Here is a 109,638-nt window from a genome sequence, read left to right on the forward strand (position 1 = left end):
CTTTCTAGTATTGTTTTATATAGCATTCTCATTAATTACATATAAGACCAAGGAAAGCATTCAATTTGTATATAAGTTACATTATATATTTTTTAATGTATCATGTGGTATTTGAAATTTATAACATGGATATCATGTGTTTACACGATCTTTTTACACTTTAAAAAATATCAACAGATGTTTAATTTAGATTTAGTTGTCTTACTAAAATTTGTGTTGATAATATAAATTGATGTTTTTCGAATGCATGGCTTGCAAGCAAATTTTTACTATTTCATTGAATAATATATATTCTAAAGCTTTATTTGTTTTTTTTAAGAGCATCTTTTATATGATTTGAATTTAAATAGTCATTATCTTTTAAAAAAAAAAATTTGTGGAATGAAACCGCGTGCATCTAAATTTTTATCATTTCCATTACAATTAAATTTTATCATGCATCCATCCAATTATCATTAATACTATATAATAAATAATCACATCCATATGTAATGGTTTGAATATTAATTTCTTGCAAAGTTCATATATATTAATATTAATTAAGGTCTCTAACATTATAAAATTTTCTATATGTTGATAATATTTTGAGCTATGAACAATTTTCTTTTATTGTTACAGTTTATTATTTAGAAAGAAAATGCTAATACAGCCTTGAAGATCGATATCAGTCACAAAATGTCCAACAGAGCAGAGCATTGTTCATCAATCATTTTGGTCATCATTAACTAGAAATAATGAAAGTGAAAGAAATTAAGAAGTTAATTTTTTAAGTCAAAGTACATTAACTACTCAGTACTGAGTTCCAAATTAAGGTTCCCTTGGTATACATACGAATGATCAATTTGAGAGTCCTTTATAAGCTTTTAAAAGCCACTCCAGCGATGAAGGATAGACATATATAACTTGCGTGACAATTAAGGTATGTGCTTTTTTAGTTATTAGATTTTTATATGTAACATATATAATTAACTTTTTGAAAACTATCTCCCAATTCATATAGGAAATATGATACCGACAATAAAAATGAAAATGAAATCCACGTTGATAAATCTATTTGGTTTTATATATTAATCGATCTTTTAAATAAATTATTTTAATGTATTAGAAATATAATATAGAAAAGTAAATCTTAAATAAACATTTAAATTTCTATAGGATCATATGTGTTTCATTTTTAATATATACAATAACGTATCTCTCAGGATATGTTTGGGAGATAATTAGGATAACATTTATATATATATATATATATTAATGTCATTACAATTATGTATTTTTATTCGGTAGGTTCAGCAAAATCAGAAATACAGGCTGTCAAGAAATATGATAAAAATTCTAATAAAATAATCTATTAAAAACGTATCGAGTAGTTTGCATTGCCAAAGAGACTGAACAGTTTCAAAAGGACTGTACGTTAAGAATTAACTGACAAGAGAACCATATTGCAAAGAATAATAATATGATAGTCTTTTTCTAGTTTGGGGGTCAAGGATTAAATATGTTATGGTTCATGGGTTAAAATATAATTCCCAATATAATATAATTTTTTCTTGAACAATGACATGAATTTTGAATCCCCAATATAAATAAATAGTAATATCGACAACTCCTTAACGATTAAGAACCATCTAAAGCCAAAAGACAAGTTATATTCACAAGACAAAAACCTTCTACAGCTAATTAGCTAAATGACCTAATTAAGTAATTGGAATTTTCCTGCAAGTTTTTATACTTTTTGGTAATACTGCGAGTTTTTATATGTATGTAAATGTACTTGCACATTAGTTACAACTTACAACTCAGATCACAATTTTTTTTTTCTTTCTTTTATGGATTATTTTAGATTATACTGTAAGTTGTTAAGTTGAAAACTATATTACAGTAAGGAAAATAGGATATAGATGATTTATGTGGGGGCTAAATCTAAAAAGCCAAATAAAAATTGATTTACTCTTGGAACTTTCACATAAGTATAGTGCATAGAAACTACTGTTGAGACAAATTATAACAATTTATTTTTGGAATTTTTTTATTAGTTTAAGTACTAAGAATTGTAGTCTTTTTTTTTTTTTTTTTTTTGGGTTGGTAATTAAGAATTATAGTCAAACAATCGTTAGGGATGATATAAGTATATTTGCTCATTCATCTCGTGAATTTGTCCAAAGCGATTTGTATAACATTTACTTTTGTTTGTCCTTCTTATTTTGCCCCAATAATTTTCTTATTTACACTTTTATCATTTTCACCTCTTAAAAAACAAAATAATAATAATTTGAGTTATCTTGGCAAACCTTTGGTTGATTCTTAGTTGCAGTAGTTGATTATAACTAAGATTGGGATTTTTTTTTCTTTTGTCATCTCATTTATTTATTTTTTTTCAAAAAAGCATATTATTTATGTTAGTAATGAATTTAACAATTCCAATAATAAATCAATTAAACATGTCAAGTGAAATTGATGTAGTTAGTAAACTATTTACACCAATATCTAGAAGATCATGTATTCAAAACATTTGAATGAAATAAGAAAAATTATTATAAATGATTAAAAATATTAATTAAACAATTATCAAGTTTGTGAAAATAAGTATTTTTTTTTTCCTAATTAATGATGTTTATCATACGTTCTTATAGTAAATATGAATGCACAGACTATCCTTTAATTTTATGTATGATATATTTCACTCCCATATTATAAACATTTGGATCGAGGAATGTCACATGTCGATGCTGATATTAATTACTGGAGATGGAAAACATGTTTTCCTTTTTTTTATTTTAATTCTTTAAGCAATTGTTTTGATTTTTTCCCCTTTAATTTTGAAAATTATATATGCATTTGGTAAATGACTATTTAATATATATGAATATGATTGTCAAATTGTACTCTTCTTCGTCTTATTAGTTTAATATAATTATTTATCAAATATATATAATTAATCCAAAAAATATATAAATCAATAATAATAATTTAATAATAATAATAATAATAAATGATTCATCTATTAATATTTAACTATTACCAATATGCACGGTGGCATAGAATCACATATTTGTAAATATACTTCAAATTAGCTACTTAAACATGATAATATATACTTTTATAGTCTTGTATATACAAAAATATATATGGATTGGGATGGATGACTTTAAAGCCATGATTGATACCAACCAAACAGTTCTATCAAAAATAAGAATATTCAAACAGTTGATATCGTTATTTATTGCTAATACAACTACCTCATTTTGGTGAGGATTCTCATATAATGTGAAAGCTGATTACACATTTACACAAGTATGATGTTTTACACTTAGCATAATTAATCACCCAACAAATATTTTTAAAGCATTTAATTCTCTCGACATTCTCGTGGCTATTCTACCTTCTTTATTTTGGTATTCTAATCAATTTTCCTAGGTCATTAGAAAAAAATACATATAATATAATTTCTTTTTAAAATTCTTCTATTTGATCCCATAAAAAAAAAAAAATTCCTTCAACTTGGTTAACTATCATAGGCAAGAAAAACAAAAGGAAAAAAAAAAAAAAGTCATGTATTTGTATAACTACATTCGTATGCTACTTGTACCTCTTCATCAATGTGGATTTCTAGTTACCTCAAGCATGTATTAGTACATGCACTTTTCTGCGTTGATTTTAAAATCATTAAAATTTTGTAACTAATTGCGATACCTATTAACATCACTCATACCAAGTGTATTGTACTATCTACTTAAATTAAAAAGGAAATAAGTACTAATAAATTACTTTTAAGTTTTTTTTTAATTAAAAATTTAATAATGGATTTTACTAACATTAATTGTATATTGGTAAAAACCTGCAATGGAATTTATGACAGTGGATATCTAACTTCTCATAGATAAAATACAAAAATTTAAATAATTCAATAAAATTTATTCTCAGCGCGAGCTTAAGAAAAATATACAAAATAAACAAAATACAGGAGTCAAATATATATATATATATATATATATATATATATATATATAATATGCCCACAGATTGAAAACATATAGCCAAAAGATTAGTATTATAAATTCTTTCCCAGAGACAAATGGAATACAAAATAATAATAATAATAATGTATTGGTGTATAACATTCACAAATTGAAATACACTAATAAATTAATAATTAATAGTAATAGATTGAGATGGGTGATTTCAAATAAGCCTCACAAAGTTAATTATAAACGTTTAAAATTGATTATCAAAACAAACACATGGGACCTATCACGACAAATATTTAACACCTCCATGGTGATGACGACAATAACTTTCTAATCACAAACTTTGACATTTATATACTATTAATTAAAAAAATTTATAAAAAAGAAAAAAAAAATCTCATACTCAAAGATCAGCTCATGACAAACATGGCTAAGATAGGCTGTCAAAGAGAGGTGGTTGGAAGTTGGAAGGTTTTGGATGGTTACCAAACAACAATGCAACACCTTTAGACATTATTTGGTCATTATTTTAAGCCATTGTAATTTTTTCCCACAAAACCTTCACCATTCCATCATCATACAATTAATTGGGTGTTTAACCATTATTTTTAAATTTCATTATCCCAATGTGCAAAAATCCCATCAAACCTCCTCCTTTAAGCTTCCCTTTGACCTCTCTCTCTCTCTCTCTCTTCCTCAAATTCTTTTTGGTGTGATGGTGGCTATGTCCAAATTATTCACATTAGGTAGCTTTGTGGTTTCTGTGGGCTCTGGTTGTCTACATTGAGGTCAGCAATAGGAATCTCTTATAAATCTCGGAATCAACTCAGGCTCTCCCCTCTATCTTCTTAGAATAATGCCATTCTAACCACAAAGCAATAGTGACCCCATAACTCCCATTATTTTATCTTCAAAAGGAATAAAGAAATTTTCACCTTCCCCCAACTTTAATCCAAAACATGTTATTTTTTATTTTTAATTTTTGGCTAAAAAATCTAATCCCAAACATTGATTAAATCAAATTTTGTTTATTTAATTTAATAATTTATTTATATAGCCCGTCTTTTGCACTATTACTACCCCCCCCCCCCCCCCCCCCCCCCCCCGGCGGTCTCCTCTCTCTCTCTCTCTCTCTCTCCTGTTGAAAAATTCTCTCCCACCCTGCAAGCAAAGCAGCTTTCACTTTCATTCTTTCTTTTTATTTTTTTATTTTTTTATTTTTTTATATATACTCTCTCTCTCTCTCTCTTTGTCCCTCTCTACTTTTCTTATATCTTCTTTCACTCTCCTTTAGGTGATTCTGGTTTTCTGTGCAAAGCTCATTGAGATCTGCTTCAAAAATGGGTTTCACCCAAGGTGCTCTCTTTCACTCAAGAGAGCCTCCTCCTAATCCCACCACAAATGCTGCACACCCTTCTTCTTCCTCTTCCTTTTCCTCTTCTGTAGTTACAGATCATTACTGTGACTATAATGAGCTTAAAATCAAAACCATTTTGAGGAAGATGATTTGGGAACTTGGTTTTGCCTGTGTTCGTCCCCCTCGCCGCCGGCGAAGCTCCAACAAGAATCACGGCGAATGTGACAACAACAACAACAACAGCAAGGGTAAGAATTTGGAGCATAACAAGGCTTGGTTGCTAGCGGAGTCTGGTGGGTGTGGTGCAGAGCTCACAAATGCTGACCCACAGTCGGTTCACTCGTCTTTCAGGTTCAGTTTCTGCTCTCAGGTTGAGCTTGAATCCATGAACATGAGCTCCTCAACTGCAGCGACGGTTCTGATGGTCAATTTGGACAATGGGTTGTGCGAGTCTCGTGCTAAGGAACAGAAATGGAGAAGGTTTGAGTCGCTTGAGAGGAGCATATCCCCAGTGGCCAATACTCTGGTGAGATTCAGCTATGGAGAAATTCTATCCGCTACTCGTAATTTCTCCAAAGGTATGTTAATGGTTTTGTTTCTGTTTTGTGCAAATTTTCAATCTTTTTTTTGCATGGAAAAAATCTTCATATGAGTTTTGTTGTTTTGGCTAGGCAGAGTTTTGGGAAGAGGAGCTTTGAGCTGTGTTTTCCGTGGGAGAGTTGGTGTTCTGAGGACAACTGTGGCGATTAAGCGGTTGGACAAGGAAGATAAGGAATCTGCAAAAGCATTCTGTAGAGAATTGATGATTGCTAGCTCTCTACACAACCCAAATGTTGTTCCTCTTGTGGGTTTTTGTATAGATCCAGAGGAGGGCTTGTTTTTGGTGTATAAGTATGTCTCTGGTGGAAGCTTGGAGCACCATTTGCATGGTATATTTTCCTTTTTGGGTTTTTGGTCAAGGATTTTTATGTGGAATTGGTTGAATTTTGAATGATTTCTTGCAATGCCCTTATGCAGAGAAAAAGAGGGGAGTGAAAGGCACTGGAATACTTCCTTGGTCTGTAAGGTACAAGGTTGCCATTGGGATTGCTGAAGCAGTAGCATATTTACATAATGGAACTGAAAGATGTGTTGTTCATAGAGACATTAAACCATCAAATATTCTTCTTTCTTCCAAGAAAACACCCAAGGTAAAATATTGGAGTATTTGCTTATGAATTTCAATCTGGTTTTCAATTTTTTCCTTCTGAAATAGATTTTCATGTCCAACCAACTCAGTTCCCTGCTCAACACATAACTGATGGTCTTGTAATAATTTCTGGTTGCAGTTATGTGATTTTGGATTAGCCACATGGACTTCTGCACCATCAATCCCTTTCCTCTGCAAAACTGTGAAAGGAACATTTGGGTATGACTTTCGGGGAAACTTGTTAGAAATAAAATGAAATATATAATTGAAAAAAAAATAAAAAATAAAAAAAGAAGCAATTTTCTTTCTGGTGGTTGCCCTGCAAAGACTTTTTTTTTTTTTTTTTGGGGTTCCTAACGTGATTAAAGATATATTACCTTCACAGTTACTTAGCTCCTGAGTATTTCCAGCATGGGAAAGTATCAGACAAAACTGATGTCTATGCTTTTGGGGTAGTGTTATTGGAATTAGTAACTGGCCGAAAGCCAATTGAAGCAAGAAGACCACAAGGAGAGGAGAATTTGGTCTTATGGGTATGCCAATGTTCTCTGTTATTATGGTTGTTGTATTCAGCTTGTTTTTTACTCTAAATAGTGAAATAGTAGTATTCTTTCTAGATCTACATATTCCTTCTGATAGTTTTTGTTTCTTAGTTGTAAAGGAAAATACTCCAAAATTTACTAGCTCTATTAGGTTAGCCACTCTAATTGGCAGATACTGTTCTCAGTAATGGATATTAAACACTAAGGAATCTTTTATATGACGTGCTTTTCCAATATTCATTTGGATTTTTGTATGTGATGTTATACTTCATGTGAACCAAACTTCATTTCCTGTCTATATGGAATATATGAAAATGGCTAAATAACATATATATATATATATATATAGTAGCATTGAATATAGTTAATGAAGGAAAATAATTAACCTCAGGACAGGATTTTGGGAAGGTATCTGTCTAGTCAAAACTATTGGTGTTCCATCCATAGTATTAAAGCAGAAAGTCATGAGGGTCGTTTTCTAGGCGTAAATTCAAATTAGACGCCTTATTTTAGTACTAACAGTTTCAAACAGATGCTCTTAAACTTTTGGAAATTATAATTAGATGCCTAAGAAACCTCTATGACATGACATTTTTTTTTTTTTTCTCTCTTTTATACGCATGTAAATTTGGTCAAATGTCAGTTCTTATGTTGTATAATTGAATATGTTCCCATTGCAAACAAACAATTGGATAGCTACTATTGATTATAGAAAATTGGGGCTGTTTTCCAAACAAAATTAGATTCAAAATGAGGCATCTATTTCTGGCACCTGAGTCATAACCATAAGAAGAGGTACATAATAATGAACTACCTACGGGAGTAGTTCTTTGTAATTTTTCTTCATTCATCGTTACCATATGATTCTATAGATTTAGGAAAATAGCTTTATTTCATTGTGGCAAATTTAGGCTTGTCTTGCTTCCTTTTATTATCGAGTTCTACCTTGTTGATTATTACCATTAAAACACAATAAAAAATATCTCATGTTGACATTCTTGTAGGCAAAACCCCTTTTGAGTAAAGGGAAAGGAGCCATTGAAGAGTTGCTTGATCCACGACTCAAATGCAAATTGAGATATTCAAACCAGATAGCTCGGATGATTGAAGCTGCAGCTGCCTGCATAACCAGTGAAGAATCTCGTAGGCCGGGCATTTGTGAGATTATTGCAATACTGAAAGGTGAAGAAGAACCTGTTTTCTCTAAAAGGAAGAAATCTAGCTTTATAGGGAATGGATGTGTTATTGATTGTTACCCTCAATTACAACAAACAAATAGTGAGATGAAGAGTCACTTAGCTTTGGCTATGCTAGGAGTTTCAGAGTTTGAGGATGATGATCACCTTTACTGTCGCTGACGTGTGGAATATTTTCGACTTTGAAGATTTAACTTTCTTGGTTTTTAACTTGGGTTTCATTGTGTTGCTTGCTTGAACAGGGTGATAGATTTTAGAACTGAAAACATGTTGAAATTGTAAATAGGAATAGGAGTCATGATTTTGGTGTATATATTGTGGGTTTACCTGCCCCTATTTCTCAGAGGGAAAAGTGTAATAGATTTGTCTTCAAGTTTAGAGTTCCTATTCCCAATGAGGTGGATGAACTTTTTGTTTTCTGGCAATCCTTGAATTTGCACATTAATATAATTATAGCAGCATCCATGTATTTGTGAGAATAATATGAACAAAGTACTGGCTTTCAATATTTTTAGCTGAATATATGCATTTTATATAGCATAATTAAAGAATTTATAATTTTATGGGGAACAATTTTTTTTTTTTTTTTAAGTTTTTTGATGAATGGAACATTTTATTTTTTGGTAGTTATAATCTGAGCATATATGTAGAAGATTGACAAAGTAAGTATATGCATCAGCTGCAGCTTAGGGGAAAAAAATAATACCAATGGGACAAATGCATGAAGCGTAAGACATGAAACATAGGACTTTTCTACTCGAGTCATGAATCGTGACACAGAGATGAAGTTTGTATGATTCCTAGGACTACTGAGAAACCAACTACCCATGTATGCATATGTGTTGCATAATATGTAATCTTTAACGTAAGCGTATAAAATAGTATAATATATATATATATATATATGTGGATTCGCAAAAATATGTGTTTGTGTGTGATACCTATCGACCATAATATGTGTCTAATGGAAATGATGAAGCAAATTCATAAGTCAATTCTAGGCATGCAAGAGATAAAGATTAAACAAATCACCAAAAAGAAAATGATAATAAAAAAAGATAAAGATTAAACCAATTATTTTAAAAAAGTAGGGTGAAAAGCTAAGAAGCAACATTTCAACTACCAAAAAGATTTCTATTAGGAGAAAAATCCAAAACAACTGCTATGGATATTGCACCTTTCATAGGCATGCAAATCAATCAATATTACAAAAAGGCTTGCACAACAACAAAACAAAACCAAAACACAAAAAATATGGTTGTTTGAAGATATTAGAAGATCTTGGCAACATCTTTTATTAATCCACGGTTAGCACAGGCAAAATCTGTAAACTCCTGGTATGAAATGAAGCCATCTCCGTCTGTGTCAATCTCGGCCATCATACGACTCACCTCGTCGGCAGTGACTGAACCCAGTGCTTTCAACGACTCACCTAACTCCTGTGAGGAGATTTTCCCATCACCATTGCTGTCGAAGCCCTTGAAAATGCGGTCACGCTCTTCTTTATCTTTTGGATCATCAGCCATCTTTTATGGGTGGATTTTTAATATTTTTGTGATACAGTGAGGTTGATAGTTTGGTTGTTTTATAGACAGTTTTCTTGAATGTAAAAGGCTGTGCTTTAAACTCGGTGTCTTTGTTGGCTTCTGTCTTGCAGCATAGCCTAGTGAAACATTCAACATTCAACATTCAACTATGAATTTCCGATTTCCATGTGTTTAGATTTTATCCATCTATTTTCCAACATAGAGAGGTCACGTTTGAAAATGCTAAAATTGCAACCCAAGCTTATTTTATTTTTTACTTTTATGCGGTACTCTAATTGTTATATGACTTTTTCAAATGGTAAAATTATAGATCTACTTTTATAAGCTTGTTTTTTATGGATATTTCTTGGAGAGGAGTATACCAGCCAGGGCCGTTCAACAATTTTTGAGGCCCCAGGCAAAAACTAATATTTGGGATCTTAATTAAATATTATTTTGAATAAAATATATTTTTTGTTATAAAATCTATATTTGTTTTTGAATTTTTTTAGATGCAAAATTACTAATTAAATTTTATATTCAAAATTTGATAATAAATATTTCTCAAATGATAAAATTGTTAAACTACTTAATTTTTTTGAGCTATAGTTGAACAAAAATAAGATTTTATCAATTTCAATTTTGAAAAAAATTTTTCCATTGAAGCCGCACTAATAAAAAATAATAAATTTATACATTGGGAAATAAATTTATTTATTTATTTTTTAAGTTTTATTACTCAAATAAATCTAATCAATTTATTTGAATTAAAATATAAAAAAAAATGAAACCAAAAACTAGAATAATACAAAATCTAGTTTTTTAACAGCAAGAATAACTATAAATAACTAAAAACATAAGTTCATAGAAAACCCAAAAAAAAAAAATTGAAAATATTATAAAAATGAAAAATATAAACTTTTTAAAATAGATAATAATTTACAAGTTCATTTTTTATTTTAGAGCCATTTGGATCAAAATTGCAAATTATATAGGGATGCCAAAATTAAATAAATATGAAAGCCGAATGAATGAGAAGGGATGAAAATAAATGAACAAGACTAGAAAAACGCATAAAAAAGAGACAAAGTACATAAATAAGAGGAATATTTAACATATTTTTCTATTTTTTTATTAATAAAATATAATTAATTATAGAATATAAAATATTTAATTGAATTTGATTGGTGTTATTTTTCAAAGATAAAAATAATTAAAAATAATTATCACAATAAATAATCAATTAGAATTCACCTAAAAACAAATAATCAATTATAGATAATTATAATTCTTTTTAAGTCAAAATTCTTATATTTCCAAAATAAATTAATAATTATATTCTATTTAATAAATACATATACATATATTTTATATATACATGTAGAATTCTTTTTTCTTTTTAAGGGCTCCAACATAATGGGCCTAGACATGGGCCTTAGTGGCCTATGTCTTAAGCCGGCCTTGATACCAGCCATTACTATAAAAGTATTTAATGTCAATTAATATTTAGTTTAGGACTACAATTATCAGCTTCAACTAAATCAAAAAACATAAAATGGACAGTAATGATTGAGCCTTGGCATCATGAATGTTATTGAACCGTTGAAAGCTTCATTGGCTAATAAATTTAGTATACCATAACCTAACACTCTCTCATTGAAGGACTTGAAGAACCCGATTTCCAGCATTTGGATTTGATAATCTTAGAAAATGGGTTAGCACTTTTGGATGAGACACGGAGGAATAGGTAGATGTAATCCCCTTAAACTTGATTCATGGACATCAGAAATTATTCATCAAGACAAGAGTGACTTAATCTTTCCAATCTAAGTAATGACAGCAGCGAGTTTACGGTAATTATCTAACAACAACATGAACTGAACAGAAGAACTAAAAATATTCAAATTAAATTTTTATTTTCACCTGCCTCTTCATGGCTGTTTTAACTGTCTGTCCGGAACATGTACAGTAGTATATCAATTGTTGCCTAAATTTAGGCTACAGATTTGAGCATGGCATTCAGCACAGCTTCTTTAGTTGGTAAAGCTGGAATTGCTCCTCTCTCCGTCACGGTCAATGCACCACAAGCATTAGCAAATTTCAGAGCATCTCTCAGTTTGTCCTCTTTCTACAAATTAAAATCCAAATAAAAAGACCAGTTCATTTAGTTGGCTGGAGTAAATAAATTGTTTGCTAAAGCAAGCTGAATATCTGTTTGAAAAGACCAACATATCATAATAAATCCGGAATCAGAAACTATAGTTTTGGATATATGTTTTGAAATTAAACATGCTATGGACAAGACAGAATATTGGAATCTCATGGGAAACTATCACAAATAATTGGGAAAATCAAGAGTGAATTTTCCATGGGTTAATGAATGCTATTTTTTATTTTTCTTCACAAAACCGGCAGCATTGTTGTTTAGCTCAGGAGAGTCCATGTAAATTGGAAGTTCCAGTGTGCAGAAGCTTTTCATGATATTGTGCATTTTTTAAAACAAATCTGGGTATTACACATCTAGAGAAAGACATTGTCAAAAACCTCCCAACCAAAGCTCGGACATCATGTTCGAATTAAGTTGAAAAATGAAAAAAGTGTGATAACGAAACTTTAGCTCAAATGCAGTACCTGAAGCAAGGAGAGGTCGACTGCTAGTTGTGATAATATTCCAGCTACAAACGCATCCCCAGCACCAGTGGTGTCTATGGCATCTACCTTTAAGCCTTTCACTCTACCACTGAAATCCTGGAAATACATATATTTTTCAGTTTTGCAATCACTAGAAAAACAGGATCATTATTTCCATAATGCATGTCCGCTGCTGAAGCAATTATCTAGAAAACAAATATTGGCAAAGACAGGACAAATATGTATGATGGTTTTTACTTACTCTTGGAAAAGACTAAGATAAATATGGGCAATAGGTGTCAACTTTTGCAAAGTGGAGATAATATATCTAAATCTCTCCATTAAGGGAAGCTTACGAAACCAAAAAGAAAACAAGAAAGAAAAAGCGTGACGTCTCTTTGATTCACAGTTCAATAAGCATACAAGAGAGATCTTCATTAATACAACATAATAATAAAAGAAACATCTTAAATGAATGCAATGCCACATAAAAACAGACATATGAGGGCGCCTACCTTGGTGTAATATCTGCAACCATCTGGGCCCTCGGTGACAAGCAGCAATTTAAGATTTGGATGGTACAATTTGCGAACGACATTTTCATCAAATGGATCTTCTCCTTTTGTCAGAAAAGAAATCTCCTCTTCGCTTATCTGAAAGTTTATTTAATTGAAATCATCAGAAGAACTCCATGCACTTTTAGCACTGCCTTGTACATCTGCTTTCTAGGAAAGGGACACAAAAATCAAATATGGACCTATTCTACGTTATCTAGGCTTTGAAGTTTTACCACCTTTATAATATCAGCAATGTCCCATATACTTAAAATTCCTTCTCTGGCACTGTCTGCAGAAGGCCATAATGGAAGCCTCAGGTTGGGATCATAGGACACAACCACACCAGCATCCTTTGCAGCTTTTGCTGCAGCAATGTGGGCTGACTTGCATGGTTCTGTAATAAGACTTATGGAACCATAGTGAAAGATTTTTGCCTGTCATTGGATGGAAACAGATTTTATGAAATAGTCAAAAATTAAACTCAACAAGTCAAAGAAAAAATATGAAATAATAAAAACTTGAAGAAAATATAGTAATCCACTTAAGGGGACAGACAGAAAATGTATCTAAGGTCAGCATGGAAAAGAAGTGACAGAAATGGAGAAGTCAGTCTTGCATGAAAGCCAACATACACATACATATACATAATAGAGAGACAGAGAGAGAGAAAATCTGGAGATGCAAATGCTGGTTGCCAACTTGATTTCTACATAATATACAAATCCAATGTTTAAAATTTTGATTGTCCTTTTTGCATGACATTGATTATGAATAACTGCAATGAATGGTAATTTGTAGCTAACAGCTGCTTGAACCAAATAGTTTAAATTTACCATGTTGTAAAATACATGGTTTCTAAACGTTGCCTCAATAGATATATGTTGTGTTCATCTTATGGTACACCTGTCAAGTTTCATTCATGGTTAAATATGCCCATCACACTAGTAGACACCATGAAAAAAATGAGCATGACCATCAAAAAGTAGAAATAGACCACTTACTAGTAAAAGGTATAGTTACTACTAACTGAATACAAGTCCCAGTATATCAAAACTTTCTTATATTCTGTTTCTTTTCCTCTTTCTTTAATCTCTTCACTATCAAATTGATTTGGTTTCTAACATACCATGAATAGCAGTTATAGCATACCTTCCTAATCAAATCAAAATCAAGTTCCTCTTCCCGAAGCAACATATCAGCACTTGGATTACGATAAAACATGAACTCACGTTCCCCATCACTCCTTAGTGTAACAAATGCCAAAGCAGTTCGTGCACCAGGATCAAAACGCAAGCCTTCGTTATTTACATTGTTCTCCTTCAATATATCAGCAAGCATGTATCCAAATTCATCTTCACCAACCTGTAAACATTGCGTAAACATCAACGATCAGATAAAATACAACATAGAACCACTTTTCTTTCTGTTTGAAAAGTAGAAAATACAAATCTCAAATTCTCAATTCATCAAAGCTGTGAAATTTTTTTATAAATTATGAATGATTGAATATGGATAAGAGACACAATGGCTAAATAGAGTGAACAAAATCTAGGAGGAAAATCCTCGCTTGAAGTTACAGTCAATACAGAAAGCCAATCAAAGCTTATGTTAATATTCATTTCCCTGACTACAACGTTATGAGTGTTTCCATTCACCAACTACTGTGATGGACATAAACGATTCCAATCATTGGTTACCATGATAGATATGAATGGTTCCATTATAAGTACCATGATGGGACAAATAAGATATTCTCAGATAGGTCAATTATTGAGATACACTTGGATTTTCGTTTTCTTTTTATTGCTTTGAAAATAAGTTGTATGAACCCAAAAATTAACTGACCAGCTATGTATGATGCAATATGATTACAGGTATTAGCAACAACAAATTAGGATTTTGATGAAAAGATATAATACCAATACCTCAATGATCATTATAGCAGATTCCAACCAAAGAATCTGAGGAATGACATTATGTTTTGTTGTGACCAGAAAGGGCTCAACTAGTTCAAAGATATTTTCTCATAGATAAAGTAAGTCAGTGAGATATAACTATTCATACCATAGCAGTGGATCTGATATTGTGTTCTCCCATTAATCACAAACTTGCTTGCCTATCAAATAAGATGAAAGTTGATATCAACACATTAACCGTTGACCAATTGTAATTAACAACTGAGCAGGTTCTATGCTTTGAGACTGAAAGCTTCTAAGGACTGTACTCAAATTTAAACAGTAGTTTTGGGTACACTTAAAGCTTAGCATTGAGGTTTCAATTCCTAACTTTTAATTTGCTTTCAACCATTACAAAGCATTTGAACAATCAGTATATGATTCTACAAAACAAAAGCCTAATTTACAGGGCAAGTTTAGCTAAGAGAACAAGATGTCATAAGCAGTTCTGTCCTTCTTATCGGAATATTTCCATGCCAAGATAATTAGGTCTCATTCCCATCTACGAATAATGATAACATAATTACATGATGAAGTTACCTAATTAATTTTGTGATTTAAAAAATTTACAATATAATATGCAGTTTGTTTCTTCTGCAGCATAAAGAAAGATGAAAAGACAAGAACCAAATAATGCTCAAATCAGATTAAACATAAAGGCATATAGTTATACACCAAAGAGACTTGTGACTATAGCAAGGAATATTCGGTCCATGTCGAATGTTTAACATCATAAGAATGAAAAAGATTAGCATAGACAATTTGGCCTCTTCATTTATGACACTTATTATGCTGTTTGACTGAACAAATAGGATCAACACTCAATCCGGTTCACAGTCAGAACTTGATTAAAGAATTTTTCTCTGATATACTTAACATAGCCATCAATTGAAATTGGTAGTGTTTATGAGCATTTCTCAAGCACAGTAGAGGTGCTGCTCTGCCGTACATAATGAAACCATGAACAAAATGAAAATGAACATAGATATCTAGAACAATACCTTCCCAATAAAAGCGGATGAACCACCAAGACGAGCGATGCCAACAGCAACATTAGCAGGTGCTCCTCCTGGAGCTTTCTTAAATGCAGTTGATTCGGCCAATGAAAGTCCGCTGACAGTTGGGACAAAATCAATCAGCAATTCTCCGAAACAAACCACATGTGGTGATTCCTTTGATTCAGGCACCCCATCTCCTGGAAATGATTTACCTAAAATAGAATATAAGCAAGGAGGAAAAATTGTTCATTTTTACTGATAAAAGAAATATGAATACTAGATTAAGAAGATGACAACAAGTACCATGGTAATAATGATCACTATTATGCTCATTGCAAAGATCATTTATAGTGAACAAGTACATTGAGTTAGTGGCATCTCACATGACTACCACCCTTGGACTCAACCGCACATAAGAAAAATATGCCAAAAAGTGGAGTATAACAACTATTTGAAAGACATATTCAAACGATAAAATGGTGAAATCTGTACAATTTTTACCATATAGACCTTCACATGTACTTCACCTTATATCACAGAAGAAAACTGAAAATTCAATTTCTAATAACAATTCTATTTTTGCTGATAAGACTAGTATGATTATCTGGGCCAGTTATTTATACAGCTAGATAGGCTGCAATGATGCGGGCCTTTGCAATTTTACATGATTCTCATAAACAGAACAATCCTATACAAAAATACGTCATTTAAAGGGTAATTTTACAATGTGGAGGAAATTATGCACATCAAAAAGTACCAAATTAAACACATTATATAGCTCGTTAAATTCCACTAAATCTCAATGGAAAACAGAAGCTTCTCAACTTAAACAAATACAAATACAACAAATAAAATACAAGCAAATCCAAAATCAATTTCTTTATTCTATAATCTATCAATAAAGAAGCAAAAATCATATAACAAACAAACAAACGAAGAAACCCATTTCCTATTCTCAGTTGAGCTTTCAAGAATTGCAAAAAATTAGAATATACCTCGCACATTCAATCTGGGAAATGAAGCAAGTGGTGAAGTAGAAAACCCCGAGGCTCTCACAGTCCGGTGACCAAAACTCAATGAATTTCTAGGGAACGAAGTCACACCAGTGCCGATGCAGAAAACCGTTGAATGAAGAGCCATAAACACAAATACAGAAACAAATAATTAAGAAAAATTTTCAAAAACAATCTGAAAGATCGTTTCTTGATCTTGGAAAAGCAATTTGGTGGCAAGAGAGAAAATGGGTTCAAAGCTGTTAATCGGAGCAAAGGGTTTTTAGATAGAGAGAGAGAGAGAGAGAGTGAAGAAGAGAAGTAGTAACAGTCAAGCGGAGAAAGCTAAGGCATTTCACTGTGTTTTACATCTGGTTTTTTAGGACAACCAACGAACTTTGCTCTTGCAGTCTTTGTTTGCCACGTGTCCTGGACTTCTTTGGACTTCCCACCTTAAAAATCATCCCCTTTTGGAAATACATTTTTTAAATTTTTTATCCCCCTCTTCCGTTGACACGTCAGCAGAATAATTTCTTGTGAAAAAGGGAAGGAGAAAAGGAGAATATAATAATGATGAATATTAAAGCATTTTCTGAAGAGGAATTTGAATGCGCTTTAGTTTAGTGAAAATAAAAACAGAGAGAAAAATAATATTGAATAAAAAAAAATATATTTTATAAGCATCAAACCGTAATTCTATGCTATGCGGCACATGAAACGACGACTTGTTCCATGAAACCATCCAAGAGAATGTTTACGACTTGTTCGGACTTTTAAATGGGGTATTCCTTTTAATAATGAGATTTCTAATACGTACCTATATCCTCTGTATGGGTTTCGTGTTTGTAAAAATGTGGAAATATGTCCTCTATAAATATCTGAATATTATGGAATGCAATAATTTTAAAAAATCACACTTTAATATTTTGAAATTTACGTTTATGCCATTTGTATTTCTAATATCAAGCACAATTTCTATGTATGAATTCTGTATGTGTATTTTTGTATATGATGATTAAATATTTTTTTCAAGATTCAAGATTTTTATTTTTTTTGGGGTCTAATTTGACTTTAGCATCCCACTTTAACTAAAGATTAGTGTTAGTTTTTTTCCCCAAAAAAAAAAAAAAATGATCAGTATTAGTTTTGTGATGGTTTTGGTTTGTTTGTGGTGATATTTGTTATCATTTGAATCACTCTGAAAACTTAAATTTTAAAATATATATTAATAGTTTCTAAGGTTCCTGAATCTAAAATGAATTCATTTATAATAAACATTAATAATTATAAATAAATTATTATTAATAAAAATATATCAAAAATACATATATGATAAAATTATTTATTAACTAAAATATATAAAACGATTATTACAATTACATTATAGTTCATAAATATCATCTTAATACCACATAGAACTTCTGGATGGTTGAAAATTATCAGTTTCTTCTTCATTTTGATTTTGAGATGTAAAATATAAGAAGTAGTTATGAAAAGATATATCTCCCTAATAATTTTGCACATAATTATTAATATGCTAACCATATAGATCTTGTATTATTAGTTAACTATGTGCATAACTACTACTTTTTAATTGTTGAGTTTGAGATAGTACCCATAACTTGCTAATTGATGACATTCCATAACTATCCATTGAATAAGATTTATGAAAATGACTTTCAACTGTTATTGATCCAAAATTTATAAAAATCAAATCCTCTTTTCGTTGTGATATCTTCATGTATATGTTTTATAATCTATTTACCCATATTTATAAAACAGATATTTCCGACAATAAAATTTTTCAGGTTCAAAAATATAATTTACAATTTTTATATTTTTGTTTTATTGATATTCAATAAGTAGAACTTATTAATATTATTCACTTCAATTCATTCTATTTTGTTTATATCATTAAATATTTAAAAGGCAATTAAAAAATAAAAAAATTATTAATGAAGTTAATTTGATAAATTTTTTTACCTAATATCAATAATAGTTAATTTTATAAATTTTGTTTTTACCTAATATCAATAATATTTATGAATTTTAAAAAATATATATAAAAATTTCATAGATATTTTCAAAATTTTAGTGGAGATTTCATGGAAATTTCTGAAATTTATATATTTTTTAACTAAATTGTTAAGAATTTAATGTGTATATTTTTAGGAAAATTTTCATTAAAATTTTAGTGAAATTTCATAAATTTCAATAGATATCATGAAAATTATATCTTTTTCTATTTGAAATCTAAATTTTATTTCAACCATTTAAAAAAATATAAATTTTGAAAAAATTTCGGATATTTTAATCATAGATCCATATAAACTTCCCAACTAATTATAAATGGAGGACTTAACTTTAATTCCAGATACCATACACATGTGACACGGATTTCAAATATTAGGATTTAGGAGCCTTTAAACGTACCTTAAGTTATCAAGAGAAAGCTAATCAAGCTTCTAATTGGATTGCTAAAAAGTTAGGCTTTTTTGACTTGACATTTTAATCTCCTGTTACGATATGACATTCTTGCTTTTGATTTCTGTATAGATTTTAGATTTCTTTTTTCTTTTTCTTTTTTTTGTTGGGGTTATTCTTTTAATGGTTTTGATATTGTTAAAAATTTATGATGAATGATTGCAAAAGCTAACTATTTATAAATGTTAAATTATACAAATTATACAAAAATAATTATTTATAAATGTTATTTTCCATATTATTTTCCATAAATTATTTACCATATTATTATTCTGTACTTCTGTATAAGTTAGAACTCCATTCATTCTATTTTAGTGTTTAATAGCAGTCATCATTACACATTTCATACTTTCTCTGGTGTATAATACTTTACATGATGTTTTGGCTAGTAAGACAAAATTATAATTGAATTGCTTTTACTAACTCTACCAAAGAAAAGAAAAATAGTTTGACTAATTGGGCTCCTCCAACCAGCAAAACAGGCCTTTGTCAACTGTTTATATACATTATTACATCTTTAAAAACCTACACCAACTGTGACACTCCAACGATGCCATTGTCCTACCAGGAACAAAGAGTTCTGCACCTTTTGTGGTGTTCATCTACTGCTGATATAATATTAATTAAGTGCAATTAATTTTCTATTGACTTTTACATTTAAAAACCAATATGGAGAATGAACCCTTTCATATCCAATTAAATTTATAGTTAACGTGTGGATTACATTCGTAACCAGCAACCAAGCTAATAATTATCATTTATTATTATGCATATAAAAAAGGAAAAACAAAAAAAAAAACATTGCCCTAAAATTACCAAAGCTTAAATACAAATTCAAAATAGCTTTTTTGGAAACAATTCTAATAGCAATGATCATCTTTAATAACCTTTAAATTCGATGCTACATTGCCTCTTCCCAATTTATAATAAAAAATACAAGATGAAAAATGGTGTGATATTATATTTGATAAATTAATAAGATGAATCAAAGATAAATGATTATATATATATATATATATATATATATATAAAGAATATAAAAAATGAATTATTGTCCTTTTGTAAGATCCATATACAAAGTATAACAATTATTACATATAATGATGATTGATAGAGTTTTACTTTTCTGATCAATTAATTACAATAAAATAAAAAATTGTCTCCTGCTGTCTTTTTTTTTTTTTGTTTTTTTTGTTTTGTTTTGGTGAAACTGTCTCCTATTATCTTGGATTAAAAGTTACATATCTTTCAACTTTTGGATACCATGTGAAGAAGCTTCGAATCTTTTAACAATCCGTGATTGCTTCCCATTGTATCCATATATTTTATCCAATCGATTTCCTCCAAACTTTTCCAGGCCCAATCCTCAAATTTTTTCTCTCTTTTTTTTTAAGGCCTTGTGTACTTGTTCCACACACTTTGAGTACCATAATAATATTAAAATAACAAAAATAAAATAAACATAAAAGCCAAAAAAAAAAAAAAACAAAAACAAAAAAAACAAAAACAAAAACAAACAAAACAAAACAAACAGGTCATAAGTTAACGCGTTATCGCTTTTTCATTAATTAAAATAAAATAAAAAGTCTAAAATTCCACGCGCTTACACAAAAAATCAATTCACGCGTGAACAGGTTATTCAGTCTCAGTCACTAATCGCAACTGGTGTATCATCAATTAACTGATTTTCTATGTGGACCCCATCTTTGCTCTTGAACCACTCAACATAAAAAAAATAATACCCTGTAACACATTCCAACTATCTCTGCACGTGTCAACATTCTAATGGAGAAGACAAAAAGTGGAAACTTGATTCCCTGGCAATTGACGTGTTCCAGATGGTCATGTACTCGATACTCCACACAAATCCTTCCCGTACCGAATCATCACCGCCTTAACTTGTGGAAACCGCGTGATTTTCCCCTCTATATAAAGAAACACCCTATTAGACACTCTCTGGTATCTGAGCCAGAAACAATAAATACAGAAAACGTCTTTTTCGTGCTTTTCGCGAACATGGCGAAGAAGAACGGCAAGTCTGTAGACGATGTTCAGAAAATCTTCGAAAAGTTCGACAAGAACGGAGACGGAAAAATCTCCTGCGCCGAGCTCAAGAACGTAATGAGTGCACTTGGTTCTGAGACTTCGAACGAGGAGATCAAGCGCATTATGGAAGAGATCGACAAGAATGGCGACGGACACATTGATCCGCGTGAGTTCGCTCTTTTCTTTTGTGGCGGTGAATCGGATGGAGGAGGAGATCAGTGTGGTACCAAAGAGCTAAAGGATGCGTTTGATCTGTATGATGCTGATAAGAACGGTCTTATATCCGCGAGTGAGCTTCATTCTGTGTTGAAAGGGTTGGGGGAGAAGTGCACGTTGAGCGATTGCAGGAGGATGATCAAGTCGGTGGATGTTGATGGCGATGGAAGCGTTAACTTCGAGGAGTTCAAGAAGATGATGTCTCGTGATTAGAGATCTTCTTTTTAGGTAAGTAGTTAGGGTTTTCCAATAGATTTTAGCTGTACATAAGAAACTGTTGGATTTAATCGGTAACTCTTGGATTTGATCTGTTTTTAGTTTTTGCTACTTTTTTTTTTTTTTTTCCTCTCTCTCTGATGTTAGATCATCAAAACATGGTAAAAGAGTAGTGGAAGCAACCAAAAAAGAAAAAAATGGTGCAATATTAGTAAGTGTGATAATAATTTGTTCTTGTTATTTGTTTTTTTCTTTCCCATCCTTTATTTTCCCAGAAAGTTTTTTTTGTTTCTTTTTTTAATAATTTGTGTGTGGATGTACGAATTATACGAAAATATTCGCACAGTAGATTTTGCATTTCACGCTGTGTTGCGTGAATGGGAAGATTTTTGGTTTAGGGTTTTCTGTTGAAATTCGATGGAGGATTGCGTGGTTTTCGCGACATATTATATGAATATTCTGGATTGCTTGCTTTGCTTACCTCAATACGTGAAGTCCTTTACTTTTGGATCAAGTCTACCTTCGACTTTTCCTTTCTTTAAAGCAAAAAAATAAAAATAAATAAATAAATAAAAAAAAGAACACAAAACACAAAACAAAAAAGGAAAAAAAATGTCTTGCTTTAATTTATTTTTTTATTAGTTAATTATTTTGAGAGTTTTTGGTCTTATTTGGCAGTTTAAGTGCGTAAGTGTAGGGTGATTTTCTCAAGTGTTGCTGAGGGTCAATAAATGATCATTTTGACCACTTCTTTTTTTAATTAATTACTGTTTTGGAAGTTTGGGTAAGCAGCAATTAGCACTAAATTCAAACCCTTTTTTTTAAATTTGTCTTTGTTTTTGCGTCAATTCAAGCATTTTTTTGATAATGGGATTTCTAATTCTAAATGGTAATTATAGATAATGTTGAAATTTTTACAAAAATTTAAAATCATGATGAAATACTACTAATTATTATATATGTTTACTAATATTAGTAAAGTAATAAAAATTCAACTAAAAAAATCATCAATTTCTTGTAAAAATCCATTAGCTTGATAGTTTCACCATTCAACAGCAGCTCCCAAGGGAGTGGTCGAGTGGGACCACATATTGCAAGTAGGATTTATATGAATATGTTAATTGGTAAGTGACTCTGACTTATTTGATTTTGACTTTGCAAAATTAAATATCAAATTTGGAAAAATTAACCAACTAGATGATTTGTATATTGACATTAATTAATTTTTATATAAGATATGATTAATTAATGTTATGATAATATTCTTGCTAAAGTGAACCTATATATTATGGCTCTTTCGTTTTGTTGTCAGCCTATATATTACGGTTCATCAGTTGTTCCTTGGAGGTGGAGGCGGAGCTAGTATTTGTAATTTTCAACATGTCCTTTTTCTTTTTTCTTTTTTGTTTTTAAGTGAAAAGTAGAAAGAAAACCGTGCCATCTACTTCAAGGTATCTTATCAGTATAATTTTATATAATAAATCTTTTCCAAAAAAAACTTTCATTAAAATATTAATAAATGTTCGATTATAAATAAAAAAGTTGCTTTAACAGTAATTGAGTTCCAAATAAACTAAAGAAAGAGTTTTAATTGAGTTCACATCAACTATAAACTAAAAAAAGAGTTTTTCCTCAAAATTTGAATTTTTCTAAAATAATTTAAAAAATCTATTTTTTCAGTCAATGAGTGACTCTAGCCAAAAACACTCAAAAGTCTAGTGTAATTCTTGCAAAGACAGGTAACAGATACATGCTTTAAAATCTTAGCAAAAGAGAAAAATTGAACATAATAGTTTTCGTTTTTATATCGGCAAAAGTTGGATGATCCTTACACATTTTTATAGGTTTATCCAACTAGTATACATATATAAATAATACTATACTCAGCGTGAAATATTTGGTTATTCCAAGTATTATATACAACAGCCACAGATCTAACTAACAAAACTATAACAATCTAATCACAAATATAAAGGATCTGTAAGTTTCCATCAAAGCAGAATATCAGTATATTGAAGATCCAGCAGTTTCAATCTACAGCAGATATTATGTTAGAACTAAGTTTCTGGCATTCCTTCAGCACTGAAGAACCATACAATCTTGAGATAAATGTGAGGGAGCTTTAGGAGAAACTGGGTTATAATGAGCTTCTTCTTCCTTTTCCTCAGCCGCCTCCATTATATATGACTTCACCACTTCGAATCTCTCTTCTGATAAGGAAACTTCGGCGAGAAGTCTCCACGCATATGTCTCTGATGCATCATTGAAATCCTTCCTTCGCTTCAGAACTATGTGGCCGCTGATTTCCCACACAGCCGGGTTCACTTGAGTTTCCAGGATATCATTGCTTACTTCTCCTAGTGCTTGTTTCTCTGCAAATGACTGATCATACAGAAAAGTAGGCCAAATTATTAGTTCAATTTTCAAACCAAATGCATCATCAGCTAGCTTTGTCAATGATAATTGTAAGCACATGTCTTATTCACACTAGGCGTTCGATTTGAATATCAATATGTTCAGCTTGTTTATTTTACAGAAAGCATAGAGTAAATGGAAACATCAAATAATATACAAGCGAATGGCAAGAACAGATCATGTTAGCATCAGGTTAGCCTATGTAAGAACAACATTTTCAAATAAAAGTAAGCTTTAAGTGTACAGAAATCCAATCATAGAGAACAATAAATTGTGTCATATCACTACACATTGAAAATAGCATCTCCATAGTTCCTAGAATGCAAGATACTTAATATAGACTAGACACAGAAAGTTCTTCAGCATCTAAGAGTACTAAATGAAATCTAAAACCTAATAGGAAATTTACCCACAGAAAGTTTTTCAGCATCTAAGTGTACTAACTGAAAATCTAAACCTCTAATCTACATCATTTACTTGGGTGGAAATTGACTCTGAAATATCATGTAAAAGAACAATATCTGCAAATGTGATAGCAAAAAGACCAGCAAGAAAGAAATAAGATATAAAGAAAGACAAAAAAGTACCTGAGGGAACAAAAAGATTCTTTTCCCACAATCAGAGATGAGAACATTGAAAGGGATGTTGCTGTTCTGCAAGCAAATGCAAGAGCTAGCAACAGCATCAGATAAATCCCTCATTGTGTTCCCACCCTCGAAAAGAAGGCCCCTAACTGGATAATTCAAGAGCTGTGAAACAATAACTCCTTTCTTTTCCAGACCTTTCGCAGCAATTATTCTCTGAGTTGGAGCTTTCTCGACAGGATAGGGAACTGCTAAGTAATATGCCTGTATTAGGTAAATCAATCAATTAGCTCAAACTTGGTACACATAATGATGAATAATACATAGAAAGTAATAAATAAGAAGCCTTGCAAATAGACCAAGTGGAAAAAATGAAAGTTGCCTGAAAATGTAGGTGATTGATAGTGGCAAAAGCACCCAAGCTGTTATATCCCAACCTGAAGAATGGATCACCTGCTTCTTTAGCCATATGCATAGCAAGCAAGAAACTCTCACGGTCAATTTTCTGGGACAAGCAGTCCAAAACGCGGGGAATCAAGAGTACGTGTCCATACTCAATAGGACTCACCTAATATTTATCAAAATTATGGTTAGTGACAATAACAAAAACTTCCACACATCGATTATCTACAGGAAACAAATTATGCTAACATGCAAGTTGCACGAATAGAATAGTGTGATGAAGAAATTTTATAATGTGCATGCAATTTGCTAATTTTCAAAGGCTGTTATAAGTAAAGAATTGAATATAGCTTACATTAATGGCAACAACACTAGGCGAGTTTGAAACCATATCAACAGGTGCACTCGGCCAGAAATGGCTATTGTTGTCACTAGATTCAAACCTGAAAAGCACTTCTTCTTGGCCAACTTTGGTGAAATTGAATTTTTCCTCATTAAATGGTTGAAGAACCTGGTCAATCCTGAATTCGGTGGGCCTTTTCTTCAAGTGGCGTCCTTCATTTAGCTGAGCAATAAATCCATAATGTCCAGGAATAATCTTTGTCTCGCAAGTGGTTACGTCATAACGAAAAAGGCCTCGGTTCATTCGATCCTCCCACTGTCCAAGCAACAAATTGTGCAGGAAAGAGATGTGAGAATGTTCCTGTGTCACAACTTTATGTTCGCTAGTCACCTCTCCATCTTTGTTGAATGTATACAGAGGAAGCTTGGATGCTGATACACAACCCAAGTCAGTAAGATACAAAATAGAAAGCGAAAGAAATAAGAATTATAACAAAAGTCTAGAACATTATTAAACTCCTATACAAGAAATAATAATTCCCAAAAACAAAAATAATCTCATAATTTTAAAAATGCAAAGAAAGAAATTATAACTGTTAAATCTTCACCAATTGCCAATACAAAATTTCCTACCAAATTAAGGCAAACCTCAGAAGAATCAAAAGCATAAGAACAATGAATGTGATTTATTTTATCTTTTTTTATTTTATTTTTTCTTCCAGAATAATGAAAATATCATAAAGCATTTATCCACTTCTCCAAAGTTTTTTCTTTCAAAGCAAAGCTCAACCAGATAGACAGCCTAAAACCCATTTGAGTATACCTAAAGATAAAATAACTTTACTTGAAAAGAAGAAAAATAGAATAGGGAATTTTGTAGAATACCAGGTAAGCAGCATTTTGCAAGACAATTGCGGCCACATCCCAATGCCCTTTGATCTAAACCCGTTCCTGAACCTTCCTCCTGATAGTTTGAAACAACTGTAGCTACCCTCTTGATTGTCAACATGTTGACAACTACAATTTCCTTCTCTTTCTCAGCTATCAAACAGACCCAGAAAAGAAAAAAAGAAAAAAAAAAAATGTGCCTGAAAATACAATCAAAGTGGAGTGGAGGAATAAAAAAAGATATAACTTTGAGGCCACCTCCACCGCCGCCGCCGTCGCCGGAAAAGAAGAGGGTGGGGTTCGGAAAGGTAGCCACCAATGGAAGGGAAGAGCAAGTTTCTTCCGGTTTTCCAAATTTCTATTAAAAAAAAAAAAAGGGTCTTTTTTTTTTTTTTCTTCCCAGCCTATTCAAGTTTTTTGGGTTATGGTTTTGAAGCTGTAAAAGAGATATGGTAGGTGTCTGGGATATTTTGGAGCTGAGCACCGCACCACTATTTCAATGGCGTTTCCGCTTCTTCCTCTGCTTCGCTCGTATTGTTTTTTGCTATTATGCTCGGTGAGGCGGTGGACGAATGGTCTCCTAGTTTATATTTATATGTATATATATGTAACGCGGAATTCTATATGTGTGAATTTAGTTATGGCAGTTTTTCTTTTTTGTGTTATAATGCAAAGTGAAAACAAAACATTATTATATATGATTATTATTATTATTATTATTATTAAATTTGACAGAACCGTTTAGAAAAAAAAAAAAAAAAAAATTTGACAAAACCGACTGTGAATGGGAAAAGAATTTTTGAGCAAACTAGGAGATGAACAGGGACCAATTGGCTTTGAGAATATATGTACACTTTGACCAACTTGCCTTTTTATTTCTCGATTTATTTATTAATTTACCTAAATAAAGGGTTCGAGTCTTTTTTTTTTATGCAAATCTATTTTACAAATTATTTTAATTTTTTTTTTATTTAATGTGATTTGAATTATATTTTTATAGACATAAATTTTGATACTTAACCATCGAATCGAAACTATTTAATTGACAGTTCGAGTTTTGTAAACATGTTTAGAGAATTATTATTGTTATTATTTTTTTTCCGAATGTTCTAAATAGTTTGGTGAATTTGCATTTTGCCATCCTAATATTAAAGTGAATTTGAATCTTATACGGCAGATAGATTTATTTATTTATTTATTATTATTATTATTATTTTTGCAAGATACGGCAGACGAAATAAAGAAATTTGAAGAAATTGATCGATTCATATTCAAAGTGCATGTATTTTGATACTTGAGGTTGTTTAATATATAGAAATGAATAATAGCAAAGTTTTCCATCAAATTATGTACAATAATGTGGTACTATTTAACTTATTTATTTAATTTTTATTCATTAATCCATTTAAAATTTTATTTATTAACACAAAGAATTGCATCATTATAATTTTAAATTATAATAATATTTTTAATAAATAATATATTAACACATATAATTGCACCTTATAATTCTAAAATATATTCCTATTGCAATTTGATCGTCAAATTTTTTCAATCTTATTTTGATCATAAAATTTAATAGATAATGTTTTGGTGTTTTGCAAATCACATGGTGCGAAGCCAATGTGCATTCCATATAGTTTAAAAATCAAAATGCAACAATTTCTTTTCAAAAAAATTATAAAAAAATGTAAAATTTTGCAAAAGTTTAGTAGATAACTATTAAAAAAAACTGAAAAAAACATATATTATACTCTATATATCTATAATTAGCTAGTCAATATATTTTAATTTTATAAAATTAAGATGAAATATAAAAAATTTAAATTGAAATGAAAATTATAAATTTACTTAACTAATTTGAAGTGTATTATGAGTTTATAAAATCAGAATATTATAAATAGAACTTTTATATATATATATATATATATATATATAATATTTTATAAAATAATCGTTTAGTTTAGTCCATTCCGATTTCTATTTTTCCTTGTGGGCCCGGCCCGAACACATCGAAGGCCGAAATTTTGGACTAGGCGGGGCTGCGGCCTGATTTTACATCCCAGGAAAATGAAGCGCGAGCATTGACTCAGTGAGCGACGCAGAAAAGCGCGGGAAAAGAGTTAAAAGAGAAAGAAGCTGGAAAAGGACCGTCTTTTTAAGTCCAAATTGAAAGAACAAAAATGAGGGATTTTAGGGTTTCAGTGTGTGTGCCTTAAAAAAATGGAGAAAAAGGGAACAACCCAGGGGAGCATAAATTTCAAAGGACAAGTGGCGGATCTAAGTGGTGAGGTCCACCTGCTCCCCTGTGCCGTCAAGTACGATGGGCCTTCCTCTGTTTCCGACTACTTCAAACCCAAATCAACCCGTTTGGAAGTTGAGGGTTTAAGCGTGAAGGAAGCACATTTCAGAGGAAGGAAGCTTCAAGGAGCTACAATTTCTATCCCAGATGGGTATTCTGGTATCTCATTCTTCAATGCTTTGAATCTTTTATTTCTATTTTTTTTTTTTCATTTTGAGTAGCTATGCAGGCCTATGTTGTTTATAAATTATAATTCAAACAATGAAAGGGGATTCACTTTTCAATTACTTATTATTTTCTGTTGTGTGCAATTTCGTTTTTTTATTTTGTTTGTACCAAGCTTGTCTATATTTAAGTTTTATGGTGGTTTATGATTGCTGGATCTACCTACATTGCTCATGTAGGGGTGCCAGCTAAATTTTATGGCAATCAAGTTTAATTATTAGTACTTAAGCTATGATAATTGGATGGGTTTTATTAGTCCATGTAATTGCTGATTCAATTGGCGAAAAAAGATTACATATTTATTGAAATCTTGTGGCTGTGGCAACTTTATGATACATGTTAAACTAATCTCCTGTGTTAGCTTGATTTTGTAATTGGGCACATTTCATAACGACCAAACTTCTTGAAATACATTAGATTTTAAGCCACATTTTAGCACACAAACATACTCACACTTATTATGGTGGAAATCGAGTTTTTTTAGAGGCTTAAGGCATACTTGAGGCATTTTGCCAAGTTGAAGCAGAGGCGTTAGTCTCAATGCAGAATGGGGTGTAAGCATCAAATTTAACGATTTGGCTGGAAACAAATGAAAGGCTTTTCTCCCTATTTGTCCCTCTGTCTCTCTTCTCTGTAGTCCTTCATGTTTGGTGTGGCAGAGATGAAATTAAGCGAAGGAATCTAGCTCTTAAGGAAGCTAAGATTGCTGTTTCATTTGTTGTCTATCCGGCATCTGGTTCTTCTTCCTTTTCTTGTTAGTTTCTTTATATGCTTCTTGATCTATGCATTGGAAAATTTTACGCGCTGAACTATTAATTGGGTTCTTTATGGCTGTTGAGTCTCACATGAACATGATCGCATGCTACAGCCTAGTATATTATATGAGTAAGATTAAGATATCAAAAGGCAAAAGGTTATCTTTGGCTAACACTTTTGCTCGAAGTTCCGGGGACTGACTGGACTGGACTGGACTGATTTGAATTTTGGATAGTTTTAGAAATAACTGGAGAGGAGAGAAAAGCATTACTTGTTATTTTTTGTTGGATGATATAAAAAAAACCATGTACATAAACGTAGGCATGAGCCTAGGCTAGTCCTTGATATCTATTAGTTCATTTGACATCGAATTTCTTGATATTATCTGCAGGATTTGTTGTGGGAAAGAAAAACCTTGGAAAACAAAAAGATGCCAACAGTTCTGAAGAGAACTTGAACTGTTGGGAAATGAATGCAAAATTTAAGAATATAACATATTGGAACCATGACAACCTCCCTTCTCAGGATGATGCTTTCTTGTGTTCTTTTCATTGGCTTTCGGTGGCAAAATCTGTAAGTTTCTGATTGATATGAAAAATAAAAATACACTAGATAGTTTATTATATTTTTAGAAACTAAGAAGAAAGAAGATGATAATGAGTTTTTGCATAACCAAATGGTTCTTACAAATTTTGGTTACTTGGGTTTCACAGTTTGATTATATGAGATGAAGTCTGTTGTTCATTGAGAAAGAAGATGATAATGAGTTTTTGCATAACCTAATGGTTTTTACAAATTTTGGTTACTTGGGATTCAATGTTTGATTATATGAGATGAAGTCTGTTGTTAATTGAGTTGACAAATCCTACCAACTTATTAGGTGGTTTTCAGTTTTTGAAGATTTTGTGTTATATGCTTTGCAGTTGCATAAGCCTGTGGCAGCTGAAGATTTGGGTTCTGCTTCTATTGCTTTGGGGAAGATGGAGTAAGGATTAGGCCATTGTTCTTTATTTATTTATTTTGGTAATATAGGCCACTGTTCTTTATTCTTCAGATAATTGATTGACTGTAAAACAGTTCAGCTAATTGAAGGAAATTCCCAATATGCTTGCTAGAATTTAAATCTTTATATTCTCATCCCAATGCTTCACCAAATTAAGCCAAAATGCTGAACCGGTTCATACTTATTATCGATTAAGATTTTTAGATTCTAGAATGCCAATTTTTTAACGACATCGTAATATTCCCCACCCCATTATATTGATAAATATATTATCTATAGGGAAGGAACCAAAAAAGAGAAGAAATGAGAAAGCGAAAGTTTCGCCTGTGGGAAGTGACTCAACAGCAAGCAATTGGCTGCTTTTACTTTCAAAAAGTTATCACTGTTGTCAAATTTTGAATATAAAAGTTTTGTTAGTAATTAAATTTGTATCAATAAAAGTAAGACAAATAAACTTCAAACACTATTTTTCAAAGAATTTATTAAATTATTCTGTAAAATTTGTTGAATATATATTTTAAATGTATGAAATTCATATCATGAGGACTCAGTTGTACAGATAGACTGGCGCTGATAGTGTTGAGGTGAGAGTATAGATATTGGTTCCAATTTCTCTTCTGGTTTCTCTATTGGTTGATTGACTGTTTTGGTTTAGTAGCAATTTCTCGTTTATATTCTCATTTAGTTTATGAGAGTTTACATTCTCCTTAAAATTTTCAATATTTGCCTAACAAAATAAAAAAAAAAAAATTAATTTGCAAATTTTCTATCTCATTATCAATAATACTATTTACTAATATTTTGGATACTGTCCATATGACATTGTTTTATTGGTATGTTATATTCATTCATTTATATACTGCTACATCAATGGGTATCCAAAATATTGGTAAAGAAAAGTTGATACTCATACTAGCTAGTACTGTAGAGGTAGAACACATGATTCATGAGTTAGCACAATGTAACCCACAAAATAGTTTGATTATTGACATTAAATTGTGTGTGGCACGTGTCATGTCCCTATTCCTTTAAACTATAGATGTGAGGTTTTCATAGTACATATGATCTTTTATTGCTATCCACCTATACGTTATATTATAATTTGTCTTTGTGTTAACATTCCCACTCTTCCTTCAATGCATATCCAATCCTAGCACAAACCACCCTTACCTATAAACAGGTATATCTTAGAATTAACTCTAATTATTATGCTTCTGAAGTGTAGGTTAAAACAATCTTCATAATTTATTTGTTTGTTAAGTTCGCTGGAACTATATTATATAAAATTTTATAGAGATGTTTGGGTCTCTATGTTATGATGGTCTAAAGGAAGGAACTAAATTAAGGGATCGCAGTATGGACAATAATTCATCGTCCACTTGGGCTTAGTCACAAAATGCTGTATTGATTCTTCAAGCCAAAAAACAAAAAAAAAAAAAAAAAAAAAGAAAAAAAAAGTGCTGTATTGATTCCTTTTCAGTTGGGCAAATGTTGAATCAAAACATGGATTCCACTACTCCCATTTAGATCCAAGATACAGACAAGTGAATAGAATTATAGAAAACAAGACTACCCCGAAACCACTACTCAAAAGCTGAGGCAGTAACTACTTTCATATGTATGTATGTGTGTGTGTGTGTATATATATATATATATATATAATTTTTGTTATAATGGAACGGTTTTCCACTTTACAACATGAACTGCATAGTGATATAATTTTACAACATAAAATTTTCAGTTTTTCATTATTTATTAAGGCGAGACTGTCAAAAGGTGTGCAGTCCCATATTTACATCCACTTTCTAAACGAAAAAGAATTATATATATTGGGAGTCTCAAATCATGACAGTAAGTATTGCTTTAGTAGCTAAAATTGAAGAGGTATTTAAGATTTCCGTATAAGTCTCTATATTTTACTGAATTTATATAGCCTATTAATACAATTTTATACCATAATACTGGAAATAATTGAAGAATTAATAATAAATATTCTAATAGCTAATTATATATATATATACACGTTTAAGCTCAGATCAAGACGATTTAATAATTTTAATTTTAAATATTTTTTTATTAATTTTTAAATCGTATTAAAAATTAAAATTAAAAATGATCAAATATGAGTTTAATGACATAATAAAATTTTATTTAGAAAAATTAAATCTGGTCAAGATCCGTTGATTAATTAATATAATTTTAGATTTTAAATCATAATCCGATCTAAAAATTTTAAAAAGAAACTATAATGTTAATCTTGATATTAAAGATTTGATTTGAGAACGATTATACATATATATTCCTTCTACTATAAAAACCAATTCATCTTATAATTTAATAAAATTTTAATGTCATCATAGATGATGAGATGAGTTTAATATCTACAAACCTGTATATTGAAGTCGCTGTTTATAATGCTTAATTGGTTATTTAACATGGAAAAGTTGAAAATTGAATTTTTAGAAACTATCTCCCAAATTATAATGGATAACATATTGTGACAAAATTTATAATACTTTTTATTTATTTATTTTAAGTAGTTATATAATGCGGTAATAAATGATTTAAACATAAAAACCCTAGCTGGAAAAGTGTAACCCCTTAGCTTCATCATGTATTCCAGAAAATCAAATATATAATTAACATATATAACCCACTTGCATTGCATGTATTGCTATTAAAGCTGGTGTTCTATATAAAGCAACAAAGGGGCTAATGTTATCACCCACATTCCACTCTCAAAGTTCTTTAAATATCTTGTTTAAGTCTGTGTGAACTGATCAAGCCGAGAATATATAATCAATGGCTGCAGGTATAACTAAGCTTGATGCTCAAGTAGGAATAACATCCTCACCAGATAAATTTTTCGGTTTTTTTAAGAACAATATGCACAATTTGGTTCAGATGTTCGCTCAAAATGTCAAGAGCTTTCAAGTTCTTGGAGGAGGTCCTATCAAAACTGGTTCTGTCACCTATTGGAAATATAACGTTACCGGTAAGATCCATATATATGTTGTGAATTAATTATACGTACGTAAAAGTTGTCTTTTCGTTCGAGAAATTTGGGTATAGCATTTGATTAGAATTGAGTTTTAATTTAATTTAAGCTTAATATGTTGTACAGGGACTCCAGAGACAGCAGAAGTTATAGTTCAGTCTTTAGATGAAGAGAATAAGAGCATTGACTTTGTTGTGCTTGGAGGAGATATTCTTGATCTGTACAACGGTTTCAAGGCTAAGCTTCATGTTATTCCATCTGGTCAAGGTGGTTCTCTTGTAAAATGGAATGTGGAATTTGAGAAACGAAATGCAAGTGATCCAAACCCAGAACATCATGTCAATTTTGCAGTCAGGATGTCTAAAGGCCTTGATACTTATCTTACCAGGGCATGAAATTATCAACTTCTCTCTCTCTCTCTCTCTCTCTCTCTCTCTACATATATATATATATATATATATATATATATATATGTAGTCTCACTACGTACTTATAATAAAATATGCATGTGACTATATGTACATATGTATAGTCTTTCTCTCATCAGAGAAATTTTGGACAGAATTTGTCTTGGATTTTCCCTATTACTGGTCACAGGGAGAATCATGGATAAATTTTGTTCAGGATTTCAGGAGAAAATTTTTACATGTGTATGTAATTATGTGTGCATGCATGCATGGGTGTTCCATTACAAGTACCTGTATTATTACTTTATGTGTGATTCCTCCATCTCCGTCGTAGCTACTTTCAGGATTGAGTTAATTTCATGTTTGTATATCTCATATGTATGTGTGGCTATAGCTGCTCTATATGTATAGGGATGTCAACGGGGTGGGGCGGGGTCGGTTTTTAAAATCCCGTCCCCATCCCCGTATGGGATTTTTCATCCCATCCCCGCAATTTTCTCCGTTTTTTTAGAAGCGGGGCGGGGACGGGGATTCCCCAATCGGTGGCGGTGCGGGGACGGTTTCCCCATTTGTTTTTTTTCATATAATTAATATAATTTTTTTGATAAATTTATATTAAAAAAATTTCTTCTATAAGCAAAATATAAATAAAATGACCAAAAATATAATAAAAATACAATAAAAGATATCAAAGTTCAAATTTATAATTTTAATAACATACATTCTCAAAAAATACAATATAATATAATCCAAATACATAAACATAAAATTTATAAAAATACACATGCACACATAATAAAGTTTTACTTCTCATTTCCTTAAGTCTCCATGAAAGAATGTTCCGTAAGAGTTGATTGCTACAAAAATAGACAAAAATATTAAATAATATCAAAAAATTTTAAACAATTTAATATAAACATTTTTTTAATAAATAAATTCAATTTACCTCCTCATCAATTTCTATGTCACTCATAGTAGAAGAACAAGCTCCAACATACGGTGAAGAAGATGAAGCTAACAAAAATGAGATTAATTAGTTAACAATAAATACAAAAATTATTAAACACAAAAAAATATAAAATTTAATTTTTCATACCATTAATTTCAGCCCATAACCAATCGAATAAGTTTAATTTTAATTTTCAAAATATTAAAAAAAATATTAAAAAAAAAGGTAATATATATGGGCCGGGTTCGGGCCGGGGTCTTTAATACCTGGTCCCGGCCCATCCCCGCTTCGGGTCTAAGAGAGTAAGCCCAAGCCCGCCCCGTCACCCCGTTTTTGCGGGGAAAAACCGCCCCGTTAGAGGCGGTGCACCGCGGTTTCGGGGATGGGCGGGGCAAATTGACATCCCTATATATGTATCAAAAGTTTGGTTTATAAGTGTTCGGATATCTGATGTGTGGATGTTGCAGCCATAAAAGCTGGCTAATTTACATATGTTTTGGACATCTTAATCTGTTTACAAGAATGAGGATCTACCTTTACTATTATTTTTGTCACTTCTTTCTCATTTCAATCCACAGCTTTTAGTTTGTTCTGCGCAAACTGTCATTTTGGAATTTCTGTGAGATAGAAAGAAGAAAAATAAAGAAAAAAGAAAAGAAAAAAGAAAACAGTGGCATGCGCATGACCATGAATAATAGTGTGTGTACATATATATAACTATTAATATTTTTTAATAAACTATCTCTCACCTTGGAATGGACAATATGTAGCAAGTGGTATAGATCAACTTGTCATTTCACAATATCTGTTATTGTTATTCAGGAGATAGTTTTCAGGAAACAAACGTGTATATAATATGTACATTCAAATAGTTACATACCTAGATGAACATATTGTTCATGAGGAATTATTATTATTTTATTCTTGGTAAAATTGTTCCTGAGGAATTATTATTGTTTTATTCTTGGTAAAATTGTTCATGAGGAATTATACTATATATATACACGAAGCACAAAAGAACAGAATTTACCCCCAAAAAAAAAAAAAAAAGCACAAAAGACCAGAAAGCTAATTCTAAGGATATATGTTAAGTAGTTAATTCGAAGTTATTAAAGGTAAAAAAAAATAAAAAAAATTAACTACCTTTATGGGAAAAATGATTTCCACTGTTCTCTTAATTGAAAAATATTATAGATCAGAAAATAGAAAGAAAGAATGAAACAAGTTTTACAATAAAATGAATCCATTTTAAAAAAAAAATAATTTTCCATCAAAATAAGTAAATAATCTTTTGACTCTTTCCTCTTTTATCTTATAAATAAAATAAAAATCCATTTTCTATCATATTTAGGATTCAAGAAAAAAAAAAAAAAACTACATGTGAGAGGGGAGTGCTAAAAAAAATATAAATGAAATCTACCTTTTATTAGTTTAAACTTTTGGAATCGATGACAATTCAACATATTTTTTTTAAAATAGGATCCAATGAGTTCCAAACATACCATAAATGATCATTTGACTCGAATCATCCTATTGCAAATATATATATATTATCTTCTAGACGATTTATTCGATAGATAGAAAGAAGAGAGCACAGTGCAGATGACAAAATTGTTTGGCAAATCAGAAAATGAATGACACCAGAGAAATTCTCTAGAGAAATTCTCTAGATATTATACACGTTCAAATCAATATGCATGTCTATGCCTTTATTCTTTGGTAATTAGGCATGTCTGTGCCTTGATCTTTCATGGATAACCGCGTTTTGAAGTTTGCAGATTGTGGCCATAAACGTGTTCATAAACAAAGCAAAAATAGAAAATATGGTAATTGGCTATGTATGTATTTTCTTGTTGTCATCACAAAAAGCTAGTGAGATATTCATCTTCATTTGCTACTCTACTTGAGTAGCTTGAGGAGCCATGTTAAGGTAACAAATTGTTACTTAATATCAATAATTAACAAGAAAAATAAAGCTTGATTCGTACTATATATCGCATAATTATCAAAGTAAGTATCTAAAAGATGCATGACAGAGCCAACTCTTAAAGTAAGTATCTAAAAGGTACATGATAGAGCCAACTCTTTCAATTATGCTCCTCTAATTTTTTTGACGTCTTTGTAATTAAGCTCTAGCTACTAACATATCGCATTTTGTTTGTAATATTTTTGATCAAATTCTTAAAATTTAGAATGAAACTATTTCCATTTTCATATATATTCTCCTGTTCTTTTCATTTTCCTTTTGTAGAAATTCTTCACCCATATTTGAGCCACAAGGAATATATATACCCACTTGTCTAGCTTTCCTAGCTATTTTGGATATATTTTAATATTTCCCAGACAAGAATGGAATCCAAACAGACATTGACAACCACCAAGCATAACTAAAGTTTTGGTCACAATTCACACCTTGCAGTTGCAGTGTTTTAGAGCTTTCCAAGAAGCTCTTCTATATAAAGCAACTGGCAGTCTCTCAGTAGTGTCATAGCCAGCAGCTTTAAGTAATTTTCTTTAGCATCAGCTGGTAAAACTGGTATAGTATAGGGACATCACTATGGCTCAAATTGGCAGGGTTGAGGCTCAAACAGAGGTTAAGTCATCAGCAGAGAAGATCTTTGGCTTCTATAAGAATCACATGAAACTTCTTGCTCAAATGTTTCCTCAGGATATTAAGAGCATCGAAATAGTAGGAGGTGGTGATCAAATCACAACTGGCACTGTCATGCATTGGAAATTTGACCTCGGTAAGACAAAGTGTATATAAATATTCTTGCTATACAGTAAGCTCATGTGCTTACTTTAGGGTGGGTTACTCATGTGTCCCACCAAATATGATGGGGGTACATAGGAAATTTTTTTTTTGTAGAAATCATGTTTTTTTAATTAAATATGGTGTAACATGAGATGCCTGTTACAAAATAAGCAAAGAAATACATTATAACAAAATTATATATAGTATAATCATAACTAATAAAAAATAAAAAGGAAAAAGTACGTATATCATCTATGGATGTGTAAAAATTCTCATATTAGAACCCCTAATTAAAATGAATTTAGTCTCTTATTAAGTCCAGAAATAACTTATGCATGCTTATATGCGCTCTTATGGGTGCTGATAGGCTGTTTCCATGGATTTTAATTTTAGTTCATATATAATCCAAAGATTAGACCCTCTCCTATACCTATATATATCTATCAATAGCTATATTTAATAGTACATCTCGATTATAATTTTAAGCCAATTAATCCAAATGAAAACTAAAAATTTATATCTTTCACTTTTCGTTTGTGTAGCGTACTGTATGAACTTTTTATATGAAGCAAACTAAGAGGATTGTTTTTAATTTCTCTCAGTAAAATTTTCTTCTATAAACGTTTTTTCCAAGAGATTTTAACTTTATTAATCCAAAAATGTACCCTTAATTTATATGATACACATAATTGATTTGTGTGTCCTACAGGAGTTCCAATGGTAGTGAAATCAAAAAACGAAGCTGTAGACGAGAAGAATAAATCAATGAGCTTTGATATGGTTGAAGGAGATATGTTGAAGACGTACAGTAGTTTCAAGTCCAAACTTGAGGTTGTTGAAAATGAAAATGGTGGTTGCATAGTTAAATGCACTCTAGATTTTGAAAAGGCTGATGAAGGTGCTCCAAACCCAGATGCTTACGCCCATTTTGGACTTAAGATGGCTAAAGGCATCGATGCTTACCTTAACAAAAAATGATCAAACTAGCTATAATAATAATAATAATAAGTCTTGCCTAATTTATATCATAATTTGTCAGTAGCGTATGATTGTGGTTTGCATGTGAAATTAATTAATAATTATCATATCAAATATGTATTACTTTCCATAAATAAAAGCATCTATTCGAATCTTATTATATATACATAAACCCTTTTTTTTTTTTTTGTTTTAATTACAATTTGCGGGGGGAGAAATTCACCTTCATCCAAGTTTCAAATCTGAATGTAAAGTTATGTTCTCGGTGGTTTTATTGGGGATATCCTAGTGATTTTTTCTCGGACATTAATGCCGATCTAGAAACCACACATTTTCAATAAAATAAAATAAAATAAAATTTTACCTGACCTCCTAATACTCGCTGATGCTGGCTTTAAACAACCTGAAAAGCCCAAAGAATCTTAACATGTCTCTTTAATATTTTTTTTTTGGTAAATAGTACTGCATTAAGCACAAAAGAGGGGGGCACCGGTACAAGAAACCCAGTTACCCCAAGGTACAAGAAGAGATCTCCTCCAAAAGGATTTGCTCTTGGATAGTATCTGGACAATTAAACATATTAGAGCTCGAACAAAAAATGGTTAACTTATTTTTCATTGCTTCTTTAGCTGCTAGATCAGCACACTTGTTTGCTTGTCTTGGAGTCCAAGAAATTCTCCAGTTATGGTTTTTCATTGTCTTCTTAATGGACGTGATGATCTCCCAAGAGCTCCATGCACACGGCTCATCCCTGTCAAGCAGCTGGTTGACCACTGAACGGGCGTCACTCAGCCATTCTATGTCTTTCCAGTTGGATTCCTCAACTGTGGCCATTGCCCACTCGATGGCCTTTATTTCGGCGAGTTCACTTTCCATTGGTGTAGCTGGTTTAGCAGCTAGCAGAAGGACTTTACCTTTGTCATCCCTTGCTATAAAAGCTAAACCAGTTTTACCTGGACTACATGCGGCATCTGTGTTTATGCAGATTTTGCCTTTTTGGGGGGGGATCCAGCTGACCTCTTTGGGAGAAGGAGTAGGGATGTGTCTATTTAGCACCACTTGACTGTATTCTTCAACTAGAGATTCCCATCTTTTCGTAACCGTGATCAAAGTGCCAGTGTTTTTAAAAATTCTGTCATTTCTCATCTCCCAGACTACATATATAAAGGTGGCCAAGAGCAGAGTAGTAAACTCTTTGCCTCCAAACTTTGAATGTAATTGGGAGGACGGATTTAAACACCACAAAACTATTTCTTGAGTGCTATTGGCAGCTACAAAGTCTATCCTAAGGCCCCATTTGCTTCCGAAGGCTACTACTCTAGCTGCTGGACACTTGGTAAATAGGTGGGTCGGGGATTCAAAAATGAAATCGCATAAGGAGCATCTCGAGTCCCCTTTGCCTGTTCTTTCAAATAAAAGGCCCTTGAAAGGCAGAACCTCGGCTGCCATCCTCCAAAGAAACATCTTGAGCCTCTCGTGGAGTTTGGAGGCCCAAATCTCCTTCCAAAGTTTATCGCCAGTTTCCCCGTTGCTTGATAGAATTCGATAACAGCTTTTCATGGAAAAAACTCCATTGTTTGTACCAGTCCAGAACAGTTTGTCCTCAACGTTTGGTCCACGACACTTTACATTTTTGATGGCCTCAATGGATTCTTGGTCACACATCGCTTGTAGCTTCGTTTCGTCCCATGAGAGAGTGTGTGGGTTCAGCAACTCCGCAACTCTCTGCACTTGACTTTCATCTGCTCCCTGAATGAGCTTGGGAGTTTTGTCTCTGATATCTGGGACCCACGGGTCCTTCCAAGGGTTGGTGCCCCATCCGTTTCCTATTTTGAAACAGGATCCCTGTTTCAAAAGGCTCTTCCAAACGTAAGAATTTCCTGCTTTGAATTTGCAACCGAAGAAAGGTTTGTTTCTTAGATACTTAGCTCGGATGATTTGTGTCCAAAGGCTGTCCCCACCCTTGGCTAGTTTTCAACCAAGTTTAGCCAAGAGAGCTAAGTTGAAATCTTTGAACTTCCTGAACCCCAGGCCTCCAAGAGCTTTTGGTTGGCATAGAAGGTTGCAGCTTTTTAGAGCTAGGTAGTATTTGCTGCCGTCCTTTACCCCCCACCAGAATCTTCTGATAGCTGCGTCCATCTCATTGCATAGAGAATTTGGGATTTTGAAAGTTGACATTGTGTAGAAAGGGCCTGCTTGTGCCACAGACTTGATCAATGTAGCCTTTCCAGCTTTTGAGAGAACTTTACTCTTCCATCCTTCCAACGTGTTTTACAGTTTTTCCTTGAGCTTCGAAAATTCCTTACTTCTATTTTTTCCTAGCAAGAGAGAGTTTCCGAGGTACATAGAGCCAGCTTTTAGGTCCTTGAAACCTAGTTTTTCTTTGATCAAAGCCTTGGTTCTTGCTGGAATGTTTCTTGAGAAGAGAATCTGAGATTTTTCTGAATTTGGCTCTTGTCCTGACTACCTACTGTAAAGCCTTAAAACTTCTTGGACACCCTTAACATTTTGGTCATTTGCTCGGCAAGCCACCAGAATATCGTCTGCATAGAGGAGGTGAGAAATTGCAGGTGCTTCCTTGCAAATCTTGATCCCTTGGATGTTTGAATTTTTCTCCATTAACCTCGTGAAGATCTCTGAGCATAGGATGAACAAAAACGGGGATAGGGGGTCTCCTTGGCGGATTCCTCTTTCCGGGTTAACCGTATCCATTTTACTTCCGTTGATTAGGAGATCGAATTCCACCGAGCTGATGCAGCTGAAAATCATTCTCCTGAAGTCCTTAGAAAAACCCCATAACTTTAGAACCTTGGTGATGAACTGCCACTCCAGCCTATCATAGGCCTTCTTCATGTCAATCTTAACAAGCATCAATCCATTCTTCCCTTTGTGTTTCCGAACTTTGTGGGCAACCTCTTGACCGACTACCGTATTCTCCGCTATCCATCTACATGTCTCTTTAATATTGGCCCATTAAAGAAAGGCCATATATATATGTATTTTCTCCCCAAAATATGAACACCATCAAAAATTAATTAAAAGTAAATAGAAATTTAAAATTGATATCATTATTATTATTATTATTTGAGTAGAGGACTTTTAAACTTAGTTTACTAGCCTGTTATTGCCTCGATATTCTTATTTATTTATTTTATGATATTGGGAGAGGTGTAGAATATGTAAGAATCATTTAGCTAAGTTAAAAAAAAAATAAAAAAAATAAAGAAAAATCTTTTTTCACTACTAATTTAAATGGAATATTGGTAAGTTAAAATCTAGTTCATAAAGTTTTGTCTAACGACGAAGTCTACAGAGTACCATTTTTTTTCTTCTAAAAGCCTAAGGTATTAGATGTACCCTGACCGATTGGCTACAAGACACAACGGGTAAAATTGGAAATAATTATATATATATATATATATATATATATATATATATATATATATATATATATATATATAGAATGTCAACAGGATGAGACAGAATTAGTTTTTAAAATTCCATTCTTGTTCCCGCGGGGAATTTTCCTCTCGTCCCCGAGGTTTTTTCCGTTTATTTAGATACGGGACGGGGATGGGGATTCCCTTATTAGGGACGGGACGGAGCGGTTTTTCCCTTTTTTTTATAATTGATATATTTCTTTTTTTGAAATATCTATATGAAAAAATTTTCTTGTAAATGAAATATAAATAAAATGACTAAAATTCAATAAAATTACAATAAAATGCATCAGGATCTAAAATAAAATTACAATAAAATACATTAAGATTTAAAATAAAAATACAATAAAATATATTAAAGTCCAAATTTACAATTATAATAAAATATATTCTTAAAAAAATACAATACAACATATAAACATAAAGTTTATAAAAATACACACAAAAAATAAAATTTTACTTTTTATTTCCTTAAATCTCCATGAAAGAATGTTCCGTAAGAATTGATTGCTACAAAAATAAACAAAAGTATTAATATCAATAATTTTTTTAACAATTAAATGTACACATTTTATGTAATCAATAAATTCAATTTACCTCCTCATCAATTTCAATGTCACTCATAGTAGAAGAACAAGCTCCAACATATGATGAAAAAGATGAAGCTAACAAAAATAAAACAAATTAGTTAACAATAAATACAAAATTATTTAAGATGGAAAGATATAAAATTTAATTTTTCATACCATTAAGTTCAGCCCATAACCAATTTTGTGCACACATCAAAGCTTCCAAAGTTTTAGAATGAAGTCTACTTCGATGTGGACTCACAAATCTTCCACCGGTACTGAATGCAGACTCAGATGCAACAGTAAATACTGGAATAGCTAAAATATCTCTTGCAATATTATGCAAAGTAGGATACTTCATTGCATTTACTTTCCACCATGCCAGTATATCAAAGTCATGAGATCAAGGCAAAACCGGCTCCTCCAAGTAATGGTCAATTTCAGATTTAACATGATCAACATTAGTGGTACTTGAAACAAATAAATCAAATTTTGCCAAACAATCTTTTTTTGCCAGATGGAAGCATATTGGGTTGGGAAGATGAAACATTTGAAACATTTGCACTTAAATTGCTCTTTGATTGATATTCTTTCACCAAATCATAGCAAATATGACATACAATAGATATTTTATGCACACCTTCATCCCTATAAATCAAAGGAAAATAATATTCTATCACTTTCATTTTATACCTTGGATCTAAAAGAGTTGCCATAGCCATTATTCCATGTGTTTCACTCCAATATTTTTCAAATTTAGATATTATACCATAGGTCATCAATCTAATTTCCTCGTAAGAAGATGTTAGCAATCACAAATTGACATCCTAATCTCACAAATATGTGGAAAAAAAAGATTAGCTGTAGGATATTTTGTTTCTGAAAATATTTTAGTCACTCCATAAAACAATTCTAGCATTTCACAAATCTCTTTGGCTAAATCTCAATCTTGATCACTAGGCAAACATTTATATAGTGACTCTCGTTGTTTCAAATGGGGAAAAACAATCATATATTTCAAAGCAGTAGCAAGCATCAAATATGTAGAATTCCATCTAGTTTTATAATCAACTACCAACTTCTTATCACAAGAAATTTTCAATTGACAAACACATTCTAAGAATTTTTCCTCTCTTTTTTGTGTTGCTATCCAAAAATAAACACTTTCATGAATTTTTTCAATACTTCCACAAATTATTTCTAAACCATCTTTTACAATCAAATTCAATATATGTGCACCATCCCGCATATGAAAAAATTGACCATTTAACAAAAGTGAAGAATTAGGAAGCTTATCCAAAAGAAGATTGAACAAAGTATCATTTGTGCTACAATTTTCTAAGGTCAAAGTGAAAAGCTTACCATCTATATTCCAATCCAATATGCAATCCATAAAAACATCACAAAGAACCTCGGAAGTATGTGGACAAGGCACATATACAAACCTACAAAAAATAATAATAGATAGTTATAATAAACTAAAATAATTTACCTTTCATATATAAAATAATCTAATAAATATGAAATTTAATATATAAACTTTTAAAGTACCTTATAATTCGACTTTGAAATATCCAATTATCATCAAAGAAATATGCCGTAATAGCCATGAAGCCTCTATTTTGGTTGGATGTCCACATATCCGTAGTAATTACAATTCTACCATAATTCTTCTCCAACAATTCTACTATTGTGGATTTTTCGTGATCATATAATTTAAAGATATCATTCCTAATTATGCTACGAGAAACCACTTTAAACAATAGTTGAACCATATTTATAAACCTCCTAAATCCATAATGCTCAACTATTGAAAGAGGATACTCATGCAAAACTATCATGTTGGCAAGTTCCTTTCTAGAACTCTCTTGATCAAAAGTGTATGTGCCAACTTTAACTTTTCCACCAGTATCTTTAGTAGGATTCAATATTGATTGCCTAATATCCTTTTGTTTTCAAAGAGGACACCTTTTAAAGTGATCATGTAAATGTCTTGTTCCATTTCTACTCTCTCCTCCTAGTTTCTTGCTACAATAATTACATACGGCCTTATCCACCCCATCTATCTTTACCTTTTTAAAATGATTCCACACAACCGAACTCAATTTTTTCTTTTTCCATTTACTTGACTATTCTCTTTATCACATACCTCTATTGGAGTTTGCTCTTCTTGACTAGGTATTTCTTGAAGAGTATTAATTGGAGTAGAACTGTTGCTAGCAGGTGTTGATGATGCTTGATTCTTGTCATGTGGATTGCTTCCAATTGAAAGTGAATTGACATTTGCTGTCGAACCACTAGCTTCGGCCATAGTTCTTTTAATATTGATTTGGTATTCCATTCTGCATCAATCACCTCTTTAAACAATTGAAATTCACAAAACATATATAAGCCCCTAATTTCTAGCCAGACGAAGGACAATAAGAATTTATTGATGCTGGTAAGCTAACTGGTAAGGTGTATGACATTAAGAATAGAACGCGTAATGGGTGATCATATAAAGAAATAGATGCTGTAGAAAACTAGAATCACTCGGCCAGTGATGTAGTACCACTTGAAAATATATCCAAAATGAGTATTTTGTCCACCGATCTAATCACCTAATTGACTACAGCATTATTTTACTTCTAATTACTTTGGTCTCAACTCAAATTGTCATATAGCCAAAGTAGAATAATGCTCCAAAAAAAAGAAAAAAGAAAAAAAGAAAACCTCATTATACATTGAACTATTGAAAAGATAAGATGCCCATATCAATGTGTAGTTGTTGGCATCAATAACAAAGACTTGCCTATTAGTTCCATCTTCCTTCTGGTAATCATTTCACAATTATCCTTTAGCAAGGATATATGAACAAGAATCCATGGACCATGGTTGCTAGACTGGAAACAAAATGGATCAAAAAGAAACTGAGTCCTCAGAACATATCTCAAAATAATCATCAAATTACCCTTTCCCTTAATTTTGTCTACTTTAGAATCATCTGCAGCATATTGCTGTCACAAATCATAAGCTTCATATAGATATATTCACCAGGAACCTTTTATACTAGCGCATGAAGAGATGAGAAAGCCTTGCCCCTAGTCTTCCCTATGTTTAGCTGAAAGCCCTTTTACCAGCATCTTTTCACCATACATCCTAGCCATGTCTATCATTCCCACCATGCATTTTACTTAGATAATAAGGTTTCTTAAAAGTTGTGAACCGCTCTTGAATACTACTTGTTGACTGGTTTAAATTCCTTAATGAACTTTGAAAACTTGTTGCTAGCTATATCCGAGCATGCGTGTATTTAAAATAAATGTTATGGCAAACATTAAACAGGCATAGAAAATTGATCAGACTGATCGACAAATCATATTGTAGCCAGGTATTAGAATTAAATACGTATCATTAAAATTCCTATTTATATTTGATTTAGAATTCCATATTAATTATCAGAACCTAAAATATGGATTACTTTAATTACTTAATAATATTAATCTATATCCAATTTGGTTAATCTCTGAGTTACGATCATAAGAGTTATTGACTGTTAAAATGTCAATTTGAGGATTTGAAGTTTTCTGAGATTCAAGAGACACATTTCTATACCACTAATCATCATTTATAGGCTAGACATAATTTTGTTGTGCGTGTATGTAACAGCCCAGCCCACCCACGTCCGATAATGACCTCTTTGGGCCTGGGGAATCCTCTTACAACCCAGCCTTCAAGGTTTTGTTAAAACGCGTCGTAATGGTTAGGGGGAATCTTCTTCCCACCCCTACCTACCAGTCCCACTGGCTCGGGCCCCCCAGGCCCAATCATGATATTGTCCGCTTTGGAAGCTAGGTGGTGAGCCCAATCCTACCCCTCACGGTTTTACTTTCCCTCATGGGAACACGTCGTACGGGAAAGATATCCACACAAGCTTATAAGGCCTGTTTCGTTCCCCTTTCCAACGGATGTGGGATTTAACAATGTATATATATATATATATATATATATATATATATATATTTGGCAAGGCAAACCACTCCTAAATTGTCTAAACCCCATCTCAAATAACTCTACAAGACACAAAAATGGCAGCTCACAGCTAATCAAATTTTGCCACAAGCAAATTGGTTCTATTAGATAGAGTCCTAAATGGTAAGATGAACCATCCAAGAGTAGGAACAAGAACGAGTAGAAGCAAAATCAAGGCAAGACTCCCACTCCCAGAACAGAACGAAAATTTATAGAGCAAAAATAAGAACCAAGAAAGCAAAGAAAGCAAACCTCACCTGGCTTTGAAGTTTGAATGAATGACTAAGCCACGAGAAACAGAGCGCAAGTAGCAGGCTTGTGAAGCAGAGAAACGCCGTCGATACACGCGACAAGTAAACTTGGCGGTAGCTTGGTTAATGGATTGGTGCAGCAATAGCTCTTTGTCTTTGTGAGATGAAGGTGACGGCAGGCAGGAAGCCAGGAAGGGATAGGGAATGGAATAAGGGCTATGCTGTTTTTTTGTTATGGTTTAAAATCATATGAAAAATAAATAAATAAATAAATATATATATATATATATATATATATATATATATATATATATATATATATATATATATATATATATATATGTCGGGTCCGGTTCAGGCCGGGGTTTATAGTTTCCGGGTTCGGCTCGGCCCCGATTCTAGTTTTCAATGATAAGCCCGAAACCGCCCCACAGCCCCAATTTATTGGGGAAAAACTGCCCCGTTAGAGGCGGTGCACCGCGGATTACGGTTCGTGTGGGTCAAATTTCCATTCCTATATATATATATATATATATATATATAAATATAAACAAACCACTTGTTCCTAACATGTTACAACAAATATGCTATTCAATGCTTCGGGAATAAAAAAATAAATTCATAATGGCTTATATACTTTAAACGTAAGATTAATAAAAATTAATCATATTTCTTGGCTTCTGTTTTCTTTTCCATTGATCAGATTATATTCACTAAAACTATCTCGTTTCGATTTGTTTGTATATGTTAAGCTCAATAATGTTGTGTGTCCACTACTATTGTACCTCTGGATATATATATTTTGGCTAAAAATGGTAATAGAAACAAAAAAGAAAATAGACAAATAAATAGATAAAAGAAAAGAAGAAGATAATTCTGAATCCAGACAGTACTATTTATGGATTATAGATTGCAGGAAACAAACAAAGCGAAGAAAAGAAGACCACAAACTAAGAACATGTAGAGAAAGATAAGACAGCAGCGAAGTGGTCACGGTTCCAACTGACTATAGGCTTGACAATGATATGCTCTAAAAGCTCTCGAAGAACCTTCTATATTATATGTGTCAAAGCAAAGACGCTCTCTCAACTCATGCAATGCCATTTATATTACCTGTTGAGTATGTTTTTAGTATTTGTATGTTATTATTATTAATTACATTTAAGGCTTATATATAGATCAATATTATTGATCGCTAGCTACATATGAATCACATGTCTTCTTAATTGCTATTTAGTATTCTCTAATTCGGGATAATTATACTTTGTACCCTGAAGTTTACTTAAAAACATAACCAACTATGTTTCAATTTTTTTTTCTTTTTTTCAGTCCAAAATCAGAATTTTTGCCGAACAACTGTTGATGTCGAACCTAAATTATCGGATACTGAATTGCAAATTTATAAAACTAGCTTACCTAAGTTGCAACAAAACATAATTAATCCAAGATCTAAATTATAATAAATTCAACCAAATTGCATTTCATTATTATTATTTGTTGGTATTATTCAACTTTCTTCTTCTTTAAACTAGACTCACAACTGCTTTTTGGTCCTTAAACCTTTTTTTTATTTATTTTTTATTTTTTTACTTTTTCATCCCCAAATTTTAGTTTTTGTTGCACTTTGGTCTTTAAATTATTATTATTATTTTTTATCTAACTTCAACAATTTTGGAACATATAGTGCACTTCATACAACATTATAAGATTGTTTGATTTTGTAATTTGATTGCTTTCTTGTTACAATAGACGCACTGCATGTCTCAAAATTATTAAAAATTATATTAGAAATAGTTCTAAGAATGAAATATAACAAAAACTATAGTTTATAGACTAATGTGTCAAAAAAAAAAAAAAGTTTCAAGACCAAAATGCAAATATAAGTACCGCTCAAGGACTAATAGAATTAAAATCGCTTTCTTATATGAATAAATTTCTTTTTAATATGGTAAATAAGATGGAGATACTAAAAACCATTAATAACAAATTGAAATTTAAGGGTTTAAATTGCATTGTTTTAAATTTGATTGCTCAAAATGCATTTTTTTAAATTAAAAAGTACTAAATTGCAATTAATTAACACTTTACTTTATGATATTGGGAATTGAAACTCGTGATTAGCTCTAAGGATCATTTAGCTGTTAATTAAGATGGCACGGTACGTTAAAATATGTTCCGTGAGTTTATCTGATGGCATTTGCTCTTCATTTTCTTTTCTTTTCCAGTTGATCTTAATCTACTGTAAAAAAAATTTGTTCAATTTGTCATGCATATGTGATTGTGATCCTGGTCATAGCACAATAACATTATCCTCTAAATATATCTAGAATAGAAAAAATAAAATAAACTAAAAAAGTAATAAAAACAAAAATTAAAAAAGAAGAAGAAGAAGATAATGTTTCTGAAACAAGACATGAGACATTATTCATGGATTATATATGCCCAAAAAAAGAAAAAGTGAAAAACAGAAGAACAACCACAAAGAGAATGTTCAGAAAGATGAGGCAGTGATGTATGTAACATTATTTAAGTGGTCACATATCCAACTTGCACAGTTTTGTCTCACAAAACCCACTTGATAGTATATTCTGAAAGCTCTGGAAGTCGAAGATATATGCCTCTTCTTCTATATAAGTTAGATAGCAAAGCCAAAGTCTCTCAGTGCCATAACCATTTGTTTTAGTAGATATTTTCAGGTTACTTATTGGCCTACAGAGACATCCTAAAATTATGGCTCAAATAGCGAAGATTGAGGTTCAAGCAGAGATAAAGTCTTCAACTGAAAAGTTGTATGGCTTCTTTAAAAACCAAATGGGACGTTTGGTTCAGATGTTCCCTCAAAACTTCAAGAGTTGTGAAATACTTGGAGGTGGTAATGCTCTCACTTCTGGCACCATCATGTCTTGGAAATATGACCTTGGTAATCATCATCATCATCATCATCATCATCATTATTAGTATTATTATTATTTGCATATCTATAACCTGTTTGGTTCACTTATAGCTTTTGCATTTGTCAATTATTATTTTTTGTCAACTGCAATTGGTTTATGAAACTATAATTTTGATGATATTAATGGGATTTTTTTAACAAAGAAAAATATATGATGCTAAAATTTGCTAAATATTGATTAAGCAAAAAGGTAAACGATATTTTTCTGTCTTTTTTTTGAGCTGATCAATTCACATTTAATTAACCTAAAACTGTATCTTCTTTTCATTTTTATATAGCCTATTAATAATATTATGAAGTAGTATAGACATTTTTTTAATTAATAATTCTATAATTAATAGCTAATTTTTTCCATTACTATTTGAAAATGGATAGGCCAATCTCTAAACTAAAAACTAATACTATTATATTGTATGTAGCTTTAATTTAATAAAACTATCGACTTTATAATACTGAATCCATTTTTGGTTATAATATATATATATATATATATATATATATATATGTATGTATATGTCCAGGCAGTGGACCAATGTCAGTGAAACTAAAAGTTGAAGATGCAGACGAGGAGAATAAATCGATTTCGTTTGTAGTTCTTGATGGAGATCTTCTGAAGTTGTACAACACTTTCAAGCCAAAAATTCATATTTTTAAGGACAGCAATGGTAATGCCCAAATCAAGTGGTCTATTGAATTTGACAAGGCAAACCAAAATGCTCCCAGTCCAAGTAGCTATTTGGATTTGGCAATTAAGGTCTCTAAAGGCCTCGATGCTTACCTTTACAATAATTGAATTAGATATTGGCTAGATAGTATCAGTACCTTGTTGTGATGTGTATGTAATTCAATATCTGATTGTAAAAATTAAGGACTTTCTTTATTTGGAAGCCAAAATAGTTAAATAAGACTATTAGGTCTGTAAAGAAGTTTATGTTTACATGTTTTGAAATGTATGTTGCTCTATTCTAATTCACATAAACAAGGGCTCTTTTTTTCTTTTTCTTTTTTTTTTCTTTTATTAAAAATTTCAAATTCAAAATTATTGTCAAGAAAATAGTAATTTTATAATAAAATTATTTTGGAGAAGATCTATAATGGTGAAAGTTTGAAGAGCACGAAATTGTGATAGCATATATTCATACAAGTAAATGCGAGTGGGCATAGACAGAAAGCGCTCTTTTACAACAAGGAGATTCTGACGTTTGTGGTTTTGGTTCTTTTAGAAACTATACCCACATTAAAATTATCAAAATAAATTAATATCAATTATTTGGAAACTTATGCAAAACATAAATTTCCATTGAACTAGATATGATATGTTCTATATATATATATATATATATATATATCAAACGTCAAAATATAATATAGTTTAGAACCATTAAATTAAGTTTCTACAGGGGGTCGATCTTTAGAGCTATATAGATATATGTGAAAACGGTAATCACTCAATTTGGCATATAATAGAAATTTATTTTGGAAATTAACTAGTTCTTTGAATTCAACAAGATTTGTTCTTTTATACTTTTATTATAAAATTTAAGTACTAAATTAAGAAAGAATATCATATAAAATTCAAATATACTTAGAATTTCAAAACCAACGAATTAATGGTACTACTCCGACCAATTACTCAACAAACTGAGCATGAACATGAAACTACTTAATAAAATATCAGTCATCAAAGCAACAAGATATTAATCATTCTGTCAATCTATAACTTTTTCTCAGTGAATGCCTGAAAATCCTTTTCTTCCTTTTTCTTCTCCATTATTCTTCCTTTCTTATCCTCTTTCTTCAATTCAACTTCCGACGGTTTTCCGACATTGGAGGAGCCAAGCACAACCTTCCTTTTCCGACCAACACTCTGTTTACATTCTTCAGTGGCAGAAACAGAGGTTAAAACAGGGAACCCATCTAAGCGCTTTGCTAAACCCATGAATGCTCTGAATATTCTTAGCACAACCTTCCTTTCCTTCTTTCCAACTTTCATGGAGGCTTTTTCAATATTCTTAACAGCTGGATCTTCAGGCTGTTTATAGTCCAAAGGAGAAGCAAAATCAATCTCAATAATACTAATTGTCGCCTCCGGCTTCATCTCCAAAACATCAATGTAAAACTTCTTGCCATCCATTCATGATCATGGTGGTATATATCTTCAGCAGACAAACAAGAAATGCAACTCAGAGTCCTTTCTAATACGGCTTTTGGGTCGGAAAGTCGTATGAGATCTGCTGTATGAGGCTGCAACTTGATGTAGTTTCCTTGACATTCTTGATCATGGCAAGGCCTCCTTCTTCAAAACCCATGTTCTTGATCATGACATTCTTGATAACATTGAAGGAGATGTGTTGAAGACGTTCAATAGTTGAAGTTAAAACTTGAGGTTGTTGAAAATGGAAGTGGTGGTTGCATAATTAAATGGACTATAGATTATAGATATTGAAAAGGCATATGAGGATGCTCCAAATCCAGATGGTTATGCCAATTTTAGAATTAATATGGCTAAAGGCCACGATGCTTACCTTAGCAAAAGTATCATAGTTTGTGCCTCTGATGTGATTGTACTTCTATTTATTTATTTATTTGGTTTAAACTAGGGGTGGGCAAAAACCGAATTGGACCGATCAAACCGACCAAACCGACATATTTGGTTTGGTTTGGGTTTGGTTTTAATTTATTAATCGGTTTGGTTCGGTTAAATATATAAAAAAAATCGAAACGGTCGGTTCGGGTTGTAGGTTGGATGAAATTTATCCAACCCAACCCGCACCAAACCGATCATCAATTAAACTAACATTTTATTTTACTTTTATATATAAATATAGTATATAATTATAAAATAAAACTATTATTTTATTTATTGTGAGAATGGGATTGAAGAGTGTGGAATAAGACTTTTTAAAATAATTTTTATTTTTATGGATTGTTAGTTTATTTAATTATAAGTTCATTTTAAAATTTAAGATTTCAAATATGGATTGTATTCTATTTTATAATTAATAATGGTTGTAGATTTGTTATAAAATTTATTTGTTGGTGTATGATGTATTTGTATAATTAGGTTGTAGTTGTAGACTTATATTATAGTTATATGGTTTTATTTTGTATTATCTTACTTGTATTGTAGTTGTATGGTTTCATGTTGCATTGTAGTTAATAGTTAGTTTATTTGGTATTTTTGCTAGTTGAATGTATATTAAAATTATTTAATTTAGATATTATTTAATTTAGATAATAGCTTGAAAAAGATACTTAATTCAAAATATAATGCATGAATATGATTGAAGATTGATAATTAAAAATGCCTAAAAAAACTTTATATAATTTTGAACCCAATGTGTATAATTTTTATTTCAAAATAGCATAAATAAAAAAATTTGTGCCGAGATCCAAACCGATCTAAACCGTTAACCCAATCCAAATCGACCAATGATCATCGGTTTAGTTCGGTTCGGGTTGAACATGGTGGTCGGTTTGGTTTGGTTTCGTATCCAATCCAAACCGAAATGGTCGGTTCGGTTTAAAAAAATCTATAAAACCGAATTAAACCGCACCGAGCCCACCCTTAGTTTAAACTAGTGTGATTTTAGTTTCTTATATAAAATAAGATATAAAGAAATAAAAAAAAAAGTTAATTAATAATTATATATCAAATTATATACCATCAATAATTATCAAACAGATAAATAACAATACTCGCAAGAAAATACTTTATTGTCCTTTAACATGCACCTGTTAGATTTTTATTATATAAACTCTTGTTTTAAATATGTATTTTTTGACAAAAGTCACTGTTCTCTTGGATGAAGCTCGAATTCCCCTATTTTCATATCAAAAATTTGTATTTATGGGTTATTTGGACAACCTAGCAATTCAAAGCAGACACTTCCAATAACTAAACAGAACAGGGTTAACTATATTTTTGATCCCTCTAGTTTGCCCCAAATTTTAGTTGAGTGCCTTAAGCTTCAATATTTTCTTAATTGATTACTTTAAAAGCTAGCCTGTCATATCTATAAACCTCTATATCCTTATATTTTTTTTATTTTTTGAAATTGGGAAATGAGTGATTGGAACGATCTAAGGAACATTTAGCTGAGTTAGAAAAGAGAGAGAGAGAGAGAGAGAGAGAGAGAGAGAGAGAGAAAGAGGAAAAAAGAGCTTTTTCATTACTAATTAATATTATTAAGAGTTACTTTATAATTATTCCCTTTTGTTTTCATTTTCAACTGATCTTATCTATCTATCTATATAGATATATATAATATTTACTTAAAAAATATCTCCTTCAAGTTGTCTGGATATGATTGTAATGCTGATAGTTACCACTGTCCACTGCTGTACCTCTAACTATGTCTTGGGATTAAAATAATATAAGTAAGAAGAAGAAGAAGAAGGTAATTTTGAATCTAGACATTAATTATTCATGTAATCATTATAATATTTGCCCAGAAACAAACAAAGTGAAGAACAGAATTAAGAAGACCACAAAGAAAATCTAAGAAAGGATAAGGCAGTGATAATGAGTATATTATTGACGAAGTGCTCACAGCTCCAACTTGCAGTTTTGTCTCACACAAACCAACTTGACATAACTCTGAAAGCTCTATTGAATGTTCGAGAACCTCTTCTCCTATATAAAGCAAAGCCAGTCTCCCAGTGCCATAGCAAGTTTTTTTTTAGTATAAATTTTCAATATATTCTGCAGGTTCATAGGCATTAAATATCATGGCTCAAATTACCAAGGTTGAGGCTCAAGTAGAGATAAAGTCATCAACAGAAAAGTTGTATGGCTTCTTTAAAAACCAAATGGGACGTTTGGTTCAGATGTTCCCTCAAAACTTCAAGAGTTGTGAAATACTTGGAGGTGGTGATGCAATCACTACTGGCACAATCATGTCCTGGAAATATGACCTTGGTAATTTTAATTAATTAATTAATTAATTATTTATTTTTGTGCATGTGTATAACCTATTTGGTTCACTTTAGACATAGCTTTTAAATTTGTCAAATATGTTTTTTTTTTTTTTTTTTGGGTACAATTGGTTTATGAAACTAAAGGTCAATGATATTTTTCTGGTTTTTTTGCCGATTAATGAAGATTTAATTAACTTAAAACTGTATGTTATTTTCCTTTTAATATAGCCTATTAATAATTGTATGATGTAGTACATGATTTTTTCAATTAAGAATTCTTCAATTTTTCATTTACTTCTCGAAAATGGAAAGGCCAATCACTAAACTAAACTAATACTATAATAATATAGTATGAAACTTGATTAGTTAAACATCTAGAGTTAGAATATTGTATGAATATATATATATACACTTTTTTGGGTAAAGTGTATGAATATTCGGTTATATATATTTGACCTTAGATATTTGTATACAATTATTAGATCGATCTAATATAAAACTGATTGTATGTAAACAGGAAATGGACCAATTTCAGTAAAAGTAAAAGCTGAAGCCATAGATGAGGAGAAATCGATTGCGTTTGTAGTTTTTGATGGAGATCTTCTGAAGTTGTACAACACTTTCAACACAAAAATTCATATTTTCAAAGCCAGCAATGGTAGTGCCCAAGCCAAATGGTCCATTGAATTTGACAGGGCAAACCAAAATGCTCCCAATCCAAATGAGAACTTGGATTTGGCAATTAAGATCTTTAAAGGCGTCGATGCTTACCTTTTACAATAATTGATTAGAAATTATTAGTACCCTGTTTTGATGTATTTTTATTTAATATATTATTGTAAAAATTAATAACTTTCTTTATTTGAAAGCCATAATAATATTTTGTGAAATTTTATACATGTTCAGAAAAATATATATATATATATATATTTTGTTTCATGTTTGGAAATATATGTTGCTCTATTTTTCTAATGTATTAATGATATTGACCTAATGAGGAATAACTATATTTAAATTGGAAAAAAAAAAAGATATATGCGATAAAATTTAGTTATGCCAAGTGTGACGGTCCGCACCTTTGGAATGGCCTAGTGGCATTTTCGTAAATATTTGAAGGTTGGGATCTTCAATCCCGGGCTGTGGGAAGTTCTTAAGAATGTCACTAGGATGGTGCATATCGAATGGCAGGCCAAGATTCGAAGGTTTGCTAGAGAAAACCCCATTATAATTCCTCGCACAAAGTGATATCTGTGGCTGCCAGAAAGGAAATGGTTCAATAAGCTCTTTAGAAGGGTGGTCTGTGTCTGGCTCTCCACGGCCCCCAGCTCCGGCTTCGAGCTTGGGCTAAGCGAGCCTCCCATGGGCGACGGCAAGCCATGGGGCGGACATAAAGTGCCACGAAGGTGGGCTTATGTCTCCGAGGGACAGGGAGTCCCGAGGACAGTACTGGTAGGCGTTTTGAGCTGGTATTGCATGTCATTCCTGTGTCAGAGGCTGAGTGTAGCATTCGCTATGCCGTTTTCTATCGGCTATGCCAAGAACACACGTAGGTCTTTGTTACAAGGTTGTGGCAAATGTGCCAATGAGCGGGGGCTCGGGTTCTGCCTCGCTCAAGTAGGTCGGAAGCTAAATAGGCACGGACGGGGCGACACCGTGCCATCGGGTGACATTCGTATGTGGGCTTCCGATCTTGTGTTGCTACCTTGGGTGGCATGTTGGCACGATGCTAGCGTGCATGCTCCTGGGTCGGATGCTATTCGAGATGTGCATGGACCAAGGCCCGAGTGGAGAGATGGGTTGCTGGCTAGATCTTGGCACAAGATTGAGTAACAAGCTACCGAGTGAGCGTGAGGCCATCGGGCTAGCTTGCTGAGCGGCATGAGCCATGATGATTATGGGAACCTCAGGAACGTATAATTGGTATCAGATGGGCCGCTATATGAACTCGGATAGTGAAAAGGCTAGCCATGACTAGAGAGTTTTGGCGCCGCACGGTCTATTTCCGCTGCATAAAATGTAGGACCGTGACAGTTGGTATCAGAACTCAGTTTGTCCTGCAATAGGCGAGCCGAGGAACGGATGATATTGGTTGGTGATGCTTGGATCCGTAGAACCCCGATGCTACTGTGAAAGGGGCATTCTTGCATGGTGCGTGGGTAGTTATGGCGGCATGCTCAACTTGAATATGATGTGGGGATGTTCACCAAACGAGTACCAGTGTGCGATACAAATACACTTTAACTGGATGCTCGAGCAGCGAGGCAAATGCGAAGTTCTTGAATGGGACAAGCATTTGGAATAAGTGATTGGTGCTCATAAAGGAATTCATGCATTGTTAAATGAGAGTACAAGCCGTAAGTAGTACAATTCTCTTGGATAGTTGAAGGCTTGTCAGCCATGTGTTTCTTTGGGGTATTGGTCTCAAGAATTACAGAAAATACCAAAAATAGATCCATTTTGACCAAGAGTCTTGACGGCCACAAAGAGTGGGGAAGAAAGAACAAGCCAGTTCGGCTGGGTGGCAGAGACCACTTTTGTCCAAGAGAAAAGACAACCTTGTCGAAGTGAATGAGAAGTCAAGACGAGTGGGTGCAGGGGTGTATGTTTTGAGGGAGACTCTCGTTGAGCATCATTGAATAATGGGGCCATCAGGGCCAAAGTTTAGACGCCATTAAGGCACAAGTACAGGCGAGAATTGGAGATTAGGCCAAAAAGGCCAAGAATCGTGCATGCCATGAAGGCATGATGGTGGGCATGAACTCAAGAGATCAGGCCGGCGGGGCCAAAACTATGGTTGCCACAAAGGCACCAAATGCGAGCAACATAGCAGATAAGGCCGAGAGGGCCAAGGGACTGCCAAAGAAAAGGTAGAGAGCAAGAGACGATGACAACAAGGCATGAAGGCCGAATGTTGGAATGCCGTGGAGGCACGAGCTTCAGAGGAAGCACAACTGGACCACAGAGCTTGGGTAGCCTCAGAAATATTGGTGCACATGGGCACAAAATGTCGATTGTGGAGGCAAAGGACTTCAATAGAAGCAACAGCCTCGAGGGCATGGTGGTCAGTGCCATGAGGGCGCGAGACTCTAGTGCGAGTCCATAAGGAAGCCAAAGTCAGCCGGTTCGGTGAGAGAGTAAACGTTTGCTTGGGTGGAATTCGGACGAGCGCTGGAGGTAGGCGTCGAAGGCATAAAGTGGGGGAGTGTTCATTGCGTGGACACCCTACACCTTGGGCATAAAGAAGTGGCGGTTTTGGAAGCCTAAATACGAGTTAGGCAGCGTGCTCTGAAGCAAAAGTCTGGTTTAAGAAGTTCGTGAGGGACGATTCCTTATCCTTAAATCTTTTAGCCAGAATTGGATGGAGCCAAAAGTAGACCCATGATCAAGTAGCCTTGTGGAGTTGAAAGCCATTTGTGGAGGGATAAGGGCCAGACAACGATGAATCCAGAGAAACCCAGAACCTCACAAAAGTGAAGCGCCAAAAAGACGTATGTAAGCATGGAAAGGGAAAGGACTGTGAAGGAAAGTCTCAGCGGAGACCAACAAAATGTCCTTATATGACCAAGAGGGTCAAATTTGAGTGTGGTATATTGCCGGAGGGCAAGATTTGGGTTCAAGAAGGAACCTTGGATGCGTGTAGCATTGTAAATTTGCCAGAGGGCAAAACTGGCTCAGAGGAGGAGCCGAGATACAAAAGTGAGCAAGATTGAGGCAAAAAACTAAGGAAAGGACTTAGTTCAAGGTGACACTAGGTGTCAACAGCCGAAATAAGGGGGTCGTAGAAGAGAGGACCTCCATTCAAGATGTGGTAACTCGTCTAGTAGAGGATGCCACTTGCGTAGGAAATTGGTGTTGGAAGCCACAGGAATAAATGCACATTTGAAGGATGTTGTGCATCAATTTGCCATTGGAGAAGGCAAAGCTAGCTTGAGAATTGCTAGCACATCACCATCAAGAAGATGGAAATTTGAGCGCGGGAACAAGAGCTAAGAAGGGAAACTTAGCTCGTCACGGCAACAGAGTGCCGAGGAAGCATGAAGTGGAGTTCAAGAGAGAGGAGAACTACCACATGAAGAACTCTCGAGTTTGGGTACCGTTGGGACAGTTGACGTAGGGGCAACACCTGAGAGGAGACGGTGTGCTCGATGAGAGGGTCAATGTCACCATCGGATTATTTGATAGAGTTCAGTCCACGAGAGGACCTTGAAGGCAAGAGAGTGCCTTACTTTGGAGCTCGGGAAGCTATTCGTCCAAGAAGGGACACGAAGTTGGCTAGAGTGATGCCAACAAGTGAAGAGAGCATTTGTCCAAGGGGGACATGAGTCTGGCTAGGGTGCCAACGAGAGATACAAGAGGCAGAATTCGTCCGAGGGGGACATTATCTGCTTATGGAGCTGAAAGTGCAGGGCGAAGCACTAATATATGCATAAGGAGGTGCACGTTTTGAGGAAAGCTTGAGTTTGGGTGAACGCATGCAATAGGTCCTTGGCCAAGTCCAAGAGTGGGCGCACGAAGGTCGTCATAGAGGTGATTCTACAGAGGTAGAGGGATGAAGTATGCAGGATCTTGAGTTTGAGCTGGAAGAGCTTATGTGGATGAAAGGTGTTGTGTGGAGTGCAGGAGTCTTGAGGATAGCCAGCGGGCATGTTGATGAGGGCATTGACATAATGAAGTGGGGGAGGATGTGACGGTCTGCACCTTTGGAATGGCCTAGTGGCATTTTCGTAAATATTTGAAGGTTGGGATCTTCAATCCCGAGCTGTGGGAAGTTCTTAAGAATGTCACTAGGATGGTGCATATCGAATGGCAGGCCAAGATTCGAAGGTTTTCTAGAGAAAATCCCATTATGATTCCTCGCACAAAGTGATATCTGTGGCTGCCAGAAAAGAAATGGCTCAATAAGCTCTTTAAGGGGGTGGTCCGTGTCTGGCTCTCCACGGCCCCCGGCTCCGGCTTCGAGCTTGGGCTAAGCGAGCCTCCCATGGGCGACGGCAAGCCATGGGGCGGACATAAAGCGCCACGAAGGTGGGCTTATGTCTCCGAGGGACAGGGAGTCCCGAGGACAGTACCGGTAAGCGCTTTTAGCTGGTATTGCACGTCACTCCTGTGTTAGAGGTTGAGTGTAGCATTCGCTATGCCGTTTTCTATCGGCTATGCCAAGAACACACGTAGGCCTTTGTTACAAGGTTGTGGCAAATGTGCCAATGAGCGGGGGCTCGGGTTCTGCCTCGCTCAAGTAGGTCGGAAGCTAAATAGGCACGGACGGGACGACACCGTGCCATCGGGTGACATTCGTATGTGGGCTTCCGATCTTGTGTTGCTACCTTGGGTGGCATGTTGGCACGATGCTGGCGTGCATGCTCCTGGGTCGGATGCTATTCGAGATGTGCATGGACCAAGGCCCGAGTGGAGAGATGGGTTGCTGGCTAGATCTTGGCACTAGATTGAGTAACAAGCTACCGAGTGAGCGTGAGGCCATCGGACTAGCTTGCTGAGCGGCATGAGCCATGATGATTATGGGAACCTCAGGAACGTATAATTGGTATCAGATGGGTCGCTATATGAACTCGGATAGTGAAAAGGCTAGCCATGACTAGAGAGTCTTGGCACCGCACGGTCTATTTCCGCTGCATAAAATGTAGGACCGTGACACCAGGCATGGGCATCTCCTTAATAGATTAGGCAAAGCTTAGATAAGTATGATCCCTACTAAAATTATCTTTCAAGAAATTATTCGGTAGGACAGGATTTAGCACCTTAACTATAAGTCTATCCAATTAAAGATTGCCGATTCATTAAAATTTAACACTTTATCTATATATATATATATATATATATAATCAATTTAAAATTGATAATTTTTTAGTAGCGGAACAATTTAATTAATTCTAGCATGTTTAACTTATATATTAATATATCCAATTTCCTTGTAAGGAATACTCTTGTTTTAACTTAAATATTTTTAAAAGACAATTACACAAAAAAATAAAAAATAAAAATGTTTCACCAATAATTAAAAAAAAAAAAACATGTAAACATATAAACATATATTAGAAAATTTATTTTGCATAACAAAAATAAAATTAACTTGGGCATTATATATCATACAAAAAGTTCAAGTATTATACAAAGCAACATATATTTTACACATGCAACATATAATTTTATATGTTTTCTTATGACTCTTTTTTTGTTGTTAATGTGACTGTTTCTTTATTAGAGTGTAGATTTTTTTGGATAGCAAAATGTTTAGATTGATTACGTGGATATTATGATGTGTTGTAAATTATATTCTTTATGGAAATGGCAAACCAATTTGAGGAATTTCTGGCCAAATTAAAAATTATTTTCTAATTTTTTTTTTTCCTTAATGAATTGTCATTCTTCAATTGGACGGATCTATAATTGAGGTGTAGACCTATCCTACCAAATAATTCATGTATATCAATTTGCTCCCAAGGAACAGATTAGTCCACCGGCGATAATCTCATGTTGTGGGCTCAAGATGTGGTCACAAAATTTCTCCTCTCCATATTATCAAAAGAAAAAAAAAAATGTATTTTATTATTATAAATTAAAATACTAAATTAAGAAAGAATATCATGTGAAATTAATGATACTACTCCGACCGATTACTCTACAAACTGAACATGAATATGAAACTAATTAATGTAATATCAGTCATCGTAGCAATAAGCTCAAATTAAAACTATGATCACAGTCGAGTTTAATAAGCTTAATTAAGATATTGAAATCATTCTGCCAATCTATAACTTTTTCCAGTGAATGCCTGAAAACCCTTTTCTTCCTTATTCTTCTCCATTGTTCTTCCTTTCTTATCCTCTTTCCTCGATTCAACTTCCGATGGCTTTCCGACATTGGAGGAGCCAATCACAACCTTCCTTTTCCGACCAACACTACTCTGTCTACATTCTTCAGCGGCAGAAACAGAGGTTGAAACAGGGGACCCATCCAAGCGCTTTGCTAAACCAGTGAATGGTCTGAACTTTGGTTCCTCATCATCAGCTACTACTACTTTTTCAATATTCTTGGCGGCTGGTTTTTTTTCTTCGGGCTCTTTATAGTCCAAAGGAGGAGCAAAATCAACCTCACAATCAGTCTCAATAATACTAATCGCCGCCTCCGGCTTCGTCTCCAAAACATCAATGTAAAACTTCTTTCCCTCATACATGATCATGATGGTATCTCCAGCAGACAAACAAGAAAACCCTCTCAAAGTCCTTTCCAATACGGCTTTCGGGTCCGAAAGCCGTATGAAATCGGTTGCATGAGGCTGCAATTTGATGTAGTTTCCTTTCACCAGATTGACATTCTTGATCATGGCAAGCCCTCCTTGTTCAAAACCCATGTTGTTCATCATCCAATCCGGCAACAAGATCTCGCCTTCGTCGGAGCTGAACTCCGCGACGCCGCAGTGGGAAACTCGGTCGGTTTTCGGGTTTCGAAGCTGGAACATCATGGGGTATTGGATCTCCATGCGAGAAAGACGAAGCAATGCTGATTCAGGAAGTATGATCTTGTCACCGCTTTCGAGATGAGATTTTGTGGAAAAAGATATTGAATAGCAACGATAAGATTGTTGAAAAGATGAGGAACTATGAATCTCGTCGTCCATGTTGTTTGTAAGTGCTTCTATGAACACGATTGAGAGTCTCAAAAAAATAAGGTTGCAGAGAATATATAATATGAAGAAAATAGAGTTGTAATGTCAAGTAGAGAGTGTTAGTATTTATATTTTTGTTTAGATAAATATACTAGAGAAGCAGTGGAGTTATACTTGGTTTAGGTAAATCTATTTGCTTGGTTTAGGTAAATCTATTTGCTTGTTTCTTGGTTCTGATTTGGAAAGTAAGCAAATTTTTATTTTATTTTAATTTTTTTTTTTTGGGGTCATAAATGTTAAACGCGTTTTCTTCCTTCTAGAAGGGAGACCTAACAAAATAAATTTAAATACACAAAAGGGGAAAAATTAAAAAGAATTTTAATTTAGGTCATTGTTTAACTAAACTTGATTTTGAAGTAAACACGCATTCTCAAGTTCAGCAGCTAAAACTTTGTTACTTCAAATAATAATAATATATATATATATATATATATATATATATATATATATATATATATATATATATATATATATATATATATATATATATTTATATATATATATGGTGTCCATTTATAAATATCAACCAATACACTATCCTATTCAACTCAAAATAATAATAATAATAATAATAATCAGTACATGATCGTTTTAAGGCCTAATTTCATATTTGTTGAAAACTACAATAAGTTTATACATGGCCTAATTCTTGACCATTAAGTAATTTCGATATGCTACAAGGATATAAAATAAGCACCACAACATACTAAATTACAAAGGAGGGTAAATAAGAAAGCATACCAAAGTACAAGTAAATTAGATATAGCCTGTTTCTATATAATGCTTCTAAAGAAACCGACAGAAGCAAAGACTTTGTTGTAAGTCTCTGCTTTAAAGTGATTATGGCATTATTTGACAAGGTGGAAGAAGACAGTCTATATGCCTCTGGATCCAGGAATATCAATCCATTGCAATTGGAGTTCCACTTCACCACTCTCCACATTTCTCAGTCTCAGAACCAAGTTCTGCACCAGCTTTCCATTTTCCCAAACAATGTGGCTCTCTTCAGCCAAGCAGTTTTGCCTGTCCGGTTGTATTTTCGAAATTATGGTTCCGCTAGGGAGGTTTCCCAGACGCATACGTAGAGCTTCGACGAAAGGGCCAATCTCAAACTCAGCATCACCCATTTTGTCATCCAAACTAAATGTGTCTTTGTCATACACAAACTGCAAAAACAATTGAATGGAGAATATATATATCAGCAAAAAACACACTAAAAGTGAAGGATATTTTTAATGTTGGAGTGGCAATTGGAACTTACCAAATGAACTGGAAGTTTTGGATCTGAAATTGAAAGGGTTAAATCTTCATTCCATTCAGGATTTAGAGATCTATTCACTACTCTAGTCTTCAACTTCTGCATCACGCAATAAATTTGGAAAACACAAATTAAAAAATTACCATAGAAAGCTACAACTATTCAAATTCAACACCTAATCCATATCACCCACTGCTGTACAACCAAGTCAACTCCCATGTACAGCCACATCTTCTTGACTTACTTTTTCTCTGTTACTTTTTTGGTAAACTGGGTTTCAAAGATCATATGCAACCATTATGAAAAGTTATACCTCTAATTGAAAGTTTCTACAGTTGGGCTAATCATCGTGACAAGGTATACCTCTAATCGAAAGAGATAAAGAATATACAAAATTCAACCCCAAAAAAAGAAAAACGAAGAATATGCAAAATCTCATGGTTCAAAATACAAGAGAAAGAGCTTCATTTTTTTCCTTTTTTTTTTTTTTTTTTTTTTTCACCTTCCTTTTGCTGAGTCTTTTATGACCCGGTAACGCTAGTACTCAACATGCAACCGATGTATACTTTCTTTTTATTAGAAAAGCAGAGGGATATGAAGGAATTACACAGATTTTCCATTTTCTCAAGTTGGTTTTCTGAAGCTTGAACTGCCATGAAGTAAAGAACTATGAACATGGCTGAAAAAAAAAAAAATAGTGGAAACAATAATAACTACTTGTGATTTCCATGGAAACCAGTTGGTTCAAACTAGTGATGAAAAGGGAGAGAAACAGAGAGATCAAAGGAAAAAATATGCAACTATGGTAAAATCCAAGTGAAAACCCAAGAATGCTGTCCTCAAAATGTCATGAGTCTCTAAAAACAAATATTAAAACTTGACCGAACAAGTCATACATCGAAGCAAACCAAAATCCACATCTAAAATTTCAGAATTCAAAACCAATATAAAACATCAAAACCCAGAAGCCCAAATAATTCAAAATAATAATAATAATGAATTAAAAAAAAAAATCAAAATACCTGTTTGCCCATTTTGATGACAATATAAGGATCACTGCTTGTGCATCCGACATCTCTAATAGCAAGGTTGACCCCTCTGTGAACATGAATTCTGAGAAGACCCATGAGGTTCTCCATGAAAACAGAGGTTTGGTTCTTAGTTCTTACCCAAATCAAAGAAAAAGAAAGAAAGTATAAGTAAGAATATCTGGAGGATTATACAAAAACAAGTTTCGGGTATTGGGGGAAGACAAAGATCTCAAAGTGGACAAAGTAATAGTCCAAGTTTGATAGCAACGCGTACACCTGTTTGAAATGTCCCATCAAATAACTTTTACAGTTTATAATTATAAAAAATTAATACTGTAAAATTACAGTAATACCCTCCAATAAATTATTTTATTTTCAGTTCTATCGCAATCAATATCATTTTTTTCCCCTGGAGAGTTTAATTCATTAAGTAAAAATTACAAGAAATAAATTTAATTGTCAGATATAATCAGTATTAATTTTTACAAAATAATAATAAACTAAAAAGGCCAAAATTAAATATATATTAAGAAAAAAAAAGTCACCATATGAAATAAGTTGACAACAAATACAATATGGTTTATATATATCCTTTATATTTTATTAACCGTGCCTTAGCAGGTCTTTTATATTCAATGTCAAAAGGCTATTGAAATAAAATATCATATTGTTCACTCGATGATTGTGGAATACAATAATTAATTATAACGTGTTTCTCTAAATTAATGGATTGTATGACATATTACCTTTTTTCTTATTTTATATTATTTGTGAATTGACTTTATTATTATTATTTTATTTCGTATGACAAAAGAAAGTTTGTTGAAAATATGTTATTTTTTTTTTTATCATTTATAATAGTTCCTTATCCCGGTCCCATTTATTTAAACGTATTGTTTATTGACTTCACGATTTATTGTTTTATTACAAAGTGTTTATTTCAACAATGTAATAATATCTGTGAAATAATACCCTTTTCTATATACAATATATATATAATTAAAGTTAAGCTTCTTTAATCATGAATTATGATTTTTACTAGTAACTATAGATTTTTCTCGAAGAGTATTATATATATATATATATATATATATATATATATATATATTATATTTGAATTGCAGGAAGCCCACAGAGAGTAGTAATTATAGTGGTTTGTGGTTTGTAAATATTATAACAAGTTCAATCACTCTTTCATAATCTAGTGTTAGCTGAAGGTAATCATTGGGTATTTCTAATAAATTAAGCTCTATATATAACTATCAAAACAGAAATAGGACTTAAAACACTAAATCCAACTTTCTATTTGCCGTTTGGAATTTCCCAAAACCATATTAGGAAACGTCATTCCTAATCCTAACCAAATACAAAGTCTCCTCCTATATATACTAATACATATGGACACATAACATATAATATAGTATACGCATTTACTTGCTGGTCAAACAACAACAATTTCTTTCTCGTCTGAATACACCACATTCTCCATCCCATCTACAACAACATCTTTTTCGACCATGGACTACATGGACTATGTGTACGAGGATCATAGCTCATCTAATTGTTTCGAACAACTTTATCGTTGTTATCCAATCGATCATGAAGATTCGGAAAAGTACTCTCATTTAGAAAGCGGAAACAAAATATTGCTTCCTGTTTCTGCATTGGACCGTCTTACTCACATGAATGTCAAATATCCCATGCTGTTCCAGCTTCAGAACCCGAAAACCGGCCGGGTCTCACACTGCGGAGTCATGGAGTTCAGCTCCGATGAAGGAGAGGTTTGGTTGCCTAATTGGATGATGAAGAACATGGGTTTTGAAGAAGGAGGCCTTGCATTGATCAAGAACGCCAATCTGGTTAAAGGTAAACACATCAAGTTACAACCTCATAAGACTGATTTCATAAATCTTTCCGACCCCAAAGCCGTCTTGGAATCGACTCTAAAAGGCTTTTCTTGTTTGACCGCTGGAGATACCATCATGATCATGAATGAAGGCAAGGAGTTTTACATTGATGTCTTGGAGACCAAGCCGTCTTCGTCGGCGATATGCATTATTGATACCGATTGCGAGGTTGATTTTGCTCCTCCTTTGGACTACAAAGAGCCTGAGAAAGTTAAACCAGCTTCCATGAAAGAGAAAGCAAAACCAGAGGAAGCAAAGTTTAGACCATTCATGGGTGTAGCAAAGCGCTTGGATGGGTCCCCTGTTTTAACCTCTGTTTCTCATGAAGACAATGCTGCTGCTTCTGCAACTGCTGGTTGTTCGGACTCTGCCGTTGGTCGGAAATCTGGGAAGATTGTCTTTGACTCCTCCAATGCTGTCGGAAAGCTGTCGGAAGAATCGCAGAAAGTGGATGAGAAAGGAAGAATAATGGAGAAGAACGAAGAAAAGGGCTTTCAGGCATTCTCTGGGAAAAGTTACAGATTAACATGAGCTATAGCTACTTCTGAGATATTAATTTAGTTTAATTTGGATTAATATAGTACAAGACAGCTTTAATTTTGTTGCTATATATGTTCATGATAAAACAGTAGCTATATCGTATACATTTTAAATTCTTGAATAATTATGTGTTTTGTTCTAGCAAAAAAATAAAATAAAAAATTGTGTGTTTTGATGCAGTTTGTTTGTTGGATTCTATATTTTTTCTGTTTTGACTAAAGGTTAAAATTAATTTTATCCAAATTTCTACTGATTATATAATTTATGATTGGTTCTACATCTTCTCCCCTCCTCTGTAGCTTTAAAAGAATTACAACTACAATTAGTCTTGGTAATTATCCCCTTTAAAATTCTATATAGGTCAAACACATTGAAATATTATACTTATTCTTCAATTCGGATTCATTCGGAAATATATTTTAAAACGGTATGGATTAGACTAGATTATTAAATTTGAATTATTGGTTCAATAAAAGTTAAAACAATCCAGTCTTATCCAATTTCTTTGAGCATCCAAACAAAAATCCTTAATCTGTTTTTCCTGAGACATTGATTGATATGGGATAGATGATTTGAATTGGATTTTTTATTTTTATTTTTTATCATTACAACTAAAGCAAGTATAAAAATACGATAGAGGAAATAAGACATTTTACATTGGTCAACCAAACACTATGTCACTACCATACATCATATCATATTCGTTTTGAGTTGTTTATATATTTTGCTGCGGTAGTTGAAACATCAATAGATTTCTAATTTGCTAACAATATTTAACAAAATAAGGTGTTCCCATTGTCTATCATAACATTATTAATTTTTAATACAAGAGGGATTACTAATGCACTACTTTGTAGTAGTCTGATTCACTTTTTTCCAAGTCTAAGGTCCTTGGTTCACATCTTTAAGTGCTTCAAATTCAAAATGTGCAGCTTGAAAAAAAAAAAAACAAATAAACAAGCATCCATTGCTTACAAGACTTTTTTGCATATTTCACATGCTGATTGAAATTACTTCATGAAATTTACACATTTCCTAATTTGTTCACAAGAAAGTTAAAACATTGTTCTAAGGCTTTGCAGCCATTTCATTACAACAAGATAAAATTAGCCCAATAATAATCTAGTAATTTGCATAAAAAAGAAATAAAACAAAAACCACTGTTCTTCTCTCTCTCCCTCTTTCTCCTCTATTCCATAACCATTCGATAGAAAGCAGCTGAAGCAAATGCATTGCCTCCAAGTCTCAGCTGTACACTAAGCATAGCACTAAACAACAGTCTTAAAGGCCTCTGGATCCAGGAATCTCAATCCACTGCAATTTGAGTTCCACTTCACCACTCTCCACATGATTCAGTCTCAGGCACAACTTCTGCACCAGCTTTCCATCTTCCCAAACAATGCAGCTCTCTTCAGCCAAGCAGTTTTGCCTGTTTGGTTGTATTTTCGAAATTATGGTTCCGTTTGGCAGGTTTCCAACACTCCTACGTAGAGCTTCGATGAATGGACCGATCTCAAACTCAGCATCACCCATTTTGTCATCCAGACTAAATGTGTCTTTGTCATACACAAACTGCAACAACATTGAATGGAATATATACATATATATCAGCAAAAAGTAGTATTCAGGTTCAGGAATGAAAGTACTAAAAACCCCATTTTTTACGCTCATATGAATTTAGTCCCGCAATAGAACTTACCAGTTTGATTGGAAGATTTGGATCTGAAATTGTGAGCGTTAAATCTTCATTCCATTCAGGATTTACATTTTTCTGGACTACACGAGTCTTCAACTTCTGCATCACATATAAAATTTGGAAAACATCAATTAAAAATATTATCTCAGAAAACTACTACAAGTTTCATTGGCCAAATTTAAAGACAACACCTACTTCAGTACAACACTAGTCAATTCCCTTGGATGGCCCCATCTTCTTGACTTCACTTTTTTCCATTAACCATATATATATATATATTTTTTTTTTTTGGGTGGGTAAACTGGGAAAAGATCTTATGCAATTGATCTGTAAAGGGGAGCTAATTTTTATGAAGAGCTATACCCACTACTTTAATTTCTAAGAAAGTTTTTCTCTTTTTTCTTTTCCAAGAAGAGTCCTTATCACCACATGCCTAAAATAGATCATATGCAATTGAACAAATAGCAAGCAAGTGGTCCTTTCAACGGTATTCAATATGAAACTGACACACCATCCAGAAAAATTGAAGTTGGATTAAGTTTTAATTTTCCTTTGAGAAAAAAAAAAAAGGAAAAAAAAGCAGGGGAATATACAGACTTTATACTGATTTTCCTAGGCTGGTATTTTTGAAGCTTTCACAGCCATGACTAAAGGAAATATGAACATTGAGAAACAAGAAAAGAGAAGATGGTAGAAGAGAAATACTGGAAAAAACTGCAGAGCATTTGGGGAAAATTAAGTCAAAAGGAAACTCAATAAGATCAAAAAATGGAGTCAAACATTTAAGGGTTTTTCGTAAAAACCAGAAAAACTTGCAAGATTGAAGTCCGGAGTCTCATTAAACAAAGAGCTAGAACAAAAAGTCAAACACCAAAGCAAAACCAAAACCCACGTCTAAAACAACTTCAAAAAAAACATCAAAAACCCAGAATTCCAACAAAGATTCAGATTAAAAAAAAATTAAAAACATGCATCACAAAAAAAGCAGAAATCAGAAAGAGAGTTAAAGAAAATTACCTGCTTGCCCATTTTGACGACAATATAAGGATCACTGCTTCTGACATCTCTTATAGCAAGGTTAACCCCTCTATGAATATGAACTCTGAGAAGACCCATAAGATTCTCCATGGTAACAGAGCTTTGTTTCATACTCAATCAAGAAGAATAAGAAGAAGAAAGTTGTAGCAAAAGAACAATTAGGAGGATGATAGAAAATAAAGATGAGGTCGTGTACTTGGGGATGTTAAGTAGCTCTCAAGGTGGTCCAAGTTTGAAATGCCAATGCTTTAACCTTGTATTCCACTGCATTTTATATAGTCCAAAAAAACCGAGTGTTTTTTCAAATAAATTTATTATTATTATTATTCTATATATGCAAAGAAGTATTCTTTTAACCAGTTTAACAAGGTAACACGGCAGACAAGACAAGACCTTTTCGTTTTCACTTGCTAATCTCGGGCTCTTTCTGAGAAGGTCTTCCTTATGTAACAGTGGTATATTGGGTATTTACATCAATGTAATTTTTCAATGTTTTATTTAATAATTAATAAATTTTTAATTTATATATATATATATATATATATTTTTTTTAAATTATAAATGGAATTTTGTAAAATGATAATCATTATTTTAACCTTTTAAAGATGATGATACTAAATATTTTAGGTCAGAAAATTTGCCATAAAATGGTTGGACTGGGGGGTAATAATGTAATTTCGACAGTAAAATGGGTTTTTGGACTCAATTGACCGAAATAAATGGCTGGCGTATGATTTATTTGACCAGGTCCTTCTAGAGTTTGACTTGGAAGGCTATTTCTTCATTTTCTTTTGAAGTATTTATTTAACACATGAGGCCGAGCCACCTGCCAAAAAGTTCGACCAATAAAATAAGAGAAAAAAAAATTAAAAAGTCGAGGACCAAAAAATATTGAAATAAAAAATGGTTAGTTTAGATGCTCATCAATTATAGGTCAGCAGATTCCACGAATCAAAAAACACAGTAGACTTTGTTCCCTAACTTAAATACGATTATACGAATGAAAGTTTGGTGCTTAATTACCCCAAAAAAAAAAAAAATATATATATATATATATAGGGTCCTCAGCCTAAAACAAACAAAATATTATTTATATATTATATAGGGATCTTTTATCTTATTTGGAAAAAGTCGCAGATAATAAAGATCTTCTATATTTAAAAATAAAAAATAATATTAATTTTAAAATTATTTTATCGTTTTCTCTTTTATTTTGAATAGTTTTCTTTTCTTTTGTTTTTTGTGTCCATTTCTTAACCTTTTGGTATTGGTCACTTTCTGGTTCTTGGTGGCTTGATGGAAACGTGTTTTAGTTGGAAAAAGAAACACAAAACCCAAAAAACAAAAAAACAAAAATGTCCTAACTTCTGACGATTTTTATTTTTATTTTTTTTTATCTAAAATTAAATGAAATCAAAATTACAGTACAGTAAATTGCTAAACTATACAACCATAATTATTATTACTACATATGACGTGTTGTCTTTAACATTTATTAGTCATGATGATATCTTCTCAATTTGAAAAATCAAAATCACAATAAATATGTGGTTAAAATTCCACATATATAATGCAGTACTTTGTTCAGCTTCAAAGCAAACAAGAAAAGTGAGGCCAAATTGTCATCCTTGTAATTTTTATGTAAACTTCTTATGGATTGAGAAAAATAAATAAATAAAAGAATAAAATCTTTAATTATTTATTTTCTTACAAAAGGAAAAAAAATTAATTAAGAAAAATTGTCATATATAGTTGTTGTGCAATTCAACTGTCGATGAAAATTTTAAAAATTTGTTCGAATTATGTATCAGAATTATTTCATGGCAGCAGGGTGTGTTTTGGTTCTAGATAACGAATAGTAGGTACTCTATATCTCATTGTAAGAGTCTCGGAGAGGAATAGAGAATTATTCTTTCCAAACTTCAGCATATAATATATATATATATATATATATATATATCATATGTTTCTATTTTCTAACCAACAAAGTACCTTAAATTATTTTAATGCGCAACAATGTTAATTGTGGTTTCAGTATAATAAACTAATATGATAATTTTAAACTAATTAAATACCTATCATATCAACATAAGCTCTATAAAACAAATTAAATTGTCATAATACATAATGGTATTTGGTTTAGAATAAGACTAATTATAGAGAAATTTTCTTACAAGGAACAGAATATAAGATATTTTAGGTAAAGAGGTGATCAATAAAAATAGGATTGATTAATTTATTTGGTTTTACATTTAATATTTTTATTTTTAATACTAAAAATCTAATATCAGTATGTTAATCCCAATTTTAGTATTCACATGACCATGTGTTTAAAGATAAACTGGGAAATAATTCAAAAAACACATTATATATATATATTTGTATTATATTTTTTTTTTTATATATTGTGTATTTTTTCTTGTGAGAGAAAAATTTGACTTTATTAAAATGAGAAATGATTAATTTTTAACTAAACTACGGTTCCTTATTAGAGACCTATATTTATAAATATATGTAATAGTTAGTAAAGTTTCTAGCAAAAAAGGGGAAAGGAAAATATAGTTAAGTAAAGCAAACCTATTGCTCAAATCGGATTATCCTCATTAGTTATTTCCATTCTTATTATTAATTCCTTCATATACTCCAATTTTATTTTCCTTATTATTTCTCGTTCCTGTTAATCCAGTTGGAAACATTAGTTTGTGCTGAATTTTAATGTGATGAAAATCACATCTATGTATATGAAAATATAATATGCATTCAATACTACTTTAGGAATATTAATTGTATTTAATTCCCCAGCCGCATTAAATTGACTTATAGTTTTTATGGATATTTGATTACAGAGTAATTAATTCCAATAATACAATAATAATAAAAATTGCTTGAATTTGATGATGGTTACAAAAACCAAAGAAATAACGAGATTTTGAAAGTATTATATGATGATGATTACAAAAACAAAAGAAATCACGAAAGTTTGAAAGTATTATATGCACCATGCATTGTTTAAGTTCAACGCCCACAGAAATAAAAAATGATTAGGGAAATTATCAGAGGAGAACTTCGGTCATTATATAATAAACTTATGTTTAAGATAGATTGTTAATTAGAGAGATGTCATTGTCGGCTAAAAAATTTCATCATTCAAAGATTCCATGTGGACCTTCACTGATTATAAGGCATCTTTTGACTTTTACTTTTGTTTAAATTAGTTTAATATATTTTATCAAAAATAAAATAGTTTAATGTATAGTTAGTTGGCTTTTTTTATTTTTTAATTTATGTACTAATTTCTTTGCACTAGTGATCCGAAAAGATTACACTCCTAGTTATAATTATCCTCCTCTTATCATAAATAAATAAATAAATAATAAATAAGATATTTTAAATAATAAAATATTTTAAAAATTAATCCTTTCTAACATGCTGGATATCGACTAATTAATAATCAAATTAATGCAGAAGGACGAAACCTGTGACTTTTTACATCAACATTTCCTTACGATTAAAGCTGGTTCCGTGACCAATATCAATGCGATTTGCTATCTTTGCAATCTGAAACTTTCAGGAGGGCTTTTCACAGTCACATGCAATCCGCTAGTTAATGGATTGCTTTTTGTGATTTATTCAAAAAAAAAAAAAAATTGCTTTTGTGTTGATTAAATTTATTTATCAAAGATAATATAGAAATAGTTAACTTATCTATTTTTTTAAATTTATTTAACTGTTTGTTTTTTAATATTTAAATAATATAAATATATTAATTAATAATATTTTAACATATATAATTTATTAAATAAATATTTTAATATCTATAATATTACTTTAACTATATCCAAAACTACTTATTACTATATTCAACTTTTCCTTTAATAACACTGCTTTTAGATGAGGAAATAGTAAAATTCTAATATCAAATTTGATATATATATATATTTTTAATAACGCTGCTTTTCACAGTCATAAATACTTGCTACTTTTTTTCACATATGAAAGTGTTTGTATTTGAATTTAAGATTATGACATGAATGAATAATAGTTTTGCTATTGAACACTGATTTTTGCTCAAAACTATTCTTAGCTTTTTGCTTAGAAAATTATTTATAAAATTAATTGCATTAATCTTCTGTTTAATTAAAAAATCTTAACACTTAAATCCAAAATCACGTGATTAGGAGATAAGGACGAACATTAATTGAATTCAGCACTCCATTAATGCAGTTGCAAGTTGCATAAATTAAACAACGGATGCAATTCAGTGGTGTGACGTTTCTCCAATAAAATAGACAGCAGTCTTTCCAGCTTTGTCCAGTGCCGTTTTAATCCTTGTTGAGGCTTAGACAAAAATAACAAAAAAAATTAAAATTGATTTTCATTTTTTTTTCTCTCTATTTTATTCATTTCAATATGCAAAATTATCAATTAAAATTTTTGTATTCAAATTTTGATCCTAAAATCTTTTTCAACTTATAAACAACCATGTAAGAGCACTAAAAAATATTGTTTAGTTTTATACCATGAACTTTCATTAAATAAAAAATAAAATCTATAACATAAACTACAATAACAATTCATAAATAACTACAAATATGAATTTATTGGAAAAAAATAAAAGATAAAAAAAATTATGACAATGAACTATGAATATCAGTTTATTAAACAAATAATAATAAATAAGATCACGTTTCTTTGTGATCCAAGTGACCCCTTGGATCGAAGTGTGTAAGTTGTAAATTATATAACATGATTCAATTTTTAGATATGAAATACAAGTAAAAGAAAATAAAAAAGGCGAGAAAAGCTGGAAAAATTTAAATCCATTAATATGGAGGTTTTTAACTCTTTTTTTTTTTTTTGGTTATATTCTTTTACAGTTAAAGATTGAGAAAATATAGAAAATTGATAATTTATTTATATAAAAGAAATTAATAGTAGGCTGATGCTGGTTTCCAAAAATAAAAATATATTAGAAATAATTAAGCTAAAAGTAATCTAAAGGTTAAATTTTAACAAGTTAAAAGTTTGTGTTTACAAAAGAAAATTATCCCATCTTATTTACTAAATTAAAAATGCTAATATATATATATATATATATATATATATATATATATGTTTACACGCGAAGTCATATAAAGTAATTTTTTTCTAATGTTGAAAACATATGTACATGAATATATTTTCTTTATTGTAAAATAATATATGAAAATTATTTTGCACCCTCTTTTTTGTGGGACCTTAAACAGCCTTAGTGGCATATCCCGTCAGCCGTCCCTCACTTTGTCTTTTGCTTGTCCTTTTTATCAAGTCAATTTTCAACTTGCAACTTATGATTGTTTTTTTTTTTTTTTTTTTTTTTTTTTTTGTGGCTACCGGCTTCCAATCATCATATTTCACATGTTAACATTTAATTTGCTGTCATTGGCTTTAATATCCCACAAGCATGGTTGGTGGTGTCGTTGAGCCCAATGTGGTCATAATATTTAATAATTTTTAAAAAAAGTATTTAAGATAAGTAAAAAGTTTAATGAATAATAAAATATAAATAGTTTTGAAGAGAAACATACATTTGTTGTATATATACATCAATATGTTCAAAACAAACAACAAATGATAAAAATCCGTTTCTAGAATGCTCCTTTTTTTCAATTTCAATTTCCTTCCATGTGTAATAATAGAAATAGAATAGAGACAAGAAGCAAAGAGGCTTGAGAACACCCCCCCCCCCCCCCAAAAAAAAAAAAAAAAAAAAAGGGACAAAATGGATTCTCTTACCAAACTGGATGAGTTTCTTATGTAAAAATAATGCTATTCACAACAAAAAGGAAGCCCAAAGTACACATCTACCATGCCCATATATCACAAGCTCCACTTGGACTTCTATTTTTATGTGGGATTATTATTTATTATTTGTCAAGAGGAGGAAGGGAGTTTAGAACTTGTGCTTTCCAAGTTTAACTGTGCAAGAACTGTTTGGTTTGGATTCATTATTTCATTCTTTTCCCTAAAACCTTTTGCCTTTTTATAAGCAATAGAAGGAAGACTCAACTTATGAAATTCAAATATAATTAAGTTATAAAGGAATTCATTGTACATAGGATTAAAAGCACAAAATAGATAGGCAAATTTATGGAATCTCATTGATGCATGTCAAACTTTACTCGCAAACATAATACAATGGCAAGAAGGAAGCCTTTCTATCCGAAAAAAATAACATAGTGCATAAATGTTTACTGAAAAAAATGCATCAATAACTCACATACTGGCGGATAGCATTCTTTATATGACAAACTTTACTCACAAATATACAATACAATGGCAAGAAGGAAGCCTCTCTAGCCCAAAAAAATAACATAGAGCATAAATGTTTACTGAAAAAATGGATCAATAACTCACATATTGGTGATAGCATTCTTTATGTGACAAACTCTACTCACAAATATACAATACAATGGCAAGAAGGAAGCCTCTCTAGCCCAAAAAAATAACATAGTGCATAAATGTTTACCAAAAAAATGCATCAATAACTCACATATTGGTGGATAGCATTCTTTATATCCCAATCAAATTCTTCGATCCATATGAAAAAATTGAACCAAATGAATCTATATCTATATATATATATATATGAATGATAATGCTAATAATGTATAGCAAGCTCCAATTACAGACTATAAACTAAAACCAGATAGCAGCGGAAACTGAGTCTGAGAGAAAGAGAGATGAAAATCTCTATCAGCTGTTTAGATTAGGAAACATCAACCCACTGCAATTGTAGTTCAACTTCCCCACACTCCACATTTCTGAGTCTCAGAATCATATTCTGAACGACTCTGCTACCGGTCCAAGTTATGCAGCTCTCTTCGACGAGGCAGTTTTGATTGCTTGGTTGTATTTTCGAAAGTACAGTTCCATCTGGTATGCCTTTCAAGTGCATCTTTGCGGCTTTATGTAATGGAGCTATTTCAATCTCTGCCTCCCCCATTTTGTCATCGAAACTGAACGTGTCTTTGTCATACACACACTGCATATCATAATTTGAATGTAAAAGAACAATATCAATATAAGGAACTAACGGAGCAAATACGGTTCTTAGAAAGAAATTCAATGCTCTGGCTTATACTTTTGAACTTAAAAAGGATATCTAGCACAAAGGGAAAGCTATTTTTATTGGAAATGTTCCCATCAATTGAGATTTTAGTCTTTTACCACAAAGTTCTTTGATTCATTGAAAATCTAGCATAAAAGGATAGACTTCTTATTTGAACTTTTTCAATCAAATTCAGACTTTCAAATGCTATAATAAGCTATGGTTTTTAAAGTTTACAAATTTATTAGGGAAAAGGGGAAAATTTATAAAATTGTGAGGAACAAAAAAAAAAAATATATATATATATATATATAGCATAGATTTATTATTTTCTAATTTTCCTATGCAGAAAAAGAGCAATAATATACTTACAAGCTCGACAGGAAGTTTTGGATCTGTAACATAAAGAGAGAAATCTTCATTCCATTCAGGATTCACATTTGCCTTCATCACACGCGATTTTAACTTCTGCATCACATAACATATGAATTTAACCAAATTAATCTCATTTGAAACGAACAACAAATATCAAAAGCTCTAAAATTTTTCTCTCACCACAAAAAGCGAACAAAACTCAGCCACAGAACATCAAAAGGACAGAAACCCAGAAACCTAACCACCTTTAAGATTTCAAAAAGAAAAGACACAAAAAAATAGAAAGATAACCAACTTACCTGCTTGCCCAGTTTGAGAACAACGTAAGGGTCGCTGGTAACGATGTCTCTGACAGCAAGGTTGATTCCTCGCTGGACATGAATCTTGAGAAAACCCATGACTCTGTTCCTTGAGAGTCTTCCTTAAAAGCTTTCCAAAAGATCAGTATGATATATATGATAATGGAAATACAGGCTTTAGTGGCTCTTTTAAACCCAGAAGAAAAAGATGCTTGCTTGTCGTTTTGGATTTGTTCAAACGCGGAGGAGACTGTTGCCGTTGTGTTTTATCCATAATGTGTTTCTTTTCTCTTGGTTTGTGAAAGCACAAGGGAAAGTGGGGCCGTGAAAGTTTGACTTTGGCGAAGTTTAAGATCATTGGTATGACTGGGGAAGCTGTTTGGCTTGTGATAAAAGGCTGAAATAAAGATAATAAGGAGAACAACTTTGACATGGTCTTAAGTTCTTTATGGCTTCCAAAAGTAAAAAAAACAGAATCCAAATAATTGAAAAATAAGGAAAATCATGAAAGTTCCTGGGTAAGTCCCTTCCCACAAGCTAAAGCTTTCATGATCTATTTGACTCTTCTTTCAATTTTAAGTTGAGGTGGAAAAAGGCTTCCCAATCCTTTGTGCTGGTACGGTTAACTTTCAAAACCCAAATTTTGACTGTCTTCTTTTGCCTTTACAACAGAGACCAGGAAATTGTGACATGAGGATCATCATGCTGATAATTGCTCCTCGAACTTTTGATAATAATAATTTGGAGGAAAGTTTGATAAATTTATTATACTTTGTAATGGAGTTATGGAAAGGCACAACCTGTAAGATGTGTTGTCCTTTACTTTCCATACTCTTAACCCCATTTGTTTGACTTTTAGCGCAAAAAAAAAAAAATAAAAAAAAATAAATCCATTTGTTTGACAGTTAATCTTACTCCACGCAATTTGTTTAAAGGTTTTGTTATGATAAGTCTTTTTTTTTTTTTCTTTTTTTTTCTTTAGGTGAATTATTTTAAGTCAGTAGTATTGTGGTTGTTAGTTAAAATATTATTCGAAACAGTTTATTTTGAATTTTATAATTTTGATTCAGATTCACTATCAAAATACAATTCCACATGACACAAACTTTAGTTAATAATGATTCTGTATCCAGATAAGAAGGGCTTACAGTCTACATGGCATAAATGTTTTTTTTTTTCTTTTTTCTTTTTTTTTTTTAAATTACATGGTATGAATGCTTATTTGTTTGATAATTGGACAAAAAATATGGTTATGTTTAAATTTCAATTAATTAATAATGTATTTATTTATTTTCTCCTTTATAAAAAAATAACAATTGTTAATGACATGTTCATCTATTTTTTTCTTTAGAAGAAGAATATAAACCGCCTCATTGACTTTTTTTTTTTTTTTTTCACATTAGCTTGACAACCTTTAAATAGAGTCATTAGAGTGGTAGCTTGGCAAATTTTAGATGAAATCATTGGAGAGGAGAGGTTTTTTTATTTTTATTTTTTTTAATGATTGTCTATATTTCTATTGTGTTTAAAATTTTTTAACAATTCATAGAGCCATTTAAAATGCTTAAGACTTCAATTTCAGATTCAATCAAAAATTATTGCACAGAAGAGAAAAGATCGTTGCTGAATTTATATAAATACCATATGATCATCACAAAGTCATGGAATTAAATATGCTAAGGTCTGCCCAAATACCCATATACAAAGGGTAATATATTGGAAGAAAAACCCAAATATGTCTATCCAGATAAGCCCAATAAAAAAGTGACAAATATCCAGAAGGTTCCCAAAATCTTGTTTTTCAGGGTCGTTACTAACCCTTATTTTTAAGAAAACGATCGGCTATTCCTTTGTATGGTGGTCCAAAACTAATGATTATGTGGGGAAATAATATGTTTCCTTGTAAAAATTAGTATTTTATTTCCTTTTTTCTTTTTTTCTTTTTTTGTAATAAGAGAATACAAAAGTAACGGATTTGTATTTTTGGAACATTATAAAAGTGACTATATTACAACCCAAAAAAAAAAAAAATTATAAAAGAGTCTCCAAAGAATTTATCCAATTCCTGGATCTCTCTTTAATTTATCCAAAGAAGAATATTTGTTTACATAGGTTAATAGTCAATAAAAAAAAATGGTTGTCCTAATATGAATTAAAAATAATGAGTAAAACACTGAACAACTAGAGCATGTCTTAATTTAAATGCATAAGAAGCAATGGTCTGAATTAGTAATTAAGTGCAAAGTTTTCGTAAACTAAAATAGTATATATATATATATATATATATAGCAAGATTATGCTTTGGATATTGAAGGACTTATTAAGTAACCAATAACAGAGTATGAACATCAAATTCATAAGATTACTTGGGTTTTGAGAAAATTTCTATCAACAAAATTGCACTTAAAATTGCTGACCTAAGACATAAATAGTTGTATAAGTGAACTGAAAATTATAACAAAATTAGTTGGAAAGGGTGGAAATTGTCTCATACTTTATTTACAATCGAAACTAAAATTATATGTACATCTTAAAATGGTCTTCGAGGGATGATAAGTGGAGGCAGCTTAGCAGATAAGCAAACAATTTATTGGTTTTGATTGTTTGGCACTTATATAGAAATTGCAATAAAATTACCTGTACTCTTTCCCTAACTTGCTACAACATTGAAAAAGTTTCTAAACCCTTAATTATGAATCAATAATCTAATTTTGCCACCGTTAATTATGATCCGGGTAAAATTGTAATCTTATTCAAATAAAGTATACTAAAAAGTAACAATTATTGTTATTTGTTAAATGTCAAAACCACTATTTACTCTTGTAAAAGTACAATATTTGAATCCACTTATCCTCAATTTAAAAAAAAAAAAAATCCATTAGTAGTGACAATTATTTGTTTTTGTTTATGTTTTCAGCTCAATCTACACGTTTCCAGGTAATTAGTTCCCAAAACCAAAAACCCCATTATCGATTGTGGTGAATGGTGTGGCTATGTGCAAGGTACATTTACATGTGCATGCATACATACATATATAATGGACATACGCACGTATACATATACATGCATACCTACATATATACAAACTCATAGTAAAATTCACTCTACAAAATTTTGTTATCTATTGGCAAAAAGTACCAAATGAATAAACTTAAATGTGCAATTTTTGATGCTCCCTGTCTACACACCAAAATGTATGTAACAGGCATTACATATGTATAGACACACATGCACAAATACACATACTTTCTCATCTATTGAGAGAAAGTACCAAAAAGTGACTAACATGCGCAAGTTTTCATGCTCCATGCTCTGTCTGTACACCAAAATGCAACAATATATTGGTCCATTTACAAACGCTTAGAACCAGAGGTAGCAATCCATTGCAATTGAAGCTCTACTTCACCACACTCCACATTTCTCAGTCTGAGAACCATGTTTTGAACAACTTTTCCATTAGAGAAGACAATGCAGCTGTCTTCGGCAAGACAGTTTTGCCTGTTTGGTCCTACTTTTGTAATTACTGTTCCATCCGGGAGACCTGCCAATCCCATAGATATAACTTGGAGAAATGGACCAATATCAAACTCTGCATCCCCCATTTTGTCATCAAAAGTGAATGTGTCTCTGTCATACACAAACTGCAAATAACAGTTCAAAGGAAAATTGTCAGTAAAAAAAGGAGTATATAATTGGAAAGATTGAAATGGGTTTTTGATGCGTTTGATTGTATATTCGAGATCTTGAAACTTACCAGCTTGATTGGGACATTTGGATCTGAAATTGATAGAGTTAAAAGTTCATTCCACTCTGGATTCAGACTCCTCTTCACCACACGAGTCTTTAACTTCTACATGACATAATGCTAGAGAATTCAACAAAATATCGAATTTTCTTAAATGAACAGTAAGAGATCTTAATTTCTCCTTCTTTTGCTGATTTTGTATATTAAGGATTTAGTAGATGATCCATAAAAGAATATGCAAATGGCTTGAGAAGATTAATTGGGTTCCGAATATTTTTATTCAAAAAGTCCAAATTGTTTTTTTTTTTTTTATTTTTTTTATTTTTTTGGGTATAGGAAACTAGATAACATGATTGGGTACTTTCTATTTCGATGATTCCCAACTCATTTAGTTGATTAGTTAGTAAGATAATTATCTTTCTCTGCCACCACATAATCAAATTAATCAACAAAAATAAATGGTCACTTCAAGAGGTCCAACCATGAAAAAGATTCCATTTTTTGGTCTGATTTAACCTAAATATAGTGAGTAAAGATTTAACCCACTAAACTAATACTTTTAAGACATTTCCAGAAGACCATAGAATTAGAACCAAATTCTAAAAAGGAAAAAAAAAAAAAAAAAAAATACAGCCTTACTAAAAACCCAAAACACCATTTAAACCAAACCTCCCAACAAAATAAACCAAACACCTTAAACATCAAAATCCAAGCAATCAATAATCCAAATTATCCAAAACACAGAAACCAAAAAGGAAAGCCAGATTACCTGCTTGCCCATCTTGACAATAACATAGGGATCACTGCTTTTCATGTCTCTAACAGCAAGGTTGACTCCTCTTTGCATGTGAATTCTGAGAAGACCCAACGAGTTCTCCATTAAACCAAGCCTGACCAGCTATAAATAAGGTAATCTATGAGAAGCTTATTGGCTTTTGTTTTGGTTTGAACGAGCTCTGAGTTTGCAAAGCGGAAAATCCAATACAAAGCTCCCTACCTTCAGTGCAATTTATACACCAAAAAAGCACCTCATAAAATATGTATAAGTCAAAATCATTGGTTAATTACATTTTACTTTTCAAACCCATGACCTTTTTAATTTATTATTACCCCCTCTCAACCAACCAATTTATTTTTATCAAAAAAAAAAAAAGAATACTAAACCATTTATTTATGGTTTCCCCAACTATAACGTTCAGTTATCCAATAAGGAATCTTCAATACCCACCAGCGTATTAAGGTGAGGGATTTATAATATTCGGAAGCACCAATTCTCTTCTCTAATACACTAGTGGACCATGGTACTCCCCGAGTATCAAAAATTTGTTCCCCAGAAAGAGTATCTATATTTATTATCTATGCTTGAACTAAAGTCAATAGGGTGTATTTTTTATTTTTTTATTTTTGTTCTCTTTTCTTTTCTTTTCTTTTCTTTTAATGCCCAAAAATATAGAATTTATGTTTTTTTGGTCTTCACAAAATCTTGATTTGGGGGGACGGCGGCAATGGGCACAATTAAACCGACTACAGATTTGAGGGGACGGCGGCAATCGCCACAATTAGACCGACTATAGTTAGTCCTAATAGTTTGGAAACTTCTAATCAAATCTGAAAACTGCATGGTATATTATGTTTGTAATATTTGATATGTAATTATTTATATGACAGTAAAACTTATATGAAAGTAATGCCATATAATAAATAACCATCAAATAAACGCTAACTTTACATGGTGTCCATCACAAATAGTAAGATATTGATTTTCCCTTAATCCTTTTGAATTTGTTAGAATAATTCAAGAAAAATATATTAGAATCCATTGGAAAGATAAAAAGTAGACCTGGACCTGTAAAAGCGATGCTGATCTTGTTAGAGTTGGGCCTAGGCCCACAAGTGTGAATGATTTGGGTTTTCGGTTGTTGAGTTTTGTTATAATAATTTTTATTTAAATAAAATAATATTTTTGATAATAGTGGGAGAGAGTTTTACGGGAGAATAACTCCTTGGTGAGAGTTTTAATGTTGCACGTACTGCAACATTTTTTTCAATTTTTATTTTTGGAAGGAAATACAAGAAAAAAAAAATAGAGGAAAAAAAGGGTTTTTTCATAGTTTAACGAAAAAAAAAAAACAGTGGTAAAGTGAAGGTACACAGAGAGTTCGAAGAGAAAAGTTTCAGAGGTGCTAAATCTAAAAGTTTTTGTAGCTGTTATATCCTGGGAGACGTTCGCTACAAAACTCCTGCATCGGTGGAAGTAAAACGTTTTAAGGACACTGTGGTATCACACAGGCCTCGGTCAACCTTTCTACAAAGCATATCAATTTCAAGGATCCACAGGTTCTAAAATGCTTTATTTATTTTATTTATTTTGTATTAATTGTTCACATGTATTTACATATATTCATATATGATATTTTCCCAACAATCTTAAGACGTTTTACTAATTTTTATATATGTAAATATAATGTGAAAATTTAAGTTGTTTATTATGTTATTGATTGCTATGTATATATTGCATTTTTATGCTTATATATATATATATATATTGATTAAATATTTCCATGTGTGTTTCACTGTTGAAACAAGAGAAAAAAAAAATTTATTAAACTCGTAGGTATAAAAATTTATGGGTAATTATTAATTTTTTGTTTTTGATCAAAATTCTTTTCAAAATCGAATTGCCCATAAATTTCTAAACCTTTTGGTGTATTTTTGGCAATTTTTTGGCCACTGGAAGAGTGAAAAAGAGAAGGAAAATTGTTGCTGGGTCGTATGACCCGTTTACTAGAGAAACCGGGTCAAAACGACTCGGTTGAAGGTTGAAGAAGAAAAGAAATAGGGTTTGGGTTGTATCTGAAAGGCTGGGCCGATTTTTTTTTAATTTTATTGGGTCAGGCCCAGTTCTAAAGCCCAGACCAGGTTAGAACAGGCTACTGTTCAACCCAGGACCCAGGCCCGATTGAGATCAAGGCCCAAGAGAACAGGCCCAATGGCAAATGGGCTTGCCACGTGTCGCCAAAAGCAATGAGCCACGTGTCGCCCAATGGGTGGAACACCGGTCGACCTGATGCAGGTGACACGTGTCTCCTTCTTGGACGGCCACGTGTCATGCTCAGACAGTCCACGTGTCGACATGCTACATGTGACATGTGTCTGTCTCTAGTAGCGACACGTGTCATAAATAGTGCCAACCATATCGCCATGTGGCATATCCACATCATCAAAGTGATGACGTGCGCGGTGCCACGTCGGCACAGTGATGACATGGCAACGTGCCACGTCAGCAGTGATGATGACACGCCACCAGTATGATGACGTGGTGGGGTGCCATGTCAGCAAGCTGATGATGTGGCACGGTGCCACATCGGCCGAGTGATGATGCGGTGTAGTGCCACATCAATGGTATGATGATGTGGCTGCCACGTCAATCCTAGTTGCCATGTGGCATTGCCACGTAAGCCATTGATGCCACGTAGCTAACCTGCCACGTCAGCATAGTGACACGAGGCATGAACAGTATCGGTAAATAGTGACTATGAATAGTATTTTTGGATGTATACAGTAATTTTTTATGGTGTATTCAAAAACCCTAAAAATCACTTTTTGTGTGTTTTCCTTATGGAAATTGCTTATAATTAGTTTGTTAATATAGAAAATAACAACTAATTGATTTTTGTTTTGTGATGTTACAGAATTGGCAAGTGGAGACAATAGGATTGTGCCCACTCAGACTTTTGGAATTCAGATGCCTCATTCTGCTAGTCATGCAGAGAAAACTGAGAAGTTTAATGGAGCAAACTTCAAAAGGTGGCAGCAAAATATGCTATTTTATTTGACCACCCTGGGACTTGTGCGGTACTTGACTGAAGATGCGCCACCCAGTAATGAAGAGAGTGATAAGGAGATTCTCATGGCGGTGGATGCATGGAATAATTTCGATTACTTATGTCGGAATTATGTCCTGAATGACCTGTCTGATGCCCTGTATGGTGTATACTGTGGCACGAAATCAACAAAGGAGCTGTAGGAAACACTGGACCGAAAGTACCAAGACCGAGAATGCGGGTTCAGGAAAGTTTATTACAGGCCGATTCTTGGACTACATGATGGTGGATGCAAAGCCAATAATGAATCAAGTACATGAGTTGCAAGTGCTGATTCAGGAAATGCTTGCTGAAGGGATGATAATGAACGAAGCATTGCAAGTGGCTTGTATGATTGAGAAACTACCTTCGAGTTGGAGTGACTTCAAGAATCATCTAAAGCACAAGAGAAAGGAGATGATATGGAGGCTCTTATTAGCAAGCTTCGCATAGAAGATGACAACAGAAAGTCTGATAAGAGAACTTCGAAGGCCGTGTTGAAGGCTAATGTTGTGGAGCATGGTCAGGGCTCCAAGAATAAGAAGCAAATTGGAAAAGCTTCTAAGCTGGGGCCAAAAGGAGGAATCTCCAAGAAGGCCAAATTTCAAGGTAGATGTTTTAACTGTGACAAGATGGGTCACAGAGCTACTGAATGTAGGCTGCCAAAGAGAAAGAGGAACCAGGCACAAGTGATGGAGGACATCACTAAAGAGGTTGACGATATTGACCTAAGTGCTGTGATATATGAGGTGAACTTGGTGGGATCTAATCCTAGAGAGTGGTGGATAGATACAGGTGCGACCCGCCGCGTGTGTTCGGATAGGAGTATGTTCACTTCCTTCGAACCAAAGAAGAATGGGGAGAAGTTGTTTATGGGTAACTCCGCTACCTCAGAAATCCAAGGTGAGGGCAAAGTAATCCTGAAGATGACCTTGGGGAAAGAGCTGACTCTGAATAATGTATTGTATGTTCCAGACATTCGCAAGAATCTGGTATCTGGATCGTTGCTGAGCAAATATGGTTTTCGCTTAGTGTTTGAGTCAGATAAGGTTATTTTGTCTAAATTTGGGATGTTTGTGGGAAATGGCTATGTAGTCAATGGTTTATTTAAATTGAATGTAATGGCTGTAAAGCTTAAAGAAATGAATAAAGCTAGTAGTTCTTCTGTTTACTTGCTTGAGTCTTCCATTTTATGGCATGGTAGACTAGGACATGTTAATTTTAATTCTCTGTAGAGATTAATTAACTTAAATCATATTCCCACATTTGAAATTGATTCCAATCATAAGTGTGAAACTTATGTGGAAGCAAAATTAACGAGGTTATCATATCAAACAATTGATAGAAATAACGAACCTTTGGATTTAATACATAGTGATATATGTGATTTAAAATTCGCACCGACTAAAGGTGGTAATAAGTATTTTATCACCTTTATTGATGATAGCACGAAATACTACTATGTATACTTGCTTAAAAGCAAGGATGAAGCTATAGAGAAATTTATTCTCTATAAAACGGAAGTTGAGAATCAACTCAATAGGAAAGTTAAAGTGATCAGAAGTGATCGTGGTGGAGAGTATGTAACTTCTTTCAGAGAGTATTGTGCTCAACATGGCATAATACATGAAGTTACTCCACCATATTCGCCACAATCAAATGGTGTGGCTGAACGGAAAAATAGAACCTTGAAAGAAATGATGAATGCAATGTTGATAAGTTCTGGAGTACCTTAGAACTTGTGGGGGGAAGCCATTTTGTCGGCAAATGACCTTTTAAATAAGGTGCCTAGGAAAGATAAGGTAAAGACACCCTATGAAGTATGGAAGGGAAGACAACCCTCCTACAAATATTTACGAGTGTGGGGATGTCTAGCTAAAATAGTTGTACCTACACCTAAGAAGGTGAAGATAGGTCCCAAAACTGTTGATTGCATTTTCATAGGATATGCACAGAATAGTAGTGCATATCGGTTTCTCGTGTATAGGTCAGAAATTTCTGATATACACAAGAACACAATAATGGAATCGAGAAATGTATCATTTTTCGAATACATTTTTCCATATAAAGTGGAAGAAGGACCGAGTACGTCTAAACGAACTTATGATACTATGGATGATGATAATCATGATAGTGATCAAGAACAAGAAACTAAGGTTGAGCTTAGACATAGCAAGAGAGTAAGAACGGAAAATTCTTACGGTCCGAATTTTCTTACTTATATGCTAGAAAGTGAACCTCAAAGCTTCCAAGAGGCCATAAATTCTTCTGAAGGAAATTTATGGAAAGAAGCGGTTAAAAGTGAAATTGATTCCATCCTGCAGAATCACACTTGGGAGTTGGTAGATCTTCCTCCAGGTTGTAAACTTTTGGGTTACAAATGGATTTTTAAAAGGAAGATGAAAGCAGATAGAACAATAGGTAAATACAAGGCAAGGCTTGTAATCAAGGGATACAAGCAAAAAGAAGGCCTTGATTATTTTGACACTTATTCTCCAGTAACGAGGATAAATTCCATAAGGATGGTACTGGCAATCGCAGCATTGCGGGATCTTGCAGTACATCAAATGGATGTGAAAACAGCCTTTCTGAATGAAGATTTAGAGGAAGAGATCTACATGGAGCAACCTGAAGGTTTTACTGCTCCAGGACAAGAAAGGAAAGTCTGTAGATTGGTAAAGTCCTTATATGGACTTAAACAAGCTCCAAAGCAATGGCATCAAAAATTTGATAATGCCATGCTAAAAGATGGGTTCAAAATAAATGAATGTGACAAGTGTATCTATGTAAAAGATACAGAGAATGGATATGTTATTCTATGCTTGTATGTAGGTGACATACTCATAGTAGATAGTGACGACAATATGGTCCGAACTACAAAAGCCATGTTAAATTCTAAATTTGACATGAAAGATATGGGATTTGCAGATGTGATTTTAGGTATGAAAATCACGAGAACTTCGAATGGAATCATTCTTAGTCAAACTCATTATGTAGATAAAATACTGGCTAAGTTTAGTAATAATGATACTAGTATAGCCAGAACACCCATAGATATGAGTTTACACTTATCCAAAAATAAAGGAGAAGGTGTATCTCAAGTAGAATATGCTAGGGTGATTGGAAGTCTGATGTACTTAATGAGTTGTACCAGACCAGACTTAGCCTACGTATAAGTAGACTAAATAGATACACGAATAATCCAAATGAAGATCATTGGAAAGGGATCGTTAGAGTACTAAGATATCTACGATATACTCGTGAATACGGACTGTACTATATAAGATATCCTGCTGTATTAGAAGGATACAGTGATGCAAATTGGATATCAGATATAAAGGATTCAAAATCCACTAGTGGCTATGTATTCACATTAGCAGGTGCAGCTGTGACATGGAAGTCCTCGAAACAAATTGTGATAGCTCGATCCACTATGGAATCCGAGTTTATTGCTCTAGATAAATATGGTGAAGAGGCAGAATGGGTACGCCAATTTTTAGAAGACATTCCAAAGTGGCCTAAACTTGTGCCAGCAATAAGTTTACATTGTGATAGTCAATCTGCGATTGGCAGGGCACAGAATATTATGTATAATGGAAAGTCTAGACATATTCGTCATAAACACAATTCCATTAAACAATTAATCCCAACTGAAGTTATCTCAATAGATTATGTGAAGTCAAAAGATAACATTGCGGATCCGCTAACCAAAGGGTTAAATAGACAACTAGTTGAGAAGTCATCGAGGGGAATGGGATTGAAGCCCGTGAATAAAGTCAATATGATGGAAACCCAACCTAGTTGACTGGAGATCCCAAGATCTAGGTTCAATAGGACAACTCAATTGTAAAGACTAGTATGGATCACTGTGGGAGGTTAATCCTCTACCCATTCCTATGATGAAACAGTGATAGAAAGAGGTTAAGCATAAAAGTATGCTTTTAATGATTCCTATAAGTGTGTGTTTAGTAATCTATGCATAGGTATGCTGATTATATAAGAAATAGGAAGCACCTATGTGAGAGAGAATAGTGGTCGCTTCAAAGGAGAATTGTTTAGGGCACAATTCTTTAGAAACTCTCACAGAACCAGGGAGGTGTTCAGGGCCAAAATGAACACAACAGTGAGAACTGAAGTGTACCAGGAAGGAATCATGTGTGGGCTATGTTGTCATTTACACAAAAGATGAAATGGTTCAAAGATATCGCTTCTACCATAAGTCAGTAAAGAAAATGTAGTCTCTCAAGGGAAGGTTCAAAGAGTAACATTTACCTATCCTATGCAGGTTCCGACTATAGAGCTTTACCACTAGGGTCATGTTTGTATTTTTAAATCAAATCATTCATGTGGGGGGTTGTTAAAGTTGGGCCTAGGCCCACAAGTGTGAATGATTTGGGTTTTCGGTTGTTGAGTTTTTTTATAATAATTTTTATTTAAATCAAATAATATTTTTGATAATAGTGGGAGAGAGTTTTACGGGAGAATAACTCCTTGGTGAGAGTTTGAAGGTTGCACGTACTGCAACGTTCTTTTCAATTTTTATTTTTGGAAGGAAATACAATAAAAAAATTGAGGAAAAAAAGGGTTTTTTCATAGTTTAACGAAATAATAAAAAAAAAAACAGTGGTAAAGTGAAGATACACAGAGAGTTCGAAGAGAAAAGCTTCAAAGGTACTGAATCTGAAAGCTTTTGTAGCCGTTGTATCATGGGAGACGTTTGCTACAAAACTCCTGCACCGGTGGGCGTAAAACGTCTTAAGGACATTGTGGTATCACACAGGCCTCGGTTAACCTTTCTAGAAAGCAGATCAATTTCAAGGACCTACAGGTTCTAAAATGCTTTATTTATTTTATATTTATTTTATTTATTTTGTATTAAATTGTCCACATGTATTTATATATATTTATATATGATATTTTCCCAACAGATCTTTACTTCTTTAGGTCAGGTTAAATTTCTGCGCATTATCTTCCCAAAATAATAATGGTATTATGACTTTTGATGCAATAAAAAGAATAATGAACGTTAAATAAATGTTTGGTGAAGTAGTTAATGGAAATGACTAAAAAGACACTTTATTTTTAATAAGCCAATCCTTATGTCATATTCATAAACTAGAAGATTACTTATTAAACAAGCTAAGATTACTTTTCATGTTCAGCTTCTATAAATATTTAATTGAGTTATTTTTAGATATTACCCTTTTACTTTTTTAGTGCACCTTATAGTTATACACACATAAATATTTATCTATATATATATATATATATATATATTATAATGCATTACTGACATATATAGAATCAAATTAACCAATAAGTTCATAAAAAAATGGAGGCCAGATTATTATTACAACTACAGTATATGCTTTCTCACAACCCACATGATTGATATAACAAGAAGTAGGCGGATACTGATATAAATCACTCACTTTTCTTGCCTAAACTAAATTTATGAAGGTTTTGATGCTCCAAACCTTGCCGGCTTGCCCTATACAACAACAGTAGGAAAAACAGATCCATGCCATCTACAAATGCATAGCACCAGGGATATCAATCCACTGTAGCTGAAGTTCTATTTCCCCACATTCAACATTTCTGAGTCTGAGAACCATGTTTTGGACAACTTTTCCATTGGAGAAGACAATGGAGCTCTCTTCTGCTAGACAGTTCTGCCTGTTTGGTCTTACTTTTGAAATTATTGTTCCATCAGGGAGACCTTCCAATCGCATTGATATTACTTTGAGAAATGGACAAATATCAAACTCTGCATCACCCAGTTTGTCATCGAAAGAGAATGTGTCTCTGTCATACACAAACTGCAATCAAATTGAAATGAAAATTGTCATTAAAATGTGCGTATAAATGGAAAGATCGAAAAGGGTTTTGATTCTTTGCGCTTTGGATATATTGAGATTTTGATACTTACCAGCTTGATTGGGATATTTGGATCTGATATTGAAAGAGTTAAAAGTTCATTCCACTCTGGATTCACATTCCTCTTCACCACACGAGTCTTCAACTTCTGTATTTAACACAATCAGAGAATTCAAACAAAACATTAGTTTTATTTATTTTTATTTTTTTATTTTTTTCCAAATGAAAGAAAATATCAAGATCCAAGTTCCTCTTTTTGTTCATGATTTTGGGTATTACAGAATATGCATAGGGGGTTGAAACGTTCGCTTGGGTTTTGAATAAAATTCAATTAGTTATACTTATATGGCAAAATTTTAAAGCATTATCCCTTGGAGACTTTCAGATTAGTTGGCTATTTTTTATTTTGTTGTTAATGAAGAATTTTTTATTTTTTATTTTTTATTTTTTTTGGGGGGTAAGGTTTTGAAAACAGATAATATGAGAGTTTGTAGCCAAGGCTTTGTGTACTTGATAAGTGGAAAATAATTTTTTTTTTTTTCATAAAAGTAAAAGATTCTATATTTATTGCTGATTTGAAGTGTACCACAGAAAGCAAGAGATTTAACCCACTAAAATAATATATTTTTAGCCTTGTCTAGAAGAAAGATTTGGAACCCAATTTGTAAACTAACAAAATCCCTGGTACCATAAATCTCAGTACAACCAACCCCAACCAAACAAAACCCAATACCCTAAAAACCAAAAAACCAAGCTCCCAGAAACCAAATTGATGCAAGCAATGCAAGAACAAAAACAAACAAACAGCTTTACTAAAATCCCAAAGAGAAAAATACCATTTAAGCCAAAATAAACCGAAGACCTTACAAACATCAAAATCCAAGCACTCAATAACCCATATTGATCCAACAAATGCATGACAGAAAACGAAAAGAAAAGCCACATTACCTGCTTGCCCATCTTGACAATAACATAGGGATCACTGCTTCTCATATCTCTAACAGCAAGATTAACTCCTCTTTGGATGTGAATTCTTAAAAGACCCAAAATTTTCTCCATTCAACCAAAGCTTAGATCTTTTAATCACAGAATTGGAACAAGAACCAACTAAATTCCCGAGGAAGCAAAGAAGCTTTTGGGTTTTTGTTCTTGGATCTAAAAGCCTCAGACTCTCTCCGGTGAACAGTGAAGTGGAGGATATCAGTTTGCAATGTGAGAAACTTTACCTTTCATTCCATTTTATAGAGCCTCATATATATATATATATAAAATATTAAATAATAAAAATTTGTTACACTTATTAAATGTGATGAAATTTGGTGCAGCTGGGACCCATTTCCACTCGCTTTTGCTTTATCCTTTTCTTGATGGAAATTTGGGCACAATAAGTTTGACTTGAGAGGAACAGGAAGAAACAGCCGTTGCTAATCCGGGTCCGGTTTTATCCGGTTGGACGCATGATATTGACCATCTTGTGAAGCCTCTAGCCGGCTTTCTTTTACTTTTATTTTTATTTAAACTCTTTTTCTTATTAAGGTCAATATTACAAAGATTAATATATATTTTTTTAATGATTATACATCTGTTTAGCATTTTTAATAATTAGATTTTAAAATATAAAGATTATAAAAAACAAACCATATTTTAATTGACTGGTCAAAAAGTATTTTATGTGACCATTGCTCCACATAACATACATATTATGGTATCAAATTACACTTATCTCTTGCCATATGTTTTCAACTAAAAGCTATAAATGTTAAAATAATATATTCTTTAACTTTCTATTTCTTTATGTCTCTTTGTTTTCTTTCAAAGTTAGTCAAAGATCTTTATGCATCCAAGTTCTCTAAGATACATAAAAATGAAAAAAATAAACATATATGGTTGACGAGAACTTCCACGGCCGGCGCGAACGAGAACCCAACACGCGTTGCCACCAAGAAATTCCCCAACCTTTGTCGCTGCTGAGGAGAACCGCAGCCCTATAGCCGCCGAGACCACCGTTACGAGTTGGAAACATGAAAACCTGTTTCTTGGAGACAAAACATTGGGGTGTTTATGGAACAATGCGGGGTTTCAATGGGAACCAGAGTTAAAGACTCTCCCACTTGATGCATCACTTTGCCACGAAACCACATGGCTCTGCCTCTCCACATCATTGAAGAGATTGGAAACCCATTAATCAACTCCTGTAGACACTGCTAGAGGAGTGGTATGATTTTTTTCTTTTTTTATTTTTTTAAATCTTTGACTGCTGAATTGCATTTATTTTTTTGGGTTTTTGTTCTTGTTTTTGTTTTTTTGTTTGTTTGTTTATGGCCCCATTTGGTTGTGAGTTGGTGGTCATACGGACCCTCATCCCACCTTAGAATTTCAACCTGGGTATAGATTTATGATGGGGGCAATTGGCACAATTATAGTATTATAAGTCTAAATAGTTTTAAGTACCATTGTTGCTTTCTTTAAAATATATATTATTCTGCCTCCCTTATTTTTTCATAAATAACAAATATTATGTTCAGCTTTAAAAAAAAAAAAAAATGATAGGTCTCAAATTGTAAAAAAGATAGTATGTTATGGTTTGAAATTTGCATTTCATATTATGTGCTTCTAATACAATAAACTGTATTTCATATTATGTGCTTCGTCTTTCCCTTAATCATTTTGAATTTGTTACAATAACTCAGGAAAGGCATATGAAAATCCACAAATGCTTCAGAGCAGGCAAAGGTGGAGAACATGCATTTTTCACATGCATTTTTTGTTTGGCAGAGAGACTAAAATTAAAAGCTCCAAGACGCAAGTCCTTGAGAATAGGGCATCCGGAAATTAGCTTTTGAACTGAATAATCATGATAATGTAGCATATTTAACAAGCAGATAGCTTTCAAAGAGGGAAGGCTTACAGGAAAACTGATTGCTAACTCCATTCTTTTCAGTGTAAGGTGGGTTAACCAAGTAGTAGGAACTTGTGCTCTGTTCGATACAGAGATATATCTAAACTCCTTTCAAATTACCTTGGACAACATTCCTCAGCCAATCATCTATTTTTCCACTAACATCGTGTACAAAAAGTCCCATTTGAGCGTCCACGTCCACCTTAAATCCAGTTATACATGTATCTGCAGAAAACTTGGAAGAAAGATTGCGGTGTTTCAAATAGTTGCTCACAAACTCAATGAAGAACATGCTCCTTCTGTCTAACATCTTTTGGAAAGTTACATCCTTCTTGAAGTCTTGGAAATATAATACAGGTATATAAATCCACATGTGTCTCCAGTGCTTCCAAAGAATGCTCATTCAAATAGCATAAAAGGTTGGAAGGAATGAGAGGATGTGATGAATGAGAGGATCAGGTAATTCTCATATTAAGTCTACATCCATGGGACAATGCTTCTTTGCTTCTTTTGTTGCCATAATTATGAACAGGATTTTTGTCCTTCCTTCTCAATATATGTGTGTGTGTGTGTGGTTCTGTAGTATAACATTTATAATATTGGAAGCAATGACAAACACTAAATTACACTGCAGCTTCAATAACTTGCTTGTCAAGGAATATATTTAGAATCATCCTCTTCCCTTTTCCATCATGATTCCAAGAAGAATTAAAGCAGCAAGATACGTCTATCTTTCAAGAAAGAAAAGAAATAAAAATAAAATAAAATTGACAGAACAGAAATTGAAAAGTCAAAATCAAATTAGCCATAAACAAACCTTTTTTTACCTCGTGTACAGTAAAAATTAATCCCCGCACCAAAAAAAAAAAAAAAAAAAAAAAAGTGTGCCTGAAACATCAAATGTTAATATAAGACCAACGAACACAATAAAAGTTCATCATGAGAGACAAAGAATTGATCGAAGAAGAGAAAGGAAGAAATTTAAATGCAGAAAAAATTAAAAAATCGCAGTAATTAAGAAGTTGTATTAGTATGCGTAGTGAAATTTCATTAACATTAGCAAATATAATTCTAAAAGAGAGAAGCATGGCTTCTATAATTATATAAAAACCATAGTAACGCCGCAGTCACAAAATCGTTTAACTCTGTAAAGTTAATAGGTTTGATCTTACTTGGACTTGCATTAAATATTTTTTTTTCTTCCTTGTTGTCTTTGTTTTTATTATTTATTTGTTCCACCTCCTCAGCAACTCTTACTGTCTTGATATCTATATCAATCTTGCTAGGGAGAATCAAATATCTTAGACTTAAGGTATTATAAAACAATTGAAGCAAATAGAAATTATTAAAAGCAAGAAAGAGAATGGGTACTATGCTCGAATATGCTAACCATGGTGCTCTACTTTTCCAATTCCAATATTTTTCTTTTAGTGAAACGCATTACTAGTTTTTGAATTTTGGATTTTTTTTTTTTTGACCGGAATTTTTAAGTTTCTATCTTCTTCTTTGATTGGCAAATGGAGAAAAACATGAAAAAAGTGAAAAGATGAATAAGGTTAAAAACGGCAGATAAAAGCCAAAGGGCTAGAGAAAGGAAAACATGATGATAAACTAAACCATCACACAGTATAAAATTTTATTCGGTTGGACTTCATTGAATTTTTACCCATAAGAAACTCTCTAATTTATTTAAGTGATAGTTTCTTAAGCTCATCCTCAGCTCTAATATCTAGCAGCAAAAGAACCATATATATGCATATATATACATATAGGACCTAATAGTTTTCCAAATTTAAAGATGTATTTGGAGTTTATATTACCTTATACATGATTTTCTTAGGATTTGCATAAATCTTAAAATAAATCTTTAAACCCAAGCAATTCAATGACCAATAACATCGAGACAGATGTCCTAATAGTTTAAGAGGGTTAAAAAAAAAAAAAAAAAAAAATTCTCCTCTTCCTCCCAAAGAAGACTGACGAGGGTTATGTACAAGCCTAGGATAAGGAAAACGCAAGGTATTGAGTGACTACATTTGTAATCAGCAACAAATAACAAAAAACGACTAGGTTTTAAACCAAACATTTGAAATAAAGCAAGCAAGGGTCGTGAAACAAAACGACCAAAGGCCTCTTCACAAAAGGACGCAAAATAGTTGTTTCTTCAATCTTACTCTGTACTTGCTGTTGCGTCACTTTTGAGTTGATTGTCGCTCAAAATAGCCAATCCTTGAGTCATATTAAGAAACTTCAAGCTAACTTTTTCCAAGTTGTGTCTCTTAGCGTTTAAACATATTCAATTGAGTTTTATTTTTAGATATTACACTTTTAATATATATATATATATATATATATATATATATATATAATGTATTTGCTGATAAATGAAGAATCAAATAATCAGTATATTATAGAAAATGGAAGATACAAGTATATGGTTTCTCACACCCCACATGATTGATAACAACAAGGAGGTGGATAATGCTAAAAATTACTCTACTTTTCTCCTTTTTTTTTGGAGAAACTCTACCTTTCTTATCTATGGGCATATATACCAAACCAAATGAATAAACTAATTTTGTGCACAGGTTTTGATGCTCCAAACCTTGCCCTATGCAAAAACAAATCCGAGCCCATCTACAAATGCATAGAACCAGAGATATCAATCCACCGCAATTGAAGTTCTATTTCCCCACATTCTACATTTCTCAGTCTTAGAACCATGTTTTGCACAACTTTTCCATTGGAGAAGACAATGCAGCTGTCTTCAGCGAGACAGTTTTGCCTGGTTGGTGTTACTTTTGTAATTACTGTTCCATCAGGAAGACCCTCTAGTCTCATGGATATAACTTTGAACAATGGACCAATATCAAACTCTGCATCACCCATTTTGTCATCAAAAGTGAATGTGTCTCTGTCATACACAAACTGCAAATTACAATTGAAAGGGAAGGAAAATTGTTATTAGAAAGGAGTAAAAAGCAAAATATTTGAACAGGATAAATTATTCTTTGAGCTTTTGGTTTAGTGATTTTGATATTTACCAGCTTGATTGGGACATTTGGATCGGAAATTGAAAGAGTTAATTGTTCATTCCAGTCTGGATTCACATTCCTCTTCACCACACGAGTCCTCAACTTCTGTATTTGACACAATTAGAGAATCCAAACAAACTATCAGTTTTCATGAAATGGAAAAAAATATATATCAAGATCATTATTTGGATAGTGAAGGACTTGTTTAGTAACTAGGATCAACATGAACATGGGATTCATAAGATTACTTGGTGTTTGGCTTGGCCCTTCAAATTGATTAGCTATTAGCTCTTGTTGTTTTTGAAAACATATAATAAGAGTTTGTAGCAAAGCCTTTGCGAGATTTAACCCACTAAAATAATATATATTTTTTTAGAGTCGTCTAGAAGACCTGAGATTTGAAACCCAATTTGTCAATCAACAAAATCCCCATATATCATAAATCTCATACAAAAACCAAACAAAATCCAATACTTTAAAATAAAAAGATAAAAAAAATTAAAAAAAAAATCCCAGAATTAAACTTCACAATTACCTGCTTGCCCATCTTGACAATAACATAGGGATCGCTGCTTCTCATATCTCTAACAGCAAGATTTACTCCTCTTTGTATGTGAATTCTCAGAAGACCCAAAGGGTTCTCCATTCAGTACAAAAGCTTAGATCTTTTTGACAAAATTAGAACAAAAACCAACTATAAGATTCGAGAGGAGGCAAAGTAGCTTATGGGTAGTTTTTGCTCTCGGGTTTAATAGCCTCTGAAGAGCCTCTCTGTCTGTGAACTGTGAAGTGGTGGGGGATTCAGTTTGGTTGCCACGGCTGTGCCTTCTGTTCTCTTTTATAGACCCTCACAAAAAATATAAATATATAAAAATATTAAAAAAAAATTAATGTTTTTCATTTGTGAAATGTGATGAAATCACGGGCATCTGGGACCCATTTTCGATTTTTAACTCGCTTTTGTTTTGTCTTTTTCTTTCCTTGTCCGTTTAAGGTTGCCTAATTGCCACCAGTACCATGGACTTCAGTTCAGAAACAAGGATCGGCTAGTCATTTGTCCGCGTCGGATTTTATCCGGTTCTACACAGCTTGGTTTTCATTTTTGTTTTATAAGCCCGTGACGCGGTTCACTTTCTTTTTTCCTGTCGCTGCGCCTCTTTCTTTGACGTTCTGGCTCATCCTTTGAAGCTTCTAGGGACTTCCTTTACATTTTTCTTCTTTTTTGACAAAATAAAACCAAATTGTCTTCTTCTTCTTCTTCTTCTTCTTATTATTTTTTGTTAATTTTAAAGAGAATAAAACATTTTAGAAAATTTGATAACGTTTCAACTCTAATCGGTAGTGGGAAGAAAATTGGTGGGTTTGTGATTTTTTTTTTTAATAAGATTTAAACACGGTTATATAAATAAATAAATAAAATTGTGGTTAAAGAATATTAAAGTAACTATAAAATAAAATCATTCTAAACAAAAAAGAGTTGAGTAGGTTGACGTTTGTTTTTGCCCGCCTCCTCTCTTGAACCTGTGATCCGGAGATCATAACTTTCCATCTTGATCACATGAACTAGAAGGTTGGGGCTAGTTGACTAGCTTGATGTAGCTATTGGAAGCTAAGAGGAATGTCATTTATGTTCTCATAGAAATTTTTTAAAGATGATTGACTAAAAGTATTCTAGAAAGTCAAACTGTAATTTAAAGGGAGTTATACAATATTATTTAGTTAATTTTTTGTTTGGATAATGAATAGAAATGAGTGAGAACTTTCTTTGCTACCTCACGCTTACAAATAAATATACTAGTGGTACATACATACTACCAATTTTGTTTATCTTGTAATCTAAAAAATTATGTGTCAATAAATGATAAGACTAAATTATATATATATAATTTCTATGATAAATTTCAAATATCGCTCTTGTACTTTTATGCATGTCTTAATTTAGACTTATACTTTATTTTGATGCAATCTCACCCTCATACTATCACAAAGTCTGAAATAAGTCCTTTCCATTTATAATTTTTGTTAAATATGCATGAAAATTGCATGTGACATTCACATGACTAATTCACATGCTTCTTTTATTTTTACCATCTAGTACTCACATGTTCCATTAAAAAAAAATAAATAAATAAAATAGTACTCACATGACTACATACACTTTTAATGGCAATGTCTGACTTTTACAAAAGACACTGTTAAAGTATTAATGAGAACAAAAAATAAAAAACAAAACCTGATTTTCGGGTGTAAAAAAATTAGGGATTTAAGGTATGTGTTCTAACATTTTGGGGGTTTAGGGCTGGAAGGATGACCATGTTGGGTGATCTGAATTGAGGATTGCAGATTGAAACATGGTAATGGAAATTTGACAAAAGATTGGGGTTTTTTCTCATGAAAATTGAAATCCTTGCTTGCTGCCAAATCGCCTTCAATCTCACAATAGCAGCCTTTACATCAATGTCAGATGAAAGAAATTGAAGCCTGTAATGTTAAACCCAATAAAAAGCCCAGACGTAATAAAAACCCCCCAAATTAAATCATAAATTGTACAAATTCAAATTATTTTTCTTCAATATTTTCTTTTTCTTTTGACAAGTAAATAGTTTGGTTTTGCATATCTTAGTCAGTCTTCCCTTTAAATTCTCAAACATCTCTTTTGATTTATTCATATTTAGTTGCTTTAATTGGATCAGCCAAATAATTTAATTATTAGTATTATTATTTTTTTTTTTGGAAATAAACCATGTGAGCTAGCAAGTCATGTGCATGTGACATGCAATTTTCCATTCAAATTTAAAAGAATTAATAGACGGAATGACTTATTTGAGACTTGGTGATAATATAAGGGTGAAATTGCATCAGAGAAAAAATAAAAAATACAGGGACCAAATTGAGATATGCTTGAAAATAGAGAGGTGATATTTGAAATTTACCCAATTTTTAATAGACAAATTAAGTGCAACACAATTAAATTAGATATTTTTATAATTGACAAGAAAATGAATGTTAATGACTCTACTATTTGTCGCATTTATAGATGTCAAAGTGCAATTATTGTTTGAAACAATTAAGTAAAGAATTCTAATTAAAATCATTTATTAGTATCTAAATCCAAATTAGTTATTAGATCTGGTAGCTTTGATATTATTGTTAGGGAAATAAATAAATCCAACAGGAAGCTCACACACAATTCTATACCACCACACGTGTGGTCGAGCTCCTCCGTCCACACATCCCTATATCAAACACGTGCTCTTCCACTCCCATCATCCTTTTTTGTTTGATTTGTTTTTTATATTGCATGTCCATCATCTTGTGAATAAAAAAAGCTCGGCTTTTTTTTAAGTAACACGTGGCTCTCTATGGAACCTCCACGGCTTTTTTTCGTCGTCAAACATTTTTCTTTTTCTGAAAACGCATATGGAGTCCCATTCAGTCTCAGAGGGGAACATCAGCAAGCAGCAGAGACACAGCATCAACCGGAGAACCAGTCCAAAATAAAACTCTGTATTTGGTGAGGCTTTAAAAATCTCTGTTGAAATTTATTACATGCCCAAAAGAGTCAATTTTTTTTTTTTCAAAATTATTTATTTATTTATTTATTTTCTCCAACTTTAGGCATTTAGTGGGTAATGGGTGAATTTTCATTGAGGTTGGAAACTCTGTTCTTGAATTGAAATTTCTCTTTGTGCTTGTTTTGGTTCTTTTGCTTTGCTTTGGGTGGAATTCTTATATGTCTTTTTTCAGAGGGAAAACTTGAATTTTAAGTGGTGTAAATGGTGTACTCAGTGTGAGTTGGGAAGTGGGAGACACTTCATTGTTATGCTTTTGGATAATACTGTGATTGAAATTGGCATTTGATGTTCAATACTCGTATGGAAAAAAATGCTTGGAGGGATGGGTTTGGTTGAATATCGGTGATATTTAACATCTATCTTGTTTCAAGAAGAATTTTCAGATGGGGGTATGATTTAACTGGTTCTGGACAGGTGATGGATCTTTTGAATTTTAAAGAGCTACTTCTGGTAGTCATCGTTCTTCAATTTCGTCTTCGTTACTAATATTTCTGTGCTGGTTTGATTTGAAATTACATTGTTTATGAGGAGGTACTTCTTTTATCAAACGCAGGATAATTATCTAATTAATTGGTGTTGAACAGGTGCAACGATTAGCTAGGACGTGTTTCACTGAATGAGGCTATTGGCATAGTCTTTGTTCCCTTAGTTTGGCAGGAAGACATTTCAACATGAAGATAGGTTCTGCAAAGTAAGCTTTAAACATAACAAGGTCTTTTCCTTCTGCAAAGCACTGATTTTTACTAGCTCAGGTTGACATGTTTATGATTTAAACAGTCTGTAGAATAGCTGATGTTATGTTTAACCTATACAACTTTTTTTAAGGTTTTATTTGATAGTTGAATCATGAATTTTAATGTTAATAATAAGGATTAATTGTTTTATATTGGCTCATCCACTGCAAATAAACATTGTTATTTGTTTTGTATTTTTTTTTTTTTTTAAATTTTTCTCTCCTTCTTGTTTTTATTTCTATTCATTGCATCCATGATATTATTATGTACGTCTTGTAGTATATTGAATTATTCTTAATCTGGATAGATATTGTCTTGGAGAAAAACTTTCATGCTTCCAGAGGTATTCAAGAGCAATAGGTGGTGAAAATTTTCACCTAGTTCCATATAATGTAACTGCCTTGAATTTGAGGATGGGCTACAAGAGGTTGACTCAGGGTCAAACTTCTATAAGGAAGCATCCTACAAGTTCTGCCATCTGGAGAGCATATTCTATGTCTGTTAGTTTAGAGGAATCTTCATCCCTACAGTCGGAAAATTATCCAAGTGAGAATGATTTTGCAACAGAGAATTCATCAGAAGAGCCGCTTGCCCAACCATTAAGCAGTGATGAGGTAGGACTAATTGCTTCATTCGTAATTTCCTTTTTCTTTTCTTTTCTTTTTTTTTTTTTTAAAAGGAATTTTTTGTTTTCTATTGAAAGAAAATGGGTAAGACATAAGCATTGATAGAGAGATCATACTTTAACTTATGGATCTAAAATATTGGATAACTCCATGCATCGTTAAATTCTCTGTGTTGTAATTGTTAAAAAAAAATCCTGATATTTCTGTGGGTGGGAAAAACTGAATAAGGTAGTGTTTGTTGTTACTGTTTAATTAGCTTCAGCCTCACCCAGTGATTATGCGATTGTTATTTGGGGATTGGATGCAATGTTTTGTCATGTAATAGCTTTTTTATTCAGTGTTCTTAGAGCTAACATATGTTGAAACTCCATCTCAGCTGAAGTCACTGCTGGCTGATTCTGAAAGGGAAAGGCTAATTAAAAAACTAAGTGAAGCTAATCAACAAAATCGATTCCTCAAACGGCAGGTTTGTTTCTAATGCAGTATGCGCTTTTCAGAAGCTGACGGTTTATCTTATTGCCATCCTTTGTGGATTTGTAAATGCGTTGAGATAAATTTAAGAGATGTTTTGGTGGTTTTGACTCTTCTTATTGTATGAATATGAGCATCAACACCTTCTAAACTCTATTATGATAGAATTCTCTCTTTCTCTTTTTCCTTCTCTTTCTTATTTTTAAAAAGCCTGGCATGGTATTAGATTCTTGGTTGTCTGTGTTTGAATCTTGTTGAACCCCTGTTTCTGTTGATTTCTTTGGTTTTGTACATGTAAGGTCTGACTTTTTTTCCCAGTTGTTAGAAGTGTCTGTATGTAAAGGCAAGTGTTAGTTTGTGTTGTGTGTCGGGACTTGGGAGACCCCTATCACCCGATTTTGTCTTATAATCCTTAGTGGGGGTAATTGTTACTACCCACTACCCATCCTAAAATCCAACCGTCACATACCCTATTTGGTAATTGACACAGCATCCACCATTGTGTCAAAAACTCATATCAAGATCTATCCAGTGCCCTTTCAATATGTGCCCATCACAATTGGTGTAGGCTAACCCTTTTACAATGTCCTGGTTCTTACCTTAATTTTCAAATGTTAGTGTCAATTATTCAGTTTCATAAAGTATATCTTGTTGGATTAAAATGTACTATGATGTTTTCCAATTCTGAAAGATTTATTCCTAGGAGGGAATTTCTGGAATAAGGAAAAATGGTACACTTATATATTACTTGTTTAAAAGCTGTGCTGAATACGTGCAGTTGAGATGTTACTAGGATTCATTGTTGACCAAGCTTTAGACTGGCATCTTTTGATCTCTCATGTCTACAGATGCACATAAATGAGGATGCCTTGGTTAACTTCAAAAGTGAAATTGCTGTCATGGAACTTGAAATTCAGGTTATATTTCCGAATTACTTTCTGTTATCTATAATCTTTCCTTTCAAAGAAACCAAATCTGACTTGAAGAAACTCTCTAATTCCAGAAAAATTTCTTGACATTTTTTAAAGCTTACCAGCTAATACTAATTTATGAGAAGCCAATGTAACCTAGACATGCAATGTCATTCAATGTTAAAGATACCACAGAAGTGACTATAAGATTGTAAAACACATGCAGTTCCTGAACTTGATCTGCTTTTATGCTGCCATATTTAAGAACTTCGTTAAAACAAGTTTTCAAAATGCTTGAACCTTTGAATGCTTGCTAAGCATTTGGAAACCAGAAGCAGCTCCTGCAGAAATTTGATTATCTTGTTTATAATTTTCCAGTGGGTAGTGATGTCTGCACCAAAAGATTGTTTAAGCATCAAGTTATATCTCTTGTTTCATGCACCACTTTATAGAACTTCATAATTCCTTTAGTTGTTCCCTTATGTGCAGGCATTGGTTAAATTAGCTGAAGAAATAGCTAATTCTGCCATTCCTGAAGGATCAAGAAAGATCAATGGAAAGTATATTCAATCTCACCTTCTTTCGCGGCTAGAAGGTATAATTATGTTGCTGATAATATTGTCTGTTTTACTTTTGCCTTGTCAATTTATGTTATGATGACTGTAGAATTATCAATTTCTCGTATTTGTATATTAAAGAAAACTAAACAAATTACACGATTATTACTCCTTGTGTTGTAATTTAATTTATTCATGGTCGGGTTTAATCTGTTATAATTGATAAGAGTGGACCTCTGTTTGGTTTTTATTTGAAAACAATTTGTTGTTGAAGCTTGCTGAAATAGTCATACCTTTACAAGTTTTCTCATGTAGTAACTGAAACTTTGCTGTGTACGTCTGAAGCTGTACTTGAGAAGTTGAAGGATCAGATAAAGGATGTCGATGCTGCACAATCCAAGGAGGTTCCTCTGTTCTGGTGTGGTATGGCTGAGGTAAGTTTGTTCATACTAGAATGTGGTTTGTTGCCTTGAAACATAAGTAGAACCTGTACAAAGTGTGATGGACTATGTAGAGGTTTAGAGTGGTCAATATCTCCGACTTAGTAAACCTATATATACAGATATGCTGAAAAGCTATTAAAAAAGCCACAAACTAAGTGAGTTAATCATATGGAATTTATTATCTTTGCCTCTTTCCATGAATAGTGAAATTTTTTTGAATTTAGCGGTTATGATCCATTCCTCCCAAAAGTGAAAGAAAAAATGGTAAATTTTGAGCTATTCTTAACTGCACAAGCGAAAGATGAAACTCTTATTTGTGCTACCTGGTATGTAATTCTCGCAAAAAGGATGAGAATGGTTTGATATAATGGGAATAATATCTAACACTTCCACTCGGTGCCTTTAAGCCCTTTTGAATGAACATCAAGAAGCTTTTCAGAATATATTTTGTCAAAAGAAAACAATGTGATATCTATTCCTTTTTCTCTCAAATGGTATCAGAGCGTTCAAGTTATGGGAACATTTGATGGATGGAGTCAAGGAGAGCATCTATCACCAGAATATACGGGTTCTTTTACCAAGTTTTCAACAACATTACTGCTGAGACCTGGAAGGTACTTTTTAGTTTGGATTATCAAATTGCTCCTCTTCCTCCTCTTTCTCGGGCTCGTTTTAATCGGCGGTTTTATGTTGTGAAGGTATGAGATCAAGTTCTTAGTGGATGGAGAGTGGAAGCTATCCCCAGAATTCCCTACTGTTCGAGAAGGTTTAATGGAAAATAACTTGTTAATTGTTAAGTGAAACTACAGGGTTTTCAGTTCTGAACATGGTTCTTCTATGTCGGGTTCATAATCAGCTTCTTAGTTTGTAGCAGTACTAGTATCTTCTCATGGTTCAATTAATTTAGGCTAGTTTCTTGTGACTCTGGTGTGCATTCTCTATATAATTATAGAATAATACAATTCTAATTCTTAACTTTAAATTATAGGATATACACAAATATAATTCTAATTATATCCTTCTAGGTAAAAATTATAGATTCAAATATATATATATATATGTATATATATTCCAGTTTTTATCCAAAAAAAAATGATTTGTTAGAAAAACCAAAAATGTAACAGGCCCAACCCAAAACCGGCCTGGCCCAAATGGTTCGAAGGGAAGAATTCTTTATACGAACTCTCTATTGCATACGTATATCTAAGTTACATAAAAATTTCGAAAATGATGAAAAGTCAAATCTATACTGCTCCGTGTAGCCATGTGGGATATAAATATTTTTACATCCACAGAATAAAAACCATTTAACATTTCAGTCGTCTGATCAAACATAAAAACCTTTATATATATATATATATATATATTATCAATACCATCCTGATTATATTAGAATATCGCATATTGACTAGCATATTGACCAGCAAATACTAAATTGTAGCTTTATAAAATCTAAGATATGCTCATGTGCTAATTGTTGCATATATGCATATTACGAGTTTTTATTTTTAAATCCCCAGAAGAAAAAAACACTGTATACTATATTTTAGTAGTTGAACTCATATTCGCCTAATTTAGTGGTCAGAAATTAATCGGGGGAAATCTTAATAGATCTGTATAGAATTTGTGGTGATCCAAAGCTTACGTATTTGTAGATTGTTTTGTTTCTTTTTATCAAAGTAGTGAAGCTGTATAGGAATTCTTCTGTGTTCCACACGTTTTGTGTGAATATTTATGTGTTACTTGTTTGGTATGTAAGTTATTCCTATATGCAATTCTTTTCATTTCATTTACGGTATTACTTTGAAAGAGACTGACATTATTAGAATTATTAACTACTTTTAGGATATAACATTGAAACTTCTAGCTATTTAACTTTCAGGTCATGATCCCGAAGAAGAATGTAAAAAATTATCTTCGAAAATTTATCTTTTTAAAAAGACACGAATATATGTTACCTTTATTTGTTTTTCTAAGAATGAAATAATTACAAAAGTTATTATAAATTCCATTTTTCTTTTCTTTAAACACAAAATTATAAATATATATGTTTTTTTTTAATGACATGACCCTAAATGGTGTTTCTTTATTGCAAAAGCATTGAAAATAGAAAAATCCAATTATTTTGTTGCTCTCATAATTGAGATACTATATTAGCATGGACCTCTGTTCTGGTATTTCTATGTCTGCTAATATTCTTAGCTCTCCATTATAAAACCCACCCAAACTCCGTAGCCATATTATTATTCTCTGTCTTCCAAATTCTTTTCCCACCTATTCTTCCATTCTTGAATGGTCGGGAAACCCTCATTTTTTCATGCACTTTCTCCTTCTCTATCAGAGCCAGAGGGCTACTGCGCGTATCTACACGCGCTGTCCTCCTTCTTCACCACCATTACCACCACCTTTGGTTCTCGCAAAGAAGCTTGGTACTATCGATGCCTAGGCCTCGATCCTTAAAACCCCCCTCCAACCCATTAATTCTCTGTCCCTGAAAAAACCTTTTTCTTTTTTGCTTCTCTTGATTTGGGTTAGGAGCATTTTTCCTTTTTGAAAAATCATTAAAAAAAAAAAAAAAAAAGAGAGAGAAAAACAGAGAAATATGTCGAAGAAGAAGAACAATAACAGTGAGAACCAGCATATGAAGAAGAACAGGTTTTTGATCACAGTGAATGTTGTTGGAAGCGCAGGACCATTAAGATTTGTGGTGAATGAGGATGATTTGGTTTCTGTTGTGATTGACACCGCTCTAAAAACATATGCCCGGGAAGGAAGACTTCCTGTTCTTGGTTCTGACTCCAATGATTTCCTTCTCTACTGTGCTAATGCAGGATCTGATGGTATTCTCACAAACCCATTTTCCAGATCTTTCTTTCTTCAATTTGGTGCAGAATTGTGTTCATGATGATGGTTTTTTGTTTTTGTTTTCCTTTTGGTTCTGTTTTTAAATCTTTTTTTTTTTTTTAAATTGTATTAATGTCATTTCTCAATTTCAATTTTAATTTTAATTTTTCTGGTTGAATTTGTTGCGAGAGCTTTATTAATGTTTATTTTATTTGGTATATAGCCTTAAGTCCAAAGGAAAAAATAGGATCTCATGGAGGAAGGAATTTTGTGCTAAGCAAGAAACAGAAGCAACTTCAAATGACAGAAAAGAAGCCAGAAATGATGTCTCATAAAGGAGTTAAAAGCTGGAAGGCATGGCTTAACAGAGTTCTTTACTTTTGAATTCTAGATTTACTAATTAAAATATCAAATTAGATATTTTAATCATGGTGAAAAGTCTTACTTATGTTGGCTCGTGTGGCATCAGTTTGGTCACCTCGATAATTGTATTGTACTGTTGTTAGTACAATGTATATGGGACATCCAAATTATAAAATTAAAGTTACATATTCTCCACGGATAATTCTAACATATACCATTTTACACTGGAGTGGGCATCTCTCTTTTGGAATTTTTATCTAATTTTTTTTTATCTGAATTATTTATTGAATTTTTTGATTGTTTGTTTTATTGGTTTTTGTAGGTTCTGGGGACAAAATGCTCTAATTTATTGGGTAGAATAACATTTAGAGAATAAATAAATTGGTGGGATTATTACTTGGGAAATGTTTGGTGATTGTAGAATGACATTTAGAGTATAAATAAATCGGTGGGATTATCACTTAGGGAAGGAATTATCTAATTTGTTGGCTAGAACCGCATTAAGAGGATAAACAAATCGGTGGGATTATTACTTGGGGAAGGTTTGGTGATTTTAGAAATTTTGTTTTGATTTCCTTGGAAGGATATGAATATGCCTCGCCCCACCAACCTCTCTTTTTTTTTTTCAAAAAAAAAAAAAATAATAATAATAATTTAGAGGCTTAGTTTAAAAGATTTATTGTGGGGTATTATCCATAAAAATAGAGGCTCACGTTAAAATATGCTTTTTGACTTCTACTTTAACATGTCCATCTTTTAGGTCTTAAAGCTTGATGTTGAATAAGTTAATTAGAGAATTTTTGCTTCTATTTTGCAATGGATTTCGGCCACAACAACTTATCATTTTCTTCTTTAAAATGTATAATTAAATGATCTTTCAGTCTTCCAGATTAACACATTTAGCATTTCGGAAAAAAAAAAAAATCAAGACATTTAGCATTACTTTGGAAATAGTACATTGGTATTTTCTTAAACATCCTAGGTTCAAATTTCCATATTCAATCAAAAAATTTTAAAAAAAGAAGAAGAAGAAGAAGGCACTCAGCTTAAGAACATCTTATCTCCAAGCAAATTAACTATTAAGATGCTTAAACTCCAAAAATAAATAAATACATAAAATAAAAATAAAAATAAAAAAAACTAAAAAAATAATAAATGAATAAAGTATAAGATGTAAGATATTAAAATAATAATAATAACATCAAACAAAAAAGATATATTCTGTTGACATGACCCTGCCCCAAGGCTTGCCAATATTAATGGCCCAAAATTTAGAGCTGGTTGATCAACATCAAAATTATGTAGTGAAGCACAAGATATAAAAATTTGTCCTTTTCGTTTTTAGTGCATGCGTTTGATTGAGCAAAAATTTAGTACCATTTATTTTTTTATATATATAATTTTGAGTTAGTAAATATATATGTATTATGTATATGCATATTAGTTACGTATTATTATAAGTCAAAAGTATTTTCCGTTTAGCTTTGCAGAGTCCCAAAGGCCCTTGGGATAAAATTAAATGGATATGGTCGCTATAAGAAATTGCATGGAAAGGATGGTTTTGCTGTTTTTTCAGTGAATCTGGAAAAAGCTTCTAGGTTCTAGTAGTGTGGTTTCAGTGTTAAATTTCATATATTTCTTGCACAAAATGTTCCCATCAAATCCAAAAATCAATAGCCATAAATTTCTTAATCTGAGCTAATAATTTCAAGGCATAAAGACTAGTTGACTAGAAGCTTACCAGTCCTTTTTTTCC

At 32.4% G+C, this 109,638-nt stretch overlaps 21 protein-coding genes across 31 annotated transcripts; 10 read left to right on the forward strand and 11 right to left on the reverse strand.

Moving 5' to 3' along the window:
* The first annotated feature begins 5,090 nt into the window (after window positions 1–5,090).
* On the forward strand, window positions 5,091–8,721 carry LOC107416245 (probable serine/threonine-protein kinase PBL9). The gene is made up of 6 exons (XM_016024718.4): window positions 5,091–5,903; window positions 5,997–6,254; window positions 6,343–6,515; window positions 6,654–6,733; window positions 6,900–7,047; window positions 8,061–8,721. The coding sequence occupies exons 1-6, from the start codon at window positions 5,309–5,311 to the stop codon at window positions 8,412–8,414; spliced, it is 1,608 nt and encodes a 535-aa protein (XP_015880204.2). The 5' UTR covers window positions 5,091–5,308; the 3' UTR covers window positions 8,415–8,721.
* Window positions 8,722–9,365: 644 nt separating this feature from the next.
* Window positions 9,366–10,281, reverse strand: LOC107416401 (polcalcin Bet v 4). Its single transcript, XM_016024891.4, has one exon. It carries the CDS (start codon window positions 9,776–9,778, stop codon window positions 9,524–9,526), a length of 255 nt encoding a protein of 84 aa, XP_015880377.2. The 5' UTR covers window positions 9,779–10,281; the 3' UTR covers window positions 9,366–9,523.
* Window positions 10,282–11,522: 1,241 nt separating this feature from the next.
* LOC107416388 (probable fructokinase-6, chloroplastic) lies at window positions 11,523–17,298 on the reverse strand. Its single transcript, XM_016024875.4, has 7 exons — window positions 16,915–17,298; window positions 15,923–16,131; window positions 14,116–14,328; window positions 13,203–13,400; window positions 12,925–13,062; window positions 12,410–12,526; window positions 11,523–11,906 (listed from the first exon to the last, which is right to left on the reverse strand). Exons 1-7 carry the CDS (start codon window positions 17,057–17,059, stop codon window positions 11,772–11,774), a joined length of 1,155 nt encoding a protein of 384 aa, XP_015880361.2. The 5' UTR covers window positions 17,060–17,298; the 3' UTR covers window positions 11,523–11,771.
* Window positions 17,299–21,337: 4,039 nt separating this feature from the next.
* LOC107416249 (calcium-binding protein CML24) lies at window positions 21,338–23,204 on the forward strand. 4 transcript variants are annotated; one of them, XM_025073136.3, is made up of 2 exons: window positions 21,338–21,885; window positions 23,186–23,204. In XM_025073136.3, exon 1 carries the CDS (start codon window positions 21,412–21,414, stop codon window positions 21,868–21,870), a length of 459 nt encoding a protein of 152 aa, XP_024928904.1. In that variant the 5' UTR covers window positions 21,338–21,411; the 3' UTR covers window positions 21,871–21,885; window positions 23,186–23,204. The 4 variants fall into 4 exon arrangements, with proteins under 4 accessions (XP_024928904.1, XP_048328611.1, XP_048328612.1 ...); XM_048472654.2 differs by lacking the exon at window positions 23,186–23,204 and adding an exon at window positions 22,930–23,135; XM_048472655.2 differs by lacking the exon at window positions 23,186–23,204 and adding an exon at window positions 22,933–23,135.
* A 409-nt stretch (window positions 23,205–23,613) lies between these two features.
* LOC107416252 (GDP-L-galactose phosphorylase 1) lies at window positions 23,614–27,107 on the reverse strand. Of its 2 annotated transcripts, XM_048472653.2 has the most exons (6): window positions 26,763–27,107; window positions 26,502–26,657; window positions 25,630–26,048; window positions 25,255–25,440; window positions 24,876–25,136; window positions 23,614–24,255 (listed from the first exon to the last, which is right to left on the reverse strand). In XM_048472653.2, exons 2-6 carry the CDS (start codon window positions 26,623–26,625, stop codon window positions 23,950–23,952), a joined length of 1,296 nt encoding a protein of 431 aa, XP_048328610.1. In that variant the 5' UTR covers window positions 26,626–26,657; window positions 26,763–27,107; the 3' UTR covers window positions 23,614–23,949. The 2 variants fall into 2 exon arrangements, with proteins under 2 accessions (XP_048328610.1, XP_015880215.2); XM_016024729.4 differs by having other exon boundaries at window positions 26,502–27,105.
* A 1,478-nt stretch (window positions 27,108–28,585) lies between these two features.
* Window positions 28,586–31,408, forward strand: LOC107416398 (uncharacterized protein C12B10.15c). Its single transcript, XM_016024886.4, has 4 exons — window positions 28,586–28,965; window positions 30,179–30,360; window positions 30,711–30,772; window positions 31,070–31,408. The coding sequence occupies exons 1-4, from the start codon at window positions 28,728–28,730 to the stop codon at window positions 31,095–31,097; spliced, it is 510 nt and encodes a 169-aa protein (XP_015880372.2). The 5' UTR covers window positions 28,586–28,727; the 3' UTR covers window positions 31,098–31,408.
* Window positions 31,409–33,539: 2,131 nt separating this feature from the next.
* LOC112491359 (kirola) lies at window positions 33,540–34,244 on the forward strand. The gene is made up of 2 exons (XM_025072907.2): window positions 33,540–33,785; window positions 33,915–34,244. Exons 1-2 carry the CDS (start codon window positions 33,593–33,595, stop codon window positions 34,181–34,183), a joined length of 462 nt encoding a protein of 153 aa, XP_024928675.1. The 5' UTR covers window positions 33,540–33,592; the 3' UTR covers window positions 34,184–34,244.
* Window positions 34,245–37,611: 3,367 nt separating this feature from the next.
* On the forward strand, window positions 37,612–39,041 carry LOC107416400 (major latex protein 146). The gene is made up of 2 exons (XM_016024890.4): window positions 37,612–37,891; window positions 38,609–39,041. Exons 1-2 carry the CDS (start codon window positions 37,702–37,704, stop codon window positions 38,875–38,877), a joined length of 459 nt encoding a protein of 152 aa, XP_015880376.2. The 5' UTR covers window positions 37,612–37,701; the 3' UTR covers window positions 38,878–39,041.
* Window positions 39,042–49,646: 10,605 nt separating this feature from the next.
* LOC112491364 (MLP-like protein 34) lies at window positions 49,647–51,083 on the forward strand. 2 transcript variants are annotated; one of them, XM_048472079.2, is made up of 2 exons: window positions 49,647–50,020; window positions 50,623–51,083. In XM_048472079.2, exons 1-2 carry the CDS (start codon window positions 49,879–49,881, stop codon window positions 50,892–50,894), a joined length of 414 nt encoding a protein of 137 aa, XP_048328036.1. In that variant the 5' UTR covers window positions 49,647–49,878; the 3' UTR covers window positions 50,895–51,083. The 2 variants fall into 2 exon arrangements, with proteins under 2 accessions (XP_048328036.1, XP_048328035.1); XM_048472078.2 differs by having other exon boundaries at window positions 49,681–50,068.
* A 732-nt stretch (window positions 51,084–51,815) lies between these two features.
* Window positions 51,816–52,235, reverse strand: LOC107416384 (uncharacterized). The gene has a single exon (XM_016024872.2). It carries the CDS (start codon window positions 52,233–52,235, stop codon window positions 51,816–51,818), a length of 420 nt encoding a protein of 139 aa, XP_015880358.2.
* Window positions 52,236–54,751: 2,516 nt separating this feature from the next.
* LOC125421928 (MLP-like protein 34) lies at window positions 54,752–55,918 on the forward strand. Its single transcript, XM_048472134.2, has 2 exons — window positions 54,752–55,022; window positions 55,539–55,918. Exons 1-2 carry the CDS (start codon window positions 54,833–54,835, stop codon window positions 55,802–55,804), a joined length of 456 nt encoding a protein of 151 aa, XP_048328091.1. The 5' UTR covers window positions 54,752–54,832; the 3' UTR covers window positions 55,805–55,918.
* Window positions 55,919–61,608: 5,690 nt separating this feature from the next.
* Window positions 61,609–63,035, reverse strand: LOC107416396 (uncharacterized). Its single transcript, XM_048472831.2, has one exon. It carries the CDS (start codon window positions 62,655–62,657, stop codon window positions 61,776–61,778), a length of 882 nt encoding a protein of 293 aa, XP_048328788.1. The 5' UTR covers window positions 62,658–63,035; the 3' UTR covers window positions 61,609–61,775.
* Window positions 63,036–63,247: 212 nt separating this feature from the next.
* Window positions 63,248–65,213, reverse strand: LOC107416389 (protein C2-DOMAIN ABA-RELATED 4). Its single transcript, XM_016024876.4, has 3 exons — window positions 64,986–65,213; window positions 63,967–64,062; window positions 63,248–63,871 (listed from the first exon to the last, which is right to left on the reverse strand). Exons 1-3 carry the CDS (start codon window positions 65,100–65,102, stop codon window positions 63,581–63,583), a joined length of 504 nt encoding a protein of 167 aa, XP_015880362.2. The 5' UTR covers window positions 65,103–65,213; the 3' UTR covers window positions 63,248–63,580.
* A 1,248-nt stretch (window positions 65,214–66,461) lies between these two features.
* On the forward strand, window positions 66,462–67,453 carry LOC107416383 (uncharacterized). Its single transcript, XM_016024871.3, has one exon. The coding sequence runs from the start codon at window positions 66,512–66,514 to the stop codon at window positions 67,430–67,432; it is 921 nt and encodes a 306-aa protein (XP_015880357.3). The 5' UTR covers window positions 66,462–66,511; the 3' UTR covers window positions 67,433–67,453.
* Window positions 67,454–68,408: 955 nt separating this feature from the next.
* Window positions 68,409–70,423, reverse strand: LOC107416390 (protein C2-DOMAIN ABA-RELATED 4). Its single transcript, XM_016024880.4, has 3 exons — window positions 70,155–70,423; window positions 69,141–69,236; window positions 68,409–69,013 (listed from the first exon to the last, which is right to left on the reverse strand). The coding sequence occupies exons 1-3, from the start codon at window positions 70,284–70,286 to the stop codon at window positions 68,723–68,725; spliced, it is 519 nt and encodes a 172-aa protein (XP_015880366.1). The 5' UTR covers window positions 70,287–70,423; the 3' UTR covers window positions 68,409–68,722.
* Window positions 70,424–76,418: 5,995 nt separating this feature from the next.
* LOC107416387 (protein C2-DOMAIN ABA-RELATED 3-like) lies at window positions 76,419–78,146 on the reverse strand. The gene is made up of 3 exons (XM_016024874.4): window positions 77,940–78,146; window positions 77,638–77,733; window positions 76,419–77,199 (listed from the first exon to the last, which is right to left on the reverse strand). The coding sequence occupies exons 1-3, from the start codon at window positions 78,036–78,038 to the stop codon at window positions 76,924–76,926; spliced, it is 471 nt and encodes a 156-aa protein (XP_015880360.3). The 5' UTR covers window positions 78,039–78,146; the 3' UTR covers window positions 76,419–76,923.
* A 2,766-nt stretch (window positions 78,147–80,912) lies between these two features.
* On the reverse strand, window positions 80,913–82,703 carry LOC107416399 (protein C2-DOMAIN ABA-RELATED 1-like). The gene is made up of 3 exons (XM_016024887.4): window positions 82,454–82,703; window positions 81,694–81,789; window positions 80,913–81,580 (listed from the first exon to the last, which is right to left on the reverse strand). Exons 1-3 carry the CDS (start codon window positions 82,562–82,564, stop codon window positions 81,290–81,292), a joined length of 498 nt encoding a protein of 165 aa, XP_015880373.1. The 5' UTR covers window positions 82,565–82,703; the 3' UTR covers window positions 80,913–81,289.
* An 8,118-nt stretch (window positions 82,704–90,821) lies between these two features.
* On the reverse strand, window positions 90,822–92,633 carry LOC107416402 (protein C2-DOMAIN ABA-RELATED 5). The gene is made up of 3 exons (XM_016024892.4): window positions 92,373–92,633; window positions 91,477–91,572; window positions 90,822–91,366 (listed from the first exon to the last, which is right to left on the reverse strand). Exons 1-3 carry the CDS (start codon window positions 92,481–92,483, stop codon window positions 91,076–91,078), a joined length of 498 nt encoding a protein of 165 aa, XP_015880378.2. The 5' UTR covers window positions 92,484–92,633; the 3' UTR covers window positions 90,822–91,075.
* A 4,075-nt stretch (window positions 92,634–96,708) lies between these two features.
* LOC107416382 (GTPase activating protein 1) lies at window positions 96,709–98,204 on the reverse strand. Its single transcript, XM_048472632.2, has 3 exons — window positions 97,894–98,204; window positions 97,368–97,463; window positions 96,709–97,251 (listed from the first exon to the last, which is right to left on the reverse strand). The coding sequence occupies exons 1-3, from the start codon at window positions 98,002–98,004 to the stop codon at window positions 96,961–96,963; spliced, it is 498 nt and encodes a 165-aa protein (XP_048328589.1). The 5' UTR covers window positions 98,005–98,204; the 3' UTR covers window positions 96,709–96,960.
* Window positions 98,205–100,714: 2,510 nt separating this feature from the next.
* Window positions 100,715–105,657, forward strand: LOC107416392 (protein PTST, chloroplastic). Of its 6 annotated transcripts, XM_060816501.1 has the most exons (10): window positions 100,740–100,872; window positions 101,106–101,347; window positions 101,518–101,624; window positions 101,975–102,281; window positions 102,670–102,759; window positions 103,613–103,681; window positions 104,165–104,270; window positions 104,548–104,666; window positions 105,177–105,289; window positions 105,374–105,657. In XM_060816501.1, exons 3-10 carry the CDS (start codon window positions 101,605–101,607, stop codon window positions 105,474–105,476), a joined length of 927 nt encoding a protein of 308 aa, XP_060672484.1. In that variant the 5' UTR covers window positions 100,740–100,872; window positions 101,106–101,347; window positions 101,518–101,604; the 3' UTR covers window positions 105,477–105,657. The 6 variants fall into 6 exon arrangements, with proteins under 6 accessions (XP_060672483.1, XP_060672485.1, XP_015880368.3 ...); XM_060816500.1 differs by lacking the exon at window positions 101,106–101,347 and having other exon boundaries at window positions 100,715–100,872; XM_016024882.4 differs by lacking the exon at window positions 101,106–101,347 and having other exon boundaries at window positions 100,716–100,872; window positions 104,578–104,666.
* A 1,094-nt stretch (window positions 105,658–106,751) lies between these two features.
* LOC107416395 (uncharacterized protein At4g22758-like) lies at window positions 106,752–108,077 on the forward strand. Its single transcript, XM_016024885.4, has 2 exons — window positions 106,752–107,515; window positions 107,743–108,077. Exons 1-2 carry the CDS (start codon window positions 107,278–107,280, stop codon window positions 107,901–107,903), a joined length of 399 nt encoding a protein of 132 aa, XP_015880371.3. The 5' UTR covers window positions 106,752–107,277; the 3' UTR covers window positions 107,904–108,077.
* The last annotated feature ends 1,561 nt before the right edge of the window (window positions 108,078–109,638 follow it).

Source organism: Ziziphus jujuba, chromosome 4 (assembly GCF_031755915.1).
Source record: "Ziziphus jujuba cultivar Dongzao chromosome 4, ASM3175591v1".
Lineage (NCBI taxonomy): Eukaryota > Viridiplantae > Streptophyta > Magnoliopsida > Rosales > Rhamnaceae > Ziziphus > Ziziphus jujuba.

Excerpts from the sequence above, each read along its gene's own strand:
- LOC107416245 (XM_016024718.4), top strand. The coding sequence starts at position 5,309 with ATGGGTTTCACCCAAGGTGCTCTCTTTCACTCAAGAGAGCCTCCTCCT. Across the intron at positions 6,255-6,342 it reads CTTGGAGCACCATTTGCATG|AGAAAAAGAGGGGAGTGAAA; the intron begins GTATATTTTCCT and ends GCCCTTATGCAG. Across the intron at positions 6,516-6,653 it reads CTTCCAAGAAAACACCCAAG|TTATGTGATTTTGGATTAGC; the intron begins GTAAAATATTGG and ends TTCTGGTTGCAG.
- LOC107416401 (XM_016024891.4), bottom strand. The coding sequence starts at position 9,778 with ATGGCTGATGATCCAAAAGATAAAGAAGAGCGTGACCGCATTTTCAAG.
- LOC107416388 (XM_016024875.4), bottom strand. The coding sequence starts at position 17,059 with ATGGCTCTTCATTCAACGGTTTTCTGCATCGGCACTGGTGTGACTTCG. Across the intron at positions 13,401-14,115 it reads ATTTTGATTTGATTAGGAAG|GCAAAAATCTTTCACTATGG; the intron begins GTATGCTATAAC and ends ATCCAATGACAG. Across the intron at positions 13,063-13,202 it reads ACATTGCTGATATTATAAAG|ATAAGCGAAGAGGAGATTTC; the intron begins GTGGTAAAACTT and ends ATAAACTTTCAG.
- LOC107416249 (XM_025073136.3), top strand. The coding sequence starts at position 21,412 with ATGGCGAAGAAGAACGGCAAGTCTGTAGACGATGTTCAGAAAATCTTC.
- LOC107416252 (XM_048472653.2), bottom strand. The coding sequence starts at position 26,625 with ATGTTGACAATCAAGAGGGTAGCTACAGTTGTTTCAAACTATCAGGAG. Across the intron at positions 25,137-25,254 it reads TCAATCACCTACATTTTCAG|GCATATTACTTAGCAGTTCC; the intron begins GCAACTTTCATT and ends TACCTAATACAG. Across the intron at positions 24,256-24,875 it reads GAATCTTTTTGTTCCCTCAG|TCATTTGCAGAGAAACAAGC; the intron begins GTACTTTTTTGT and ends CTGTATGATCAG.
- LOC107416398 (XM_016024886.4), top strand. The coding sequence starts at position 28,728 with ATGGAGAAAAAGGGAACAACCCAGGGGAGCATAAATTTCAAAGGACAA. Across the intron at positions 28,966-30,178 it reads TATCCCAGATGGGTATTCTG|GATTTGTTGTGGGAAAGAAA; the intron begins GTATCTCATTCT and ends TATTATCTGCAG. Across the intron at positions 30,773-31,069 it reads ATTGCTTTGGGGAAGATGGA|GGAAGGAACCAAAAAAGAGA; the intron begins GTAAGGATTAGG and ends TATTATCTATAG.
- LOC112491359 (XM_025072907.2), top strand. The coding sequence starts at position 33,593 with ATGGCTGCAGGTATAACTAAGCTTGATGCTCAAGTAGGAATAACATCC. Across the intron at positions 33,786-33,914 it reads TTGGAAATATAACGTTACCG|GGACTCCAGAGACAGCAGAA; the intron begins GTAAGATCCATA and ends TATGTTGTACAG.
- LOC107416400 (XM_016024890.4), top strand. The coding sequence starts at position 37,702 with ATGGCTCAAATTGGCAGGGTTGAGGCTCAAACAGAGGTTAAGTCATCA. Across the intron at positions 37,892-38,608 it reads GCATTGGAAATTTGACCTCG|GAGTTCCAATGGTAGTGAAA; the intron begins GTAAGACAAAGT and ends TGTGTCCTACAG.
- LOC112491364 (XM_048472078.2), top strand. The coding sequence starts at position 49,879 with ATGGCTCAAATAGCGAAGATTGAGGTTCAAGCAGAGATAAAGTCTTCA. Across the intron at positions 50,069-50,622 it reads GTCTTGGAAATATGACCTTG|GCAGTGGACCAATGTCAGTG; the intron begins GTAATCATCATC and ends GTATATGTCCAG.
- LOC107416384 (XM_016024872.2), bottom strand. The coding sequence starts at position 52,235 with ATGGATGGCAAGAAGTTTTACATTGATGTTTTGGAGATGAAGCCGGAG.
- LOC125421928 (XM_048472134.2), top strand. The coding sequence starts at position 54,833 with ATGGCTCAAATTACCAAGGTTGAGGCTCAAGTAGAGATAAAGTCATCA. Across the intron at positions 55,023-55,538 it reads GTCCTGGAAATATGACCTTG|GAAATGGACCAATTTCAGTA; the intron begins GTAATTTTAATT and ends GTATGTAAACAG.
- LOC107416396 (XM_048472831.2), bottom strand. The coding sequence starts at position 62,657 with ATGGACGACGAGATTCATAGTTCCTCATCTTTTCAACAATCTTATCGT.
- LOC107416389 (XM_016024876.4), bottom strand. The coding sequence starts at position 65,102 with ATGGAGAACCTCATGGGTCTTCTCAGAATTCATGTTCACAGAGGGGTC. Across the intron at positions 64,063-64,985 it reads TCATCAAAATGGGCAAACAG|AAGTTGAAGACTAGAGTAGT; the intron begins GTATTTTGATTT and ends TGCGTGATGCAG. Across the intron at positions 63,872-63,966 it reads CAAAACTTCCAGTTCATTTG|TTTGTGTATGACAAAGACAC; the intron begins GTAAGTTCCAAT and ends TTGTTTTTGCAG.
- LOC107416383 (XM_016024871.3), top strand. The coding sequence starts at position 66,512 with ATGGACTACATGGACTATGTGTACGAGGATCATAGCTCATCTAATTGT.
- LOC107416390 (XM_016024880.4), bottom strand. The coding sequence starts at position 70,286 with ATGAAACAAAGCTCTGTTACCATGGAGAATCTTATGGGTCTTCTCAGA. Across the intron at positions 69,237-70,154 it reads TCGTCAAAATGGGCAAGCAG|AAGTTGAAGACTCGTGTAGT; the intron begins GTAATTTTCTTT and ends TATGTGATGCAG. Across the intron at positions 69,014-69,140 it reads CAAATCTTCCAATCAAACTG|TTTGTGTATGACAAAGACAC; the intron begins GTAAGTTCTATT and ends ATGTTGTTGCAG.
- LOC107416387 (XM_016024874.4), bottom strand. The coding sequence starts at position 78,038 with ATGGGTTTTCTCAAGATTCATGTCCAGCGAGGAATCAACCTTGCTGTC. Across the intron at positions 77,734-77,939 it reads TTCTCAAACTGGGCAAGCAG|AAGTTAAAATCGCGTGTGAT; the intron begins GTAAGTTGGTTA and ends TATGTGATGCAG. Across the intron at positions 77,200-77,637 it reads CAAAACTTCCTGTCGAGCTT|TGTGTGTATGACAAAGACAC; the intron begins GTAAGTATATTA and ends TATGATATGCAG.
- LOC107416399 (XM_016024887.4), bottom strand. The coding sequence starts at position 82,564 with ATGGAGAACTCGTTGGGTCTTCTCAGAATTCACATGCAAAGAGGAGTC. Across the intron at positions 81,790-82,453 it reads TTGTCAAGATGGGCAAGCAG|AAGTTAAAGACTCGTGTGGT; the intron begins GTAATCTGGCTT and ends TATGTCATGTAG. Across the intron at positions 81,581-81,693 it reads CAAATGTCCCAATCAAGCTG|TTTGTGTATGACAGAGACAC; the intron begins GTAAGTTTCAAG and ends TGTTATTTGCAG.
- LOC107416402 (XM_016024892.4), bottom strand. The coding sequence starts at position 92,483 with ATGGAGAAAATTTTGGGTCTTTTAAGAATTCACATCCAAAGAGGAGTT. Across the intron at positions 91,573-92,372 it reads TTGTCAAGATGGGCAAGCAG|AAGTTGAAGACTCGTGTGGT; the intron begins GTAATGTGGCTT and ends TGTTAAATACAG. Across the intron at positions 91,367-91,476 it reads CAAATATCCCAATCAAGCTG|TTTGTGTATGACAGAGACAC; the intron begins GTAAGTATCAAA and ends ATTTGATTGCAG.
- LOC107416382 (XM_048472632.2), bottom strand. The coding sequence starts at position 98,004 with ATGGAGAACCCTTTGGGTCTTCTGAGAATTCACATACAAAGAGGAGTA. Across the intron at positions 97,464-97,893 it reads TTGTCAAGATGGGCAAGCAG|AAGTTGAGGACTCGTGTGGT; the intron begins GTAATTGTGAAG and ends TGTCAAATACAG. Across the intron at positions 97,252-97,367 it reads CAAATGTCCCAATCAAGCTG|TTTGTGTATGACAGAGACAC; the intron begins GTAAATATCAAA and ends TGTAATTTGCAG.
- LOC107416392 (XM_060816500.1), top strand. The coding sequence starts at position 101,605 with ATGAAGATAGGTTCTGCAAA. Across the intron at positions 102,282-102,669 it reads AACCATTAAGCAGTGATGAG|CTGAAGTCACTGCTGGCTGA; the intron begins GTAGGACTAATT and ends ACTCCATCTCAG. Across the intron at positions 104,667-105,176 it reads TCTGGTGTGGTATGGCTGAG|AGCGTTCAAGTTATGGGAAC; the intron begins GTAAGTTTGTTC and ends AAATGGTATCAG.
- LOC107416395 (XM_016024885.4), top strand. The coding sequence starts at position 107,278 with ATGTCGAAGAAGAAGAACAATAACAGTGAGAACCAGCATATGAAGAAG. Across the intron at positions 107,516-107,742 it reads TGCTAATGCAGGATCTGATG|CCTTAAGTCCAAAGGAAAAA; the intron begins GTATTCTCACAA and ends TTTGGTATATAG.